Here is a 131,198-nt window from a genome sequence, read left to right as displayed (position 1 = left end):
ATATAGAAGGAAATGATAGCTGTAGTCCTTGTTCCTATAAACTTAGACTTTGTCAGATTAGGGACTAACCAGGCATAAAAATATACAAATACACACAGTCCAACAACAACAAAACTTCTTTCTTGGTGTTTTGGTTTTAGGCTTGTTCCTGGGCTTGCTCGGGGGCACTGATTTGAAATGGCAGTGGATAGACCGCATCAGCTCTAGTTCCTTAGATATGATGTTCCATTATATTTTCAGCTATTAAATCATCCAAATTTTAAATATGAGAAGAATTCAGACCCACAAATTGCAGGACAGAGCAAAAAAGAAATACATATTTGAAAAAGAAGTAGGTATTAAGGGACTTCCAAGGGAAGGTGTATGTGGAACCCATGGTGGCTTCTTGGTTACACATTGAGCTACCAATCAGAATGTCAGAGGTTCGAACCCACCAGTCACTCTGCAGCCTTTAAAAGATTTAAAGGTTTGGAAACCTAAAAGGGCAGTTCTTCTCTGTCTTACAGGATCATTATGAGTTAGGATCCGTTAGATTGCAGCAGGCTTCCCTTTTGGGTATGGAAGGCTGTCCACTATGTAGAGACTACAAGCCAGAACACAGCTTACTAAGAATGGAAAGTAAAAAAGAACATTGAAACGGCACATATATAGAAAGTGGGAGGACAATTTAGAGTGTTCATAGCTATTTTCATAAATATTTTTATTATCTAACTTTTCCTTCTTAAAATTTTGCAGTAAACACTTCAGAACACATTTTATTTTATAGAAGTCAGTGGATAATTAATGCTAATTCTGAGGTGAGGTTGACTCCAAGCTTCTTTATGTGAAATATCCTAACTTTTTAAATTTAAATTTATTTTTCTAACTCTTCTTTTAAGATGGAAAAGTTGTGTGATCTTACAACAAGACTGGAACATTTTAATTTTAATAAAGGAGTTTGAATTCTGACACGCCCATTTTGAGTTTCCAACTTAGTCTCTGTATATGTTGCACAGGCTTTGCGACCAAAAAGCAAACCCCACTGTCATTTAATTGATTCTAACTCATAATGATCCTGTAAGACAGAGGAACTACCCCTCTAGGTTTCCAAACCTTTAAATCTTTTAAAGACTGCAGAGTGACTGGTGGGTTCGAACCTCTGACCTCATGATTGACAGCTCAATGTGTAACCAAGTAGCCACCATGGGTCCATATGCACCCATTCAGAATATTTGAATCTCTATTTAGTATAGCAGACTCTCTACCAGTCAGTTGATTATTATAGTGATCCTATAAGAAAGAGTGGAGCTTTTCCTGTGGGCTTCTGAGGCTGTAAGTTTTTATGGGAGCAGAAAGTCTCTCATCTTTCTCTTGCAAAGTGCTTTGTGGGCTTGAATAGCTGACCTTGTGACTAGCAGTCAAACACATAACCTACTACCATAGCAGGGCTCCTTATTAATTGTAGAATAGCCCTTTTAAGACAGCAAATTGGAACTGCCTGTTATTTAGGGGAAATGGGGAAAATTCAAGGTTCATGTAATTTGCACTGTTCAAATGTATCTTTGGACCAAAGGACACCATGTGAAGTATAACTTGACCAAAATATTTAGTTCAACATAAACCACATAAAACCAGTGTGCATTTCCTCTAGCTGAAATAGCTTGATTATTTCTGGGCAAGCAGAGTAAAGAGTGATATGTGGCATACATTTTGTATTTCAAAAACTCGAGTTGAAAGGTATAAACGGGTGCCACTTTTGGAACCAACAGGTTCAATATACCCAGAAGCATGTCCAACATTTGAGGCACCATAATGAATGTTGCTTAGTGTTATAGATAAGCTGGTGAAGTGACGTTGCTTAAATAGAGCTCTTCTATCCTTGTCTTTGTTTGGAAGAAAAACAAGACTTTCTACTCCCATAAAGAGTTACAGGCTCTGAGCCCACAGAGGCAGTTCTACACTGTCCTGTAGGGCCACTATGAGTCAGCACTGACTCAATAACAGTAAGTTTTGTTTTATTTTATCCATGTCTTTGTAACTCCCACCAAATTATTGGTAGGGACCATGCAAGTATGGTGTATGAATGATCGACTAATAGAGGAGATTGGATTGGTCAGTTTCGCCATTCCTCTAGGCATATGAGAGCCATCACAGAAACAGAGGACTATGTGTGAGATTCCACCCTGAAGTGGCAGAGGCACCCAAGGCCGCAGCAAGCAGCTGGTATGAGCAGAGATCAGAATAAATTGAGGGAGTGAGGTATGGAAGTGAGGGGAATATATTTGCTGTTCTTGAGAAGCAATAAGAGGCCAGTGTGGCTGGAATACAGCAGGGAGAGGGGTGGGAGAATGGCAGGGGTGAGGTGGGACTTCGGTAGAGCTTTTTAATCTACGATGATGGATTTTTTATTATATTATAATTATATATTATTTTATTATATTGTATTATGCTCGGGTGCTATGGGAAGCATGAGAGCAGTTCAAAATCTGATTTGTATATTTGGAATCCACTGGTCGTGTGAAGTTCCTCATCATCCTAAAGCTGCTGGCTTGATAGAACGATGGAATGGGCCCCTAAAGATACAATTACGGCGCCAACTAGGTGGCAACAACTTGTGGGGCTGGGATAGTGTTCTCCAGGAAGCTGTATATGCTCTAAACCAGCGGCCAATATATGGTGCTGTGTCTCCAATAGCCAGAATTCATGGGTCCAGGAACCAAGGGGTGGAAGCTGGAGTGGCACCACTCACTATTACTCCTAGTGATCCACTTGCAGCATTTTTGCTTCCTGTCCCAGCAACCCTGTGTTCCTCAGGCCTGGAGGTCCTGGTCCCGAAGGAAGGAACTCGCCCATCTGGAAACACAGCACGGATTCCACTGAACTGGCAGCTGAGAATGCCCCCTGGCTACTTTGGGCTTCTCATGCCTTTGGATCAACAGGTCAGGAAGAGTGTCACCGTACTAAGTGGTTGATTGATCCTGATTACCAAGGAGAAATTGGACTGGTGTTACATAATGGAGGTAAAGAAGAGTATGTCTGGAATCCAGGAGATCCCATAGGCCGACTCTTAGTGCTACCATGCCCTGTTATTAAAGTAAATGGTAAATTACAGTAACCCAATCCTGACAGGACTTAAAATGACCCAGACCCCTCAGGAATGAAGGTCTGGGTCACCCCACCAGGCCAAAAACCACAGCCAGCTGAGGTGCTTGCTGAGGGCAAAGGTAATACAGAATGGGTAATAGTAGAAGGTAGTGTAGTACCTATCAATTATGACCAGGTGATCAATTGCAAAAGCGAGGTTTGTAATTGTCAATGTATTTTCTTTTTATGTGCTTATTGCATATCTTTCCTTTGTTCAGGTATGATATATCAGATACAATTGGACTCAGTATGTTTTCATTTATATGTATGATAGATGATTGATGATATGTATAAGTGTGATTTCATCAATGTTCAGAAATTATATAAGTATGTATGGGTAAAGAATTGTGTACAGGTGCCAGGTTGGCAAGAGGTGGATTGCGATAGTTTATTGTGCCAGCCTGGCTGATAAACACATGTGGGATTAATTGAAGAGCGGAGAGATAAATGGCTCAGTGAGCCTCGCCTTTCTTGCCTCTTGCTCTTTGATCATCAGACCAGTGTGCAACTGCCTTGCTTGTTCTGTGCCTCAGTTTGCAAGCTACACCACCTGTAGGACACCTAATGTGTGAACTGTGTCACTGTAATTTGAGGTCCCTTTAAGACTTGCCTCACCAGAGAATTGGAATGTACATCTCTGGAGCTGGGGACTGACAGTTGGTGACCTGGCTGACGGTTGGTGACCTGCCTTGCTGTTTGCTACCTGTGCTGGGATAGCCTAGCTCTCTTTATAGAGGACTAACTGGCGGCCCTGAAGACTTGAAGGACTGCCAGTGTCGCACAATTCTCTCACAGGAGTGAATTGCACGGAGCCATTTGTACTGCTTTATAATTTAACTGTTCATTTCTTGTATTATCTATATATCTATCTGTAGTTCATTTCTTGTGTTATCTATCTATCTTTATAAAAATATATAAAATTATCAGCAATCTGGTTTTATCTCTCTAGAGAACCCTGTCTAACACAGAAGGATACTGGTGCTTGTATAAAAAGTAGCTTGCAGCAGGTAAGCGGGGAACAAGGGGGTTACTAATGACAGACACATTACTGTCTGGAGATTGAGATATATATACACTACTAGGTCAGTGATTTCTAACACAATTCATTACGTTTGAGCCTACCATTGAGGAAAGTTTTGGTATACTTACAATTCGGCTTTCAGTTTGAATCTTTATCAGGGATGAATAATCTCACAAAGGCCACTGAAAACATAAATCCCAACCTTAAAATGATCATTTCTAATTTAATGTCTGAAAAATATTTTCATTTTGCTTACACATCACTCCACTCATTAAAAATGTAGCAATTGTGCTTTGTTGAAAAAAATTAAAGATTAAAAAGAGCAAAACAAAAATAATCGATAATCTTGTCAATTATTGGTATAATCCAGATGCATTGATAATTATTAGTGGTTGGCATGGAAAAGTTATAAACCAAGAGGAAGGAACAGTAGTGGGAATATGTGGCCTCTGTGATACAAAAGAAGCCAGAGATTGAATGATAGAATTTTACAAGACTAACAGCTTCTTCATCAAAAAACATTTTTCCAGCAACACAAAAGTGATTGATTATATATGTGGATTTCTGAGGTAGAGGACACAGAAATCCAACTGACTACATCTGTGGGAAGAGACAATGGAGAGAAACTCAATCTCAGGAGCTAGAACCAGGCTAGGGGCTGATTGTGGAACAGGCCACCAATTGCTAATATATGAGTTCAGGCTGAAGCAGAAGAAAATTCAAACAAATTCACAAGACCCAAAGTATGAACTTGAGTCAATCCCATCTGAATTTGGAATATATTTGATGAATTGAACGCTAATGACAGAAGACCTGATGAACTGTGGGATGGCATCAATAATATTGTTTGAAGAAAACAAAAGTCATTAAATAAACTAGGGGGGAAAAGCTCAGGGTGGATGTCCAAAAAGACTCTGTAACTTGCTCTTAATGGTAGAGTGGTTAAGATAAATGGGAGAAACAATGAAGTCAAAGGGCTGAACAGAAAGTTTCAAAGGGCAGCTGGAGAAGACAAATATAAAATGTGCAAAGACCTAGAATTAGGAAGTTAAAAGAACGAACATGCTTAGCATATCTTAAGCTGATGGAACTCACAAAAATATTGAAAGATCCTTTTGGTAAGATATTGAATGGTGCGTGCAGGAAACAGCAGAAGATGGAAAGAATACACAGTCATACTATATCCAACGAGTCAACATTCACCCATTTCAAGAGGTAACATGAACAAGAATCAATGGTGTTGTAGGAAGAAGTTCAAGCTGCACTGAAAACATTACCCCACAACAATGCTTCAGGAATTGATGGAATCCAATCCAAATGTTTCAACAAGCTGAAGACATGCTGTAAGTGCTCACTTGTCTATGCCAGGAAATTCGGAAGATGACTTACTTGGCTAACTGACTGGAAGAGATTCATATTTGTATGCATTCTGAAAAAAGGTGATCCAACAAAATGCTCAGACTATAAAATAGTATCACTAATATCACTCGCAAGCAAAATTTTGGTGAAGATCATTCAACAGTTGCAGCAAATTGGGAGGGAGCTGCCAGAGGGTCAGACTGGATTCAGAAGAGGATTTGGAACAAGGGATATTATTGCTGATGTCAGGTGGACCTTGCCTGAGAGCAGAGAATAACAAAGACATTTACTTGTGTTTTGTTGACATAAGACATTTGACTGTGTGAAACCAAACAAACTATGGATAGCCTTGCGGTGAATGAGAATCCCAGAACACTATCTGGTACTTAGATCTTGTACACGGATTAAGAGGTACTTGTACAAACAGAACAAGGCAAAGGTGTGTGTCAGTATTGTGTCCTCTCACTATACTTATTCAATCTATATGCTGAGGAAATCATCTGAGAAGATGGGTTATATGACAAAGAATGTGGCATCAAGATTGAAGGAAGACTTCTTGACAGCCTGTAAGACACAAATGGCTCAACCTGACTTGCTGAAAAGTGAGGACGACTTGAAGCTTTGCTGGTGAAGATCGAGGATTGCAGTCTGCATTATCGATTACGACTCCGTGTAAAGAAACCCAAATCTCACGATTGGACCTATAGGTAACACCATGATAATTGGAGAAAAGTTTGAGGTCAACAAGGGCTTTGTCTTGAATGGATCCACAATCACTGCACAAGGAAGCAGCATTCAACAGATGAAACTGACGAGACATCTTTAGAGTTTTGAAGAGCAAGGGTGTTAATTTGAGGACAAAGGTACGCCTCACCCAAGCCGTGGTATTTTCAAACGCCTCAGGTGCATGTGACAGCTGAACACTGAATAAGAAAGACCGAACAAGAATGGATGCATTTGAATTGCGGTGCTGGAGGAGAATATTGAAAGTACGATGGCCTGCTAAGAGGACAAACTTGGCCGTAGAGGGAGAAGGTCAGAGTGCTCCTTCGAGCCCAGGATGGCAAGGCTTTGTGGTACATACTTTGGATGTATTTTCAGGAGAGACCAGTCCCTGGAGAAAAACACCATGCTTGGAAAAGAGGAGAGGCAGCAAAAAACGAGGAAGTTCCCCAAGGAGATGGATTTATGTGTGGCTGCAACAATGGGTTCAGGCACAGAGCCAATTGTGAGGATGGCAACAGTTGTGTGTTATGCAAAGGGTCAGAACAGATCCAATGGCACCTAATGGCAGAATGGACAGAGATGATAGAGAAGCTCAAAATCAACGATCAGAGCAAGTCCAGGGGCTGACTAGAGCACACTATTATTTATGAGAAAGTTCAAGTTGAAGCTGAAGAAAATTAAAATACAACATTGAGTATATATTCCACCTGAATTCAGAGGCCATGTAATAGATTTATTACACAGAACAGTGACTGAATGAAGATGTGTTGTGTGATGACTTAAAAGACACCATACAGGAAGAAAAAAGCCATCAGAGTGGATTTGGGGCTTGCACTTAATTCTAGCCCCAATCTAAGAACAATTAGCACTTAATGGTAAGACTGCTTGATGGTTGGCCTCATGAAGAGATATTGAAGATTATATGGGTGTTAATGCGAAGTGTGGTGAACCACGTTTGTGATCTTCAAGTCCTATTTTCAAATAAACAGCATCCAAGTGCCATCAAATAAGCAGCCAAGTCCACGTGGAAGTAGCACATCAGCCTGTGTGAATACAAGGACTGTAAATAATGCAATCCAAATCTAAAGGAGGGAATGGCATCAGTGCTTAAATTTCAAACACTTGGTTTGAAGAAGGCTATGGATGACAGTGTAAATCCCCAAATCCATTTGCAGGGTTCACACGTGGAGTAAGCTTCCAGCGAATCCCCTCCAATTATATAGAGGGATGTCAATAGTCCTGTTAACCAGAAAGAGAGTATGTTAAAGTCGATTATGCCAGCTTTAGTGAGGTCAAAATGTAATCTCATTTGATATCCCTTTGGACCCATTTTAATCTGTTTCAGTTGAAAAAAACGAAGGGGAAAATGCACATGGTGACTACCTCTGACCAGCTTGTCTAATACACAGAGTGCATTGGAAAGTGGATTGTTGCAGATGCAGTTAGGTTAAAATTGAACACCCTCTCACTTGATCTCCCATATGACTCATTTAAATTTGTTCTGGTTTTTAATAGTTTCTGCTTTCTGTTCTGTTGAGATTATTATCTGTTTTACTTTGCTGTAATTGTTAGTTTTTAAATGTTTTTCTGTATGTGAAATCCAGGATAGATAAACCTATAGTAACTGGATTAATGTGACTCCTTGGGGTACAGAAGGAGTGGTTGGGTGGAAATGGGGAATTAATAATGAGCAGGAGAATGAAGAAAATGTTCTAAAATTGATTGTGGTGATGGTTATACATCTTTTCTTGATGTGACTGAACTATTGAATTGTGTAATATGTGAATTATAGGCCATTAAAACTGTTGGGGGGAAATTCATTTAAAAGATAGGAAAGAAAATAAACAAAAAGATGTTAGAAGAGACTAAATATATATAACTTGTACATATAACAATGAAATGTGCAAAGACTTGGAGTTAGACACATGTCAGTTCACAAGTTGAAAGAACTGAATTGAAAAACCTCAAGTTACAGTATTGAAGGATTCTCTGGGCAAAATATTGAATAATGCAGGAAGCATCAAAAGATAAGGATGCATAGTCACCGTACCGTAAAGAATTGGTTGATATTCAACTGTTTCAGGACACAGCATAGGATTAAGAACCAATAGGATTAAGAAGAGGGCCAAACTATACTGACAGCATTACTGAAAAGCAAGACTCCAGGAAATTATGAAATACTGCTTAATGAAGTTTCAACAAATGAATGTAGCACTGGAGGTGCTTATTGGTCTCTGCCAAGAATTTGGAAGACAGCTTCCTGGCAAATCATCTAGAAGACGAGCCAGTAAGGGTGCGGTGTAGCACCGATGAAACATACTTTCCTCTAGTTCTTTAAGGCTTCCTCTCCCCACCCCATCATGATCCCAATTCTACCTTACAAATATGGCGAGATCAGAGGATGTACACTGGTACAGCTAGGAACTGGCAACACAGGGAATCCAGTACAGATCAACCCTTCAGGACCAGTGGTAAGAGTGGCAATACCAGGAGGGTGGAAGGAAGGTGGGGTAGAAAGGGGGAACTGATTACAAGGATCTATATATAACTCCCTGCTTGGTGATGGACAACAGAAAAGTGGGTGAAAGGAGGCATCAGACAATGTGAGGCATGACAAAATAATAATAATTTATAAATTGTCACAGATTCATGGGGGTGGGAGGAAGGAGGGGAAAAATGAGGAGCTGATACCAAGTAGAAAGCAAATGTTTTGAGAATGATGAGGGCAACAAATGTACAGATGTGCTTGACACAATGGTTGTATGTATGGATTGTGATAAGAGTTGCACGAGCCCCAAATAAAATTATTTTTAAAAATCATCTGGAAGAGATTAATGTTTATGCCCTTTTCAAAGAAAAATCACCTGATAGAATGTGGAGATTGTTGAATGGTATTATTGCCATCACATGCAAGTAAATGTTTGTTGAAAACAATCCAGAAACAATTGCATTCGTACAGCAACAGGAAGCTGTTACAGGAGAGAATGGTGTAACTTAGTCACACATACTTCGGACATGTTATCCAGAGGGACCAGTTTCTGAAGAAGAATATCATGCTTGGTAAAGCAAATGGTTCATGGTAACAGAGGGACTCTCAGTGAGTTGGACTGACACAGTGGCTTCAGTAACAGGCTCAATCAGGAACAACTGCGAAGATGGCACAGACCTGGGCAGTGTTTCATTCTGTTGCACAAAGGGTTGCTATGAGTCAAGACAAACTCAATGGCACCTAAGAGCAATAACAAAAGTCCTCTAATTAGGAATGTACCCACCCTTCCCTTCTCACCCATGGTAGCCATCAAAGAGTGTTTCTGGTTGGTTGGAAACTTTTTCATGACTTTTTATTCTAAGGTTGCTAAGTGTCTTTGAGACAGTTCCTATCCATAGCGACCCCATGCACAACTGAATGAAACACCCCAGGTCCTGCACCATCCTCACACTTGGTCCTATGTTAGAACCCATTGTTGGAACCGTTGGGTCAGTCCATTGTCTGACTTTCATATGCATACGAGATGATTGAAAATATCATGCTGGGATCTGGCTCACTTTTGTCCTCAAAGTGTAACATCCTTGCTTTTCAACAATTTTCAGAGGTTTTGTGCAGAAGACTATTGCAGTAATGGGTCTCATACAATATTTGTCCTTTTGTGACTTAATTTCACTTAGCATAATGCCCCCAGGTTAATTTTCCCCTCTGAGTTTGTGGGTGTGAAATAGTAGTTGTAATGATTTGAATGTGTGTGATTGTTTTCTGTAACCCAGGGACTCCCAGGGGTTCTTTAAATATTCTGGATATGAATTATTTGTTAATTAAATGTGCACAAATATCTTGTTAATGACCGGTTGGATGTGGAAAGTGAGGGAGGAGTATATGATTACTTCCCACGTTTGTGGTTTGGAGAACTCAGTGGATGGTGATACTGTTAACTAGGATATAGATTTGAGAAGAAGAAACCGTTTGAAGGAGAAGCTAATTAAGAAGAGTATTTTGGAATTTGAAGTTGTATGGGATATCTAGGTAGAGATGTCTCATAGAAAGTTGGTTATAGGGGTTTAGAGCTTAAACCCTATTCTATTAAGGCACAATAGTTCTATAAGAATCCTATATGATGGATATATAGTAGTTTGCCCTTTACTCATCCCCGCTTTTACTCTAGGCCATTCTCCAATCTAACCTTTTATGAAACCAATACCCTGGTCAAATCACCACAAGGCACTTTATCTTAGTTACAATTACTTTATTACGGTTTTGTTTCTCAACAGTCAGATAATCTTTTAAAATATTCTCAAGAGAACATGTCATTTTTAATTTTGGAAATCAGTACATTTTTCTCTTACTGTTCATTCCTGTACAGTATTTAATTACACAAATTATTCTGTGAGCACTGAAAAAATATGGGGTACATATACATCTAAAAATTCTAGTATTTTGTAGTCTTTCATTAAATAAAATCCACACATACGTTTCCAGACAAAGAGAGAGTGAAAAATGAATGAGTATTATGTGTATACAATCAAACAGTGTGGTCACTTTGAAAGAATGGCAGTAGAAGCTTACGGAGTCAAGATCTTTCTTAAAGAAGCAGATTATATTACTACTTTGATTGAATTTTGTCATTTGAAATTCTTATAACTCTGATAAGCTTAGAGATGGAAAGATAACCCGTAGAATTAGGTAAGGTGAGAAAGGAACAGTAGCAGGACTCTGACTTGGTACATTCACTAAAAAACATAGCACCTCAACATAGCTTACAATATAGTGTCAGAGTAGGCTTATTACAATAACAGCTCAGGATGATGAACCATCTATCTTTCTAAAGAAGTACCCCACCCGCATCCCCACCCCCACAATCCCCAACACACACACACACACACACACACACACACACACACACACACACTGATTCCTACTCATAGTCTCATAGTGACCCAATATAGGGTTGTCTGGAGCCTTGTAAATTTTTACAGTCAGCCTGTCAAAGCAGTAGTAGCAGCCATCTTGGTAATATTGCTTAGTCAACTTTTCAGAGAACTGTAAACCAGGGGCAATTGGGTAGGGAAGTGATGGCAGAGGTAACATCTCTCTGGTCCATGCTTGTCAGCAGGGAAGTGGTTATGCTTTTTGCTGGTTCTGTTGAGACCTTTTAGACCTGTATGATGAGAAAAGTGGGTATCAAAGCGTGATCCTCCCAATTCTAGCTTCATTCTGACTTTGCTTTGGAAGTACTGAATCCCTATATAACCCAAAACACCCCAGGCGAAGCCTCTGGTGCGCTTTTCTATTGTTTCACAATCACGATTACAGGGACTGGCTTTTCAGGGCAGAAAAAGCTTCTAGGAAAATATGGACATTCTTGTTGGATAGTTACATCACTGCCTAAAGGTTGAAGCGATGTACTGACCCTTCTGGACAGATAATTAAGGCAATTTATGGTACTTATCACACAAGATGGCATCTCAATTTAGAAGTCAGAGGAGGGCATTATGGGAACATATTTAAAACAAGGATCTCATAGCAAAACTCAGTGCGAATATTTCTATCCCAACTTGCAGTTTTTCTGTAAGAAGTGGCAAACCTACCTTTCCTTGCTGATGGCTTTCAATATATTCTTGACATTCTTAGATTCTGGGTTGAGACATCTCTCCCCAATTTTTTTTATTGTAGCACTGTAGAAGTAAATATAAGTGACAAATATTTTAAATAAGAGCAGGCCAGTAAAACCAATGGGATATACAGTTGTGAAATCAGAAGTCCGTATACAACTGTTTTCTTTGCTATATGAAAGTTTTAAAATGATCACAAACTCTGCATTTATTTCCTATGATCATCACATACTTTCTATATAATTACAACCAGAGAAATACTGTCAGGTGGGATTTTACTCACATGATCTCAACCTGTGGGCAAAACACACTTGCAGGAATCACTTCAAGTTTTTTCAAGGACTTCGGATGAACAGGGTGATCATAAATTTGGATGCAGGAGCAGCGTGTAGTTCTAGAGTGAGGTATTCCTGTGGGGAAAGAGACAGGTACATCAGGGCAGATTAGTGCAGGAGTTCAGCTATTTAATCTGGATTTATTTAGCTGAATCTGTAGTCCCATGTCATTGCATAATCACTTAATCTAAGAAATAGTGTAGCACAATTGAGCTCTGAATGATCAATCAGTTGATTATCTGGAAAAGTGGGATTATAATGTGTTGATTAGCAAATCACACCCCTGAGCACAATTCACATGGTTATTTACGCTGCATCCACTCCGGAATGATCTGTTTCTCTCTTGCCTCATTGCTCACATTTTTTTCTGTCCTTCTTCCTTTCCTCTACTGCTATATTTTCCTTCTTCCTTGTCTGCCTTTATTCTACCCACTTTTCTAACTTCAACTGTGTCCAGAGGGCATCTCTGCTCATTTACTTCCCTAGGCGGATTGTGAAACCCACAAATACACTATTTCATTAAATAAGTTACACCTAGTTCTCTCTCTGACTTTACAAAGACAGGAAAGAAAATCCCTTGCTATGCCTTACCTTGAGTGCCGCTCAGAGTGAGAAAGAGAAGGCAGAAAGTAGCGACGACACGCTGATCCATGCTGCTGCGACTGGAGGCTCCTCTGGGAGGCGCAGAATATGTGGACGCAGCTGAGAAGGGTCTCAGAAAACGTGGGTTCAGATGTGGCATTTATCTGCAAAGGCACTTTCCCTCCTTAACCCTGATTGGATGATAGTACAGTGAGCTCAGCAAAACCTTCTGTCCGCTTCTTGGGGAAGTCCCAATTTGCTGGATTGAAGGTATTATCTGTATTTATTGAGGCTTCCTAGTTTTGGAATTTCCCAACACTTTTTTTTTTCAATGGGAGTGAATTAGGTTTCACTTTCCAAAACATGAGCTGTTTCTTGAAAAACATGTTACTGTATATAGAAGTGATTTTTAAAAAATGAAACCTTTAAAACTGATTTTTTTACTCCTTGAAAAATAAAAATAGCAACATAACTAAGTTCAAGTTCTAAAGATTTTTAAAAATCATTTTATTGGGGGCTTGTACTATTCTTATACAACTCATACATGCATCCATTGTGTCAGCACATTTGTACATTTGTTGCCATCATCATTCTCAAAACATTTGCTTTCTACTTGAGTCCTTGGAATCAGCTCCTCATTTTCCCCCTTTCCTCCCCCCTCCCCATCCCTCATGAACTCTTGATAATTGATAAGTTATTTTTATTTTGTCATATCTTACGCTGTCCGATGTCTCCCTTCACCCACTTTTCTGTTGTCCATCCCCCAGGGAGGAAGTTATATGTAGATCCTTGTAATCGGTTCCTCCCTTCTACCCCTCCTTCCCTACACCCTCCAGGTATCACCCCTCTCACCACTGGTCCTGAAGGGATAATCTGTCCTGGATTCCCTGTGTTTCCAGTTCTTATCTGTACTAATGTACATCCTCTTGTCTAGCCAGATTTGTAAGGTAGGATTAGGATCATGATAATGGGGGGAGGAAGCACTCAAGAACTAGAGGAAAGGTGTGTGTTTCATCATTGCTACCCTGCACCCTGACTGGCACATCTCCTCCCCGGGACTCTTCAGTAAGGGGGTGTCCAGATGCCTACAGATGGGCTTTGGGTCTCCACTCTGCACTCACCCTCATTTACAATGATAAGATTTTTTGTTCTTTGATGCCTGATACCTGATTCTTTCGACACCTCGTGGTTACACAGGCTGGTGTGCTTCTTCCACGTGGGCTCTGCTGCTTCTGAGCTAGAAGGCTGCTTGTTTACCTGCAAGCCTTTAAGACCCCAGATGCTATGTCTTTTGACAGCCAGGCACCATCAGCTTTCTTCACTGCATTTGTTTATTCACCCATTTGTCTTCAGTGATCGTGTCCAGAAAGTGTGCATCATGGAATGCCAATTTTTTTTGGAATGCCAATTTAATAGAACAAAGTGTCCTTGCATTGAGTAAGTACTTAAGTGGAGGTCCAATGTTCTTCTGCTGCCTTATTACTAAACCTAGAAATATATGCATGTAGATCTATTTCCCCACCATCCTATATATTTACATATGTACATGCCTGTATTTAGACCTCTATAAATACCCTTTGTCTCCTAGTTATTTCCTCTCTTTCTTTTTACTTTTCCACTGTCATGTTCAGCCTTCATTTAGGTTTCAGTAATTTCTCTTGGTTACATTGCCCTTGCTGAGTCCCTACCAGGCCTCTCACACCTTCCTTGCCACTGATTTTGGATCACTTGTTGCTCCCTTGTCCCTGGGTTGGTCAGCACCACCTCCTTATCCTGCCTCCCCTCTCCTATGTTCCCTGGAACCATTGGTCCCGTTGTTTTCTCCTCCAGACTGTTCATCCAGCCTATCTTATCTAGATAGATCTGCAGAGATAATAATATGCACCCAAAAACAAGGCATAGCAAGACAAAGTGACAAAAAGAACACAACGATGACAGCAAGAAAGAAAACCAATGACCCATAAAAGAATAAATTAATTAAAAAAAGAAAAAGAAAATTTTAAGAAAGAAAAACCTGTAAGTAGATCAAGGTCTGATTTTTGACCTCTAGACATGTGACCTTCAGTCATATCTGATGGGGTGACACGCTCTGGCCTCAGAGTCTGTCCTTTGTACTCCCTCAGGAGCTCCCTGCTCTGCTCCCCACGTTGCTCTGCCACACACATTTAGTGTTTTGCCTCTGTGTCGCGGGGTCAGTCCAGGCCAATCCTGACACTGAGTCTCCAGTGTTGTCCCCTGTAGGGCTGTGGGTCAGCAAGGGACGTTGTGTCTCATAGTGGGATCAGCCATAGGGTCCACTCTGCGCACTGGCTGTTTGGAGCAGGGATATCGTCCTCCAGGCCTGGTGGGCCAGGATGTGCTCCACTCTCTTTTCCTCCCCATTCATTTGCTCCCGTGCGCTCTGATCAGGCATGTCCCTTCCCCTAGCTTCAGCTTCAGTGCCGTCCTCTAAAGTCAATTCTTCTGGGGGAAGATTTTTTTTTTTTAATGTATATACTACAGTGTTGTTCTTTGCACTTGTAATTTGCAGGAGTCGGCATGAATAGGAACAACTTAAATTTAGCTTAATAAAACCATTCAGGTGCCTTGTACTTCATCATTTGATCCCCACAGTAATTCAGTGAAATTAGGAAAGTTGTTACTGTTTTTAATTAACAGATGGAAGAAAACGTTTTGATATTTTATTATGGTTTTAGGTCACAAAAATTTGCCATCCCTTCCCCGATGCCTTTATCCAACATTTATTCGAAAGGTTGATTATTTCTTTCAGAGCGCAAGCACTTTCTTCCATATGTCTTTTGTGTTTTAGTGCAGCTATAACAGACATGCCACACATTCAACTCTATCCTCTCACTGTTTAAGAGGCTACAAGTCCAAATTCAGGGCTCCAGCCTTAGGGACAGGTTTTCTCTGTCAGCTTTCTGCTGAGAGGTCCTTGTTTCCTTTCAACATCTGTGGGTGTGGTGCCCTTGAGGTCTCCGAGAGCTTAGCCATTACTCTGCTGTGGGTAGAGGAGATTCTCCGTGCAGGGACCTCAGGCTCAAGGGACTTGCTCTGTTTCTGGCTCTTTCTTAGAGGTGCTGAAGTCCCTTCCTCTGTGCTCACTTCTCTCTTTCTCTTCTCACTGTCATCGAGTCAATTCTGACTCATAGTGATCATCTGTAGGGCAAGGCAGAACTGTCCCACTGGGTTTCCATGACTGTAACTATCTTTTGGGAGTAGAAAGCCCTGTCTTTCTCCCCTGGGGTAGCTAAAATGAAAGGTGGTGGAGGCCACCGCAGGGAAATTTCCCTTACATTGGATCAGGGCTGTGACTTGAATAAGGCTGTTTCATCCACTTTCATTCTGCTTTATTAACCTAATAAACATAACTGAATGTTCATTAACATAATCTAATCCTGTCACATTAACCCAGACTAGTTAGGGTTTTCAACACATTACAAATGTAGGATAATCACATCAGGTCACACTATGGAAGGCAGGGGATGGTATGGAGTTACATCATTACATAGCTGCCTTACTACTGAAAAGCATAGCTTAGCCAAATTGATCTGTATTTTGGGGGGGATACAATTCAATCCATGATAACAGTAGAATTTTTCCCTCCTTTCTCAGTAAATCTAATTTTTGGAGCCAGCAGGTTGTATCTGTTGATTAAGGCAAGCAATCCAGCTGAGAATGGTGTTAATTATAAAGTAATAAGATTGTGTTCCTACATAAGATTAGCTCTATGGAAGGTGGTAAGTTTTTAAAATTGCACACCAGAAAGCAGATAACCACACAAGTATCATCACAGTATTTTGCAATTTTAAAAAACATGCCACCTTTCCAGAGTCTTCTTTCCCTTTGTCTTTAGTCATTTTTGTTTGCTTATTTTTAAGTGAAATGTGCAGATCTTACATATACTGTTGGCGGAGTTTTCACAAGTGCATGTACTTGTAAAATGTACACCTCTGTCAAGGTAGTGTATGGCATCTGCTCCAGGAGGTCTCTTGTTAGCCAGTGCTGATCCGATCGTTTTATCTCGGAGGCAGTCACTGCTTGCTTTCTTCCAGTCAGTGTAATTTTACATTTGTCCGGGTAGTTGCACGAATTGATCATTTTGTCTGACGTGTTGCCATGTAGCACTGTATTAGATCTCAAGACTGTGCTACCATTTGTTGAGCCGTCCTCTTGTCCATTACCTCATGGACACCTAGGTGGTTTTCATATTTTAGTTTTGATGAATAAAGCTAAGAACATCTTTACAATAATCTTTTGGTGGGCATATGTTTTCTTTTCTTTTTTTAGTACATGCTATGCTATTTCTCTGCTCTAAGCCTCACCCACAACTCCCAGGTTACTGAAAATAAAATCCTAAACTTGAATTAACCTGTTGTACTAAGGCTTCTATGATCTAACTACCTTTCTCCATCCTCGCGCTACATCATTTGCTCTTAGCCACTGCATTCCACTCATGGTAGCTTCTAGCCTACCTGTCTTCTCTGTCTGGGATGTTTCCTTTGCATAGCTGACTCAGCCTAGACATTTGGATTCTAGCTGAATTGTACTTTTAAGTTGCATTCTTACCACGTAATCTAAAGCAGCCATCATCTTGTTTTAAGTCTCTGCGTTGTGTTTCCTACTATCTGGTATTTTGTTTGCTTATTTCAATTTCTTCTTTATTTTCAATGTTTGCTTCTCCACTCCAGAATATAAACTTCAAGAGCCTATCAGTCTTATTCATTCTACATCCCAACTCCTAGAATATAACTTGGCTTATGGCAGGTATTCGCAGTCTACTGGATGGATGAGTGAATTGATGGATGAATCATTCCAGAAACAGCCTAGCTAAGAGTTATGCATCTTCTGAAACAATTTTCATTGCCTCGTCATACTTCCATATTCAGACATAGTTATTATTGCCTTCCCTAAGAACCAGGTTTAATTTTAAAAGATGACAATTTCTCCAAAACTTATTAGACTCGGCGCAGGTAGATGAAATCAATACAGATATTTTCAGCTGACTCCTCCTGTAAAGATTCATAGTTTTGGGGACCTACAGGGCAAGTCTGCACTGTTCCCTAGGGTCACAGTAAGTGATCAGTATCGATTTGGAAGTGAGTTGGTTGGTTTACCGTTTTTAATGGGTCAGAATCTTGTTCCATTAGACTACGGGGTAATGACACAAAAACATGGCATCGCTAAAAGCTTGCCCCTCTCCAAAAAAAAAAGCGATTCCTAAAGGGCTCTCTGTCATTATACATTGAATGAGTGAGGGAGTGAAAAGCTCTGTGGTGCGTATTGTGTAAATGCCCATGGATAGTGTTGAAAGAAGAATGAGGAAAAGTGGACAACAGACATTTCTTCTCATTGTGGTCTGTGTTTACTCTGTGTCGGATGCCAGCTAATCTAAGGATAACTTGAAAGATAAGGCCTCATGTTTTTCTTTGATAGGCTTGCATGCTAACTGGGAAGACCATTAAGGATGAAACAGTATCAGTAAATAGCTATAGAGTGTCAAGTGAGTGGCATCTCTTATGAATCCTCAAACGTTAAATAGCATTGGCGATTGGTAAGGGGGTTGCTCCTTAAAGCCAGACATGCTCAGAAGAGGCTTCAGAAAGAAGGGGAAGTTAAAACTACTGGGCCTGTGAAGCATGCATTGACCGTAGACAAGTGGCCAGGAGCTAAAAACACATGCCACTAGAGCAGCGGTTCTCCACCTTCCTCAGGCCACGACCCTTTCATACAGTTCCTCATGTAGTAACCCCCCCCCCATCCCCAACCATAACATTATGGGCATTAGAGGAATGTCACACAAAAATGTATGAAGGGAAGAGAGCTAACCACCTGGGGTAGGTTGAACCGGTCTCATGGGGATGAGAAAACCTTGTTAGGAGCCATAGGATCTGGTCCTCAGTTTTAAGGTCTCCAAACTACTCACATGCTTCTTAATATTCACAGGGAACAGCTCCTCATGCATTTAATTCTGCTAGCCAGGTCTGCAAGAGACTGAGATGTAAATCAAAATGACCCTTTAGTCTTCTGTCATGAGGACCTTCTCAGTAACTGGGACGCCCCTTGCCCAGGATTCGAGTATCAGGGAATTTGAATTAGTATTCAGAATGTTGCCTGGTGAACATAGAAACAGACAAAGGGCTCTTTTCTTTTTGCTTTTGAATGGGGGTCCTCTGAGAGGAGAAACTTTATAAATGTGATTGTTGTAGTGGAAAAAAACTAGAAAGCAATCAAACTCTGAGAGACTTTAGCAAATGCTATTAGGCTTCATCTATGGCCAATCTTGCATGGATCATTTGAATAACAATCTAGATGTTGACTCCTTCTGAATTCATATTTCTCTTAATTTATGAATTCACAAGGCTTTTCACATACTCAGTTTTCAAACGATCCACGCCTAATTTTGAGAGAAAATGATAGTTAGGGAGGTATCCCATGTCTGGTTTCAGTTTCTCAAGCCATTCGTTTATGTTTAAGCTGCTTTTTGTGGCATCAGGCCAAAAGACACAAAACAGACTAGCGAATCAAGATGCAGAAAACGCAGTGCTTTCCGGGAAGCAGACATGCTTAGAAGAACTTTCCTCAAAAGTGAGCAGAAGGCGCTCTGGGGTTTCTGCACTCTGGGGATCTCCCGCACTGGGCTCAAACCTGCCTCCAGCAGTGGGAGAGAGGGCGACAGAGCTGACCTTGCCATCGTCTTGGCTCTGTATCCTCATAAGATTCCCTTGGCTGAACGTCTAGCCTATCGGTGATAGACATTTTTATACCAGTATGCCCCATAAGTCACAGCCAGCCTGAGCAGAGAGCAAAGGCTGAGGCTGAGGTGTGGCCGGTCAATTTATAATGAGAAACCTTTTAAATGTCGTGGTGGGGGGTGGGAATCAGAAAGAAGTAAAATCTTGGGAGACTTTACCAAACATTATTAAGAAAATGAGAGTTAAAGGAGATAATCCATGCTCAGTTTCAGTTTCAAGTGTAGTTGGTTTGTCATTAAGTTTCCGGTCTGGCATTGTGGAATTGATGTTGAAATGAATCTAGAGAGTTCTGTTTCTCACTGACTCTATGATTTTGGACAGATTATATCTGTCTACTATGATTCAGTTCTCTTATTTTCAAGTATAGGTCTTAATAGCAAATTTAAGGTGCTTTGAAGATATTTTAAGGTGTTTTAAGATGGCAAAATAAGAAAAGCTATTTTTAATAAGATATTTAAAAGTGGTTTTTTTTTCACCAGTCCACTTTTCCAAAGCATGTTCTCTGGCTAGTGCTAATGAGTAGATTATGCTGTTCTCTGGTGTTGCATATATCTGTTTGTCTGCAGAACTAACAAGCCATAAGCATGATTCTCCTTGTAGACAGTTGGAATCACGCAGCATCTCATATGAAAGGGCTCATTTAGGTAACTTGGTCTTCCATAAAACATATACACATGCATGTACAAAACAAGACAGGATACTGTGTAAGCAATAAAATGTAAACAAAACACAACAGAAGCACTATAAGGATTGGAAGGAAGGGAAGAAAAAAACGCCCTGCAAGTAAGTTTCAAGAGGGTCTGTGTCAAAAATCCCAAATAAAGAGGGGGAGGGGCATGAGCACTCAATGTGGTTACATAGCCAACTTTAAAGGTGGTTTAGTCATGGGCGGCGTGGGAAGGGGAGAAAATGTTGTGAAATAGATTGTGGTAAAGATTGTATAATTCTTCTTGACATCATTGAATGATTTTACTGTGTGGTGTGGATTATGTGCCAGTAAAACTAAAACAAAGTCCCAAAACATAATGTTTTAGAAATAATAGTTTGTCAGAGTGGTTGGATAAAAGGTCAGTAGTGATTGCATGTTTTAATACCAGAAAAAATTTTAGGTGTTATTTTATAACAAAAAGTTTTAGCAGCAGCAAAATCTATAAATTACTTAGTATATAAAAAAAACTAACAGAAGAAGCCATTTAAGCTTGTTTATAGAAAATGTAGATGAAATTTACCAAAATAATGAGTGAAATAATGTTGAGGTAACATACAGCATGATTACTTATTTGGTAAAGTATAGAAAAAATAAAGCTAAATATTTTCTGTTGTTATATACATAGGAGCTCCGGTGGCATCGTGGTTACATGTTGGACTTTGATCTGTAAGGTTGATAGGTCGAAACCACCAGCGACTAGTGAGGATAAAGATGGGGCTTTCTAGTCCCCCAGTGATTTAGTCTTGGAAACCTATGGTGGGGCAGTTCTACCCTTTCCTTTAGTATCCCTATGAGTCTGTATTGACTTGATAGCAGGGAGTTTGAGTTGGTAGATAAATGGTAATAATAAACACAGAATTTAGGAGAGTGATGATTCTCTTGGAGTTGGAGGAGATAAGAGAATGGATTAAGAGAGGAGGACATAGTTATATTTAAATTATTGTCAGTGTTCTAGTTCTTAATTTGGTTGATGAATTTTCATTATATTACAAATTAATAAATATACAAAAATGATCCATGCATGGGTCAAGGATGAAAGTATGTATTGGAGAAAGGAAGGAGGGAGGGGTGTTAACCAGCCAAGGGACAAGTGAACAACAAGTGAATTACTACCAATGGAGAGAAGGGCATAGGAGGCCTAGTGGGGCTTAATCAAGGACAATCTAACTGCGAGAAATTACTGAAAACCAAATGAAGGCCGAACATAATAGTGGGATAAGAGGAAAGCAAAAGGAAATGAAAGAGCTAGGAGGCAAAGGACATTTATAGAGGTCTAAATACAAGCATGCACAGATGTAAATATTAATATATAACAATAGGGAAATAGATCTATGTACTTATATTTATATGTTAAGTATTAAGATAGATGGACATTGGGCTTTGACTCAAGTACGCTTTCAACACAAGACCACTTTGCTGTAATAATCAAGGCATTCTGTGATTCTCACTGAGATAGGTAAACATAAGTGGGATTAATTGAAGGGCGGAGAGAAAAATGGCTCGGTGAGCCTTGCCTTTCGTGTCTCTCGCTCTTTAATCATCGGACCAGTGTGCGACTGCCTCGCTTGTTCTGTGCCTCAATTTAAAGGGTACAATACCTGTGGGATGCCTAGCCTGTGGAGTATGTTGCTGTAAGTTGAGGTCCCTTTAAGACCACATGATTGGAATTTACATCTCTGGAGCTGGGGACTGACTGTTGGTGACCTGCCTTGCTATTTGCTGCCTGTGCTGGCATAGCCTAGCTCTCTCTCTCTACAGAGGACTGCCTGGCTGCTCTCAAGACTTGAAGGATGCTAGTGTCTCACAACTCTCTCACGGGAGTGAGTTGCACTGAGCCATTTGTACTGCTGTATAATTTACCTGTTCATTTATTGTATTAGATGTCTTATCTGTTTATAATTTAACTATCCATTTCTTATATATCTATCTGTATATAATTTAGCAGTTCATTTCTTGTGTTATATATCTAACTATCTTTATAAATATATATACAAAATTATCAGCAATCTGTTTTTATCTCTCTAGAGAACCCTGTTTAATACACTCACCTTCCCAAAACGGTTGCTGAAGACAAAATGGGTGCATAAGCAAATGTGGTGAAGAAAGCTGATGGTGTCCAGCTATCAAAAGATATAGCATCTGGGGTCTTAAAGATAAGCAAGTAGCCATCTAGCTGAGAAGCAACAAAGCCTATATGGCAGAAGCAAACCAGCCTGTGTGATCATGAGGTATCGATTGGATCAAGTATCAGGCATCTAAGACCCAGAACAAAAACATACAAATGTGAAGAAGGGCGGGGGGGGGGGAGGGCAGAGTGGAGACTCAAAGCTCATCTGTAGACAATTGGACATCCCCTTCCAGAAGGGTCACAAAGAAGAGACAGGCCAGTCATAGTGCAGTATAGCACACAATGAAACATACAACTTTCTTCTAGTTCATTAATGCCCGCACCCCAACTATCATGACCTCAGTTCTACCTTACAAATCTGACTAAACCAGTACATGTACACTGCTACTGATAAGAGCCTGCAACACAAGAAATCCAGGACAGCTAAACCCCTCAGGACCAATAATGAGAATAGAGATAGGAGAACGGGGGACTTGATCACAAGGATCGACATAAAACCTCCTCCCAGGGGGATGAACAACAGAAAAGTGGGTGAAGGGAGACGGGATGATGTAAATTATGAAAATAATAATCTATAATTTATCAAGGGTTCATGAGGGAGGGAGGGAGAGTAGGGAGGGAAAATGAGCTGATAACAAGGGCTGAAGTAGAATGAAAGTGCTATGAAAATGATGGCAACATATGTACAAATGTGCTTGACACAATGGATGAATGGATGGATTTTGACAAGAGCTGTAAGAGCCCTCAGTAAAAGTATTTAATAATAAAAAAGAAAGTGTATGATCATCAACTGAAATAGCTAATCCAAATGGTGTACCCAAAGTTCATTAAAAAATAATTTACCAAAAAAATTAAAAATCAACAAAGTGAAAAAAATTAAATTACCAGAGTTCTCCATTCAAGAAAGTAACTAGAGTAAGTTTTTATTTTTATTTAAAAATTTTTTATTATGAATCGGTTGGTTTACAGAGCAGATCATGAGTTTTACATTCAACAGTTTATATTCAGATTTTGTTTCATCATATTTATTATAATTCTCTCAATGTACCATCCTTTGTCCCACTTCCTCGCTGTGTTTCCTGTTTCCATTTCTCCTTTTTTTCTTGTCTTAAGAACTTAGTGTTCTTAGGTAAATTGCTGTACTTTTGATCTCAAATGGTTGATTATTCTAAAATGTGCTATACGTCACTGGTGTTATTGTTTGCCTTAAACATCTGTTTATTTATTATTTAAGGAACCCTCGTGGCATACACATTAGGCTGCTAACTGCAAGATTAGCAGTTCAAAGCCACTAGGTGCTCCTTGGGGAAAAAGACAGGCTTTGTACTCCCATCAATCTCAGAAACTCAAAAGGATGTTATACCCTGCCCTATAGGATCACTATGAGTTGGTTTCAACTTAATGGCAGTGAGTTAATTTATTGTTTGGCTAAAAATTGAGCAAGAGAAATGAGTTCAATTTTATACCTGAAGAATGACTAAGGGTCAACCTGTGGGTTGCTACCCCTTTGGAGGTCAAATAACCCTTTCACAGGGATTGCCTAAGACCATTGGAAAGTACATATTTCGGATAGTCTTAGGAACCACTGCTCCTCTATCTGTCTCCAGGTGGGTCCGCCCACATGCAGATACGCCCACATAGGAGCATGGTGACATCATTGCGCCAACACCATCACACACACCCCGTACAAACACAGGTGTATGTGACAGGGTTGGCCCATAATGTACTTACGTCGACCAGTCACACAAGTGTTGAGAGCAGGTACTATGTTAAAAAGCAGCTACTGTGTTGAAAGCAGCAGTATTGGAAGTAAAATGACACTTTATGAATTATAATTACTGGGTAAATGATGTGGAAATGATCTTTGTGCTCTTGCAAAGACTGCCTCAAGAATTTCTGATCTGGTGAGAAGCAAGCTATCTCAACCTTCTCACTGACATTGGGGCGAATACTGTCGCAAAATGTAGTTTACTTTTGTTATATTCAGTCCATGCTTCAAGACACAATTTCATTTATTTGTAATTAGAAATAAATATTTCACAATATGTAATGACATATTGTTTTGTGATTAATCACTATGCTTTAATTATGTTTAATTTGTAACAATGAAAAGACATCCTGCATATCAGATGTTTACATTATGATTCATAACAGCAAACTTACAGTTATGAAGTAGCAATGAAAATAATTTTATGGTTGGGGGTTACTACAACATGAGGGACTGTGTTAAAGGGTCATGGCATTAGGATGGTTGAGAACCACTGATGTAGAACGTTCTCTCTGTGAACTCTGTTGATCTTGATGCTGCTGCAACCATGGTTCGGAGCCCCCAGGCCCAGGTGTTTGGTTATCTAAGAAGTTTTCATTCCCTCAAGGTGTGTTTGGTTATGTCTAAGAAATTTTCACAAATCTTCCCCCTGAGTGCTGCACCACATTCTTATATTTTTTCAGCAAAAGTAAATACACATATACAAATGTATCAAGTCTGTATATATATTTGTGGGTATACTTTCACTTTCCCTCCATCACCTCTTCAGCCTTCAAGTCTGTCTGTCATCTACTGGTAGTCACAAATGTTGCAGCATTGTGTATATACAGTGTTGATCACTGCTGCCTTTTATAGAGAAAGTTGTAGATCCTTGAGTGCTTATGGACAGAAGGCAGAGAGATGCAATTATGACAGTACTTTTCTGAGTCATTTTATATCTCAGATATTGGGAAGTGTCTAAGAATTTCTGTTCTATGAAAATGTAGCAATATTTTGGCCTAGCATAGAGATTTAGAAGTTTAAATTAGTATACTATTTAGAAAAGGTCATTGGATAGGATAGTTGACATAGACATCAACGAACTCAAGGGGAAGAGCTGGGAAGACTACAGTTAGTTCGATTGAATAGCTGACATTGAGGAGATAAAACCAGGAGGCAGCCAGAGCAGAGCAAGAGGTGAGCATTAGTCCATGGGTCCTTCCTTTTCTCTGTCTTTTTTAAACATTAGCCTTGTAGGATAAGAAAATTATCATTTAAGGTGCAGTGACACATCTCACCCAGGATTTTTGAGACATGCATGGTTTTTAAAATAAAGAGTCTGAAGATTGACTGGTTTCCATATTAACTTTCTATGTACTTGTTGTTGTTACTAGGTACCATCAAGTTGGTTCCGACCTATAGTGACCCCGTGCACAAAAGAACAAAACACTACTCAGTCCTGCGCCACCCTCACAGTTGTTCCGTCCTTGAGCCTATTGTTGCTGCTGTTACGTCAATCATCTCCTGGAGGGCCTTCCTCTCTTTCGCTGCCTCGCTGTGTTACCAAGCTTACTGTCCTTTTTCAGGGACGGGCTCTCCTGACATGTCTAATGTATGTAAGATGAAGCCTCACCATCCTTGCCTCTAAAGAGCACCCTGGCTGTAGTTCTTCCAAGAGGGGTTTGTGGTCTGTTAGCAGCCATGGCACTTTTAGCATTCTTTCCAGTATTGATTCTTCTTCAGGCCTCGTTGTTCAGTGTCCAGCTCTCACATGCATGAGGCCATTGAAAACACCGTGGCTTGGGTCTGTCTGGTGCACCTTATTTCTCAAAGTAACATCCTTGCTTTTTAAAATCCTGAAGAGGACTCGTGCAACAGATTTACACAAAGCAGTATGTCTTTGGATCTCTTGACTTCTGCTTCATGAGTGAGTATTGATTGTGGATCCAAGCACGAAAAATCATTTCTCCATTTTTCATGATGTTACTTTTTGGGCCAGTTGTGAGTATTTTGGTCTTCCTTACACTGAGTTGTACTACATACTGAAGGCTGCAATCTTTGATATTCACCAGCAAGTACCTCAGGTCTTCCTCACTCTGAGCAAGCAAATGTGTCATCTGCATATTGCAGGTTGTTAAGAAGCCTTCCTTCAATCCTGATGCCACGTTTTTCTTAATAGAATCTATCTTCTCTGAGTATTTACTCAGCATATATTTTGAGTAAGTATTGTGAGAGGGTACGACCCTGACACAAAACTTTCTTGATTTTTAATGCCATGTAAATTACTTGGTATTAGAAATTACTCTTAAAACATGTATCATAAATTAATACTTCTGGAATGCTTTATTTTGTGCTATGTATTTTATATAACCTTCCTCATTTAATCTTTATGACCACTCTATAACGTGTACTTGTTTTATAATAGCTAAAATGGGACTTCATAGTAAGATTCAAATTCAGGCATCCTAACTCAAGGGTCTTGACAGCTTTACTATACTGCCTGTGTTAGTTACTTTTAGCATCAACCTCTGTTAGTTTTGATCACTTCAGAGCTTTTCAAAACGAGTTGTAGCTTTTTAAGCACTAAGAGGGCCTAGAATAAAGCCTTCCGACATCATTTGTGGGGAAATGTGTCTACGCAATGCAAATTATTAAAATTTATGACATGAACCAACAAAGCAAAGACCTGGCCATCTTAAATTAGAAGTATCTTCTGTGACTTAGGAGGAAGTAGGTTCTTCTTAACCTGCAGGAACCTGACCAAGACCAAGAGGATTGCGATTCAGATAGGAACCTGGAAGAAAATAAGAGGGTACGTTCATCTGGGATTTTAAGACAGAATTTAAAGGTGCTTCTGCTTACATTAGTATGGGCAGGACTAAAGAAGCCAGCCAGGGCTAAGAATCTCCCAGGAGTGTAGCAACAGTGGGAAGCAGTTAGCATCTTCCAGTAAAAAAGCAGCAATGTAAGGAAAGGGTGTTACTGAAACCCTGATAATGAACTCATTGTATGTTAAGATGCTAGAGAAAGACTGGGCTTTTTCCTCCTGTAAATGTTCGGTCTAAGAAACCCAGAGTAGGTTGGGTTCCTATGAGTCAGCATTGACTTGATGGCAATGAATATGTTAAGATAACTCATTGATAAGCTTTCTTTTTCAAATAAAAAAGAACCATATTTTCAAAAACGAAACAAAACTTAGCTGATGCATGATTTATGGGAAATCATAAAAAGTATATAATCCACCTCAAGGCATATTCAACATATTAGTAGTTCAGTAAGCAATATCAAACAACCACATCTACGTTAATCCTTAAGCGTAACTATAATTCTAATATGCATGATGATCTCAGACTTGCTCACATTAGTTAGCTATAGCTGATGAATGGAACTCTTAGGTGGAGCCCTGTGATGTACTGGTTACAGTGTGGCCAAAGCCAGCAGTTTGAAGCCACAGCCCCTCGGTGGGAGAATGATGGGGCTTTCTACTCCTGTACAGAGTTACAGTCTGGGAAACCCACCGGGGCAGTTCTACTCTGTCCTACAGGGTCTCCTCGAGTCAGAATTGACTTGATGGCCGAGAGTTTGTTTTTTGGGTGGAGTGATGCACACATTTGCGTATTCTCCAAAATAAAAGGCTGGCTGTTAAATCTGCCCAGAGGCACTGCAAAGGAAAAACCTTCTGTCATTTAGTTGAATCCAGCTCACAGTGATGGTATAGCAGCGGTTCTCAACCAGTGGGTTGCAACCCCTTGAGGGTTGAACGAACCTTTCGCAGGAGTCACCTAAGACCATCGGAAAACACATATTTCTGATGGTCTTAGGAACCATGACACCCCTCCTCTATCTGTTTCCAGGTGGGTCCGCCCGCATGCAGATACGCTGATCTGGGAGAAAGAAGGTATCTCAACCTTCACACTGATGTTGGCTTTTTATGCATATGCTCACAAAATGTAGCCATGTAGTTTACTGTTGTTATATTAAGACTGCTACCTGGTCTAAGTGCAGGCATGTCCATATGTAAATATATCTATATGAGGATGTGGAAGTGGATCTATGTGCATATATTTGTAGGTTTGGTATTGGGGTGGCAGATGGACATTGGGCCTCCGTTCAAGTACTCCCTCAATGCAAGAACATTTTGTTCTATTAAACTGGCATTCTGTGATGCTGACCTTCCCAACACAATCGCAGAAGACAAAGCAGGTGCATAAGCAAATGTGATGAAGAAAGCTGATGGTGCCCAGCTATCAAAAGATATAGCATCTGGGGTTTTAAAGGCTTGAAGGTAAACAAGCGACCATCTAGCTCAAAAGCAACAAAGCCCACATGGAAGAAGCACACCAGCATGCATGATCATGAGGTGCTGAAGGGATCAGTTATCAGGCATCAAAGAACAAAAAAAAATCATGTCATTGCATGCTCACCTCCCTGATATGATCGCTGAAGACAAATGGGTGCATAAGCAAATGTGGTAAAGAAAGCAGATGGTGCCTGGCTGTCAAAAGATTTAGCGTCTGGGGTCTTAAAAGCTTGAAGGTAAAAAAGCGGCCATCTAGCTCAGAAGCAACAAAACTCACAGGGAAGAAGCACACCAGCCTGTGTGATCACGAGGTGTTGATGGGATCAGTTATCAGGCATCATCACAGCAAAAAAATCAGATCATTGTGAATGAGGAGGAGGGCAGGGTGGAGACCCACGGCCCATCTGTAGGCAATTGGACATCCCCTTGTGGAAGGGTCGCAGGTTGGAGATGAGCCAGTCAGGGTGCAGTGTAGCAACAATGAAACCTACAACGTTCCTTTAGTTCCTAAATGCTTCCTCCCCACCTACTGTCATGATCCCAATTTTACCTTACACATCTGGCTAGACCAGAGCATATACACTGGTATAGATAGGAACTGGAAACACAGGGAATCCAGGGCCGATGATCCCTTCAGGACCAGTGGTGAGAATGGCGATACCAGGAGGGTGGAGGGCGGGTCGGTTTGAAAGGGTGAACCGATTGCAAGGATCTACATGTGACCTCCTCCCTAAGGGACGGACAGCAGAAAAGTGGGTGAAGGGAGATGGTGGACAGTGCAAGATATGACAAAATAATTTATAAATTGTCAAGTGTTCATGATGGAGAGCGGAGTGGGAAAGAGGGGAGAAAATGAGGAGTTGATGCCGGGCCTTAAGTGGAGAGCAAATGTTTTGAGAATGATGAGGGCAGTGAATGTATGGATGTGCTTTACACAGTTGATGTATGTATGGATTGTGGTAAGAGTTGTATGAGCCCCAAATAAAATGATTAAAAAAAAATTGTAAAGACTGCTACCCATGTCAACCATGCTTCAAGACAAAATTTTATTTATTTGTAATTAGAAATATATCACAATATATAATTACATATTGTTTTGTGATTAATCACTATGCTTTAATTATGTTTAACTTGTAACAATGAAAATACATCTTGCATATCAGATGTTTACATTACAATTCATAACAGTAGCAAACTTATAGTTATGAAGTAGCCATGAAAATAATTTTATGGTTGGTGACACTGCAACATGAGGACCTGTACTAAAAGGTTGTAGCACTAGGAAGGTTGAGAATCACTGCTCCATGAATGAAAAAGAATGTTCTGTAGGATTTCTCAGACTGTAAATTCTCATAGAAACACAGTGCCTCAACTTTCTTTCACATAGTAACTGGTAGGTTTGAACTACCAATCTTTTGGTTAGCAGTTCAACACTGCACCCAGTGAACCATGAGAATCTTCTGGAAGGAAAGGCTCAGCAGTCAAAACAAGTGAAAACCCTCTGCAAACAATCCTGCTCTGACACACGTGGAGTCACCATGTATTTGAAATTGACTTGAAGGCAACTGATTTATAAATACAAGTTTCAGTAGTATTACCAAAATGATTTCCAATTTTGAAAGTACCTCTTGGGTAATTAGAAGAAACAGTGCTGAATTTCTAAATTACTTTGAATATTTAACATCTTAACTTTCCTGTAATCAAAACTCAACCTGCAGTCTTCTTTGCTAAACCACATCTTCCTCTCGTCTTCTGGGTCTTTTTAGTGGCAGTGCCAGTCCTTTAAGCCTCAAAACCTGGGCTTCTCTGTCCCCCACTGTCCCCCATCTTCCTCTGGTGGATTCCTTTCTTGTACTTCAGGCTCAGATGCAAATCTGTGTTTATGTTCTTGCTCACTTTCCTCAGCTTGCTATTGATTTTTTCTTTAGAGGGTATATATATATATTTATCATTATATTTCTCTTCTCACATTACCTTCTAGGTTAGTTCTGTTCACACAGCGTGTCCTAAAGTGTGGGACACTGCCAGGTGGCTCACTAATAATGGACTTAATATCAATGAGAGATTCTTTTTAATGCCCTCCAATTAAGTCAGGAAAGGTGAAAATTTGGTATTAATGTGACTTTCAAACACATCACAACTATGTTAATTTTTTTAAAGAAATACTACACAGGTGGGGGATGCTTACAACCTTTGGCATCCATAATATCTAGTTCAAATTTAGTATTTTTATCATTACAATTTATTTCTATAGCAAGTGATAGTGGTTGCACAAATGTATTAGTGAAAGTTCACTTTTCATGTAAGTAAATTGTAAATCTAAGTTTCAAAAGTTCTCCACCGATTTTTGCAAGATATAATGAATATGGAACAGAGATAGGTAAAACCAATTGTGAATATGGTATGACTTGAACGTTGGGGAATGCAGATCTGAAATACTGCAACATGTTCCTAACTGATTCTTTCTTCCTCAGTCGTCCTCAGTCAACAGTCTGCCATCCTCAGGATAGTCTTACTAAAGTATAATTTAGATTTTATTTTCTAGGATAGTTTTATGTTCATTGAAAATTTGGAAGAAAAAAAGAATATTTGGTTATAAGGTACAGTGGTTATATATGCTTCCTCCAGACATTTCCCCTATTATTAATATTTTGCATGCATGATACATTTGTTAGATGAATAAATGAATTAGTATTGACGTATATTGCTGGTATTTTACTTGTGGTGGTACATTTGTTGCAATAGATGGATGGATCTATATTGATTTATTATTATTAATTAAGATCTATAGATGCCACTTAGAACTGAGGTGTGCCTGACCTAAGTTACGGTATTTTCAGTCACCTCATATACATGTGAAAGCTGAGCATTGAATAAAAAAGACTGGAGTATAATTGATATGCTTCGTAATGGGGTTGGAAAAGATGAACAAATCTCTTGGAAGAAGTAAAGCCAGAATGCGCCGTAGAAGTGGGACTGGCGACCCTCCCGGTACAATCGCTGAAGACAAAATGAATGCATAAGCAAATGTGGTGAAGAAGGTGGATGCTTCCAGCTATTAAAAGATGTAGCATCTGGGGTCTTAAAGGCTTGAAGTGAAACAAGTGGCCCTCCAGCAGAAAAGCAACAAACTCACATGGAAGAAATGTGCAGTCATGAAATGTCATCGGGACTGGGTAAGAGACATCAGAAGACCCATTACAAACAAACAAACAAAAGAAAAACATATTGTTGAGAATGAGGGGGGTCAGAGCGAGACCCCAACCCATCTGTAGACAATGGAACATCCCCCCACAGAGGGGTCACAGGGAAGGGATGAGTCAACCAGGGTGCAGTGAAACACCAGTGAAGCACACAATATTCCTCTGGTTCCTTGAGGGTTCCTCACCCCCCACTACTATGACCCCAGTGCTGCCTCTCACTTCAGACTAGACTGGAGCATGTACACAGGTACAGATAAGAGATAAAACCTCATGACACCTGGAATCCAGGAGCAGTAATGGGAATAGTGATACCAGAATGGTAGGGAGAAGGGCTGTGGGGGTGGGAAGGGAGGAAGGGGGAACTAATCATAAGGATCAACACACAATCACACACCTCCCTCCAGGGGGGAGAACAGCAGAAACCATGGGAGAAGGGAGACAGCGGTCAGTGTGAGATTATGAAAAAAATAATTTATAATCTATGAAGTATTCACGAGGGTTGGAGGGAGAGGGAAAAAATGCTGATACCAAGGGCTCACTAGAAAAGAATGATGGCAACATATGTACAAATATGCTTGATTCAATTGGTGTATGGATTGTAATAAGAGTTGTAAGAACCCCCAATATATTGATCTTTTAATTAAAAAAAGAAAAAGTAAAATATTAGGATGAAAGGGAAAAAAAAGATGAAGTGAGGCTGGCGATACTTGGTCTCCGGTACTTCTGAAATCTTAACAGGAAGGACCAATTCCTGGAGAAGGATCTCATGCTGGGTAAAGTAGAAGGTAGCAAAAAAAAAAAAAAAAGGAGATCCTCCATGAAATGGATTGACACAGTGGCTGAAGCAGTGAGCTCAAAAGTAACGGCAGTTAGGAAGACTGCAAACACGTGGGCATTGCTTCATTCTGCCGTGCGTAGCATTGCTGTGAGTCGGAACACTAACAGCAGCAGGGCTCCGTAGCGAACTCTGTGGTCCAGTTCTGTGGACTTGGACGATGTGTAATGGTGTGTATGCAGCATTGCAGTATCGTTACATAACAGTTCACTGGCCTAAATATCCCTGTGCTCCACATTTTCATCTCTGCCCACTTTCCCCATTCCTCTCCCAAACCCTTGGCGACTACTAATATTTTTACTGCCTATAATCCTGCCTTCATATTTTAGAGTACGATATAGTTGGACTTGTACATTATGTATCCTTTTCAGGCTGGTTTCTTTTACTCGGTATTCATCTTAAGATTCCTCCTTGTCTTTTCATTCTTTGATAGCTTAGTTCTTTGATCACCAAATAATATTTCGACATACAGATATACTTTGTCTATCCACTTCCTATTGAATGATATTTTTGTTGCTTCCAATTTGGGATATTCATTAACTATTCTAAACGTGTGCAGATTGAGTGAATCCTTAGGAGGGGGACTGGATCACTTATATTTAGCCTTGTAAGAAACTGCCAATCTGTTTGTCAAGTGGGTCTGCCATCTGTGTGCTTGTCAACAGTGGAGCAGAGTTTTCGTGATTCCACATCCTCACCAGCATTTTATGTCAACAGTGGAGGAGAGTTTTTGTGATTCCACATCCTCACCAGCATTTTATGTTGTCAGAGTTTTGAACATTAGACATACCCCTTGTTTTAATGTCCAATTTCCTAATGACATAGGATGTTGAGGAGCTTTTAAAAAATGTCCTTGCCACGAAGGGAGACATCAGACAGTGCAAGACATGAGAAAATAATAACAATTTAAAAATTATCAAGGATTCATGAAGCAGGGAGGGTGGAAGAGGGAGGCAAAAAAAAAAAAAAAGCCGATACCAAGGGCTCAAGTAGAAAGAAAATGTTGAGAATGATGATGGCAACAAACATACAAATGTGCTTGACATGATGGATGGATGGATGGATTGTTATAAGTGTTGTATGAGACCCCAATAAAATGATTTTTAAAAAATGTCCTTGCCATCTGTACATCTTTCTTGAAGTGCCTCTTCAAATCTTTCCCCCTTTTTAAACTGGGCTTTTTGTCTTATTGCTGAGTCGTATTTCTGTATATGTTGGATGCAAGTCCTTTATCTCCTATGCATTTTGCAAATATTTCTTACATTGTGTGGGTTGTCATTTCATTCTTCATAAACTTTTAATGAATTCTCTATGTATGTATTGTAACATTCACGGTTGTTTAGTTTGGCATTATATACTCTTCCTCTTTTATTCCATCCAAACAACTCCCTGAGTGTGATTACATATGTATATATACATATGATTACATATAAAGCATGTAAAATGATCATGCTTTCCTACCACTGTGCATTCTCTCTTGCCACTGGTTTATCTTAAGTTCTTACCCTTAATTTCAGTCACCCATTTATTCACTTCCTTCACAGAGTAGAGGTCTCAGACACTGCATTGTGGACTGGGACTTCTACAGTTCACAGAGAACATGAATTTCTCTCTGAGTATACCCTTGCAAGTGAGCAGGAATTAAGCACAGGAATAATTTGATTCTTAAAATTGCACCAAGTAGTGTGTTGGACAAGTACAAGGTGTTAATGAAAATAAATAAATAGAAAACTAATCTATGTGTGGTTAGAAATGGTTTCAAAGATAACCTCTTGGAGGAAATGTCATTGAAGCTGAGACCTAAGTAGGTACATGTTAGCGTGGCAGAAAATGAGTAGAGGAAACAGTTGTGCAAAAGCACTGAGGTCTGAAGAACCTTGACTAGAACATGTTATTTCTTTTAGGTGTAATTTACTATTAAAAAGGTAGCTATATACTGTCTTTTTAAATAATCATTTTATTGGGGGCTCGTACAATGCTGAACATAATCCATACATACATCAATTGTATAAAGCACATCCGTACATTCTTTGCCCTAATCACTCTCAAAGCATTTGCTCTCCACTTAAGCCCTCTGCATCAGGTCACCATCAGCTTTCTTCACCACATTTGCTCATGCACACATTAGTCTTCAGTGATCATATACGGAAGGTGGGTGCACAATGATAGGATTTTTTGTTTTTGATGCCTGATCCCTGATCCCTTCAGCACCTTGTGCTCACGCAGGCTGGTGTGATTCTTCCATGTGGGTTTTGTTGCTTCTGAACTAGATGGCTGCTTGTTTACCTTCAAACCTTTAAGACCCCAGATGCTGTATCTTTTGATAGCCAGATTCCATCAGCTTTCTTCACCACATTTGCTTATGCAACTTTGTCTTCAGTGATCATGTCGGGAAGGTGAGCATTGTGGAGTGCCAATTTAATAGACTAAAGTGTTCATGCATTAAGGGAGTACTTGAGTGGAGGCCCAATGTCTATCTGCTACCTTAATACTAAACCTATAAATTTATGCATGTTGATGTATTTCCCCATTGTAATATATATATTTACATATGTACATGCCTGTATTTAGATCTCTATAAATGCCCTTAGCCTCCTAGTTCTTTCCTCTATTTCCTTTTACTTTCCTCTTGTCCCACTATCATGCTCAGCCTTCATTTGGGTTTCAGTGATTTCTCTCGGTTATGTTGCCCTTGATCAATTCCTACCTAGCCTCCTACATCCTCCTCACCCTGGTCTTTGGGTCACTTGCTGTTCCCCCGTCCCTGGGTTGGTCAACACCACCTTCTCTCCCCCACCTCCCCCTCTCCCATGTCCCCCTGGAACCATTGGTACTGTTGTTTTCTCTTCCAGACTGTTCATGCAGCCTATCATATCTAGATAGACCTGCAGCTACAATAATATTCACACAAAACAAGACATATCAAAACAAAGCAACAAATGAAAACAAAAGGATGACAACAACAAGAAAACAATGACAAAAAGGAAAAAAAAAAGAAAAACCTGTAAATAGATCAAGGTCTGTTTGTTGACCTCTAGGAGTGGCGAGTCCGATGGGGTGCCAGGCCCTGGCCCCAAAGTAAACCCTTGGCACTCCCTCGGGACCTCCCTACTCTGCTCCCCCTGATGCTCTGGCCCTTAGTGTTTTGCCTCGGTGTGGTGGGGTCAGACTGGGCCAATCCCTGCACTGTGTCTCCAATGTCCCTGTGGGCCATGGGTCAATGAGGGATGTCGTGTCTCATAGTCGGGCCAGCCATATGGTTCTCTCTGTGCATTGGCTGCTTTGAGTGGGGAGATTGTCCTCCAGGCTTGGTGGGCTAGATACTGTCCTAATAATGACCCATTGGTCTTAATCCTACTTTTCAAATTATTTATGCAACTTTAACTCAATTTTATTTTTAATGATTTTTAAAATACCCTAAATAGACCTTATAACTACTCTTAAAATAAAAATAATCTGGACAGGAACTTATATAATATTGATTTATCATATAATATATGTCATATCGATAAATTTGCAGATATCGTCTGGGAAACATGTTGGCTTCTCATTGTTACTTGTAGGCACCTGTCAAAAAAGTCAAGCATTTAGAAGGTTCTGCTCACCCTACCCAGCTATTTATTTTCTGTCCATTCTCTGGTCTGCTGTATGGTTGGCTCATTGGTATCATTGGGAAAGGTACATAAAAAATACATTAAGCTTGGTCTTGTTTTCAAACAAACAGAAATAAATGATCATATTTTTGGTAATTCTGTGGCAACTACTTTGATTTTTCAAATATATAGGTGTCCACATAAAGTATCAACTAACTGAGGTTTGGGGCTACAGGCCTAGAAGCCAAGTGTGACTCATTTGAGCAGAAAAGAAATTAAGAATTATATTAGAGAATCCACAGGAAGATTGGAGCATGAGGCTTGGAACATGGATAAGAACCTAAGAGAGCCAGGTGGCAGGCAGACCAAGCCAGTGTCATGCAGAAGCAACATATTGGAAAACCAGAACTATGAAACTCTCACTTCTGCTGCTGTGCTTCCAACAGTTTCTACTGATTAACATTTTTGCGGTCTAGCTGCAGTTCAAAGTCGAGGGCTGGAGCTGCTTGTCTGAGGTCATTGTCAGACTACTAGGGTGATCTCTGTTTGACTTCTCCCTTGACTCATACTAGAAGACTTTCCCCACATAGAAAGGGGAGTTGTTCTGAGAAAGACCCACTCAGGAAGCCTACTCTTCCACAGCGCCCCATTAAGGTGTACCCGCAAACAGTACTGGGTGTTACCAAGCAGCTGTTTGCTTCTGGAAATACAAGGCGAAACTATATAAGGCATTGCAAATGTCCTGGAAACATCATGGTTTATTAGAGGGGAAGAATTGCTTTTGTTCTTCTGAAATGAAATCAGCCTTGTGTACATTGAGTAATTCCAATGCAGAGCAATCCTGTCTGACCTCGGAGCACAGCCCTTAGGGTTTCCAGGCCTGGTTGAAGCAGCTCCCCAGCTCTTTACTCCTGAGGAGTGTTGGTGGGTTCCATGCGCCCACCTTTCAGTTAAACAGCCCAGTGCTGGACCAGGGCTCCGTACACGAATCTTAAAAACCTACACTACCACTAAAATTGATTTTGGTGATGGTTGCTCAATTCTTTTTATTATACTTAAATCATTGATTTGTATGGTACGTGTTATATGTCAATTAACTTTAAAATAAAATCAGGGAAACAAACAAACTGACCATCAAGTCAATTCCGACAGTGACCCTGTATGGGGTTTATAAGACGCAATCTGTAAGAGATCTGACAACCTCTGTCTTTCTCCTAAAACTAACCTTAGGTGTTCCAAAACTTTATATCACAGCCACATAGCCATCCCCCCGCCCCCCGCCGAAAAAGAATTAGATGATGTATTTTTATAAGAAAAAGAATGACAAAAGGTTAAAATGATAGCCAGGTGTGCATATGCATTTATTTTCCAGCATTTTTCTTTGACAAAAAGAAAACAGTTCACAACTGAAAACGTGTGCATCCTATATCATTTTTGAGAATATAGATAAACCAAAACATCTAGGAAACACATACATCCCAATTACTTAAAATATTTCAATAAAAAAGCTGTTAAAATGTAATTAAGGCCTCAAGTAGAAAGAAGATGCTTTGAAAATGATGATGGTAGCATGTGTACAAATGTGCTTGACACAACAGATGATTGTGTGGACTGTGATAAGAGATGTAAGAGCCCCCAATAAAAGTACTTAATTAAAAATAAATTAATTAATTTACTTTCATTCCTCGGGGTGGGGGGGTGGGGGGTGGAATCTAATTAAGACCAGAACTATTCATGCAATTATGACATTTAATTAATTTATTTATTTTAGTTTTTTAAATCGTTTTATTAGGGCCTTATACAACTCTTATCAGAATCCAAATATACATCAATTGTGTAGAGCACATTTGTACATTCATTGCCCTCATCTTCAAAACACTTGGTCTCCACCTAGTCCCCTGACATCAGCTCCTCATTTTTACCTCTCCCTCCCCGCTCCCTCATGAGCCCTTGATAATTTATAAATTATTATTTTGTCATCTTGCATTGTCCAATGTCTCCCTTCACCCCCTTTTCTGTTGTCCATCCCCAGGGAGGAGGTCACATGTAGATCCTTGTAATCGGTTTATTTTAGTTTCTTTTTAAAGAATTTTTATTGGTATCTTATTGGGAGCTCTTACAAATGTCATAACATTACATAATTCAAATGAATCGAGCTTAACTGTACAATTGTTACTACAATCAGTTTAAAACATTTTCTTCTTGAACGCTTTGATATCAGCTCCCCTTTATCCCTTCCCTCCCCCACCCTTCCCCCCAATTTTGAAGTATTTTAGCTTTACCAGTTTCCTTTCACTTATCATTTTTTCATAGTAGTTTTCATGCATCAGAATCTTTATAAAAGCAAGCAAAATTATTTATAAAAAGTTTTACTTATATATATATATATACTACATGATTTAGAGGGAAAGACTGGATTTGCATGAAAAATTAATTTGACAGTTTTTTACACACATAAATTCTGACTGAGAACTTTCACGACATTAATAATGTTAATGTAGCTGCAGATTGTAGTCTGGAGTGGGTTATGGACATAGAACATAGGTCAGATACTGACAGATCCTTGCAAGAAACTGAACTGCTTTCATAGTCTCAACAGAATAATTACAAAGTCAAATCACCCTGAAAGCTCTGTTACTTGGACAAACAGGAAGGTACATTGCAACAGGCAGAAGGTCAGCTTCTCAATGCAGAACATGTGCTGTGTTAGTAGTCACGGTAAACTTGACTTGTTCTGTCTTTTAAGTCCTCTTTTCCAAGACTTTATGTATCTTGGTATTTAAAAAATTCCTTCTTTGAACTTCCTGTATTGAGAAGAGAACAATTTTATTTAACGGGACTATTCCTCTTGTTCTCTAATGATTTAGAACGGATGTGTAAAACACAGCAGAAAGGAGATGAATTATAACCAAGAATCTATTATAAAAATATTCCACACATTATCATAGCAGAATCTTTCTGCAGTTGTCTGTTCTCTTTGGTCAAAACTTCTGTCTTGGATAAGACCAGGTGTAACATGTCAATTTGATCATTTACCTTGATTATAAGACTTGCTTGCTTGGATCTGGGATTTAGGCATTGTTGTCCTTTATTTCTTTTCAGGGTGATACTGTTAAGGAAAGACCCAAAAGAGTCTTAAAATTGGTATGAAAAACAAACAAACCATGGATTGTGATAAGAGTTGCATAAGCCCCTAATAAAACAATTAAAAACAAACAAACCATGAAACAAAAGCTCTCCCCATTGCCCTCTGCAGTGAGTCTATTATTTACATCACTTCTAAATTCTCACAGTCGTAACTTGGGTAAATTAGGGAAGCTTTCGCAATGTCTGCCACTCTGACTGCTTTTACTCCGGGGCCTGTGCAAAGACACCGTACCCTGTGGAGCATGGGGAAGCCTAGAACAGAGCAGAGCATCAACTATTACTGGATCTGATTGCAGTAGGTAGGGATGCTTTCTGATCCTGGTAATGAATGAGAGCCTAGTTTTCACTAATGATAACTAATGTCATTGCGTTAATTCTGGCACATAGCCACCCCAGAGGACGGAGTAGAAATGCCCCAGAGGGTTCCGAAGGCTGTAGGCGTGGAAGAAGTGCAGTTAGAATGTTCCTTGGAAGCAGGATGGCTAGACTGCAGCTCACATGCTTTGGACATGTTATCAGGAGAAGCAAGTCCCTGGAAAACGACACCATGCGTAGTAGTGGAGGGGCAGTGAGAAAGTGGAAGTCCTTTGACAAGAGGGATTGATAAAGTAGCTGCAACGAGGTAGTCTCAGACGTAATACCAGTGAGGACAGTGCAGGGCTGGGCAGGGTTTCTTTCTGACACACAGAGAGAGTCACCATGGCTCGAAACTGACTTGACGGCACCTGAAAACAGCAGCAGCCATCATTCTGGGAGCACACTTCCACGGAGGGTTGATGGGTTCAAACCACCAACCTTTCCGTTCGCAGCCAATTGTACTAACCACTGTGTGACCAGGACTCCATTTATTAATGATAGAAATAGTAATTGATCGGCACTTGACACCACTGTCACTGGAAAAAGAGCTTAGGTGAAATCTTGATTATTTTCTCTAAATTGTAAGCAAACCGTGAGAGAGAAGCATGAAGAAATTTGTGCATTGTTTCTTTATGTTGGAGGTGAGGCTTATTTGCCTCTTTTTGCTTAAGAATTTTTCTAGGACACAAATATTGTTGTTGCATATAGCATTTTCTTGACAGGCATTTATACCTACTGCTAAAGGAACTGTCAGATATTGTAGGAAAATAGAAAATTCCATGAAGTTAATTATCCTTAGTTTTGATAAGCATCTCCTGTTTTTAAACAATTCCTGCACTGTACTCTGTTCTAATTTCTAATGTGCAGAGTTTTTCTAAAAATAAAGCTTTCTGTTTCCTTTAAAAATTTTTTGGATGTAAGTGGGTAAACAATCTGTGAAACGCTGTAAAAGAAAACTTTTAATGGAGAAACAGTAGGTTCCACATACCTTGAATAATTGTAGCACAGATGAGGATGGTCAAGGCTACAGCCAGACCCTTTAGACTCATGTTTGCCTGTTTGCGCCGCCGCTGTTCCTGCTTTGGTAGACTTGTAGGTGGAAGGAGAGATGCTGACCATGAAAGGGGATGCTGAGTTGGTATATATAGCGCATTTATACACCAGTAATCTCTCCTGGCACTAGGAATTCCCCTCCTTGAGTCATGTTCCTTTCTTGCTTCCAAGAGTTTCTGTTTTGTTCTCCTGTGCATGTGGCTGTCCCTCCTTTTGTGCCGTGTACTGAAAGTGCTTTCCACATAGTGAAGCCCTCAACAGGCCGCTGCGGTAGTAAGTGGAGCAAGTGTACTGCCAAGAATTAGAGCTCTTCCAAATAGGACCTGGCTTTCTTAAGGCTTCGTTTCCTAGAAATATGTACATTAAATTGTTGGTCTGTTCTGGACATTGGGATTTTATAGCTGTTTATTCATCCTGGCTTCAGGTCTTTCCCTGTCCATCTTTCACACACCTCCACAAATGAACATCCTAAATGATAGTTTTGAGCATCTCACTTTTGGTTTTAGGGTCTACATAATTTAACACTTGATGGCCTTTCTAAACCTTTGTATTTTGTCTAAAGAAGTCTTGGGGGGTGGGGGCGGGAATAGGAGCTGATACCAAGGCCTCAAGTAGGAAGAAATGTTTTAAAAATGATGGTGGCAACATATGCACAAATATTCTTGCCACAGTGGATGTATGGATTGTTGAAAGAGCTGTAAGAGCCCCCCAAAAAAGGATTTATTTTTTTAAAAACTCTCCTATACCTCTGTGCTACTTTTCTTGCTTATAGCCATTTGTTTTTGACAATTTCAACAACCTTTACTTTATATACACACATATCTAGTATTTTTATGTAGCATGTAAAGTTATATGAGTTATATTATGGACTTGTAAAAACAAGATCCTCTTTTCTCGTGATATTTTTATCTCATGCATTCTAATTTTATGGAACCTGGTTTATTTATTTGTTTTATCTTTTCATTTTAAAACTTCTGTTTGTTTTAAATGTATCACATGTGGACTTATATCCAAAGGACTTTTAGTAAGTGAATTTATTTACTGTATAAGTGGCAATCTGTAATTTTAAAAATGTTTCCTTACAGTTTCTTTTCTGTCTTTATGTTTTCTTTTATATCTCTATACCTTTATCTTCTTTAATTTATAAAATTTTGGGATTTGAAAAAAAAATTCTTTTACATGTCTGCTAATAGTCTTCAAAATCTTCAAAGTATTTTTATCTGAACTTTTCTGATCATAGAAAATTGGTTATAAAGTAGTAGTATCTTCTGGCTCCTCCCTTAGTAAGGTGAGAAGAATCACAATAATTTCCTTTCAAACATTTCTTCCTCCTCCCAGTTTTTTGGGCATCATTTGAGGTTTTATAGCTAATTTACTCTTTTTAGATTATTTGGTCATTCAATTTCTCTTGTGAGTTACCATTGACATTTTCTGTTGAAATATATTTATTTAGATATAGGATCTACATTTAAATTCTCATAATAACTACCACCAGTCTGAAAAAATCTTTGCATAAATCTTTATTTTAATTTATCTCTAGTTAGCTGGGATTTCTTTCCCTCTTATTATTCACGTATTCATTGAACATGTAGAATTGAGGCTACTTTCCCAATAGGAATACAGGTAAAGTAAGCAGTGAGTTCTTGGCACTTATAAATAGTATCAGTGAGTTTTTCTCTAATGTTACTTTTTGTTTTTATTATCATTAGGAACATAGTAGAACATGGTTGTTAACAGGAAGACTGGAGTTAGACTGTATTTAAATTTTTGTTTCATTATTTATTAGGTATATGGTGCTAAGAAAGTTACTTCAACTCTGAGTCTTTCATTTTCCATGTGTAGAATGGGGAGAATAATTTCATAGGGATCAGAAATCAAGCATTAGAAGAGATAATGCACAGAACCATAGTTTTTGTAGGAGACATTAAAGCTGACTGGCATAACATAGTCCACAAAGAGTATTCTCTATCCTACTTTGGTATGGGTAGCAATGAGGGACTTAAAAACATGTGAGCAGTGTCCAACATTAGAGTGGGAGAAAAATGTAGCAGTCAAGATTACAAAAAGACCAGGATTACTGGTTGGATAGAGACTGGTGAAACCCCCTGAGACAACTTCATAGTCTCAATGGAGGAGGATGCTGTTGCTGCGGCTTGCATATAACTCTACAGGAGGGGTATAATCTCTAATCATGTACGTACATCTGCTTTACTTGAACATCTCATTATCTGCTATTTATCATTCAGAACAACAGGGAAAAATTACTATATGTGGATTTGTTGCATTAACAACATACATATGGCACTAATGAAAATCAAGATGTGAGGCCAGAGTAATGCAGGCTGTGCTGGTTAAGTTATATGCTATCTTGGCTAGGCCATGATTCCAGTGGTTTGGCAATATGTGTGATAATGTTATTTGTCAATTGATGTGGTGGTAAGTAGTGATGCCAACGGAGATGGTTAAAGTTTATAGTGCCAACCTGGCTGATAAATACATGTGGGGTTAATTGAAAGGTGGAGAGATAAATGGCTCAGTGAGCCTCGCCTTTCTAGTTCTCTGGTCTCTTGCTTTGTGATGGTTGCACCAGGGTGCAGCTGCCTTAACCAGTTCCCTACTTCAGTTTGCAAGGCTCACTTCCTGCAAGACATCCCCAAGGAGAAGCCACATGGACCTTACTCGATGCAGCCCTGGGTGCTGGAGCAGCCGTGTCGAGACCCCTGCCAGTGGTGAGATGTTTACACATCCACTGACTCAGCTTTCCTCCTGCAGTCAGAATGGTTGCATGTGTTTTGTGAGATGGAGGAGGACTTTGTGGATTGGTGTCGGACATATGGGCTAATGTTGTACTTGTGGGCTTGGGCAGCACTGGGTTGGGATGTTTTCTTGATGTGCACTTAGCCTTTATATAAGACTCTCTCTTATACACATGAGTTTCTGTGGATTTGTTTCTCTAATGTACCAGAATAACCCACCAACCTCCCATTTTCCATAATACTGACTTTTGCATAACATCCCTGTGATAGCTACATAATCTTTTCAATTTGGGAGGATTAAGGACAAAGGGGTGGAGTTTATCCTGTCAATCAGGTGGTAGCTTGATGACCTCATTTGGTGACACTAAGGAGATAAATAGCTTGCTGGAGGCAGGATGCAGGCTCACTCCCTGGTAGACAATGCAGCTGACAAGACACACAGAACTATGTTAGTGCCCTGAGCTGGAGGAGCCACATGGAGATCCCTGCCAGCTCTGGGATGCTAACAATGCCACTGGATCCACAAGACATCCCACCCACTGGTCTGTGATCTTCCTGCATGCAGCATCATTGCATGTGTTTCCTAAGTCTGAAGATGAATTTATAGATTAGTATCAGACATATGAGCTAATATCAGACTTACGGGCATGATCTGGGCTGGGATGTTTTCTCAGTATACAATTGCTTTTGTATATAAAGCACTTTCTCATACACATATGAATGTCTATGAATTTGTTTCTCTCGTCTCCCCAGACTAATACAGTCCCTATCTTTGGAACCTCACCATGTCAATAAGTGAAGAGCAGGCATAGAACCGTTTCCTCAGAGCTAAATCCTGTTTAGCAGGAGAATGTTGAAGCCATATTTGCCATCCATTCACAGTGATCCTACAAGACAGGGTAGAGTGACCTTTTTGAGTTTCTGAGACTGTAAATTTTTATAGGAATAATCAGAACTCATTTTTTGCCTGCAGAGTGAATGGTGGGTTTGAATTGCTGACCTTGTGGTGAATCCTGTGTGTCTCTCTCTCTCCAAAACACACACACACACACACACACACACAGTTAGGTGCCATGACATTGGTTTTGGCTCATAGTTATATACTACAGAAAGAAGTCCCATCCTCATCGCCATATTTGAACCCATTGTTGCAGCCTCTGTTTCCATCTCATTGAGGGTCTTCCCCCTTTCTGCTAACTGGGTACTTTACCAGACATGAAGTCCTTCTCTAGGTACTGATCCCTCCTGATAACATGTTCAAAGAATGTGAAGTAAGTTAAAGGAGCATTCTGGCTATACTTCTTCCAAGGCATATTCATCCTTCTGGCATTCCATAATACAGTGAGGTTGTTCACCAACACCATAATTCAATGACATAGACTCTCCTTTTATATGAGAGGCTTAAAACAATTAAAGGGAAAATATTATGTTTTAAATTTTCCCACAAACATTTTGCAGCTCCCTCTCATGCATGTGCTTGTAATTGTTCATATATGTGGCAATGTTCTGTTTCGTTAAATGATAAGTGGTTAGAAAGTGAAACTAGCATTTCTCCTTATTAGAAGTCACTGTGAATCCAATTAGTGTTTGAGGAAGGCTGATGACTCATTCCTAGGGAGGAGACTGCTAGAGTGTCGTGAATAGATTGCAGAAAGATTAGTACAGATTCCTAACTTCTAAAAATTACAGTACTTAATGTTCTTTTGTAAAAGGATTAAACCATTTAAGGAACTCTGCCACTGGGTTTTTTTTTTTCAGATGCTCTTAATAAAATGCTAGTTAAAAAAATTTTTTTTGCTGTTTCAATTTAAAAAAATCATTTTATTGGAGCTCCTACAACTCTCATTACAAGCCATAAATCCATTCATTGTGTCCAGCACATTTGTAAATTTGTTGCCATCATCATTCTAAAAACATTTTATTTCTACTTGAGCTCTTGGTATCAACTCATTTTTCCTCTCCTACCACACCTGTAATTTTCTTATACTATCAGTAATAAAATCTTCCCAGAAATGAGACAGATCCTGCAGAAGACAGTCAAGGTAGAGCTCCTGATTGATGCATGTGGTTAACATGCTTGACTGCTAAGACTGGCAGTTCAGTTCCACCCACAGGTGCCTTGGGAAAGAGGCCTGGAAATCTTTACAAAAAAAAAAAAAAGAAGACGACGCAGTCATTAAAAACCCCATGGAGCCTTCTACTTGGATACACGTGGCGTTACCATGGGTTGGAATTAGCAGTCACTGGATCTTCAAGGCAGCCATTAGACACTGGGCAAAGTCATATTCTCGCCCTGAAAGCTTAGAGAAGTTGCATGGAGGAAAATAAGAAAGACTACAGCATTTAGAAAGGGTGCTAAAGTGACAATCAATTTAAAATAATCGTGCTTACGATTTGATCTTTCTGGGCACCTTGACATACAAAAACATTTTAAAATGCAATACAGTAGCAAGTTGGTTATAAAATCATTATGCTGCTAGTGCCTGCAGTCTGGTATTTGAGAATGAGATGTACCAGAGTTCATGTTTTATAAGGATGACTTTAACCTTGACATTTGCCATCCCACACATTGCAGATGCAAACGTGTGCTCAAAAGAAGGACCGGTTTTCAGTGGCCTCCACCACCATACTGCCAGAGAGAGCGACTGCTGCCATCGCCTTTTCCTCTCCCGGCAGCATGCCCGAAGGAGGGCCATCGACTTGCTCTGAAAGCTTACTGAGCTCTGGAGCAAATTCTGATTTAAAGGAAAGGTAGTTATGTATACTCTGGAAGGTAAGCACAGAAGAAGCAAGCTTTCAGCTTCCACAGAGTGAAGATTTGAAAGAGGATTAATGACAGTTCACTTGCTAGTCTAGTACTTTGCCTCTTAACTATACTTGTTCACGGGGCTCAGAAACAGGCTGCCAGGATCCTGTTCCCGAAGTTGGGTGGTTTTCCAATGGCTTTATGAAATTTATTGTACAGACAAGGATTTCCTGGAACAGCCAAGTGATTGGTGGTTTATGAAATTACAGCTCTTTGTTTTTCTTGGTGTTTGGTTGCTTAAGCGTTAGAGCTACCATTCTTCTTCTGACAAGGGAAGTATGGTATTTTTCTACAGATTGGGAAGAAGAGCTGCCACATGATGTTTTTATTTCCTCTTTTAAATTTGGTAAAAGTGAACGTTTTATCAAGAAGAAATGTTATTTCTGGGATTTCAAACCTATTCCATGTTTCTGGTTTTATTAGAGAAGGACATGGGTGTGAAAACCAATTATTTGCTCCTTGAATTCTAGACAAAATAAAATAAATTTTCATTTGTTAAAATTCAGAACACTGAAGAGGAAAAAATTGAGTAAACTCAATTGTTTTTGAGTCTTGCTTTTCCAGGCTCTCCATGCTTCTCGCAGAATGTATTTGAGCCCAGAGCTGTGGGTTGTACAAAACATCTTCAACATCACCCCAAACTTCTGAGAAACGTTTCTTACAACAATAGCAGCTTTTAGTTGGCTGCTTGGAAAATAGACTGCAGTCGACGACTGCCTGGTCAGTATGGATGTTCATGTTAATTTTCCAAGTTGGGGAAACAACACGCCTATTGATGGGAGAAAGAAATATGTGAGAGATTAGCAACGAACAATTGTACAACCAACTAACTGAAAGAAGCCCCATCCAATAAGAAGGAAAGCTCCGCAGTAGCTTCACTGACCATTCGTGCATTTTCCTGCTGCTCAAGGAGGGAGAGTTGCCGGTGAGGGAACTAGACCGGACCAATCCTGTTCAGGAGCGTTGGGAAGGAAGCATCACTCAGAAGGATGGAGCCTGGAGGGATGAGCCCAACATGTGGGTGCTAGAGGAGCCATGTCTGCAAGGTATGGAGCTGCACTGGGCTATTCTCTCTGTAGCGTTTTCTTTCTACCTGGACATCAAGAAAATGTCCGTTTCAGTTCCTGTGATACGTGCTCAGTCAGTTTGAACTAAGGATTAACCTGAGTATCACTTTAAATAGGTGATAAGGTGAGGCATGTAAGAAAAAGGACCAGATGGCCTTGGGTTTGTTCATCATCATAATGATGCTGTTGTGTTCTCAATATTTTATTTCTTCTCTTCGTGCTTAAAATAAAGAATTACTTTTGGTTTCAAAACAAGGTCAACATCTTTCAAGGATTTAAGATAGTCTATGTGTTATTTTATATTGTGTATCATCCCAATTGTCAGTTTCCTTTTTCATGAAGAGTGAATAAAATATTCCTTTTGTTTTCCTATTTCTCAAATTTCCCCCTCCCCCAAATTATAACTTAGAAGCATTCAAAAACTTAGCTTACATTTTTATATTTCTTGATTTCCTTCCCTTATTTTTTGGATAAATCATTTTATTGGGGGCTCTTACATCTCTTTTAACAACAATCCATACATCGATTATATTAAGTGCATTTGTACATACATTGCCATCATTTTCAAAACAATTTCTTTCTAGTTGAGCCCTTGGTATCAGCTCCTCCTTTTTCTCCCTCCCTCTTCTACCTCCCACCCTGTGATTCCTGGATAAATTATTATTACTTTCATATCTTAGACCGTTTGCTGTCTCCCTTCATCCACTTTTCTATTGTTCATTCCCCTGGGTGGGGGTGTTATACATTGATCATTGTGGCCGGTTTCCCCTTTCTCCCCCTTCTCCCCCTTCTGCCCCTTCTCCCTCCACTCTCCCCCTAGCCGCGTGGTACCGCTATTCCCATTACTGTGCCTGAGGGGTTTAGCCGTCCTGGATTCATTCCGTGTGATGAGGGCTCTTAACTGTCTCAATATAGCCATCTAGCCAGATTTGTAAGGTAGAACTGGGTTCTGACAGCAGTGAGGAGGAAGCACTAAAGAAGTAGAGGAATGTTGTGTGTTTCGTCATTGCTATACTGCACCCTGGCTGACTCGTTCCTTCCTTGTGACCTTGTGTGAGGGGATATCCAGTTGTCTACAGATGGGCTTTGGGTTTCCACTCCCACCACCTTCGCATCATTTTAACTGTTTCCTTTGGGTTTTCTGATGCCTGATACCTGATGGTTGACACCTCGTAATCACACAGGCTAGTGTGCTTCTTCCATGTGGGCTTTGTTGATTCCCTGCTAGATGGCCGCTTGTTTAACTTCAAGCCTTTATTAAAAACCCCAGATGCTATATCTTTTAATAGCCAGGTACCATCAGCTTTCATCACCACATTTGCTTTTGTACACAGTTTTTCTTCAGCGATCATGTCGCTTACCTACCCTTGCTAATGTGTGGGAAGGTGAACAGCCCTCGTGGCACTGTGGGTTAGGCATTGGGCTGCTAACCACAAGATCAGTGGTTCAAAGCCACCGGCTGCTCTTAAGGGAGAAGCATGAAGCTATCACCTGTAAAGATTGACAGTCTCAGAATGGATTTGATGGCAGCGTGTGCTCAGTGAGCAGTCAATATTAAGAAGGAAATGAGGTTTAAAGCGGTCATGAAACTCTTCAAGCTCATTTCATGTATTAGTAAGATGCAGAGCTGGTTAACAGTAGCAGTGAAAAAATTATACTTAAACTTCCTTCTGCAACAAAACAAGGAATGTGTAACTCCAAGATCCAGACTCCTAGGCAGAGAGAGAATTGGAGCAGAAGACTCACTCACTGCCATTGAGTTGGTTCCAGCTCATGGCTAAACTAGAGGAGGGTAGAACTGCCCCTGTGGATTTCTGAGGCTGCCATCTGTATGGAAGCAGAAAGTCTCATCTCTCCCATGGAACATCTGTGGTTTCCACCTGCTGACCATGTTGTTGGCAGCCTAGTGCAGAACCACTACACCACCAGGGCCCCAAGCAGAAATCCGGGACAGAACAATTTCGTGTAAACCGAATTTGAGAGTCCTGGTGAGAAGGCAATTAAGAAAACATGAAAAAAAAATCTAGAGTCCCATTTAGTTTATGTTTCATTGAATACCAGGAGAAAGGTTATTGTGCAACTTGTTCAAACTTGTGCTCATCCTATAAGTAGCCCAGCACAATCAGCAATAGTAAGCCACAGTCGGTCTCATAACAGTGGTGACGCCGTCTAGAAACAGGGAAGGGCAAGCTTGGTGTTCTTTTCCCCAGCTGTCCGGGACGCATAGACATAGACACTCTGGTCGAGGCAGCAGCAATAGGGGGAGACTAGAAACAGAAGCTGGAAGCCATTTGGGAATGTCAGTAACAGTGCTGCTCCCTCCACCCCATCTGGCCATGCATGCATATTCTTTCCCCAATGTGTTTGTTTGTCCTCTTTCTAATTAATGACCCAATCAACTCTGGTTTACTGTTGATTGCGACTTTGGGAGTGCACCTGCATCACTTGAAGCTGGTTAGCGTGGGCTTCCTCTCAACTACCGGAGGTGGAGGGATCCTCAAAGTGCATGTGGCTTTAACTCCGTCAGAGTCAGAACGTTGGCAAAATATATAAACAGTCGCTGTTTCAGTAAATGTCATTCTAGGAATCAATCACGACTGATTCACAAGTTTAGAGAAAGTAATTTCTGTCTTTCTGTTTTCTTGGGCAAAAAAGAGAGGGGAGAGGGAACCAAGAGCATGTTATTTAAAAGGTGAGAAAAGGGCCAGGGATTTTTTTTGGCCTATTTATACACAGCAAGCTGGTAATCTTTGCTGCAGAAGCCACCTCCCTCTCCCTCCCCCCATCTGAATTAAAATGTGAAAAGAGCAACGATAGTAACTTGTTTTCTCCTTCATTTGAGTTTGTGGTGCCGGAAAAGACTCTAATGGAGATTTACTTTGGAAGGTCCAAAGGCCAAAGCTGTCTTTTTTTCTTCTGGTTTTTATTTTCTTCCCTCTTGCTTCCTTCCCCACTCAATCTTTACTCACACACTCAGCTTTATTCCTATTCTTTTTTTAATCGACTATTATACGAAATTGAATTATAAATATTTGTTTCAAATTTATTTCTAAAAGCTAATTCTTAGTCTTAAATTTTAAAATATGTGAGTTGGTCTTTCTCATGCCTGCAACTTTAATATCATTGAAATTAAGTGGGTTTTTGCTTACGCTTGAGTCTCTAGCTAATGTACTTGACTGATAACCAAATGGTTCATGGTTTGTTTCCACCCAGAGGTACCTCAGAATCAAGCATTGGGAATCTGCTTCTGAAAAATCAGCCATTGAAAACATAGAGCACAGTTCTACTCTGATACTCTTAGGGCTGACATAGTCAAAATCAACTTGGCAATTGCTTTGTTTTATTTAATTATGTCTTCAGTTGTTTCTTCTCCTTATATTGACACCTCATGTGTGTGTGTGGGGGGGGTGCCCTGTTGTCATTGCATAGGCAGTGCTCCATTATGGAGACAGCTAATGTGTTTGTGCTCCTTAAAATGGCAAAAAGAATCATCATGAGGTGACTTACTGTGGATCGGGCCTTGGGGAGTGTGAATGAGTTACTGGAGCCTGTGGCTCCCTTCAGGGAAAACTCTTGTTTAATCTTCTATCTCTTCCTATTTGCATTGCATAACGTTCTAATAAACACATTTGCATAGTTCTTGGCCACTGAAACTCATTTAACTTAGAAGGTACCTAAAGTTCAAAGCCAACACTGCTATGGGACCTGACCATTATGTGGGCGGTCTTCTCAGTAGGGGCAAGAGAAATGCTAAATACAGCCTTTGAAGACCAGTTGGACAAATAGCAGAACTGTTCTTCCTTCCATTTCCTCACCAACAAATAGGAATCATATTAGCGCCTTTCAGAGTTACTGTAGGAGTTGCCACAACTTCCCTCTTTTTTTTCTTCCTCTTTCTGGTCGCTGAATTTATCCCAGGGCATGGAAGTGTTGTTTAATGCAGGTATAACTTCTGGAAAACCTGAATTTGCAAGGGAGAAGGAATTCACTGTAGTCTCCCTGTATTGGGGAAGGAAGGAAGTCTCAGTGGTTACTGAATCTATTGTTGTGCTGAGATGGTATTTAAAAGGGCTATATTAAGCTTGTGTGCTAAATGGTCGTTATGGACTGAACCAATCCTTAGAATTCTGAATTAAGAGAATTAAATATCTCTTTCCCAATTTTATTAGCACTGTTGTATATACCAAGCCTTTCATTGATATTATATGGTTTCCCTTCATTCTGGTCATGCAGGTGTTTAGGAAAGAAGCCCCCAAAATAAAAATCTTGATTAACCATATACCCTAGAAATTAATTTGGGTGGTATGAATGAAACAGAACATCCATAAATGTAAAAAGAAAAGAAAAAGCAAACAAATGATCGTAGCTGTACTACACAGTGGCTTCTTCTGAAAAGTGATGCTACTCATTGGGAGCATAAAGTGAGGACCAGTGGTGGGACAGAAGCCACAGAGACCTTTCCAGTCTGTGTTGAGATCTGTTTTCCATAGGAAAGTTCTCTATCCTTGAAGTATTGTGGCTTTCATCAGTCCTACTCCAAATCCAGATTATTTTTCATTGTGAATTTTTAAAACTTTTTTTAATATTTCTGCTCATCCATTTTTATATTTGCAAATCCAGATTTTAAGGTTATTTTTCAAAGCATCGCTACCATCCCAACAATTGAAAATAAAATAGATTCCAAAACCACATAAGTTGTGAAACAACCATGGCATTTGTTATCTGTGGACTGTGTTTCTCTTCATTTACAAGGATAACTTAGAATTACTGATAAATAATTATTACTCAGATGAGTGTGCCTGGTATGTAAAAACCCATTAATAAAAGCAAAGGGGAAGAGATTATGCCCCATATTCCTACTTTCCTATCACCTCTCCACTTTTTTGTTTCTTCCTAACCTCATCTTTCTTTTGGGGTAAACTGTTGTCTCTAGCCAGGGAGGATGGCTGACTTCAACAACCATGCTACGGGTCTCGCTCCCATTTGTTTCTCAGTTGTCTTTTGGGGTTTCTGATACAAAAGGTATAAGATGTTATTCAGAGAAACCTGGATGTTTAGCAACTGGGTGTCTTTGGTGAGGGACAATGGGCATGTGTGACGGTGGTGAGAGGGTTGTAGCTGTTAGGTGCCATCCAGTCAGTTCTGACCTGTGTGTCCTCATACACAACAGAAGGAGATACTGCCCAGTCCTGCACCATTCTCCCAATTGTTCCTACACTTGAGCCCATTGTTGAAGCCATGTGGCACTCCATCTCCTTGACGGCCTTCCTCTTTTTGCTACCCATCGACTTTCCTAAACATGATGTCCTTCCCCAGGGGTGGGTCTCTCCTTGATGACATGTGGGTGAGTGGGTGGTAACCTATTTTCTAGCTCGCAGGTCTAGATCAATCAGTAGCCTAATTTGGAGTTCGGTCTTCTCTTAGAATTAATTAGGACCTGGAGAAACTTCAGAAATATAACACTAAAATAGAGGACTGCGAATGTAATGTACAAAGGCTGAAGGAGTAGAGGTGATTTCATTTGAAGAGGCAAAGTCTGAGACCAGTACTCGTTTTTAGGCAAATGGGTGTTTTTGGAAATGGCACGGGACTGGGCAGTGTTTAGTTCTGCTGCGCACAGGTATCATTATGGGCCAGAACCAACTCAATGAAACTTAACAACAAACCTTTACTAAAGCAGACAGCCTCATCTTTTCTCCTTTGGAGCAGGTGGTGTGTTTGAACCACCTTGCAGTTTAACCTTGCAGTTATCCATACAATGCTTACCTCACTATGTTACCGTGGTTCCTTATTGGTAGCATAATGGTCCTCCAAAGATGCCCATACCCTAATCTGTGGAATTTGTGAATTATGTTACTTCACATGACCAAAGAAACCTTGCAGATGGAGTTAGGGTCTGGGACTCCATGGGCACTGGAAGTGGAAGAGTAAGGCAAAACAGAGGAGACAGAAGAAGCAGGAGAAACCCACATGGGAGAGGTTCTTTACTCACTGTTGCTGACTTTGAAGATAGAGGTAGTTTCTAGAATCTAGGGATGGCTCTCAACTGACAACCAGCAAGGACACTGGAATCTCATCCTCCAGAAACTGAATCCCACCAACAACCCAAATGAATAAACATATAGTCTCAACTTCCAGAAAGGAACCCAGTCCCTACTGACACCTTGGGTGTAACCTCTGGAAACCTGTGTTGGAATTTTGACTTAGGAAATCTAAGATACTAATTTTATATTGACTTAACCCACTAAGTCTGTGATAATTCCCTACAGCAACACTAGAAAATGAAGTCAGCTAAAGACTCGCACCTTTAAATTATTTTCTCAGGGTTCTCTGCAAATCATAAATTTCTGCCTATTGGTTACCAAGGAGCCCTGGTGGTGTAGTGGTTACAAGTTGGCCTGTGATTCAAAAGGTTAACAGTTTGAAACCACCAGCCTCTCTGCAGGAGAAAGATGGGGCTTTCTCCTGTAAACAATTGTAGCTCATAGAGACAGCTCTGCCCTCTCCTGTAGGGTGGTTCTCTATGGGTCGGTAAAGATTCGATGGCAGTGATACTGGCTACCATCTCTTTGATACATCCCAGGGACCTCAGACTCATTACTTTGAAACAGAATTTTTCTTTCCCTTAAACTCTGTTCCTGTTTGTTATTTGGATTGATGTTGCTTCTGTTCATTCAGATGCCTTAGTCAGAAATCTGGGAATCAATTTAAACGCCTTGCTTTCTTTTATGCTGCTCTTCATACATCCATCTCAGATCAAATTTGTTACCAAGTCTTCTGGTCTCTACTTAGGTCCGCTTTTTGTAGGTCAGCCCCCCACTACTTCCTCTTTAGAGTTGTCAAATAATCTCCAAATATGTCTCCATCCTTCTAGCCTATGGAAGTGTCCTTTCTAAAATCGTATCATATTTCTCCCCACTTCATGGTATCCTATTTCAATAGGTGTGCCATGCCACACAACCATTTTACGATTCACTCATGTTTGGTTTCTTTTCTGCCTTTAACTCCCACTGGCCCATCCAACTGTTTTGAACGTCTCGTACTTTCTTGAACGATTGTCACCCTTTTATGCCAATAGTGCTTGGTTAGTATTTTATACTTGTCTGGAATGCCCTTGCTTCTTCCCCCGCGTTCCTATGACTGCTTCAGTCTTCACATGAATGGTCTTGGCTCTTCCTTTCAGCAATACCCAGCCCTCTGTTATGGACTCCCAGCATCCCATGCAGGTTTCTGACTTAGCACTTACCTCACAGTGTGGTGGGTATTACTCTAATAATGCAGAGTTGTATAAAATAAAATGTTGTTTATATATAGCTTCTCTCTATAAACTACTACTTCCTTGAGGACAGAGGCCTTTCCCCAGGTTCCATTCTTTTGTCTCTAGGATTATGGAGTCCCTGGTGGTGTACATGGTTTAGCACTGGACTGCTTATGAAAGGCTGGTAGTTCAAACCAAGCCCGGGGCACTTTTAAAGTAGAAGACAAGGGGATCCTGCTTCCAAAAGGTCACTACCTTGAAACCCAGATGGGGTGCACTGCTATCCTACACACAGGGCGTTGCCGAGAGTTGCAGTTGGCTCAGTGCCAACTCACAGCAGTTACAAAGTACCTCCTGAAGTGCCTGACCTTAAGTGGGGACTTGGGAAACGTTAGTTTCAATGAGAAGAATGCCAGAGCAAAGTGATTGCGAGCCAAGGAAGTGGCTTCCTCGTTAGTTATGTCCCCTGCCTACGCTGGCAGGGCTAGACTTCAGTATTTTGGTCCTAGTGTGCTAGCCGTTTTAGGTAACGGCAACAAGAGAGTATGTGAGTGGCGTGCTGGAGGGAGGTGTAGGTAAGAGGTCCGTGAAGAGTGGCTTCAGAAGAGAAAGCTGCCCTGGGTGGTGAGACACATGTAAGATAGAGACTAGACACAGTTTGTACTCATCCACTACTTTCATCTATTAAAGGGGATTTACCCATTTTAGTTTTGCTTCACTTTTACTTAAAAGGCTATGATTTCTTGTTCCAGAACGGCATGGACTTACGATTTTTTTTAAAAGTTCTTTTAAGTCAGAAGGATGTTAAAACTATTGCCTCATAGGACTTTCCAGCCTAGAAAAGTGTTAATAATAAACAGCATTAGCTGTGCCCAAAGAGAGTACTGTGTGTCATGTTAGCACAAGGGTTTTTCTCGCACTTTAAAAGACAATGCATAGTACTGGGTTGGAAATCATAGCTCATAGCTTTTGTGTTGGCACAGGGAATCCAGGACAGATAAACCCCTCAGGACCAATAGTAAGAGTAGCGATACCAAGAGGATAAGGGGAAGGTGGAGGATAAAAGGGGAACCTATGATGAGAATCTACATATAACCCCCTCCCTGGGGGACAGACAACAGAAAAGTGGTAGAAGCGAGACATTGGACAGTGTGAGACATGACAAAATAATAGTAATTTATAAATTACCAAGGATTCGTGAGTGAGGGGACACAATGAGGAGGTGATACCAAGGACTCAAATAGAAAGAAAATGTTTTGAGAATGATGAGGGCAACAAATGTACAAATGTGCTTGACACAATGGATGGATGTATGGATTGTGATAAGAGTTATATGAGCCCCCGGTACAATGTTTTTTAAAAAAAGAAACAAAAAATGTTCTGCTGGGCAAAGAATATTTAGAATACTGTGGACTGTTGTTAAGAGCACACAGATTGACCTTAGAAGAAAGAAATACAGCCAGTAACCTCCTTGGAAGTCTGAAGGGTGAGACTGTGGCTCACTTACCAAAGACAAATATCAGGAAAGGCTGCCCCAAGGGTTTCCATGGCCATGATCGTCATAGAAGCAGACTGTCACATCTTTCTCCCATGGAGCAGTCGGTGGGCTTGAACTGGTTACACACTGTACTACCTGGGCTTCTGTTGAGTGGAGTATACACACTGCCATTGAGTCAATCCCACTCAGATTATCTGCTTCAGAAAAGAAAATGAAGACTGACTTCAGGTTTCAATGAAAAACAAAACTGTTGCAGTATAACCTTGAGCTACGAAGGAGATTTATAAGCAACTGTAAACACCGGTTAGGAGCAGACAAAGTGCTTTCTGTGAGTTTGTGACCAGTATTTGTATGTGTGTGTGTGTGTGTGTGTGTGTGTGTGTGTGTGTGTGTGTGTGTCACGCAAGAGAGAGAGGGTGGGGGAGAATCCAACAGTACAAGGTTGCTGGCCCTTGAGATGTATAGTTTCAAGTCACAGTTATTTATTCAACAAGGCCAGATAACTAGAAAAAGAACACCTTACTGCTCCCATGATCTTACAGGAAATGATTTGCTAGTACAGTTCCTTTTGAAGGGAGTTGGCTGGCAAATTTAGGACCGGCTATGGAAGCTGACTGGTTGCCCTTAGTAATAGAAATGCCGATGCTTTTTTGCTAATGTTAACTTTAGAATTCCTAAGCCTAATAAAGCTCGCTCTCTCTCTCTCTCTCTCTCTCTCTCTCTCTCTCTCTCTCTCTCTCTCTCTCTCTCCTTCCTCTCCCTTAGTTAGTAATTCAGATGATGTGAAAGACATATGAAAGACATCCTTGGAGATGCAAAGAGATATATGACATGTATGGTGAATGACATACAAGACATTTCTGAGGGAGTTTTTTTTGAAATAGCATCACTTACACTGATATACCCCAACCCCCAGCAAATACATCTCAGAGTAATGACCATTATCTATAATAAGAAGGTGTGCCTTCACTTGTACTGGAGGAGAAAAACAAACCTGACAACAAATGTACATAGGCTGAAAAATCTACTAGCAGAGACATGCCTTAATACTATGTATACATATATTAATATGTGTATATAACAATATATTAAAGATAGCTATCTTACATTTTAGTCATATTACATACATACTGAATGATATCGGGATAATAATCTTATTTTTAAAATACTAAATGTATATATTTTTCATTCCCTTTATATTTTCCAGTATTCCAATCATCCATAAAATTAAGTCATTAGAGGTTCATAGGAGAAGCAAATCAATATTGCCAAAGAAAGGAAGTTCAGATGATAGAGGAGGAGGAACTAGCACAGCATCCAGGAAGTTCCTGTAATAGGAATTAGAAATAGAAGACTTGATTTGGGACAGGGAGAAAAGAAAAAGATCAGATCCCAGTTTCCTGGCTCCTTGGGACTAAAACCCTGGGAAGAGTTGATTCAGGGAGTTTAGAAACAACCTACTACGTTTCAGGGAATCCTTGAGCAGTAGAGGTTTTTGCATTTTCCCTCCATGGGCAAATGGGCAACCCAGGGCCTCTTCAGAGAAGCACCATGTCTAACATCACTCAAGCAGTAAGTTGGAATTGACAAAAGTAGCAAAATAGATTAGGAGAGGACAAAGCTTCCTTTGTATTTTTTTTTTTAAGGAATCCAAGCTGTTGTGATAGCACTTCTAGATTTCTCTCTGGGCCACATGAAGGTGGCTGGAGAATAAATACACTTAATACGCTTGTAAGATGTCCAGCAAGGTTAGAAGGCCTCATCCAAAGTTTGTGGGGGCAATCAGCAACAGGATGAGAGCATACCAGTGCTGTGAAGCTATGATGGGGAGATCGGCCAGTTCTCCCCAAAACAAAACTCATTGTCATTGTAGATCTTCCCCTGTGGACTTCTAAGGATATAAATTTTTTACAGGAACACAAAGCCTCATCTTTTCCCGGTGGAGCTGCAAGTGGGTTTGAACTGTTGATCTTGTGATTAGCCGCCCAATCCATAACCCACTATGCCACCAGGACTCCTATTCATAAAATATACCATGTTATTGAATCAGTTTTACTGTACATAGGATCATTGGATTGGAACCTACTTGATGGCACCTAAATATGTACATATAGGTCAGCAATTAAATGTCACTATTTCAGAGATCAAACTAACAGCTCAAGGCAGTAGACAACAGACAGACTGCACTTTTCTCTGTGAGCAGAGTGCTATAAAAGGTGCGATTCCGTGGTCTGGAGTGGACCCTGACTCACATCTACCCTATGTACAGAACAAAATACTGCAGTCTGGGCCAGCCTCACAATTGTTATGCTTGAACCCACTGTTGCAACCACTGTATCCATCTTGTTGAAGGTTTCCCTTTTGTTCCTCACATTCTACAGTGGATGTTTTTAGCTCTCCTCATTTTGAATCATACTCCATTAGCAAAAATGAAGGTCACAAAACCATAACTCCATCCACGACATTATGGTCACTCTACTTTGAGGTGGCAGCTCTTCCCAGGGTGTATTCTGAGTGCCTTCTAACCCAAGAGGTTCACATTTCAGCATTAGAGCAGACTGTTCCACTGCTGTTCATAGGGTTTTCAATGGCTAATTCAGTGACTTTTCCCTCAGAAGTGGAGCACCCCTTTCCTCTTCCTAATGTGTGCTTGGTTTCAGCTGTGCTGAAACCTGTCCGCAATGGGTGAGCCTGCTAGGATATGAAATATTGGTGGTATAGGTCCCAGCATTGCAGTACATAAGCCAACATAGTACAGAAGAACTGACAAGGTAACCATGTGCACAAAAAACCCAAACTATTTCCAGTACCTTGAAAGTCAACTTAGTTTAGTAATGGTAGAAATGTTAGCCTTGCCAATGAATTTGTAGTCAATTCTGGATTCAAACTAACTCCTTTGAGTGAATAGTTAAATTTGGCATTCTCTCCCCCTCTCATCTTCCTAAAAGCAGCTTAGGTTGGCTGATAGAGAAGCGGTATCTTGTGCTGGTGCGACCTCCAGTGGTTACTAGCCTCCACTGAGCCTTTCGGTTCTGCCTGGTATTTGGGTGGTAGCTGTTAACGTTCATTGCCATGACCTTCCAGTCTGTGAAAGACAAGGACTTTCATTCACCAATCACAACACTAGAATCTGTCCAGTCTGCCAGCTCGCTCCAAATCGCTTCTATAGGCCATTGTGGTAGTACGCGGTGGCAATAGTGGGTTACTCTTTGGGCTGCTAGCAGTTTGAAACTACCAGCTACTTCATGAAAGATGAGGCTTTCTACTCCCGTAAACAGTTATAGTCTCAGAAACCCACAGGGGCAGTGTTACCCTGTCCTGTAGGGTCTCTATGAGTTAGAACTAGCTCTAATAAGGCAGTGAGTTTGTGTGTTCGTCTGGGTATATTAGAGAAACAAATCCACAGAAACTCATGTATAAGAGAGAGTTTTATATAAAGATTAAGTGCACATCAGAAAACATCCCAACCCAGTGCTGCCCAAGCCCAACAAGTCCAACATTAACCCATATGTCCAACACCAATCCACAAAGTCCTCCTCCATCTCAAAACACACACCATGACGCCGACTGCAGGAGGAAAGCAGAACCCGTGAGTGTGTAAGCATCTCAGCACTGGCAGGGGTCTCCATACGGCTGCTCCAGCACCCAGGGCTGCACCAGGTTAGGTCCATGTGGCTCCTCCTCAGGGATGTCTTGCAGGAAGTGAGCCTTGCCAGCTGAAGGAGAGAACTGGCTAAGGCAGCTGCACTCTGGTCCGACCATCAGAAAGCAATAGACCTGAGAACTAGAAAGGCGAGGCTTACTGAACCATTTATCTCTCCATCCTTCAATTAACCCCACATGTGTTTATTGGCCAGGTTGACACAATAAACTTTAACTCAGTTTGGTTTATTTTTTGTTGTTGTTGTCCTTATAGTGTCCTCCAAATTGGGACACATATATTTCTGAAGATATATAATACAAAGTCATTCTGAAGAGTATGTGGGTAAGATACTGGCTTGGTTTGAATTTGTTTTTAATTATCTGCTTTGAGGTAATTAATCAATTTTAAGTTTGTAATTCTGTTGTTTTTGACCATGCTTATTATCATGTAGCCGCTATTATAATAGGGATAGAAAACATTTTCATCACCTCAAAAGAGTGGATGGCCTTTGCAGTCAATCTTCTTCCTCCACCTCAGGGTCCTGACAATCACTGACTTTTTTTGGTCATTCTAGTTTTGCCTTTTCTAAGATGGAGTTTAAATATTCTTATATAGTATGTAATCTTTTAGGACTGATATTTTAGAATACTGTTTATGTGATTCATTGATGTTGCATGTCAGTAGTTCACTACTTATTTTTGAACACGTTTATTGAGGTATAATTTACCCATTTATGAATATATTAAAAGTCATTGAACTACATTTTAGAGTTCCGCAGTCATCACTGCAATCAGTTTGAGAACGTTTTCATCAGCCCAAGAAAAAGCTCTCTATCCATTGGCAGTTAGTCCTCATTTTCCTCCTCTCTGTACATCTAGTGCCAGAGATGACAGGGAAACTCAGGACATCAGTCAGAACAAAGTCAGGGGTCACCTGTGGAACCAAACCAGCAATTTCACACGTGCAAGTTCAAGCAGAAACTGAAAATAATTAAAGCAAGTCCACAAGAACCAAAATACCACCTTGAGAATATCCCATCTGACTTTAGAGACCATGTCAGGAACAGATTCAACACATTGAACACTAATGACTGAAGACCAGATGAGTTTGGGGATGACAGCAAGGACATCATGCATGAAGAAAGCAAAGGTCATTACAAAGAGCCTCTGAAATTACTCGTCAATGTAGAGTGGCTAAAGCAAATGGAAGAAACTATGACTTTAAAAAGCTGAACTATTTCAAATGGCAGCTCAAGAAGACAATGGAGAATATTATAAACAAATGTGAAAAGATTTGGAGTTAGAAAGTAAAAAAGGAAAATCTGTATTTCAAGGTGAAAGGGTTGAAGGAAAATATTCAAGATTTTAGTTTCCATATTGAAGGATTCCAAAGGCAAAATATTGAATGATGCAGGAATCATCAAAAGAAGATGGAAAGAATGCACATCATACCAAAAAGAATTGGTTGATATTCAACCATTTCGAGGGATAGCATGTGTTCAAGAACCAGTGGTATTTAAGGAAGAAATCCAAGCTGCATTTTTTGTTTTGTTTTGCATTAGCAAAACACAGGGCCTCATTCCATGATGCTCACCTTCCTGATACGATCGCCGAAGACAAAATGGGTGCATAAGCAAATGTGGTGAAGAAAGCTTATGGTGCCTGGTTATCAAAAGATATAGCATCTGGTATCTTAAAGGCTTGAAGATAAACAAAAGGCTATCTAGCTCAGAAGCAACAAAGCCCACATGGAAGAAGCACACCAGCCTGCGTGATCATGAGGTGTGGAAGGGATCAGGTATCAGGCATCAAAGAACAAAATATCAAATCATTGTGAATGGGGGGAAGTGCAGATTGGGGACCCAAAGCCCATCTGTAGGCAACTGGACATCCCCTTACAGAATGGTCGCAGGGAGGAGATGAGCCAATCAGAGTGCAGTGTAGCAACAATGAAACATACAACTTTCCTCTAGTTCCTAAATGCTTCCTCCCCTCCACTATTATCCCAATTCTACCTTACAAATCCAGCTAGAACAGAGGGTGTATACTGGTACAGATAGGAACTAGAAACACAGGGAATCCAGGACAGATGAATACCTCAGGACCAGTGGTGAGAGTGGTGATACCAGAAGGGTAAAGGGAAGGTGAAGTAGAAAGAAGGAACCAATTACAAGGATCTACATATAACCGACCCCCCCCCCCCCAAGGGGATGGACAACAGAAAAGTGGGTGAGGGAAGACGTCGGACACTTAAGACATAAAATAATAATAATTTATAAATTATCAAGGGTTTATGAGGGAGGGGACTGGGGAGGGAAGGGAAAAATGAGAAGGTGATACCAAGGGCTCAAGTAGAAAGCAAATGTTTTGAGAATGATGAGGGCGACAAATGTACAAATGTGCTGACACAATGGATGTATGGATTGTGATAAGAGTTGTCAGAGCCCCCAATAATAAGATTAAAAAAGAAAAAATGGCATCAGGAATTGACGGACTATCTATTCAAATGTTTTAACAAATTGATGAAGCACATTCTAAAGAAAGATGATCCGACAGAATGCAGAAATTATGGAATAATATCATTAATGTCACATGAGAGTAAGATTTATCTGAAAATAATCTATGAATGATTGCAGCAGTACATTAACAAAGAGCTGTCCGAAATTCAACCCTGAGTCACAAGAGGACATGGAATGATAGGTATCATGGTTGCTGTCAGCTAGATCTCGCCTGAAAGCTGAGAAGACAAAAAAAGACATTGTATTTTATTGACGATACAAAGGAATTCAACTGGAGATCATAGAACTTATTAATAACAGTGTGAAGAAAGGGAATTATAGAATATTTAATGGTGCTCATGCAGAACCCGTACCTAGACCACGAGGCAGTCGTTTTTTCAGAATAGGGTGGTACTACTGCTTTAAAATCCAGAATGGTGTTTGTCAGGGTAGGGTCCTTTCACCATTATGTTCAATTTATATCGTAGGCAGATAATTGGAGAAGCTGGACTACATGAAAAATAACGCAGCATCAAGATTTGAGGAAAGCTTAACAACCTGCAATATGCAGATGATACAAACTTGCTTGCAGAAAGCGTAGTGGACTGGAAGTATTTACAGATACACATAAAAAACTGCAGGCTTCAGAGTGGACTACCACTCAATGTAAAGAAAACAAAACAAAAATAACCTCACAAGTGGACTCATAGACAACATATGGTAAACAGAAAAAATTGATGTTATTAGGGATTTTATTTGGATCTTAACAGTGCTCATGGAAGCCACAGTTAAGAAATCAAAGGGCATTTTTTCATTGGACAAATCTACTGGACAAGACATTTAAAATTATTGAAGAACAGAATAGCATTTTGAAGACTGAGATGCACCTGACCCTAGTCCATGATATTTTCAGTCACCTCATATACATGTGAAAGCTGGACAGTGAGTAAGGAAGACTGGTGAGGAATTCATGCTGTTGAAGTGTGGTGTTTGCAGAGAATTCTGAACATACCATGGACTGCTATACCAACAAACCAAACCTGCTGCCACTTACTGCAACTCCAAGTTCAGTGTACAGTGTGGGGGCGGGAGGGGAAGCATTTAGGAACTAGAGAAAAGTTGTATTTTTCATTGTTGCTACATCGCACCCTCACTGGCTTGTCTCCTCCCCAAGACCCTTCTGTAAGGGGATATCCAGTGGCCTATAAATGGGCTTTGGGTCTCCACTCCGCACTCCTCCCCTCATTCACTATGATAAGATTTTTTGTTCTGATGATGCCTGATACCTGATCCCTTCGCCACCTTGTGATCGCACAGGCTGGTGAGCTTCTTCCATGTGGCTTTGTTGCTTCTGAGCTAGGTGGCCGCTTGTTTACTTCAAGCCATTAAAACCCTAGACACTTTATCTTTTGATAGCCAGGCACCATCAGCTTTCTTCACCACATTTGTGTGTTCACCCGCTTTGTCTTCAATGGTTGTGTCAGGAAGGTGAGCATCATAGAATGCCAATTTAATAGAAGAATGTATTCTTGCATTGAGGGAGTACTTGTTTGGAGGCCCAATGTCGTTCTGCTACCTCAATACTAAACCTATAAATATATGCACATAGATCTACTTCCCCATCATATATAAATATATTTACATATGTACATGTGTTTATCTAGACCTGTATAAATGCCCTTTGCCTCTCAGTTCTTTCCTCTATTTCCTTTGACCTTCCTCCTGTCCCAATATCATGCTCAGTCCCCACCAGGGTTTCAGCAATTCCTCTTTGTTACATTACCTTTGATCATGCCCTACCAGGCCTCCTACACCCTCCTCATCACCGATTTGGATCACTTGTTATTCCCTTGTCCCTGAGTTTGTTAACACCACTACCGTTCCCCCAAACCCCCCTCTCCCATGTCCCCCGGAACTGTTGGTCCCATTGTTTTCTCCTCCAGATTGTTCATCCAGCCTATCTTATTTAGACAGACCTGTGGAAATAATAACATGCACAAAAAAAAGACAGAGCAAACCAAGCAACAATATACAACAAAACAAGAAAGAAAAGCTTGTAGTTAGTTCAAGGACTATTTGTTGGCCTTTAGGAGTGTTTTCCAGTACAGTCTGTTGGGGCGCCACGCCCTGCCCCCAAAGTCCACCTTCAGCATTCCCTGGGGACCTCACCACTCCATTCCTTTGCTGTTCTGTTGCACCCCCTTAGTGTTTTGCCTCAGTGTGGCGGGATCAGATCTGGTGCAATTCCCACACTGTGTCTCCAGTGTTGTCCCCTGTAGGGCTATGGGTCAGTGAGGGGCATCATGTTTCACAGTGGGGCCAGCCATGTGGTCCTCTTTATCGATTGGCTGTTCTAATTAGGAACATCGTCCTCAAGACATGGTGGGCCAAGATGTGCTCCACTCTCTCCTCTCCCACTTCATCTGCTCCCGTGTGCTCTGATCAGATATGTCTCTCTCCCAGAGCTACAGATTCAATGCCATCTTTTGAAATAAATTCTTCTGGGGGGGAGGGATTTTTCAAATATTTTTAGCTTTTTTTTTACCCCTTTATCCGGTAATTTGTGACTGAATTCCTCTTATTAAAAACTAGAATGATACATTACTATATCTGTAATAGCTGAAAATACAGTGGAACACCATACCTAAAGAAGTAGAGCGAATGCAGTTTATGCAGTACATTTTCTGAACCAGCACCCCAAATGACCCCAAGAACAGGCTTAAAAACCAAGACACTAAGAAAAAAATGTAGGGATGCTGTGATTTGAGTGCTTCTTCCTACTAGAATATAAATTTCACAGAGGCACAATTTTTAATCTACCTTTTTGTTGATACCACCAGTATCTGAAACAGTGCCTGGTACTCTATAAATGCTCAAATGCTTAATTAATAGAATCAAGAGCTCAGAATTGAGACAATACAACAAAGCATAAAAGCATACTGGAAATAAACAAGGCCAAACTTGCCTTGAACTTCATTTAATACAGTGATGTTCTTTTTGGTGGACTCAATCTCTCGTGTGATGCACAGATGTCAAGTGGACTTTTAAGGTACAAGAGAATCCCACTACCTCAAGTGCCTGTGACCTAAAAGCAGGTCTCTGAGTCTATGTCATGAAAATATGTAAAATTCTCTTTTCCTTTCTAACCAAACTCCATTTAAACATCATTATAGTGTTTCTGAGAGTTTCACTGCATCGAATCTAATTTGATTACTTACCCAGTGGGTAGGAAAAAGATTTTGGAAGGGCTTGACGAATAAAGGTGGGGTTTGTAAATGCAGGTGTATGTTATGGTACTTTAAATCATTTTCTTAAAGTATAATATTCATATGTGAACATTCATAACTATAGAGTATAATGATTTCATTATAAAATGAAGATATTAATGTAACTAACATCTGGGACCCCCTTCCTCCAAAAAAAGCCTTATCTTATGTAGCTTCGTATGTGACCATCTTACACACCTTCCATACACTGTGCCCATTCATGCCCATCCAGCTTGACACTGTTCTGGCTTCTAATGCCCTCGGTTTGTTTTGTCTCATTTTATACGGTAGATACATTGAACCATAGAATACGTTTCTTGTGGTGTTTTTTTTTAAGCGCCCGCTCGGACGCGCCGCGGCTGCCGCCGGCGAGGGCGGACGAGTCCCCGCCCCGCCACTTCCGGTCCGCCGCCCGGAGCCGGCGCTGCTGCGAGGGCCGCGTCTCGCCGTCGCCGCACGGGCCGCCAGGCCGCTCTCGGGGAGCCCTGGGGGAAGAGCAGCGATGCTCACTCTGGCGAGCAAACGGTCTCAAAGGGTCCCGCTCCTCAGCCACCGCCTCCCATTCCACGCGGAGGGGGTCTGTGAGAGACAAGAGGTTGCAGAGCGTGAAGCAAACGTACCTTGTACCTGTGAGGTGCACTTTCCTGATCCCAACAAGCTCCACTGCTTCCAGCTAACCGTGACCCCAGCCCCCTAGGTGAAGTGCTTGACCAGAATCTGGCACCCCAACATCACAGAGACAGGGGACATCTGTCTGAGTTTACTGCGAGAACATTCGATTGACGGCACTGGCTGGGCTCCCACGAGGACGCTGAAGGATGTTGTTTGGGGATTAAATTCCTTATTTACTGATCTTTTGAATTTTGATGATCCACTGAATATTGAAGCTGCAGAACATCATCTGCGGGACAAGGAGGACTTCCGGAATAAAGTGGAAGACTACATGAAGCGGTACGCCAGATGATACGGGAGGCCTGCAGGGCCGGGATTGTGCGCTGCCCTCGTCCCCATCAGGGTCCCACTGCCCCGCCGGGCTGGACCAGCCCGTGACACACTGGTCTGAAGAACAGCTTCCACCTGCCCGAGTTGGCTGGAGAACGCAATGTAAAATCAGCAAGGAATGCGTCTTGGGTTCTGAAGAATCGTCTGCTTTCCTCCTTAACGTGGGTTTGGTTTGAACCTGCCCCGCACAGGCTGCTGGTGGAATTCCTGCCGAGTTTCACTGAACTCACAGTGGCTAGAGCTTGCGGACCCCTCCCCAGCAAACCGCCCTGCGCCAGTGATGCTAATGATGTGGACCATGTGACCCGCACAGTGTCCGCAGGACCCTGCTGCCCAGACTCTGCTTGGGTGCCAAGCCGCCTAGCCCTCCCTCTCGTGTGCTGGGACCCTGCCCAGGGGCTGCCAGGCTCCCCAGAAATGCAGAGTCATTTATTGTCTACCTTCCTGAGGGGGGGAGGGATAAATAACGTTTCTTGCTGCTTTTGATCAAAATGTCATTTAGCTTTATCCACATTACTATTTGAATCTATTATTTGCTCACTTTAAATGCTATATACAATTCCATTGTATATAAATAAACCACAGTCAATCTATTCTATTACTGAGCTTTTGGGTGCTTTTCAATTTGGGGTTTTTACAAATAGTGCAACTTTAAACATTCTAGTAATGTATTTTTAAAACCTATAGTATTTCAAGGACCCCTGATGGCACAGTGGTTTACCAGTTGGTCTGCAAACCACAAGGTCAGCAGTTTGAAAACACCACCCACTGCGGGAGAAAGATGAGGCTCTCTACTCTGGTGAAGAGTTACAGGCTCAGAAACCCACAGGGGCAGTGCTGCTCTGTCGTAGAGGGTTGCTCTGAGCCACCATTGACTTCATGGGCAGTGGCTGGCTGGCTGGCTGGTTTGGAAAGCATTTCTAGGTATTTTATTCGTAGTCAGTGAATCCTAAAGTGGTTGGTAGAATTCTTCAGTTTCTTCATCACTAACGCTTTTGGTTCGTGCATAAATTTGAATAATAATTTCATTTATTGGATTTTCTTGAAAGTGGATAGATACCATCCTATTACAGACAGAATTGTACTTCATGATTTATTTTGCAATGTCCTTTTTGACAATGAATGCTATGTCATTCCTCTTGATTTCCCAGAAATGTAAATCATAGGACTTTCTGATTTGAAAGAGCTAATACTAATCCATTTAGACTCACTCACGCTAAGGATAATGATCTTCATGCACTCCCTTTCATTTTTTGACCTCTTCCTATTTTCCTAGATTCGCACATAGCATTTTACACGTTTTGATCATTAGCAGATTGTTGCAGCTGTTTCTCCTTACCTTGAGTTGTGTCCCATAAGCAAATGAAGATCTGGAGCAAATGAAGGCTCCACTCTTGCAGGCTTTAGCCAGCTCATGTCACTTTGATCCATCCGACGCCAAGGAATCATCAGCTCCTCCTCAATCACATTCTGTATGCCTTGCGACCGGAGGGTCCCATCCTCTCTTACTATCTCTGACAAAGTTCTGTTTCCACTCATTAGCCCTTCGGTATCTGACAAGTGGCTTGTTCCTCTGATGTGGGGAGTTGAGTCTTTCTGCATTGTCTGTTCCTGGTCTGGCAGCTCTGCTGAAACCTGTTCACTCTGGTGACCCTGCTGGCATTTGAAATATCAGTGACATAGCTTCCAGTATCACACAAGCCACCACAGCTGACAGACAAGTGGTGGGAAAGAAAAATGATAGTGGGTATTACCCAGTGTTCCCTCCGTTACGTGCTCCGTGGGCTTCCTCTACATGAGGATTCTTAACATATTGCTCTTACGCATAGAATAGCTAAAGCACATGATGAAATGATGAAGTCAAAGAGCTGAGCAGAAAATTTCAAAGGGCAGCCTGAGAAGACAAAGTCAATGCTCAAACTATAAAACATTATCAAATACAAGGAAATTCATATTACATGCAAGGAAAATTTTGCTGCAGATCATCCAACAACAGTTGCAGCAGTTTTTGACAGGAAGCTGCCCCAGGTTCAGGCTGGACTCACCAGAGGATGAGGAACGAGGGATATCACTGCTGATGTCAGATGGGTCTTGGCTGAAAGCAGAGAACACCCAAAAGATGTTTCTTTGTATTTTATTGACTATGCAAAGACATTTGACTGTATGGACCTAACAAACTTGGATAACCTTGAGAAGAACAAGGATCCTAAACACGACATTGTGCTCCTGCAGAACCTGTACATGGATCAACAGGCACTTGTGTGAACAGAACAAAGGAATACCGCATGGTTTAAAACCAGGAAAGGTGGTATATCAAGATCGTATCTTCTAAGTATATTCAATTGGTATGCACAGAAAATAGAGAAATTTGATTATATGAAGAAGAATGTGGCATATTGGGTTGGAGGAAGGCTTATTAACAACCTTCAATATGCAGATGACACAACCTTGCTTGCTGACAGTGAAGAGGACTTGAATCACTGGCTGCTGAAGATCAAGGACTGCAGCCTTCAGTATGCAGTACAAGTCAATGGAAAGAAAATGAAAACCTCACAATGGGACCAATAGATAATATGACAAATGGAGAAAAATTTGAAGTTGTCAAGGATTGTGTCTTGCTTGGATCCACAATCAGTTCTCATAGAATCAGAAGATATCAAACAATGGATTGCTTTGGGTAAATCAGCTGCACAAGACCTCTTTAAAATGTTAAAAAGCAAAAAAAAAATTTTAAAAAGCAAGGATGTTATGTTGAGGACTAAGATGCACGTGACCCAAGCCATGGTATTTACAGTAGCCTTATATGCATGTTGGACAATGAATAAGAAAGACTAAAGAAGAATTAATGCACTTGAGTTACAGTGTTTCTGAAGAATATTGAAACCAGAATGACCAGAAACTTTTTAAAGGCAAGAATGATGAGGCTTTGTCTTCATACTTTGGATGTGTTATCAGGAGAGACCAGGCAGCGACAAAGAGGAAAGCCCTCGGGGCGATGGATTGACCCACACTGTAACAGTGGGCTCGAATACAAGAAGCAGTGTGAGGAGCATGCAGGACTGGGGAGGGGTCCGTGCACAGGGTAGCTATGAGTCAGAATTGCCTCAACAGCACCTAACGACCACAGAGGAAGACTGTAAGAAGACGAAAGGATACCGTGGCTGCATTGATGGAGTCAAACGTAGAAAGTCGAAATGGTAAGGATGGCATAGGACCAGGCAGTGTCTGTTCTGTTGTGCTTAGGGTTGCTATGAGTTAGAACTGACTGGACAGCACTAACCAATAATGAACATACTGTATTCTGGCTAAGTGTGCATAACCACGTCTTTTATTAGATTGTGAGTGGCTTTCAGGGCTTTGTTTTACTTGCTGGTGAATCCCTGTACCTGGCCCTCACTGCCACTGAGTCAATTCTGACTCATAGTGACCCTACAGGACAGAGTAGAACTCTCCCTGTGGGTTTCCAACACCAGAAGTCATTACAGAAATAGAACGCTTTGTCTTTCTCCCTTGTACCTGGCAAGGTACCTGAAATACAACAAGTTTATGAGTGAATGGCACTAGTTAATCACCACTGCCAGTGATTTCCATGGCATCTCCCCTCAGTTATGTATGTGAACCCTCTAGTGAGAGTAGACTCTACCTGTTAGCTTGACATCGCAGAATCAAAGGGTTAGGAATTGGAAAGTGATTTCTTTTTGAGAGATGCTCCGAACTGAGGGCCCCAACTGAACATGCGGTTTTGTTAGAGGGAATTGCTATGGCTTTACAAGCCTTGTGGAGATTCAATGTGTTAACAGCATTGATTCCAAGGGATAGTGTGAGAGCCAGATATAAATAGCAGAACACAAGTGGGGTAATGTGCCACTGCCAAGCCAGTGCTGGGTGTTTATAAAAAGAAAAGCATTCCCTTCTCTGCTCTCACTGTCAACAACATCCTATCCGGAAGGCACTCACCACGGAGAGCGTGGAGACTCAGTTTGAGAAGGAGCATCAGTTAAACCTCCTGCAAAGGCAGGGAAGCAGGTAAATGCCTTTACTTGTTTACACTCAGATGACCCAAGCGGAGAGGGTTCAGGAAAGCTCCGATCTGGAGCTTGCTTCACACATCATCCCTTGTCACAGGCACCTGTCAAGACTTAGACTCTGAGTTTTGTCTGGAGAAGGCAAACTTACATGTAAGTGCCAGTTTGGTATCGTAGTATCTCATAGTGAAATAAATTACTTCTGGAAAAGAGGTAGGAAACTGAGGCCAAAATCATCTTCAAAGGGATGGCTATCTCCTTTCCCCCATGCCGCCATTCCCACTTTCAGAAGCCAGAGCATGGTGATGGGGGGAGGGTCAGAGAGATATTTGGGTCCCAGTAATGTGTGCTGCAGGTGTGTGGAAAGGTCTGTAGCCCAACCTGCGGTAACTGTTGGAATTAGTTAATGGTTCTGGGGCAGCTTCCGGCCTTGGGGACTCTGTAGCCTTCTGTTTACCCCCTTCAGTTTCATAGACACTGAGATGAATATTGGGCATTCGGCCAACAGCCTTGTATAATCTTGCTAGAATTGCTGCCTACCCAGTTCCTTCTTATTTTCGTGTCCACGCCTTCAGAAAGTTATGTAAGACACTTGTTTTGCCGCTGAGCTTCTCAAGATTGTGAATGTTTAGGGGAAGGAGCCCCACCCTCAAATAAATCACTGCTTTCTATCATGATTGGCCACAGAACCTCTCCATCACACCCAGAAGGGCATGACTTGACGTGATTTTTTAAAAACGATGTAAAACTGACATTTGGGGAATTCATAGATACTGAGAGCTAAGGGACCAATTTGAGATGGCTGTTTTTCAGATTGATTGTGTTCTGCTCCGTGTACACTCTGAGGGATATTTACAGATATGACTACTGGTGTCTGTGTTGGGAGACCATGTCTGGTTGTTGCTGATAGTTCTGAGAATTGGCTCTAACCCATGGCAGTCCCATGTACAGCAGATGGAAACATTACCAGTTTGGCCCTATCTTCAAGACGGTTAGCTTGCTCAAATCAATGATTGTGGTCACTGGGGTCTTCCAACCTAGAAGGTTCGTCTTCCAGTACTATCTTGGGAAGTGCTCTGTAGTGATCCACAGTGTTCGTGGACTAATTTTTGGGAGTGGAATGCTAGGCCTTTTTGCTTAATCTTAGTTTGGACGCTCTCTTGAAACCTGTCTGTCATGAGTTACACTGCTGGTATTTGAAATTCCAGTGGCATTACTTCCACCATCACAGTAACACAAGCCAGCATCGTGTAACAGTCAGATAGATGAGTGGTAGGTAATGTCTGGAGGTGTATGGAAGCAAATAGATTTAATTTTGAGCAAATTGCTTAACTTCTCTGAGCTGTTGTTTTCTTATCTGTAAAATTATGGTATTAGGCCCTAGAGGCCCTTTCAGCTCCGAAATTTCATGATGACCATGTCTTAATTTTGAAGATATATGTTCTCCCCTAGAATGAACCTATATATAGTGTCCTCCTGCTCTACTTCTAAACTTTGTTCTTAAGTCCACTAAATTGAAATTTCTTTATTTTAATTTAGAAGAGAAAAATGAAGACAAGCCATTTTGAAACGCTCACCATGCTGCTGGCAGCTGTGATCCTAATAGACGTCTTCCAGGTAATGTGAGGCATGGGAAGCATGTGGCTAGTGGAATGAGAACTCTTGATAAGACATTGCCCGAGGCATCTGAATAGAAATGACATTGGCATCATTAAGAAGTTATATTAGATAGACAATCCTGAGGAGAAAACAATGGGACTGATGGTTGGGGTGGGGAGTGGAGATCATAGGAAAGGGAAGAAGGGGCAGCCAACAAATCCAGGGACAAGGGAACAACAAATGATTTAAAATTGATGGCAATGAAAGTGTAGAATGTCAGGTGGGGTTTGATCAAGTACATTGTAGCCGAGAGGAATTACTGAAAGCTTAATGAAGACCGAACATGATAGTAGGACAGGAGGAACATAAAAGGAAATTAGGAGGCAAAGGACATTGATAGAGATATAAATATAGGCACATACATAAGTAAATATATATAATGATAGTGATATAGGTCTGTGTATATATATTTAGAGGTTAACTATTCAGGTAGCAAATGGACATTGGGCCTACTCAAGTCCTCCCTCAACTCAAGAACACTTTGTTCTAACAGCCTGGAATTCTGTGATGCTCACCTTTCCAAAACGATTGCTGAAGACAAAGTGGGTTCATAAGTAAAGGTGGTGAAGAAAGCTGATGGTGCCTGACTATTAAAAGATATAGTGTCTGGGGCCTTAAAGGCTTGAAGATAAACAGCCATCTAGCTGGGAAGCAATGAAACCCACATGGAAGAAGCACACCAGCCTGTGCAATCATGAGGTGTCCACAGGATCAGGTATCAGGCATTAGAAGACCCAGAACAATCATATTGATGCGAATAAGGGAGGTAGAGTGGAGACCTAAAGCCCACCTGTAGACATTTGAACATCCCCTCAAAGAAGGGTCCCAAGGAAGGGACGAGCCAGTCAGGGTGCAGTAAAGCACCAATGAAGCACACAATATTCCTCTAGTTCTTTAATGCTTCCTCCCCCAGCACCCCCAACTATCATGACCCCAGTTCTACTTTACAAATCAGGCTAGACTAGAGCATGTACACTGGCACAGATAAGAGCTCTTGACACACACGATCCAGGACAGATAAACCCCTCAGAAACAATAATGGGAATAGCGATACCATGTAGGGGGAATGTGTGGGGAGAAAGGGGAACCAATCGCAATGATCAATGTATCAACCCTACCCCACCCCCAGCCAGGGTGACGAGCCACAGAAACATGGGTGAAGGAAGACAACAGACAGTGTAAGATATGGAAATAATAATAATTTATAATTTATCAAGGGCTCATTAGGGTGGAAGGATGCGGGAGGGAGGAAAAAAGGAGGAACTAATAACAAGGGCTCAAGTAGAAAGAAAATGCTTTGAAAGGATGATGGCAACATTTGTACGAAGTGCTTGACCTAAGGGATTTATGGTTTGGTCTAAGAGCTGTAAGAGCCTCCAACAAAATGATTTAAAAAGAAAGAAAGAAAAGAAATGATATTAATAATATAGATCAGAAGGACCCCTGGTGGTGCAATGGTTAAAGCTCTTGGCTGTTAACTGAAAGTTTGGATGTTCAAACCCACCAGCTGCTCCATTGAAAAAAGATGAGTAAAAAGCAAAAATCAGGCTTAATCCCTTCACACTGAGGAAAAGACTTGTTGATGTATAGCTGCCTTGGCTTTGTATTTCGCTGCGTGTATTTAATTTATAATAGATTCACAGTATCATACTTACAATACTATTTTTACACTTTTGATTTTTGAGTTAATATTGTTGCTCTAAATGTCTCTCCATGACGTTAAAAATGCTCTCCTTGACACAATGGATGTCTGTATGGATTGTGATAAGCATTGTATGAGCTCCCAATAAAATGATTTTTAAAAATTCTCTCAATAAGATGATACTGCATTTTTATTAGGTTGTTTATTTTTAATTAAATTATATCATGACCATTTTAATGTTAAATACATTTTATCAGATGAACATTTGTGATTTTTTTTTACAGTTAATCTTAAAACATCCTTTACTACTTTTTATATAAATTATGTGATATGCATATCATTACATTTTTTCCTTCTATCATTGACATATTATGACTGGATGAATACCTTTCCATTAATATGAAATGCATTCTTTAAAATATAGTTTGTAAATATTTGCACAATTGAATATTTAATTGTGGTTTAAGTGAAATGATACAGTTTTACTCACTCTCATTTAATATTTGAATTCATTCTCTATGATCTATTGTCAGTAGCACATTGTTTGGGCAGATAAAATTCCCATAACACAGAATGCAGCACCTTTTAAAGGGCATGACTTGGTGGGTTTGAGTATGTGCAGTATAATTGCAGAAGGTTTCCATCAATCCCAGAAGAAACTCCATAGAGTCTCCTGTCTTCCTTCCTTCCATCGTGTGGCACCCACTGGTCTAGTTCCTCTTTCTCTGCCAATCCTGGACATTTCACTTGACTGACTGGAACCATACAACCTTGACCTTTCATGTTTGATTTGTTTTACTGATTTGTGGCAGAATAACTTCAGAAACCCATCCATGTTATCACATGTTAGAACATAGGTCCCCAAATGTTTATGTCTACTGCTCCCCTTTCAGAAAAGAATTACTCAGTGCCTCCCTGGCATATAAAAACTTTTGAAGTATAGTCCATAATCTAGGATAAAGTATAGAGAACTGCTTTTGCAGCCCACTCACCTGGAGAAACACTCTGTCAGAGTACTTCACTCCTTCTTAGGCCTGAATAGCACTCCATTGTATGCTATACCACATTTTGTCTCTTCCATCCATCAGTTGATAAACATTTGGCTATTTTGGATAATATACAGGTTGAGGGTATATTTCCTCTATTTTATTTTGCAGTGTAATTTCTGCCTAAATTGTACTTATTTTCTTGTCACTGTTGAGAATACAGGCAGCAAACTGTATGCCGACTCAACCGTCTCTACGTGCACTGTTATTTAGTGACATCGGTGACATTCTCTGAGTTGCACAGCCACTCTCACCTCCTGTTCTGTGCGGCTCTTTCCCCATTAACATAAACTCATTGCCCCCAAGGCTCCTGTGTATTATACCGAATTGCATTTTCAATTTGATCCCATGCAGAGAGCTTTATAAAAAGCATAATGCTCCAGTAGACCTTTTTTACAAGTTCAGCTAAACTTGTCTTTAGTTTTAAGATGACTTCTGGGGTTTATGTTTGGTTTAAGATTTCAAGATTCTCTCAGGACAGTATTCTCTGGGAGTCATCCACTCTGTGTGGTTCCAGAAAGGCTGACATTGATGAGAATGTGAAATTGTGTTCTGCATTTCCCCCCTTTGATCAGGAATTGTCTAGTATCTTTGATCCGAATGTTCAGTGTTGGTTGCTGGGCACCATCCACTTCTCATAACAAAGAAGGCAGTTGTTGATGAAGGCAATTGAAAACTTTTGTTATTTCATATTCTGCTCTTATTCCTAACTTCCCTTCTCATTCCTCTGTTGCTCTGGGTGAATAGAGACCAGTTGCTGTAGTGTGGACGCCTGCTTGCAAGCGTTCAGATCGCAGGCGTTAGGCAGTGAACTAGGAGGCAGACCAGAAGCACTCAACAGGCTATCGACTGGTTGACTGAGATGGCCCATGAAGCCACGATGCCAAGACTCCAAACCATGTAACCAAAACCTATGAGTAGCTACTCTTTTTTACTTTTATTGTCATTGTTGTGAAGGTGCCTATCACTCAACTTCGGTCAATCTAATAACAACAATTGCAATAATCTGCTGCGAAAACTATTCCTTTTACGAGTGCAAATTTTCCTTTGCTGTTAGCCTCCTCGCCTCCCTCCCTCCCTCTCACCCCTGGTATCACTAATAAACTTTAGTTTCCATACATTTGCCTTTTCTTGTTTTTTACATCAGTGAAGTCATATAATATTTGTTATGTAATTGGCTAAGTTCTCTCAGCAGAATGTCTTCAAGCCTTCTCCATATACTGTAAGCTGTATGAAGACTTCATGTATCTTTCTGGTCAAATAGTGTTCTGTTGTATGTGTGTACTACACTTGGTGCATCTATTCTTCTGTTAATGAGCATTTTAGGTTCCTTCCACCTATTGGCTCTTGTGAATATTGCTATAATGAACATTGATATAGAAACCTCTCGTTTTGTCTCTGGATTTGAGTATATACCTGAGAGTGAAAATCTCTGGTTTGCAGTATATAATATTAATGTGTTTGTTTTATAAATATATGAAATTTTTTATTTCATAGAAAAATTAAGCCCATTTGTTTTCTTGATCATTTAGACAATTTTTGTGTTTTTGTAATAAAGTCTCAGTAATTAGACTTTATCTTTATTTTAGGGTAGAATTTCATTTCACTGCACAAATCAGAGGGAGAAAATATAATCATCTTGTTCACTTAGTCCTTAGTCTCTGCTTGCTTGTGTCCATTGAATTATCCTGGAATGGTGGTGGCATTTGTGAACTTTGTCACTAGTCAAGTCACTCACTGTACAGAACACACAATCAGAGGTGGCTTTGGCCAGACAAGGCGTGAAGACTAAAATTAGACATGTGAGAGACTGGTTAGACGGGTCAGGAAAAGACAAGAACATATCGGATCAACTCTGATTGGATATGAGGTTTGTGGGAGGTAGTTTTAGGCTTTGATGTCTTACATCATGTTGAAGTCTTGAGGATAATTCAGGTAGGGTTGTTCAGGGTGCAGTCTGGTACATTCTGTCCTGCAGAGAAAAGTGTGTTTCCTGGCAAGGAGTCGGCAGTGATTTGATCTCCTGAGGCTCACATTCCCACATCAGAGATCTGACCTACAGACCCGGGAGCACTGGGCTCAATGACTTCCCTAGCCAAATACTCTGTGACTGGGAGTCCAGACAGTTTCCTCATTTATAAAACGGTGCCAATAATAGTCCAGGCTTTCATGGGAGTTATATGGCGACAAAAGTATGCACTCGACAAAGTAAAAAGTGAAAACATGAGTGTCAGTGGTCTTCATAATGCAAAGTTTTTTCTTTAGAAATGACAAATTATAAGAACAGACTCTGGGCCTAGACTTGTGTTGTTAGCTGCTGCCAATTCTAACTCATAGCAACCCATCTATAATAGAATGAAACATCGTCCAGTCCAGCTACATCTCAGTTATTCTTACGTTTGAGTTGTTACTGCAGTCACTGTATCAATCCATCTTGTGGAGACTCCCTCTACTTTACCAAGTATAACGTCCTTCTCCAGAGACTGGTCTCTCCTGACAACATGCCGGAAGTACATGAGACAAAGTCTTGTGATCCTTGCTGTAAGAGCATTCTGGTATTCCACCAATTTTTGGAGCCTTGTATTTGGGTAATGCTTTCAGTGCACCTTGAAATTTTTCCTTCAATACCATTGGTTCTTAATTATATGCTACTTTTTGAAATGGTTGAATGTCAACTACTTCCTTTTGATACAGTGACTGTATTTATACATTCCATCTCCTCTTGATGCTTCCTGAGTTATTTAATATTTTGACCATAAAAAACAAGCTCACAGTAAGATATGAAAATAATCATTTATAATTTATCAAGGGGTCATAAGGGTGGGAGAGGGGTGAGGGGGAAAAGAGGGGCTGATACTGCCAGCTCAAATAGAAGGTAGCGTTTGTAAAATGATGATGGCAACATATATACAAATGTGTTTGACATAATTGATGCATGGAATGTGATGAAAACTGTAAAAGCCCCCAATAGAATGATTTATAAACAAACTCACTGCCATTGTGTTGATGTCAGCTCAGAGCAACCCTTTAGGACCTGGTAGAGCAGCCCCTGTGATTTCAGAGATTGTAACTCTTTATGGAAATAGAAAGCCCCATCTTCCTTCCATTTTGCCCATAAAATCTTCAAATATTGCAACTCAAGACTTGGACTTGTTTTAATTTTCTTCATCTTGATCCTGAACTTATATGTGAGTAATTGATGGTCTGTTCCACAGTTGGCCCCCGGCCTGGTTTTAGTGGATATTGAGCTTCCATCATTTCTTCCTGTAGATGTTATTAATATGATATCTGTGTCTTCCATCTGGAGAAGTCCATGTGGCAAAGTCGCCATGTATGTTGTTGAAAAATAATATTTGAGATGAAGTAATAGGTCTTGCACAATTCCGTAATGCAGTCTTTAGCTTTGCCTTGTTTCTCACTCCCTTGTTTGATTTATCAACCTCCAAGATTATATTTTCACCCACTTTTCTGTTGTCCATTCCCCAGGGAGGGGGTTATATGTAGATCCTTGTGATCAGTTCCCCCTTTGTATCTCACCTTACCCTTACCCTCTTGGTATAGCTACTCTCATTATTGGTCCTGAGGGCTTCTTCTGTCCTGGATCCCCATGTTTCCAGTTTCTATTTGTACCAGTATACATCCTCTGGTATAGCCGGATTTATAAGGGAGAATTGAGATCATGATAGTGGGGAGAGGGGGGAGCATTAAAGAACTAGAGGAATGTTGTATGTTTCATCATTGTTACACTGCACCCTGACTGACTCTTTTCCTCCCTGGGACTCTTCTGTAAGGGGATGTCCAGTTGCCTACCGATGGGTTTTGGGTCTCCACTCTGCACTCCCCCTCATTCACAATGATATGATTTTTTTTTGTTCTTGGATGCCTGATATCTGATCCCATCAACACCTCGTGAGCACACAGGCTGGCATGTTTCTTCCATGTGGGTTTTGTTGCTTCTAAGCTAGATGGCTGCTTGTTTATCTTCAAGCCTTTAAGACCCCAGACACCATCAGCTTTATTCAGCACATTTGCTTATGCACTCACTTTGTCTTCAGTGATCATATTGGGAAGGTGAGCATCATGGAATATCCACTTAATAGAACAAAGTGTTCTTGCATTGAGGGAGTACTTGAGTAGATGCCCAATGTCCATCTGCTACCTTATTACTAAACCTATAAATATATGCACATATTTCTATATAAATAGATTTTATATAGACACATCATCCCATATAAATATATTTATGTATGTACATCCCTGTGTTTAGACCTCTGTAAATGCCCTTTGCCTCCTAGTTCTTTCCTCTATTTCATTTTACTTTCCTCTTGTCCCACTGTCATGCTCAGCCATCATGTGAGTTTCAGTAATTCCTCTCGATTACATTGCTCTTGATCAAGCCCTATCAGGCCTCCTATATCCTCCTCGCCATCGATTTTGGATTACTTGTTCCCTTGTCCCTGGGTTCCACGCACTATTCTTATTGATAGCTGGGTACCATTTGCTTTCTTCACCACAGTTGGCCGTGTTACCCATATCTTCAGTGATCTCCTTATGAAGTTATCCATCAGGGCCATGGCATAAGAACTGTGATTGGATTGGGTCTAGAATTAAGTGAGAGTCCAGAATCCATTCGTATGTCCACAGATTATGAATATCAGTGAATTCTGATTGCATGTGTGATCAATTTCAGACAGAAGACTCTGGTGGAATTCTTTAGTGTCTTCCTCACTAGCTTTAGGGGCTGGTGTATACATTTGAATAATATATTGATTGGATTTTCTTGTGTGCAGATAGATATTATCCTATTACAGAGAGCATTGTACTTCAAGATAGGTCTTGGAGTGTCTTTTTGAATCTGTCATATAATTTTCTCATTCAAAATGGCCAATACCATTGCCAGTCAGGAACACCTAGGATATCTATCTTTATGTATTTCATTTATTTTTGACAGCTTTCAATTTTCCTAGATTCACACTTCCTATGTTCCAAGTTCTGATTACTATCCAGTGATTGGAGCTGTTTCTTTTCATTTTGAGCAGTGCCCCATCGCCATATGAAGTCTCGAAGGCTTTCCTTCCACAGGCGTTACTCCGTGCACACCGTTGGAGAAGGCAGCTCTTCCTCGGCCATATTTGAATACCTTTTCACCTGACAGGTTCATCTCCTGGTGCTGTCTCTGACAGTGTTCAGCTTCTGTTTATTAGACCATCGGTCTGACAATGTTTCAAAGCTATCCATAAGGTTTTCAGTAACTAATTCCACAGAAGTAGACGTCTGTTAATCCTCGGCAGTTTGTTCTTTAGTCTGGAAGTGCTACTGCAACCAGTTCACATGGGTGTCCCTGATTGTATTTGAAACACCAGTGACATACCTTATAGCATCACAGCAACACACAAGCCACCACCATATGACAAACGGACAGACATGTGGTAGAGGCCCAGACTCTCTGGGTTGAAATCATTATTCCAGACAAGTTGCTCAATCTCTCTTAGTTTCCTTACCCATAAAAAGGGGATAATAATAGTGTCTACCTTATGGGAACTGATATGAGAATTAGATGGATTAATACATGCAAAGCAATTAGTACTTGACATCTAGAAGCACTCAAGAGAATTTAGTTAGGCCTTAGTGACGGATTCACTACAGGGGAAAGAGGGATGTAGGAAACATCACAAATGACTAAAACCCAGCCAGAGCCCTGCCATCAAGTCCATTCTGCCTCAATTACTCTATATAAGGTGTCTGAAACTGTCCCTCTTAATGGGAAATAGGTGTTGTTATTGTTAAGTACAATTGAGTTGGTTTCCACTCACAGTGACTGTACAACAGGGCAGAACATGACTCAGTTCTTCATCATTGTGCTGCTGTTTGCCCTTCTCAGGAGCATTCCGGCTGTACTTTTTCCAAGACAGATGTGTTCAATCTTCTGGCACTCCATGGAACTTGCAATGTTTTTCACCAACACCATAATTCAAATGCCTCAATTCTTCTGTGATCCTGCTGTTCATCATTCAGCTTTTCAATGCTTATGGGATGATTGAAAATACCGTGGTTAGGTCAGGCACACCTTATTCCTCAAAGTGACAGTTTTTTATTCCCTAACATTCTGCAGAGGTAAAGTCTCCTTTCTTTGGTGCAGAACAACTCTTGCACCTGTGCCAGCAAGAAGATCCTTTTCTCTGCCATGTATGCCTCCTGCCGGTCCCACTGAGGACTGGTCTCCTTTCTGTCCCCTTAGGACTGAACCCTCCAATCCTCCTACCACCAACGCTGCCACAGGGCCCTCTCCAGACCGGTCACAGTCTTCAGTGTTAAATTCTTGGACTCACAGCTCATTTAGGTTCCGTGCTTCTTTTCTCTCTGGTCACTTTCTCTTCTCTCCTTTCCGCTGCATGAACAAGGAGGCTTCAGAAGTTGGTCGAAAATTCCGTTATCTTTTAAGTCCATTTTTCCATGAACTCTTTGAAGCTCCTTTGTCTTTATTGACTCTTGGTTAATTTTAAGGCATGATCCTTCCATTAGAGTCATGAACTGGCGAACCCCCATCTTGGTGGGCCACAGACACTTCATTTGCACAGTGGATAGTCACTTGTTGCAAAATTCTGCCATGTGGTCTCCAGGTTCACTTCTCTCAGCAAGTGCATATTTCCCAACTACTGTTCTTTCCTATTTGTTTGCAACTTTTGCCTTCCAACAGCCAATAATTATCAAGGCTTCTTGATTGCATGTTTAATCAATTTCAGACGAAAGATATTAGAATTCTTCATCACTACCCATCGTGGCTGGTATATACTTTTGAATTATAGTTGTACAGATTAGAATTCTTCATTCGTAGATAGACATTATCGTGTCACAGAGAGCATGGTGTTTCAAGATAGAGCGTGAAGTGTCCTTCTTGATGATGGATAAGAAGCATGATGGAATTTTGCAGACCAACAACTTTGTTATCTCAAATACCATTTTTTTTCAACTATACATGTGAACATCTCTAGATGGAAAATAAAGAAGTCAAATGTCAAAAATAAGATTCCAGGAATTTATTTGATGCCAATTGAAATGTTTCAATTAACTAACTAATGAACCACTGGAAGCTCTCACTGGTCAGTGTCCAGAAATTTAGAAGATAGTTACTTGCACAGCTGGTTGGAAGAGATCCGCATTTGTACCGTTCCAAAGAATGGTAGCCCAACAGAATAGTGAAATTATAGAACAGCATCATCAATATCACATTCAAGTAAATTTTGCTGAAGATCTTCCAACAATAGTTATATTGACAGGAAGCTGCCAGAAGTTGAGGCCAGATTCAAAAGAGGACATGGACTATGGGATAGCATTGCTGATATCAGATGGATCTTGGCTCAAAGAAGAACATCCTAGAAAGATGTTTACTTGTGTTTCATTCACTATACAAAGGTATATGGATTATAATAAATCATGGCACCTAGCAGTCAAGTGTGTTAGACCCCTATGCCACTGGGGTACCTCATAATAAACTCTGGATACCCTTGAGAAGGATTTATTCCAGAACACATCATGATACTCAAGCAGAACCTGTACATGGATCAAGAAACAGTTGTGCAAACCGAACAAGGGAATACTGCATGCTTTAAAAACAGGAAAGATGTTCTTCAAGGTTGTCTCATACCATCATACTTCTTCCGTCTGTATACCAAGCAAATCGCCAGAGAAGCTGGATGTTATGTAGAAGAGTACAGCAGCATCAGGACTGGAGGAAGGTTTATTAACAACCTGTGAAATGCAAATGCCACCACCTTCCTTGCTGAAAGTGAGGACTTGAAGTACTTGCTGATGAAGACCAAGCATTGCAGCCTAAATATGGATTATAACTTAATATGTCAAGAAGACCAAAACCCTCACAGCTGGACCAATAGGTAACATCCTGGTAAATGGAGAAAGGCGGAAGTTGTCAAGGATTTTGTCTTGTTTGGATCCACAATCAGTGTTCATGGAAGCAGCAGTCAAAAGATCAGAAATGCATTACATTGGGTAAATCTGCACAAGACCTCTTTAAAGTGCTGAACAAACAAGGATGTTACTTTGAGGATTTGAGGTGAGCATGATTCAAGCCATGGATTGCCTCTTCTGCATGTAAAAGTTGGACTTTGAATAAAAGTCTAAGAAAACCCCCAAAGAAAAAGTCTGAAGAAAAATCAATCTGTTTGAACGATTGTATTGACAAAGAATGCTGAAAGTACCATGACTTGTCAAAAGAACAAACAAGTCTGTCTTAGAGACAAAGATGGCAAGACTAGGTCTCACACTTTGGACATGTTACCAGGAGAGACCAGTCCCTGGTAAAGAGGAGGGACCGTAGAAAGAGGAAGACCCTCAGGATTAATTGGGTTGACACAGGCTGCAATAAGGGCTCAATTGTGAGGATGGTGCAGCACCAGCTGGTGCTTCACGCTGTTGTAATTAGGGTCACTCTGAGTTGGAACCCACTCTGTGGCATCTAACAACTTCGTGACTTCATTTGCATAGTGTATTGACCAATCCCTGCAAGGCGCATACAAATGCTAGGGCAGGCTGGAGTATCAAACCAAGTTCTTATTTACTGTTCACTGGAAAACTGGGTCCAAGGTAAGGCTTAAGGAAAAATTTCTTAAGCTATTTTCCCAAAGAACCAAGGCAACAGACACATGAAGAACGTCTTTTCATCACAGGGACCTTGCAGAATTCCACAGTGGCCCTTGTGCAGTTTTGCTCATCCTGTATTTCTTTAACGCACAGGCCAACACACAGGGTTTTTATTACTGAATCACTTAAAATTTGGTTATGCACTGTGTAAGAACTTGGGATTCAAAGATAAATGTGATTTATCAAGCCCTGTCCTTGGGGAATGTATAGATAATCCTTATGAGTTAATAAAAATAACCACATTTGTTGAAGGCTTGATCTATATCAAACATGGGGTTAAGAACTTCGCTCATAACTCATTATATGACACATTCCTTCCCACAATCCTGTAGGTAGATACCATTTCCTCCCCTTCTCTTCCATTTTAGATGGGAAAGATTGAGGTTTTGAGAGTATAATGAACTTTCCCACATCTAGTTAGTAATGGGTATGGATTTGCCCCCAGACCTGTCCCCCATCAAGCCAAGGTTAATTACATTCGATCACTCCTTTTCTTAGGGCTGTATGCCTATGTCTCATGTAGAGCAGTCTTGGGCCTTTTTCAGTTTATATAACAGAAGCATAATTCAAACTAGCTTGAGTAAACAGGGATTATAATGATTATTGTGACTGTAAACAAAATTCAAGCCTTAAAGAGGGTCTTTGAAGTACAGATTGCTTCATAGCCTCGGTTACTGTCAGGGCCTTAACTTCTCCTTCTCTCTGCTCTGCAATCCTTTCTTTATTGACTTTATTTTCAGAGAGGATTTTCCATGGGACCCGAAGAGCAAATGCTGGCAGCCCTAAATCAATATTTTCCTTATAGCTTAGGATTTCAGAAGAACTTTTTTTCCTCTGAGAGCAAATGGATTGATAAGCCTGGATCATCAGCATATTTGGGGGGCTGGAAATGCAGAGCTGGTTCTACTTTAATTGCATGGACCACAGAGGTGGGTAATAAGTATGCTGAGAACAGGGCAAGGGAATTAGGGTGGAGATTTGGACAGAGCACGTGCAGAATCTGTGACAATAACTTGGCACTGTATTTTCCAGACCCCTTGCTTCCTCTGATGGTCGAAGTTTCTGAGAATCTCATGAGCAGAGGAATCCTTAAAAGACTGAGTATGCATGTGGAAAGTAAGAAATACCAAGACTGGCCATGCCGGCGGGGACAGGTTTCTTCCTGCTTGTGGTTAAGTGTCATCGAGTAGTCTCTGACCCCTGGTGACGCTGTGCACAACAGAACTAACCACTGCCTGGTCCTGTGCCATCCTCACAAGTTGTTCCTATGCTTGACCCCATTGAAAAAGCCACTGTGTCAGTCCATTTTGTCAAGGCCCTTCCTCTTTTTCCACTGCCTCCCTGCTTTACCAAACATGATGTCCTTCTCCAGGGACTGGTCTCTTCTGACAACATGTCCAAAGTATATATGACAAAGTCTTACCATCCTTGCTTCTAAGGAACATTCTGGTTGTATTTCTTCCAAGACAGATTTGTTTGTCCTTTGTTGCTTCCCTGCTAGATGGCTGTTTGTTTAACTTCATCTTTAAGACCCCAGACAGGGTAACTTCTAATAACTGGGCACCATCAGCTTTTCCACAAAATTGCTTCTGCACCCATTTTTACTTCGGCGATTGTGTTGGGCCACCATCACAGAATGCGAGCTTATTAGAACAAAGAGTTCTTGTGTTGAGGGAGGACTTGAGTAGAAGCCCAATGTCTGTCTGCTACCTTTATACATAGCATAAAAATATATTTACATAGACCAAATTCCTATCGTTACATATTGATTTGACATATATACATGCCTATATTTAAACCTCCTTAAATGTCTTTCACCTCCTAATTCTTTCTTCTATTTCCTTTTACTTTCCTCCTGTCCCACTATCATGTTTGGCCTTCATTCGGCTCTCTGCACTTCCTCTTGGCTACATTGCATGTGATCAAACCCCACCAGGTATTCTACGCCCTCCTCACCATCAATTTTAGATCTCTTGTTGTTCCCTTGTCCCTAAGTTTGTTGGCTCCCCCTTTCTTTCCCCCACCTCTTCCTTTCCCATGTCTCCCCACTGCTCCCTAGACAAGCCGTTGGTCCCGTTGTTTTCTCCTTGGGATTGCTGATCTTGTCTATCTTATATTGGTAGACTTTTTTGGGGAGGAGGGGTGTTATTATGCCAGATTTTGGGGGGGTTAAAAATTTTTAATCAGTTTATTGGGGCTCATACAATTCTTACCACAATTCATACATACGTCAATTGTGTAAAGCACACTTAGACATTCAGTGCCCTCATCGTTCTCAAAACATTCGCTTTCTGACTTTTTTATTTTAAGCGAGAAGGGAAAGAGAAGAGTTTATAAATAATTCCAGGCCTGTCTACTGACCTTTATGAATGTTTTCCAATTGGGTCTGATGAGGTGCCAAGCCCTTGTCCCCTGAGTCTGAAGTCTAGTTTCGGGAATCTTCTCTATTGTGCTCCCTTGATGTCATGTTTAACTCTCACATGCACATGAGCCAGTTGAAAACACCACGGCTTGGGTCAGGTGCGCCTTAGTCTTCAGAGTAACACCTTTGCTTTTCACCGCTCCAAAGAGGTCTAGTGCTGATTTACCCAACGCGATCTCTTGACTGCTGCTTTCATGATCACTGATTGTGGATCCAAGCAAGACAGGATCCTTGGCAACTTTGATCATTTCCGTGTTTATCATTATAGTACCTATATTAGTCCAGTTGTGAGGATTTTGGTTTTGTTTGCATTGAGTCGTAATCCATACTGATGGATGCAGTCCTTGATGTCCATCAGCAAGTGCTCATGTTTTTCAGCAAGCAGAGTTGTGTCATCTGCATTTTGCTGGTTGTTAATAAGCCTTCCTCCAATCTGATGCCACATTCTTTTTCATATCAGCCAGTTTCTCTGATTATTTGCTGAGCATACAGATTGAATAATTATGGTGAGAGAATACAACCCTGATGTGCACCTTTGCTGATTTTAAACCATGCACTCTCCTCTTGCTCTGTTCGAGCAACTGCCTCTTGATCTATCTACACGTTCTGCATGAGCACAATGAAGAGTTCTTCCCATTGGGAATTCCCATTTTTCTCAAGGGCATCTAGTTTTATATGATCCACACAGTAAGATGCCTTGGCATAATCAATGAAACACAAGTAAATATCTTTCTGATATTTTCTACTTGGAATCAAGATCTATCTGACATCAGCAATAATATCTCTTCTTCTACCTTCTGAATCCATCCTGAACGTCTGGCAGCTGCCTGTCAATATACTGCTTGAACTGATGTTGGATGATTTTCAGCACAATTTTACTTGGATGTGATATTAATGATACTGTTCTATTTATGATAGCTCTTGGGTCACCTTTCTTTGGAATGGTCACAAATATAGATCTCTTCCAGTGAATTGGCCGAGTAGCTGTCCTCCAGATCTCCTGGCATAGACTAATAAGTGCTTCCAATGCTTCTTCAGCTTTTTGAAATATTTAATTGATATTTTGTCAATTTCTAGAACCCTGTTTTTGGCTTAGAAGGACCAGCTGATCACTTCAAAATAAGTAACTATTGAAAACCTTATGCATAACATGGAAACACTGTCTTCCTCCTTATGAATTTCTTAATAGAATTCTCTCTTGTGATGATACATGTCTTCCAACAGTAAATCTTTCTCTTGGAAAGACAAGAACCTGAATTCCAATAACACTTGCCAATAACTATTTATCTATCAAGTATGATAGTATCAGAGTATTTAAAGTTCTCCCAAGTTGTAATCCTTTCAGGACAGAATTATTTTCTGCTGTGATTTTTTTATTGATAAACATGAATTTTCAGTAATACAAGGCATACTGAAATCTAGGAGAAAAATTTTTTGAGGAGTGTGGATTGCAGACAAAATTGGCATTTGTATGAAATTCTGTGGACTCTGATGGCATGATTGGTAGGGTTAGAGGCCGCTTTTAGAGATGCACGAACTTATACAGGATCCCATCAGGCAACGGCATATGTATTATAACTGGGCTAGCAGCTTCCCCGGAAACCTGAGAGCTAATGCTGTGGGTTAGTTATTCTGTCCCTGGGTCGTGAAAGGACTAAGAGGTTAAGGGTGCTGTTCGGAGCCAGGACCGCCACCCTTCAGCCTCGTGCTCATGGTGCTTTCCTCTTGTCATGGTGTTAAAATGAATGGGTTGTAGGCACAGCCCGATCACCTACCTCATCCATTATTCTATCATGCAGCTATGTAGAATTGGAGAAAACAGAGGGTGTAAACTGAGAGGAATTGCTAATAGTGATGAAATATACTTCCTTTGTAAGAACAGATCCAAAGTTATAGATAAGGAGAGATTCTTGGGCAAGAATAAGAGGGGGCAGGGCAGTAGTATGAGAGAAAATTATACGCAAAATGGCTTATTTCAAGAGTATTCATTTCCTTTCTCTTTGAAGGTGAATGCTGAAATATTAGACATGGCAGAGAATGCGTTTGATGATGAATACCTGAAATGCACTGACAGAATGGAGATCAAATATGTTCCCCAGCTGCTCAGTGAGGAAAAAGCAAGCCACCAGCTCTTGGCAACTGTGTGGGAAAATGCCAGAACCAAGTGGGACGCTCAGAAGACTCAGCTCCTGCTCCCGGAGAGCTTTAAAGACAACCATGGGACAGCCCTGATGGCATACATTTCTGAAGCTCAGGAACAAACCCCCTTTTACCTCATGTTCAACGAAGCTGTGAAGATGGCGGGCCAGTCTCGGGAAGACTACATCTATAGTTTCCAGTTTAAAGCGTTTCATTTTTACCTGACAAGAGCGCTGCAGTTCCTGAGGAGCCCTTGTGAGGACTCTTACAAGACTGTGGTGTACGCCAAAAGCCAGGGCGCTTCCTTTCTGTTCGGAGGGCTAAACCAAGCCAGGTTTGGCCACTTCACCTTGGCGTATTCAGCCAAACCTCAAGCTATCAATGAGCAGGATAGCCTGCTCATCATCAACACATGCTTTGGCGTTTCCATTGAAAAATTTTTAGATAAAGAAAGCAAAAGGACTGTTTTAATTCCTCTGAATGAGGTGTTTCAAGTGTCACCGGAAGAGAACAGCAATAGCCTTTTTCTTCGAAGCACAAACAAAACCTGCAGCCACTACGAGTGCGCATTCCTAGGCGGTGAGTCTTTCTGTTGTGTCTGTGCGTGTCCAGGAGTAGAGGGTGTGGCAAGCCGAGGCAGAGGGTGCCGTCAAGTAAGGGGAGGCAGAGCTGTGAGAGGAGAAATGACACTGCTCATTTCTAGGTTAGCTCCTTTCATACTGGCCGTGTATTTTCTCATCCTTTAGTTTCATCAAATACTGTTTCTACAGAGTTACAAATTAAAACAGTGCTCCAAAACCTAGAAATGGCCAGTGGCTGTCAAGTCAGCTCCCACTTGAAGGAGATCCCGTGTGTGTCGAAAAGAACTGCTCCAGCGCATTCTCAGTGCTGATTTGGGGGAAGTAGATCGCCAGGACTTTCTTCTGAGATATTTCTGGGCAGATTTGAACTTCCAGCTTTGCAGCTGGCAACTAAAGCAGCAGCCTTGCCCAGGGGCAGTGCTGTCACCCAAGGGACATTTGTCCATGTCTGGCAACAGTCTGGTTGCCGCAGCAGGGAGGAAAGTTACTACTGATTGCTAGGAGTAGACTCCAAGGACAATGTTAAACAACACACAGGAAAAAACCCCAAACAAAGAATTATCTGGCCCCAATGGCTTCTCGATGTTAGGAAATCTAAAAAGCTTATGATGAAAAGTAGTCATCTACTGCCCAACCAAATTCTCCACCCCATCCCATGCATTCCCATTCTTCACTGATATCCATGTTTAATTCTTTTAACATCCCCTGCCCCCTCCCCCCCACCGTTACTTACTGTCAGGTTTTAAGTAACATATTCGAACATGTTATTTCTTGATTTTAAAAAGTTTGGCCAACATTTGTTTCTTGAGAGGGTGAGTGGACTGTTGGTGGCACTTTGGGTTCGGCATCGGCCGGCTAGCCAGATGAAGCCATCTGCTTACAGCCTCGGAAATCCTGTAGTGGGTCCTAAGCATTGGAATTGACTCAGTGATACTGGGTTTGGCTTGAGATACAGGATGAGCGCTCTCTAGACCATTGCTTTACTCTGTTGCTGTGGAGTCAAACCCAAGTCACAGCACCCATACAGGACAGAGCAGAACTGCCCCATAAGATTTTCAAAGTAGACTGCCACATCTTTCTTCCATGGCCCACCCAGTGGGTTTAACTGCCAGTCTTTTGGTTAACATCCTGATGCTTAACCACTGCACCACCAGGGTCCTGTTTCCATTGCTTAGTGGTCCTTTATGATCTGGTGGGGTAGTGGTTACATGTTGGATTACATTCTGAAAGGGCAGTATTTCAAAACCACCAGCTGCTTTGCAGAAGAAAGATGGAAATTTCTTCAAGAGTTATAGTCTCAAATTCTGGGGGCAGTTTGACCCTGCTCCACAGGGTGGCTGTGTGTCAGAATTGACTCTCGGACAGTGAGCAAGAGCCCCTGATGACACTGTCTGAAACACAGTGCATTTCAGAAGCCCCCGCAGCTCAGTTTCAGTTGGGTTCCTACGAGTCAGAATCTACTCCAGAGCGGTGGGCTTTTGGTCGGGGTTATTCTCTCTGTATAGTAGAGAGCTGAGTTCTAACTGAGTCAAAGTTGTATTTCCTTTGCCTCACTTACCCCAAGGTCGTTAGTTATAAAGGTGGTCCTGGTGGCCCAGGGAGTTGTGGCAAGCTGCTAACTGGAAAGTCAGTGGTTCAAACCCAAAAGTGGCCGTGGGGGGAAAGAGGGGCCTGTGTGCTCCCATATGGAGTTGTGATGAGTAGAAACCGACCGGATGGCAGTGAGTTTGAGTGTTTGAGTTTTGAGAGAAAGATGAAGTGATCTGTTCCCATGAAGACTTACAGTCCCAGAAGCCCTCTGTGGGCTTGCTAGAGGTCAGGCTCAATTCAGTGACGATGACTTTGGAGGGTTTTTTTAGTTTGCTTTATTTGTTTGTTGTTTCCTTAGTGTTTATATTCCATCATTAATTCTACCCTAATCACTTGGATCCCAAACACAAAGCTATCAACTCTGCCCCAACTCATAGCCCCCCTGTAGAATGGGATAGAGCCATCGCTTGGGTTTCCAAGGCTGTAAATCTGTACAAATTTAGACTGCCTCATGCATGAGGTCAAAGTCATTATGCAAATGCACATTGCCTCGCCCATGAGGTCACAATCATTTGTGGGGGCATTCTGATTGCAATGACCAAAGTAAGCACTGCTGTCTATTTGATGAAAGGTGGCCTGGTGGATCGTAATGGGTTGCTAACCACATGGGCAGCTGTTTAAGCCCAGCAGCTGCTCAATGGGGAAATGACTGCTCCCATAACCCATTTAGTTGTCCTATGAGTCAGAACCGACTTGATGGCAGTGCGTTGGGTTGGGTTTGGGTTCGCTTGATGGACATGGACGGGTATAGGAGTCCACAGAGCCTCTGGGGGACTGGGGTAGTGATAGCACAATAGGGGTAGAGCTGTCAGGTGGACTCTGAATGAGTCCAGGCTCCATCCGACCCATGTGAAGTTCACCTGAACCGCTCTCTGAGGAAAGGGGGGATGGGCAATGGCTATGGGCCCGTCAGTGTTCGATGATCCAGTAAACAAAAGCAAGCATAGGCTTACTTGCCTTTACTAACCTGTAGGGAATAGTTTCATGTGTTTTCACTACATCTGCAGGTTGGGGGAGTGATTTTTCACAAGAGGTTAGCAAATAAACACAAGTAAACCCCAAGCGTATGCTTCTTAGGAAGTCCACCCATGGGGCCTTACGGGGTTCAGGCAGGGGTTATGTGGCAGCTTCTCGCAGCCACCAGGAGAAAGGCCTTTTTGTCTCATTTGTTCAGAGGGCAAGGGTGGGAACAAAGATCTCAGAAACCCTAGAGTGGTGTCAACCGAAAATAAAATCCTCGGTTGCCACCTAGAGATGACAAATGGGAATGCAGGGTCAAAAATTCCCTGAACATTGGACAAAAAGACCTGGGGTTTTCAAGGATAAGCCAGAAGATTGGAATCAGAACTCTCTCCCTTTTGATGTGCCTCATGCACTAGCCGTGAAATATGACTGTGCCTCTGAATGATGAAAAGATCATGTTGCTAAAAAGGACACACACACACACACACACACACACGGCATTAAGAAATTGGTGGGAACATTCTATTATCGTTTAATTCCACTGTCCTCTGAACTTGGGAAGAAGTCCCAGGTGACAGTGGTTAAATGTAGGGTTGCTAATAACCACAAGGCCTGAATGCCAAACCCACCAGCCACTCTGGTGGAAGATGAGGCAGATTTAAATTGATGTGGCCCTTTCAGAAAAAAAAAATTACTCAAGCGCCCTCTGGCAAGTTGAAGAGTTCCGTACTAGTACTCTAGTTCATAATCCAAGATGAAGTGCAAGGTCTGCTTTTGCAGCCCCTCTGGGTCATTCCAGCGCCCCCAGGGTCAGAATCGACCGCTTTGGGACACACAGATTTGCAGTCTCAAAAGCCCTGGTCTGTCCCGTCAGGTGGCTGTGAGTCGGATCTACTTGAAGGCTTACTCTTGTTTCAGAGGGAGCTCCCTTGTGCCAAGTCGAGCTGCAGTCCATGGGGCTCTTTTGGGAATAAGTGAATTCCAGCACCCTGGGGCTGTACGTTTGAATGTACTCTCTAGTCCATTGAACTGGGCTTGCTTATTCCTGTTTCATTTACAGACTCTTACCTGCCAGTCAGTCATGCTGTAGGTGTTTGGCTTTTATGTGTGCGCATTTTCTTCTGGTTCTTCCATTGATTTTGCTTATACTAAGCCCCCCCCTCCGCACCCCTGTTTCTTATCTAGGTTTTGGATATTAGAGACTTTTCCTCAAATGCCTGATTAATCGTGGCTGTACTTTGGATTAGCTTGATTGGAGACTACACTAAGGCTGGGTGGTGATGTTGGGGTTGGCTGGGGGGAGGGGCGTTAATAATAATGGCCGAATCTGTAGGCCCTGTCTGTTGGGCTGACCAGTTTCCTCAGAGAGTACTTTCGGTTTTCTCCTACTGGAGAGAGTGTATGGGGAGAGAAGTCGTATGTCCCCTGGGAGGGTATTTTGGGAGCTGAGAGGAAGAGGGTCTGGACCGGCACGTGGGCTCTCACTTTCACCCAGGCCTTTTCTTCCCTTTCATCTGTGCTAAAGTTCCCGAGTTCCTAGCTTTGCTGGTTCGTGACCTGCCAAGAATAAGCTTTATTCCAGTCTCTGTCAAGGTCAAGGAGAAACAGTTTTAAGATCTTGTTCCTTATACAGAATTTTACCCATTCCTTATATTCCCAACCCCAGCCCACCAAGTGCCTCCAGTTCCTGAGCCTTTCTGGAATTCTGTGGCAACATCTCCTGCCTTAGACAGTCGGTGCCCTTCCTCCCTAGGGGGCTTCACTACATCGCTTAGTCTCTCTTCCATCTGCTTTCCATCATTGAGTATTAATGTAATATTTTTGTCATACGAGGTTGTCTCATTCATTCATTTTGTCATGTTTATTCCTCTGTGGTACTTTGGTTCAGGAGGAAGCAGAACGTAAACATAAATATTTAGACCACCATGTTAAGTAGGATTCCTAGTTGGTTTGGCTTTTGCGTTTTGTTTTTATCTCATGCAAAATGTATCCATTTCAAATTCTGCTGACTTCTGGCCACACTTGCCTCAGTGGTGGCTGAGCTGCCTTCGGAGTTAACCAGTTGTATGGGTGTGATTTCTTTTGCTGATGTATCGGTGTTTTCTTGGCCATTCACTCTTTCTGTGTTGTCCCTGCTACTCAGGGGTGTCCTGAGATGGGGAGTACATTTGAGACCTTTTGACCTGGATCTTTCCAAGGTATTCTGGGTAAGATAGAGAGCCTCAGCTTGATGCTCCAAAGGAGAGGACTTCCCAAACCGACAGACAAACTCCCTGCCGTCAAGTTGATTACTTTCTCATAGCAACCCTACAGGACAGAGTAGAACTGCCCCTGTGAGTTTCTGAGTCTGTAAATCTTTACAGGAGTAGAAAGCCTCATCGTTTTTTCTCCCATCGAACAGCTTAGTGGTTTTGAACTGCTGACCTTGAAGTAAACTCTCCTACACCACCAGGACTCCTCAAAGGAATGGACTTGGGGCCTAGAAATCATGTGGGGCAACGAAAACACTGGGCAGAGACTACAGACCTAGGTCATGGCTTCTTGTGACTTTCACAAGCTGTGGGACTTTCCATGATGATTTAAACTTAAGATTATTCTTATAATAAGGGGGTTGAACTAGATGATCTTGAGTTCTTCCTACCTCTGAAGTTGTATGACCCTGACTTATTTTTTCTTTATACGATTAACTATTTCATTATAGAGAATGATTTAAATATTATATGCACATTTGCAAACATAATCAAATGAAGTGATAAACTTGCTACCCAACCTAAGAAGAGAAATATTAACAATTTTCTTGTGTGTAGCTTTACTCTACTCTTAACATTACATGATATTCCATTGTTTGAACACAATGGCCCATAGACATTTGGATTGGTTCTAATTTTTTGTTATTATTAACAGTGTTCCTATGCACACTTAATTTTTTCTACTTTATTTTTTTATTTAAATATATTCAAATTATTTATACTTGAACATAGCAATGTTTTCATTTTTAACATTATATAGAATTGTTATCCATAGAACTAAAGTATATGAAAATCATGATAATAGCTATATAATTAGTAATTATGCTAAAATGAAGGCCAAACATATAGATTATGGAATAAATATACGAGGGGACTACAAAAAGTTAAGGAGAACATTCCATTATCTTTCTATTTTATTTTTGTTCAGACTTTTTGAAGTCCCCTTTACAGTATTTTGAAAAATACATATAGTTTTATTGGCATATAGTTTACAAATCATACAATTCAATAGTACAGTCATATTAAAAAGAGTTGTACAATCATCACCATAATCAATTTTAGAGTACTTTAGTCTCATAATCATTGTTATTAGCTCCCCACTTCTCCCAACTTCCCCTACCACCCCCCCAAGAAACCATTAATCCATTTACTGTCTCTGTAGATTTACTTATCCTGAGTTTCATACGCAGAAAAATATACCAAAACTGACAGAGAGAAAAAACTTCAATCAAAAAGAAAGTAGAAAATATTAAAAACTAGAACAAATTAAAAATGGGTTAAAAGGAAGATAAGATGATAAGGTGTTAAAGTATGTGTGTGTGTGAGAGAGAGAGAGAGACAGAGAGAGAGAGAAGACGATGTTATTAACAGCTCTACTTCTCCTCCACATCCTGTTCTGCGGCCTCAAAGAGCCTGGCATTGGAGGCTCTGGCGCGGGCTGTGCACAGACTGGCAAAGGCTTTGAAGTCCTTCTCTTCTTGCATCATGGCCCGGGCTTCTCCTTCTGCAGACATTTTGAATGGGCATCACAGGTCCCATCAGCCGTGTGGCCAGTTTAAGACCCTCCGCAGAGCTGTCTTCCTTCGTGGGGAGCAAGGGCTTTCTGGGGAAGAGGATGAGTTTGGAGCAGTGCTCCTTCAGCCGTTGCCCGTTGGCCTGCAGGGACTTCGTGGACTTGTTCTGCCTCCTGGGTCCACAGAGATGCCAGTGGTGCGGGCTACCTTCTTGTGGATGCTGACCACACTCAGCAATTCCAGGTGAAGCCCCGACCAGCTCGGTCTGTGGAGTAACACCAGTTGTGAGGCAGTGCATGATGGGCCAGATGAGGCCAGACGCAGGCCTTGGGGTAGTGCAGTGGGCTTTGGCTTGTCAGCCCTTAGGCTTGTTGGGCCTTGTACTTGCAGATCTTCCGAGCCAGCTGGTTGAGCTGCGTGCACACACGCCGCCGCTAATCCTCATGAAAGTGGGGCTTCAGGATCCTGTCATTCTGAGGCTGGATGCTATGGCTACCTGTGGCCCAAGTGGAATGGCCAAGTGGGAAAAAAAGCAAGGTGTTAAATTTTAACCTAATTTCATCTGCAGTAACCCACTCTCCAATGCTGTCTTCATGATAGCAAAGTTATTTACATCTCTGGTCTTTGGTCGGAGACTTAATCTTCCTATTTCCCCTTCATTTCTATTTAAACGGACAGCTTTAAAATGAGTCAGAGGGAGATCAATTAATAAGAATCCATTTTAACCTAACTGCATCAGTGACTTTACAGTGCTCCCTGACTGTGGTCAGAGGGGATTTATCAAAGGTTTAATCCATGTCTGGGTCCTACGAATGGATTTGGGTCTTCCACTGTCATCCATAGCCTTCTGCAAACCAAGTATTCACCATTTAAGCTCTCATACCAGTCCCGCCTTTAGTTTGGGGCTTTATTATTTACAATCCTGGGATCACCCAGGCTAGTGTGCTTCTTCCATGTGGACAGAGTTGACACTACTTAGCTGGCTGCTTGTTTGAAGACAAGCCTTTCAGATCCTAAATGCCATTCTTTTTGACAGCCAGCCGCCATCTAGTTTCTTTGCCACACTTTGCTGTAGCACCCATATCTTCCGCCTATGCACATTCTTGTCCATCCCACCTATGCTGGCCTTTCACCTGAAGCTCCCATGGTGGACTTGAACCTTCAACCTTCGGAAGAATGGCCTACCAATCTACTTTTTAAAATCAATCTACTTGTTAAAATCAGCCACCCATCTAAGCAAGTAGTCAACTAAGTCAACATGGAAGAGGCACACCAGTTGGTGTGACCCAAAGATGACAATAACCAAGCTTAAATATGACAAAGGGAAAGTCTCAGAGCCTAAATTGAGAACACCCAATTTTTAGAAGGCGATGGAGGACAGTGGGAGCCCAAAGCCCATCTGTAGAGTAGCTAGCCTGATTCAGCCACTGACAGATACCCTTGAGATTCTTCTAGGTGCCAGTATGTCTTGCTTGTTCCATGACAAAAATTCCTCCCCCGGCCTTTTAAATATTCACAGTAATCTTTTCTTTCTTACCCACTATTTTTATTTTTATCTCTGTATTATTATTTTATCCTTAACACCTAATTTTTCTCCTGCTTTTTACTGTTCCAGTTGGATTTTCCAGGTTGCGAAAGACAGAGGGAGTAGAGGCAGAGAGATGAGAACTGAGGCAAAGGTTTATAAGGGAGTTAGCGGTGGGAGGTGGGCGATAGGGAGGGTGGGGGGTTAGGGGAGCAAAGAATGTATGTGGGAGTGGGGAGGGAGCACTCTCTAGAACTGATCATGGGGCAGGTGAAGAAATGTTCTAAAACTAATTGTAGTGATGATTGTATAACTCTTCTCGTTATGCTTGAACTATTGGATTGTGTGATGTGTGGATTAAATGCAAATAAAACTGTTAAAAATGCAGCCATTGAAATCATATGGAGCACGTAGTTCTAATCGACACTCACAGGGTTGTCACGAGCCAGAAAGGACCCGATTCAATGGCAGCCGGTTCAGTTTGTAGAAGAGTGAGTACTTCTTTCCTACTGGAGGCAGGCCTCTCAAGGACTCCTCCGGCTAAGGTACAGAGGCTCTCCTCTGGTAGTTGACCTTCCAGATGAGATCAGTGAGTCTGGCCGGGTTGTCTAGAGAAGCAAACCAGTGACGCTCATATGTGAACAAGAAAGAACTTTCTATTAAGAAGCAACTTTACATCAAGAAGTAACCCACTTAGTTCAGTTCAAGTCCATAGGAACAATGGTAGCGGGGCCCTCTTCACACTCCCATAGCTGCAGGCCGATGCTGAGGAAGGGCAAGGTGAGAAGCAGGGCAAGATGAAGCCGGGAGCAGGGAGCTCACATGCTAGTGAGTACAGTTACATGGATCCATGGTCAGTGGAAGGATGGCAGGCAGCCAGCAGCTCTCAGGGTTGGGCTGCCCCAGTGAAGTCACAGAGAGGAAGGAGGAGAAGTAGCACAGAGAGAGGGGCAAGTTCCCAGTTTCTTCCTTAGACAAAGGCCATGCCCCAAGGAGGCATCATCCAGTTGTGGCTAGATTGACAGGTTGAGCTCTGCCTCTTGTGTCTAGTGAACATAGTATCTAATATAGTGAACACAGAATCTAATATACAGTATCTAATATAGTGAACATAGTATCTAATACACAGTATCTAATATAGTGAACACAGTATCTAATACCACTATCAGCGAGTTGCTCAGGCCTGGGGAAGAGGCCACAGAAGTGGAGACCATCAGTAGCTTTCTGGGCAGCCCTTGTATCACTCGGGCTGCACCACATCTCAGCCTTCGCTCACTCTCTTCTCTGCCTTGCTGCTGTTGAGCAGGCTAGTAGCTTCCCCTTGATGCTGCGTCTCAGAGGCAAAGCTGCAGCACAGATGACTGCTTCCAGGGACCACCAGCAAGGAGAGCCAGCACATTATCAACACAAAACAAACCCAACAAACCTGCCGTCAATTCTATTTCTATCCATCGAGACTGTGAGCCAGCCTTCTAGGGCGGCCGATCTCTGCAGGAGCAGACAGCCTCATTTCTCCCTTAGCGTGGCTGGTGCAGTCCAGCCCCAACTGGCAGCACCGCCAGGGCTCTCGGGATGTGCGGGAAAATACTACTCGGTGCCATGTTCCTCGTCCTCAAAGGGTGTGGATTTCTTTACATCCAAATGAATGTTCTGTTCTCTGAAGATGGCATGAATGTGAGGGTCTTTGCGCACATAGTCACAGATTTTGAAGAGCTGATTGAGATTGTTTTCCCAAAGAACAGGAGTTGTAATGGTAAAGAGGTATTGAGGACGTTTTGTTGCTGAAGAGAAGAATAAAGTGAGTGGACACTAAGCTAATTTTCTTCTACTTCATACAACCTCATCATGGAATAGAATCACAGAATATTAGCTTTGGGTGGTCTTTTGCACTATGTCCTTGATGGGAGAGTGGGTTATGTGTGGGGTTGCTAGCCACAAAGTCAGAAGTTCAAAATCACCAGCCCTTCTGAGGGAGAAAGACAAGGCTTTCTACTCCTGTAAAGACAAAAAAAAAAAAAAAACCCTCACTGCTATTGAGTCAGTTCTGATTCACAGAGACCCCGGTGGACGAGGTAGAACTACCCCTGTGGGTTTTGAAGACTATAACTCTAGAGGAGCAAAAAGCCTCACTGTTTCTCAGAAACCCACCGGACAGTTCTATTCTGCCTGTAGGGTTGCTTTGAGTCAGAATAGACTCAGTGACAGTGAGTCTTTTTCATGTCATTTTAAGCAATCTCTTAATAAAAGATAGAAGAAACAAATTCTAGGAAGGTTAGATGTTTTGTCAAAGATATTTTTCCTTATTCCCATTTTTATTTTTTATATCATTTTATTGAGGGGGTCATACACATTTGTACATTTGTTGTCATCATTCTCAAAACATTTGCTTTCTACTTGAGCCTTTGGTATCAGCTCCTCATTTACCCCCTCCCTCTCCCACCCTCCCTCCCTCACAAACCCTTGATAATTTGTAAATTACTATTAGTTTTTCATGTCTTATACTGTCCAGGGTCTTCCTTCATCCACTTTCCTGCTGTCCGTCCCCCAGGGAGGGGGTATATGTAGATCATTGTGATCGGTTCCCCCTTTGGTCAAAGATCTTAATGCTATTTGGGGGTTAACACCTTTCAATGAAAAATGTGATTAATTATTCTGCAACTTGCATCTCATTAAATTGTGTCTAGGTCATTGACTGGGAGATTGGACAGGTTAGGCTACCAGGAGACACAGGCCAACTTTAACTTTATTAGGGTAGGTAGGATTTGTCTGTCTCATAAAATCATATCTTTGTTTTTCAGGACTAAAGAGCAATAATTGTGTGGAGAACATAGGTAAGATCTTTCTCTGTACCAGCAGTTTATTGGCATGGTTTCTCACAGGGAGGGGGCAGAGGCACCCTAGCACTCTGCCTGACCGGCATTCCCCAAGGCCAAATCCTGCTGTTTCAACTGCCTGGGAGGAGCTTCTGCTACTGGCCGTCTGTCCCCTCTTCGTCTTTCCTTGTCTGCCTTGTACTCCTGGGGGTTCTTAGTTCTTTCCTGTTTCCCACACCGAGGCTCCATCTGACACCGCTTTGTTCCTGGTGTGCTGCTCCCAGCCTAAATTTTCCTTCTGAGAGCTCAAGGTCTCCTGCTTGCCCCCACAGCTTCACCCATTTCCCATGTGATTCCTGCAGAGAGCTAGACACTTACTCTGCTGTCTGCTGTCCTAGTTAGTAGAACGTGGGAGACTAAGGAGGGAATGTGTCTTAGTGGGGAGGATGCAGACTCAGAATGTGGTCAGTCTCAGCATCCTGTAGGCCCGGACGTGGGGGGATGGGAGGAAGGGAGGGAGGAGGGAGGAGGAAAAAAAAGATTTTTCTTAAAGGATCATAGGAAAGATTTGGGAACATAGAGGATTCTAAAAGTATTCAGGAAGCAGCAGCATCAAATAGTCCAACAAATACGAACCTTGGGCTTACGGAGGAGTCCTTATTGAGAAGTTTGAGAAGCAGGCTCCCTATCTAGCTAGTTTTCTGCGAGTTCTTCATGTAATTCAGACCTCCCCACCGCCATTTGTCTTTGGGGTTGAAATGCTCCACTTGCCCCTGCTCGCCATATTTTGCATGTATTTTAAATGTAAACCAACTCAAAGAGATCGAGCCCAACATTACGTCTGAGCACAGTGCAGGATAATGGACATGTCTTTGTGTTCCAGTCTCTTTTCAGCCCGTCTATGTCCGCAGCCCTGGTGAGTATGCTGAAGTCTAAACATATATTTTACAGTCTTCTTAAGAAAAGGCTTTTTCAAGTCTAGGACATTCTGTTCTAAGCTGTACAAAAAAAAAGTCCTTGACAGATGAAGCTGCGTGTTATCAGCCAAGAAAGGGAAAAAGCTATCCTGGAAACTTAGCTCCCTGCAGCTGAGGGGTTGGCTCGCGGGAGACTTGAGCAGTCTGGGCTCTCTGGGCAGTAAGATGGTGGAACTTGAAGAGCGAGTGGACTTCGAGGGACAGCTCTGCTCGGTCATGGAGCCAGGCCTTTGTAACGCCTGGATGTAAACATCCAGATGAAAACAGAAAATGTCATCAGTCATGCGCTGCTCTCCGCGTCCTGATGTTTGTCAGTCAACTGAAATGTCTGGGTGATAGAGATGCATATCCTCCCCATGGTTTTCCCTTGAGGGGTCTTGATTTGTCTGCAGACCCATATGTGCCAGGCTCACGTGGCTACAATTTTTTTCTTGTTCGAGAGAAACAAAAGATGGGAACTTTCCTTCAATAGGCAATGGGCTAGTTGATGTCTAGGGAAGTATCTCCTTCTACCTAGGGAGGCAGAATGAAGCAGTTCACGTTCCTAGGAATTTTCTGAAGGCACTTCCTCTTAGTAGCCCATGTCTGACTCCTGGAAATCCTCAGGGGCTCCCTTTTTGTGATGCTTTTAAATTTTATTTTTAATTAAAGGACTAGAGGAAAGTTTCATCTGTCAGCCATGGTAGCATTGAGACCCTGCATAATAGTAGCACAATGAGCTGCTAACCACAAGAGCAACAGTTTGGAACCGCCAGGTGCTCCACAGGAAAAAAACGAGGCTTTCTACTCCCCAAAAGAGTTACAGTCTCAGAATGAATGGAACAGGGCAGTTCTGCCTTGTCCTATAGGGTCGCGGTGAGTTGGAATCAACTCGATGGCACCGAGTTTGGTTTGTGGAGTTTGGCACTGGAAATGAGTCACAGTGGTTTGCTGGCCACACCAAGTGGTTCTTTGTGGGCTCTCTAGCTGCAGATAGTTTTGCTGCATCTGTAGCAAAGGCTCCAACACTAAAGCCACCATCTTTCTTTTTTAACATAGATGAGAGAACCCAGGAGCTTGCAGACCCTGGTAAGACATTGCCAAAAGCCCTGGAGGCTGAGATTGACCAGACGGCTCCTTTTGGGGGGGAGGGGGGTCAACTGACTGGCCCTTAAGGAAGGCAGAACCCACCTGAGCCTGCTGCTTTCGTGTGTCCGTGGTGTGCCTGGGTTTCCGGGACAGTGCTTTAGAAAATGACAGAGCAGCGTTGTGTCTCCTGCCCCACAATCCTTAAATCATGTCAGCATAACAGACAGAGGACGTACATGTACAGCTTGGGCTAGAATACACTTCTGCCTTAAGCTCGTTATTACATGGCTAGAGAAAGAGCTGACCAATATTGCAAGTCCTGTGACCCAAGGCTTTGGCATAGCTTCTTCCTAAACAATTTCTTTTAAAGGCATGTATTTATTTATTTATTTATTTCTGCTCCGGCAGCTTGAGAAACAGATGCTGTTGGCTGTATTTGTTTATCTAGTACATTCCAAAATATGACAGATCCCTGAGTTTGGTTTGCCTTTCCTTTAAATGATGTTTCAGCTGTCGTCCCTCAGGGTCCTGGGTCAGGCGCCCTCTCACAAGTGACTGGTGACATTATAATCTGGAACAGCGTTTCCTGGAGGCCCCTTTGATAGGACACATCATTAGCCTTAACGTTTTGAGACCTTTCGATGCAGTAGGTGTTTGTCCTACGGGAACTAGAGATAAACACGAAGATCTGGGTGACATAATGTGATCGTCGGCAGGGGGCACATACGTTCCAGAGCAACCCTGTTGCCCCGCACTTGGATATTTTTACAGGAACGAAGTGGCATCCATTCTGTGTCACACCAAACAGCTTAGAAATTGGGTTTTTGAAGAAATATTTAATGATAAGAGAAAGTACTCATAATAGTAAATAAAATAGGATATAAAACAGGATGTAGACTAATATCAACTTTAAAAGTATATGTTGCACACATATATGTACATAGCAAAACGACTGAAAGAAAATATACCAGCCATGTTAAAAATGAGCATCTGTGAGATTTAATTTTTTTAAATTCCTTGAATTAAAAAAAAAATTCCCTGAATTTTTCCAGTTGACCTACCGTATATACTCCAGTATAAGCCAACCTGAATATCAAACGAGACACCTAATTTCACCACAAAAACTGCATTAAAAAATGTGCTGAAAAACTCGGCTTAGGAGCCGATATTAAGGGCTCACTTAGAAGGCAAATGTTTTGAGAATGATAATGGCAACAAATGTAAAAATGTGCTTGACATGGATGTATGTATGAATTGTGATAAGAATTGTACAAGCCCCCATAAAATGATTTTTAAAAACTAGGCTTATACTCGAGTATATATGGTATATTTATATTACTTTAGTAATCAGGAAATGTTTTGTTGTTGTTGTTTATTTGTTTTTAATAGACCACAGTGATTTTGGATCCTAGTGTTTGGGCTGAATCTAAAAAAAAAAAAAATTAAGCTATGTGCTGAATCCAAAAGAGACCCTGGGTCACTGACCGTACTCTCGCAATAAGCAAGTCAGGCTCTGGGAAGAAATCCTACCCCCCCCCCCCCCAGTAAACCTCTAAAGTTTTCCGCTATTTTCAGTCGTCAAGACTAAGATTAAATATGGAGCCACTAGTGGCGAAGTGTGTAGGTGTTGGGCTGCTACCTGCAAGGTCAGCAGTTTGAAACCACCAACTGCTCCGCAGGAGAAGACAGCTTTCTGTCTACTCCCAGAGTCACAGTCTGGAAAGCTCACAGGGACAGTTCTTCCCCGTCCTAATGGGTCCTTCTGAGTCGCCAGCGACTGGATGGCCGTGAGGTTTTTTCAATAAAGTTAAACGAACTTTCAAGCTGATTGCACTCTCATTAACTACCATACTTCTTAGTCTCATTCCCAGGCACAGAAAGCCACGAGCCTGCTGTGATACCCGGTAAGCCTTTTTACTTATCTCGAGACAGCACGTCAGAGGGAGGTGCTGGGATGATGTGTGCCGGGCAGGGCGGCGGGCGGGCGGGAAGCTGGAAAGCAATACCTACACTTTATCCTGGATTGTGGGCTACAGTATAAACCTTTCCATTGCTGGGGGTGGGGGCACTGTGTCACTTTTTCTGAAAAGGAGGCAGGCAGTAAGCCAAATAAGTTTGGGAACTTGTGCTGTGGTGTGGACTGACTGCACGGTTAGGGGAAAGTCGCTGAGTCATTTAAGGAAGCCGACAGTGGGACTGAAACATACCAGTGATCATGAAGGTGGTGCAGGATCAGACCCTGCTCCAGCCTGCTGTTCCTAAAGCCACCATGAGCTGGTGTCAGCTCCAGGGCATAAAGCAGCAGCATGTACGTTCCCAAGCACGTTTATGTACTCACGACACTCGCCTCATTCACGTCAAACCTCTAAGCTCACTGCCATTGAGTGAAGGACAACTCAGAGCAACCCCACAGACCGAGGAGAACTGCCCCTCTGGGTTTCCGAGACCAGAACTCTCGACAGGAGTAGAAAGCTTCATCTTGCTCTGGCAAAGCCGATGCTGGTTTTGAACTCCTGACCTTTTGGTTAGCAGCCCAACAAGATGCTCTCACCAAGATTAAGTAGCTTGCCCAAAGTGAAAGAGGTAATAGGTAGCCAACAAGCTGATTTAAATCCAGTACTGGCTCTTTAAAACAAAAACAACTTACATACTAGGCTGACCATAAAAACGAGGTAAGAGACTAGATTATGGGAGTTTGGGAATTCGAGATTAACTTGCATTTAGACTTTGTGCCATTAGACAATGAAAAGCCCTTGAAAGTTGTTTTTCCAAAAAAAAAAGAAAGTTGTTTTTCTTGTTGTGGGTTTTTTGTTTTCCTTTGAAAGTTGGAAATGGGGCAGTCTAGACAAAAGGTACATTAACAACATAAGATACTGGTTAACATGAACCAATATTCATTTCTGTCCTTAGATGTGAACAAACATGAACCCACCCAAATGCCTGGTAAGACATCTTTCAGCTTACTCTCTGGGCCCACGTGTGAGCTGAGGAGTTCCCTCAGGGCATTTAAGAGACAGCAGGAAGTGATTATTCGTGAACATTCCCCTCCCAGCTGCCTGCTGGGCACTCTCCAGCCATGTAGCTGCGTAGGAGAGCTGTGGAAATGGCCTCCTTACACCACCTGCCTCTCATTCCATCATCAGGAGAGCAGGGTCTCTGGAGCTGGTGCACGTGACTGAGGACCAGGCTGTGTGCTTGCCAGCACGCATGATTGGGTGGTGAGCTACGCAATTGAAATTGGGTGGGCAAGCTGTTAGCTTTGGCCAGCTTCTCAGCATCTGGGCTCTCCAGGAAACACAGCAAAGTTCTCCTGGCTCCGACAAATGGGGTGAGGCGCCATGGCCGCCATGACCCTCAATATGGTCTGCGTGTTCCCAAATCTGGTAAGACTACAGCCCAGGGGAACCTTGGGTGCAGGTTTCTCGAGCTCAGCGGACAGGATTGTGAAATTAGGCTCCTTAGCACAAACTGCTAGTAACTGAGTACTTCTTTCTCACCTAGGAATGAAAATGCCAGAACTGTTTTCATTACCTGGTAAGCAATCATAGATGTGACAAAAGGGGGTGTGTGGTGTCTAGACATACTTGTCAACAATGGACATGTAGAACCTGTAAGACCCCCTGAGCACAAGTCACGTTAGTGAATGAAGGATTCAGGTCTCTTAGGATCAACACTGGTGGTTTCTAATGTATTTACCGTGACAGATTTAACATCCCTTTAAGACACACCGAATGAATTATTCAAAAGTGAGAGATTGTAGCTGAAAGGAGCCCGGCTGGTATAGTGGTTATGCATTGGCTGCTTGACTTCAGGGTCAGCAGTTCAAAACCACCAGGTACTCCTTGGGAGGAAGACAAGGCTTTCTACTTCCATAAAGGATATCTCAGAAACCCTCAAGGGCAGTTCTGCCCTATCTTTTAGGGTCACCATGAGTCACATGCATCCAAATGGACTCAGTTGCAGTGAGTTTGAGTTTTTAGGAAGGTGAGGGCAAGGCCATGGAGGGGCGTTGATCTTCCTGTGGGCAGAAAAATTGAGCAGTGATTCTAGGCAGTTCCTCAGACGAACCTTTGAACTTACAGATGCAGGGGAGCAACAAAGGCCTTCAAAGGTATTTGTATCCTGAGACCAGGAGAAGTCAAAAAGAGAAAAGGGGTGGTAGAATCCAGAGGGGGGAGTCTAAGATCTGTGTCCCCACACTGGAGAGCAGCCACACTGCTCGGTGCTGTTTGTCTTTCTGCATGGCACCTTTCAAAGGTGGCTGTCACTGGGCCTGTTTACCTCACAGGATACCTGCAAGGGCTCTCAAAACACAAGCACCCCCTACCTAGTGCATGAACCCTTTTTCCTGAGGTCATATAGTGCTTTAAAAAGAAAAGTTTACAGGTTTCTTATGGGAATGACCATCTGCTATATAAACATTCACCATTTCTTAACTTAGCCCCTGACCTGTGGCCACTAACCGAAAGGTTGGAGAGTTAAGTCTACCATGGAACATTCCAGAGGTTTGTCTGAAGAAAGGCCTGGTGAAGTGAGCAATCTGGGCACCGAATTCCCTGTGGAGCAAAGTTGTACTCTGGCCCACGTGGGGTTGCTCAGTCAGTACCAAGTCCTTGGCATTGTGCCCATCCACGGAGGAGGTTCGGCTAGCGTTGGTCTGGAGCACCTGCATGCCACGAACAGAATCGCCATGTTCACAGGCAGTTGCACGAAGCACAAAGGGGCAGAAGTTCTAGCTGTACATTTTCTACGCTGACCCAGACTAGCACTGTTGGATTTATGTGGCCACACACTGAAGTGAATCTCGTGAGAGACACTGACACACGTATCCATAACTCTTCAGTATCCTGCTTGGCCAGTTTGCATTAGGGAGGCACGAGGTAGCACGGTTGTCAAAAGATGGCTGGGGACTGAGGCCTGCCAGAGGGTATGGGCTGTGGTCAGAGAGACCTGGCTTCCTGAGTTCTCCTCGGTCACTTTCCTCAAGGTGACTTGGTGTGTGTCACATTTTTGCTTGGAAATGTGGTAGCACTGTTAAGTACTGGACTGCTCTGCCAAACGAAGGACGAGACGGTCTGCCTCCTGTGAAGAGTTACAGCCTCAAGCTCTTGGTAGGTTTGCTGTGTAGGAGTCGGAATCGACTCAATGGCAATGGGTTTCATTTGGGTTTGAGAAGTGTTTCAGGTGAGCTCTCAACTCAGCTTGTCTTTATTTGGGTGGTAAAGGGTGCATGGTGTAGGTGGGTGATACTGGGTCCCCCAGTCCAGTGACTGCGTGTTCTCTTCCACAGCCCGTGACACCCTGCCAGTTCCAGTGCCAGGACCCCAAACCCACCCCTCGGCCTCCTCTGTGCAAACGCTCCTTCCACCGCTTGGGACACTCATCATTTTAACCTGTGCTTCCGCCACCCATCTCTTTGTTGCTCTGTAGTTTAGTGTGCGCTTTCTTATCTGAAAGACACTACAGGGATCCTTTTTCACTTGTTGGCCAAAATCTCATGGGGAAAATGAGAATTGTATTTTTTTGTTAGTCATTTTACAAGTTCAGAAAGTTGGTCGAGGTAGGATTTGTCATAGCATTAACTTTTCATAGGCTTCTATATTAACCTAATGGTTGGGCGGGGGGAACCCCAAAACCAAACCAATCCGCAACCTGTATACTTTTTTGAGTTCAATAAAAGCCTGTAAGATTTTTTAAAGTAGTTTCAGTAGAATTAGCAGATATCAAAATGTCTAATACTAATGGTAGCGGCTTTAATACCCGATTTAGAATATTAAAGCATCTACACGATCATCTCTTGGCAGACGTAAACTTCTAAGAGTTTCACCCTTCAGTGGCACCTTCCCCAAATGGGAACATTTTGTATTTCTATGAGCGTAACAGTTCACAGTTCCTATGCAGTCTAACTTGAATCTTCCAGGTTACACAGTACAGTACTTCTAGGCATTGTAGTGGTTGAACAGATAGAATAAAGCACAGACTTGTAACCAACACTTGCTTTCCACTTTACCAGTGTTCCAAAGAAGCTAACAGAAAATCTAAAAAATTCCAAATTAGGTGCCAGGGATGCAGTGTACTTTTCTTCATTCACGGAATCCTAGTGGTACAGGGTCATTATGAGTCCAGACTTGATGGCAGTGATTTTGGTTTTTCACACAATCAGAATGCAGAGTAAAGGCTATCCACAAGCACCACTAATCAATTGAAGACTAAATAAAGAACTTCTGGTCAATTGTGAGAATATAACATGGTCCCACGCCACAGTGAGTCTTTCCTCCTACCCAATCTAGAACTTGGTTATCACTTGTTTGGAACACTATCGTACAAGCCAAGTCCAATGATCTACCTGGACAAAGTTGACCACTGGCCCGCCTCATGCCTGCAGCCCCAGTGAGATGGAAGCTTAGGAGGCTGACTGGGCCTCTTTAAAAAGCAGCCCCTGGGCCCTTTCTCTGGGGGGTACAAACAATGTGGCAGGGCAGGGTGAGGGCGGTTTATGTGTGTTCTATGAAGTATCAGAATTGTTTAAGTACAAAGATCTGACAATATCAGAACACAATAAAGGAGTGACTGTGACATGTACCATTAACGATCTGCCAACCAGAGAATGTGGCCCAATGAGTAATTCTCATCCAGTAGATCAACAACTCTTCCTCCTGCAAAGGGACAGAAACACCTCTTTCTGGGTTTAGATGCCTGGACAAGGATGGATACTGCAACATGAACCAAGAAAGAGTACGTCCTTTTTCAATGCTGAAATGCAACAACGGGTAGGAAAAGAACAGAAGTATATTAAGTCATTTAACACTTGCATGCCCTAACCTTGGTTAAAGTGGGCACAAACTTCTAGCAGTTAACTTGGGGGGAAAATCAGCTTTGCTTCATGATTCTCGGACTGCTGTATTGTTAGCTACCCTGCAGTGGGGGAGGAATTCCTTCGGTGGTCTCCCAAGAGGGGACTCTGAGAATACTGTGGCTTACACATCATGATCCTCAGATGGGCCATTCCTCCCAACAAGCTGATGCGTTAAACAGCAGTACAGTACTTCCAGAGGGACCGGCGTGTCGCGTGTGCAGTTTATAGACAAAACAAAAACTGTTGGAAATGATCTGGTGGTTAAAGAATGTTCCATAATTTAGATTTTCTAGTCTTTCCAGATACAATGGTACATTGGAAAATTTCCTATCTTACATATCTTTTTGTCATACTCTAGTCAAAATATATTGGCATTGACAAAAAAAAATCGACTTAAAAAAAATCACTGAATTATGATTACGACTTAGCACTTGTGTAGACGGTTATTCTGCAAAAGACAAGCAAACACCAGACGGAAGTATATAAAAGTAATTATAAAATCAAGAATTTATTTGTTTTCATCTTTTTTAGAAATAAGGTTTAAAGACAAAAAAGTTGCAAAAATGAGTTTTGTTTCTAGGTAATTCCAAATACGTAAAATACAAAAATATATTTCCACATCTTTATAGAATGAAAAGAAAACCACATTAATCATTTGAGATTCTTAAGATTTTCTTTACTCCTCCCACAGATGAATTCAAATATAAAAACGGATGCATGTTTACATTCTGAAGTCCCAAACTCCAGCAGCCAAGTCATTACAGTTTATTTTGTATGTGCAAAGTAGACATTTCATACGTGCTGTAGGAAGCAGAGTACAGGCTCAAGGGAGAATCACCTTTAAATGCTGACGGTTTTCAAAGTACAATGCCCTTGTAACAATGTCCAATAGTACATACACTTGTGGTCACCGTGGACTTCTCTTTTTAAAGTAAATACAGCTTTAGGCATAACCCTTTCCAAGGCTAGCTTGGAAACACTGAGGTGACTATGTTACTTCAGACATGATGAACAGTAATCTGTCAGTAACCAAGCCAGGAGAGGGTGGGTTTTTTCCGTTTCTTTTCTCTTCTCCATCTAGTAAGTTCTCAAGGAGGGAGGGCCTAGTGCAGTCAGGGATGCAGGGGTGGTAACTGTCAACTGAAGACGCCACCTCTGATGTGGATGGTTTCGTTCAATCCATGCTCCACCAGCTTTATGTCTTCCAGATCATCCTTTATGATGCTAATTAGGTGGCTTAGACCTTCCTGCTGCTGCTTCAAATGCTAGAGATTCAAGGAAAAAAGATCAGATCGTGGTGTGTGCAATTGGAAGCGACCCGCAGGGAAAACTTTTTCCACTTTTTATTTAGCAATACAGACTCTATCTAGTAACACAGCTCCCTATATAGGGAACAGACATACGTAACGTTTATACTCTTTTGCTAATAAAAGCTTAGGTGACCCGCAGTAAAGACATGCTCTAAAGAGAGCAAATGCATAGTGAGCAATAGTTTCACAAGTTTCCAAAAGAGGCAGGTACTTTGTCCCCCCCATCCCCCAGATGAAGTGTTTTAGATCATCATCTTCACTGATCTTTGTTGAAATACAAGGGTGTGCTAGTAAGAACGGGAAGAGGTAGAGAACTACAGATGGTAACTGCAGTTCTACCAGTCTGTCTCCCGTGAGGGAGCCGTTTTAGAAACTTCACGGGTATTAACTCATCAAGACCCTCTGAGCCCCCTCTGGGGTCTCATCTCACATTTACAGATAAGGGAACTTGAGACATAAGTAACTACTCCAAGGTCACACACTAGTAGGTAGTGAGCTAAAATCCCATCTCAGATCCAGATAGGGCTTGTCATTATTTTAGAAAGGCGGGTGTTCATATTACTTCCAAATTCATTGCAGCTTTCACACAAAACACTTTAATATAGCTCTTTATTGCCATTTGCTGATTTTGGGGTTACTATTACAGAAAACAATTAAAATGAGAGTATTAAGAGTATATGCATGCTTTCCAAGAACCTAGAGGCCAAATTTGTTTTACAATACATAAAGCAATAATATCCACTCGAAAGCACACATAGTAAGACAGCATTTATTAACCCAAAAGTTGGCAGTCTGAACGCACTCCTCTTTTCTGGAGAAAGACCTGATTATATAGCCTCGAATACCTTGTGGGCAGTGTTACTCTGTCATACGGGACCTCTGTGGCTCCAAAGTCAACTCTCCGGCCCCTAACAAAATTCCCAGGATGCCGCCAACAACCAGACCTAACATATTCCACGGAATTTCCTATCTTCATTTGTTTCTTAGGACACCTCCGTGGTTAGACTCTCTTAAAGCCGTTTACGCAAACTCAAGGAGGGCTTCTGAGCCTGCTTATGTGAAGCAGCGTGAGAGATCCAGGCTTGGCGACCCTGCGGACAGAGCCAGGAGTGCCAAAAGATCTGCACACAAAACGGGAAGGTGGGACCTCGAGCAATTGGTGCTCAAGGTTCAGTCTGCCTACAAACACTGACAAAATGCAGCTGCCACCGTCTGAGGTTGGACTGCGACTTGTGTATCTCTCTCAGCTGCTGCTGCAGCTCTCCAGGGCTGCCCTGCAAGGAGACTTCACCTTTCACCGGTGTGCCCTGGCCCAACAGTAGTTACCTGCTTGATTTCTCGTAGCAGATCTGCATCTATGTAATACCTCTCTTCGGATCTGACTTGTCCAAAGTGATTCTGCATACGGATTTGGGACATCAATTCGTTTAGTCGCCCCTAGAAACAAGACTGGGTTAAACTACAATAGCCACAATAGCAATGCTCTGTGAAAAACAACTCTTTACCCCCCCAAAAAAACCAAAAACAATTCTCCCACATCATGTTTTATGAAAAAGATAAGCTGAAAACCTCTTAAATTTAGGAAGAAAATTTTCATAAAAGAGCATATAATAAAACCATTAGAAAAACTGATTTTGGTGTGAAGAAGCTACTTAATTTTTCTGCAAGTCCCTATAAAACAAATTCTGGTTTCATGGCCTTACTAAGTGCTCACCTTGAACTGTGTAGGGGCATTTAGTTCACACTGAATTGTATCTAGTTGAACTCTCAATTGCTCTTCATCTGCCTGGATGGCGTAGCCACTCTTCCGCTGAATTTCCTGCTTAATTAGAACCTATGCAAAGAAAATCCAGCACTATCAATTATGCAATATGGGACTTTTTTACAATCATCCGCTGGAAAAAAATTGCTTTTACATTAACAATATAGTAGGGCTAACAACAGTTCAACATTTGAATTATGTTTTTCGATTTTAATTGGGCAAGTTATCTCACATGCTCACTGACTTACACTTAACCGTTTAGAAACGCGTCTGCACGGCTTTAAAGCCAGTTCCAGAAATAGCGTAATGCCGATAACACCAGCTCTAGACGCTGACAGCTTTCCTGTCTGTCTGTCTGAACACGAGCCATAGTTTTTGTTATTAAAGTAAGTGCTCGTCAACTTTTTCACATGAGAAAAGCAATGTGAGTCAATGCGAACTCAAAGCAACACTGCCTTTTTGAGTTTCTGATTTTGGAATGGTTAGCAAGAGTAGAAAGCCTGGTCTTTCTCCCAAGAAAGGCTTGGTTTCAAACTGCGACCTCTCTGATCACAGTCCGTGTAACCACCATGCCTGCCACCAGGGCTCCAGACAGGTTTGAAACCTCTTTCTACCCTGGGTAGAAACCTAGTGTGAAATGCCTCTACTTTTACCAATCGTCCTATCAGTTTTTCCTAAATAGGAGGCTAAGTGAAAAAGCACTATAAAATCACTGAAGCCTTTATTAAAATGTTAAAAATGGGAAGCTACTGATTCTCAACATATCCTGAACAAAGTTTACACCTGCAGACTTCTGGAGGTAAGTGTTTCATCTCTCTAACCCTTCCCGAAAAAGTTCTCCGCTCTTCAATTTACACCACGTCAAACTAGTCATGTTGACATCCTCGAAGGACTCAAATTATGTCCTTTGAAACGTTCTTTCAGTTTGGGGAACAAAATGATGTTTGAAGGGGGAACATCGGGTGTATGAGGTAAGGTTTCCCAATGAAGTTCTTGTAGGACAACATTTACTACCTTGAAGAATGAGCAGGTGACAGAAAACAGAAAACAGTTCCTTGGTGTAAATTTCCTAGTCTCTTTTGTTACCGATGGGTTTCAATTTTCTTAAAATGTCTTCATGTACCCCCACCCCCCGCCTCCCAAGATTGTCCTTGGACAAAAAATTCTATTGCGGTTATTCCTTTGGACATCGCAAAAAAAAAATCACCCATAACCTTCTAAGCTACACTCTGTCTTGAATTGGCCCAGCAGAGACCCTTGGAAGCCACTTCTGCTATTGGAACCCCCCCATCCCCGAAGTACAAGTTTATACTGAGAGGACTTTTCTGCTGCCACCCACTGAGTCAGAGATGTTTAAATGTGTGTCCTTTGAGGTAACTGTCTGCAGCACGAAAGGCTCTTCCTAAAGCTTGCCAGAGCAGGACAGAGGCCAGGATCCAATGGCTGAGGAGTCCAGGCCCAGAATGAAGCCCTCCTGACAAGAAAAACTATCGAGTATTTCTGAACCTGAATTGTGAACTGTTAACTTCCCTGGTAAACTAATAATCATGAGTACTGTCTGTGAGTCCAGGGACCACAGCCAGGAATTAACAAACCCGTGAGACGAGTGAGTGAGTGAGTGAGTGAGTGAGTGAGGAGGGAGTGTTCGTGTCCAAGCTGATCAAGGAGAAAAGAGGGCGGAGGCTTATCAGATGTCAATGTCCCTGAAGGAAGGGGCTAAGGCTAAGGGCTCACGGACTATTCTCTTCCTTTCCCTTCATGAAGGGACGAGAGAGCAGAGGCTGCCTTCTAACATTTTCACAGAACCCAATAGTGGAAAACCCTAGAATTATGTGCTTATTGATGTGATACAAGATGAAATACATCACTACCTAGCAAGCCAGAACCATTATCATCTGCATCTATTGTACCTCTAATCCAAAAGGGGACATTGAAAACTGCCCCCGACTCTTGAAAAAGCAAACCATAGTTTAAAAAAAAAGTCAAGGGACTAGGCACTTGTAGACTTAAAAATAAGATACAATCATAAAATAAAATTATAAAAATAAAACTGGAGAACCTTGGTTAGAATATCAATTTTGGGGAAAAAAGTTACAAAGGCAACAGGAAATAAGAAAATGAACTAGTTGCAGATATTACACAATTATGAAGTGTCACAATGTTTACAACTTACTTTCACGGGATAAAAAATACCCCCAAACACAAAGAGAAAATAGAAAGTCTCGTGTAAAAATGTTAACCTTTCTATAGATTGGAAAATTTTCAAAATAAACCTTGAGAGGGGAAAAAAAACCCAGAATGATTACCTGTAAGGTTCTATGGGAAAGATCCATGAGTTTCCTCTTGTATTGTGCAATTTTGGCCACAGTAGTAGTTTGATTTTTCTGTAACTCACTAATATCTTCTGATATGATCTGTTAAAAGTATTACAACAATTGTAACTATTTGTCAGATATGCCTCTATACAAACATAGCTTCTCTAATTCTGTTGGTGGTCAGTGCTATTGAGTCAATTCTGATACACAGCAACCCCACGTGATGTTCTTGACTCTGCTTTTCACCCCAGCAGTTTGCCAGGCCAAGGATGAGTTCGAACTACCAACCTTGCATTTTGCAGCTAACTGATCACTGATCTCTCTACCACCCAAGCCCACTTTTGTATTAATAAGGCTCCATAAATAAAAGCATTTAATAAAATAGCTCATGCACTCTATTATTGGCACTAAAAAGTCTAAGTACCGTAAATATTCGAGTATAAGCTGACCCAAATATCTGCAGAGGCACCGAACCTTACCATAAAAACTGCATTAATATGAGTTGAAAAACTCGGCTTATATACGAGTATTGGCGGTAATTAGCTAAGTCAGTAATATTAATTCTAAATTCACTATCAGAATGAAGTAAATCTGACTTGTGGCTTGAGAGATTTTTCCAAAAGAAGGCAGCCATTGAAGACTATAATTTCGAATTTGCAATGCACGCTATATTGTTTTCCCATAAGGCAAAAAACAGTAGTACACATACGTGGCAAAAAGAATCAAAATGCCTACACCAAGGGCTCAAGCAGAAAGCAAAATGTTTTGAGAACGATAATGGCAACAAATGTACAAAGGTGCTTGACACGATGGATGGATGGATGGATTGTGATAAGAGTTGTAAGAGCCCCCAATAAAATTATTTAAAAAAAAAAGAATCCAATGCCTAAATATTTCTAACTCCTCCCAGACCCCGAGGCTGGAATGCTAAAGGCTTACATCTAGTCTGGTCTGATGTTGCTTTGTCATCTGATCTTGAACCTTCAGTCTTCTCAGCAGCTCTTTGAAACCCACCATTGGCACAGGGATTAATCTGAAGAAATGCAAATGGTTAATTTCAGACCCCAAGCCTATTGTTAAAAAATATGTGTAGATTTTTATAAATAGTAATATTGTACAAATTCACATTAAATTTCTAGGCTCCTACAGCAGATGGATGACCTGGAAATCAGCAATGTTACACTATGAGACGTTATTCAACTCTCCTATTGTACGGATGAAGAATACGTCCAGCAAAAACCTGCACCGTACAAATGCAGTTACGGACTGTCACTCAGATTTCTCCAGCAATGTTTTCGCCACAATATGTGGCCTTACCACACTCAACATTTCTAAAAAGAATGAAATGACTATCAAGTAGCTTCATACATAAGAAATCATGAATCACGTCTGCTTGCTTCCCTGGTCTCAAATACGGTGCTACACAATCAAGATCTACTCACTTTTCTGAGTCAGGGTTATCCACCTGGGCTTGTTCCCATATAATAGGGTCAACTCCTATCATAAAGGAAATATGTTAAAAATTACTTTTCATATTTATATTAGCATGGAAAAGGGCTTTCTAAAGCAAGACAAAAAGTCCCAGAAGCCGTAATAAAAAGGGGCAAAGAGGAACACTGTCAGAGTGCCTATGTCCTTCTAGTATAAAGCTATGATATCCTAGAAAAGGTAGAAATAAACTTTTTTTTTTTTTTTAGATTGAATAAAGCCAAACAAAGTACAGGTTGAAAGGACCTGTAGGCTAGTAGAGGAACCTCCAGGTTACAAGAGTTCCTACAGACAAACACTAAGAGGAGCAAAGGGTACCAAAAAATACAAACAGGCTAACAAACATGAAAATATGCTCCACTTCACTAGTTATCAAGAAAATGCATAGTAACATAAGTACTAATTTCTTGACCTAAGAATGGCATGACTTAAAAAGTCTTGTAGTAATAATCACCACTATTGATAAAAATGCAGCAAAACAAGTTCTCTCATACATTGCTGGTATGAATACACATTGGTAGCACTTTCTGTGGAGAGCAACTTGGCAATATTTAACAACAAAGTTCTCACAGTCTGATACTTTCATTTCCACTGGACTACTCTAAAGAGCAACACGCCCATGTGTTCTAATACAGTCACAACGATGCTAACAGGATAGCATGCAATAGTAAAAAGCTAGAAACCTTGTCAATACCATGGGCTTTGGGTCATTTCATTTTTTTAATATGTAAGGTTTACTTCCATCTAGTGACATGGAAACACAAAGACGTATGAGCAGGCTTCAAAAAACATTCTATAATCTCGGAATTCTACTTTTTCATGAACTTTGTGCAGTCCTTTGTACTTTTACAGTGGAAAAAAAGGCAAGGCACAGTACATGTCAAACCTGCATGTGTACACAGGGGAGGTGGCCGTTCATGGGAAAGCAGCAGAAGGATGAGCAGGCTTTTCGCACACACCTTTGAAGGCCCCGATGGAAGGAACTATGGTGCAGTGGTTGAGAGGGGCTGCGAGCCGACCAGCTGCTCCCAGGGAAAGCCCTGGCAATGTGCTCCTGTACGGATCAGACTAGGAAACCCTGTAAGGCAGTTCCACCCTGTCTTTTCCAGTCCCTCTAAGTTGGAATTTATTCAGTGGCACACAACACGAGTGTGCTGTTGTTGCTGTCTTAGTTCCAACTCACAGTGGACAGCAGAATGGAACACTGTCCAGTCCTATTCCTATGACACCCTCAGAACGGTTATGTGTAAGCCCATTACTGCAGCCACTTTCGCCTGTTCTTAGTCCGGAAGCTCTGCTGACACCTGTCCACTCTGGGTGCCCCTGCTGAGAGTTAAAATACCAGTGACACAGCTTCTAGCATCATAGCAACACACAAGCCACCTAAAGCGACAAACTGACACAAGTGGTGGGACACAAATGTGCACGTTCTATGTCAGATCTCAGATAAAGGATAAAGAGAACACCACGGACGGTTGTTGGACGAGAAGAAGAGAGCTAGTGGAGGTCTACCACACTTGATCGGCTGCTGCATCTCCAATCACGTACACAATGTGACGCGCACTCAAGCTTTATTTAAACATTCCATTAAAGTGAGATAAACTATAGATTGAAAAATCTAAGAATGCTTTATCCTTTTCCAAAATTTCTACCAACCATATTATATAGTAAAACGGAATGAATTAATGACAATAAAAATTACCAAATCTATGTTCCAAATAAGTTGACATTGGTTTTATTAACTGATAACCAACACTTCCCCAAATAGATGATTAGTCAATCTTGAAATTTCTTAATGTGATGACACTAGACACATACCAGCAGGGGGATTCTGCAAGAGCTGTTTGACCTGTGCAGGAGAGAGTTCTGTCCGAGCCATAGAAAGGGTCACTCCAAGTTGCTGCAGCTGTGTTTTGATGTTGGCTTGCTCAAAATGGGCATAGAGAGTGGTCGCTGGGACCCTCCTGGAAGTACCATTTGGAGAACGTTCAACAACATATATGACAACTTCTGTCCTAGAAAGATATCCAAGTTACAGGGAATTAAGCACATAACTTATAGCCACAAACAGCAAAAATGATGATTTTATAATGGTGCAGAGTTGATTTTGGAAATGGCTGTTTAAGGTGAAGAAAAGGAAAATGTTTTTGCTAAAATCTTGGATACAAAACAACGTTTCCTTATATAGCAACTTAAATGATAGATGGAATGAAACAGGCAAATAACATTATTTGTAAAAATGCTTGCTTAACTGCAAAGTTAGACTCAAATGGTTTTCATTTTTTCCAGAATCAAAGATCACTTTGAGGATTCTGTTAACCCAGCGGGTCTCAACCTTTCTATTGCCGCGACCCTTTCATACAGGTCCTCATGTTGTGGTGACCCCCCCCCCACCATAAAATTATGTTTGTTGCTACTCCATAACTGTAATTTTGCTGTTATGAATTGGGAGACCCCTGTAAAAGGGTCATTCGACCCCCAAAGGGGTGGCAGCCCACAGGTTGAGAAGCACTGTGTTAACCAAACCAAAAGCCAAAGTCCATTGCTTCATGTTGATTCCAACTCCTGTCGACCATGTGGGCGAGATTAGAACCGCCTGCAGGGTTTCCAAGCCTATCATCTTTAAAGGAGCAACTTGCCACCTCTTTCTTCCACTGAGCGAGCGGCCTGCTGGGCCAACATTTTGGTTGGCAGTCAAGTACTTAACCACTGTGCCACCAGGACTCCAGAGACTGCTAAAGCTCACATACTGCTTGTTCAACATGAAGACCGAGTAAAATCTGATTTCAATGATGATATCTCATTAATAAGAATCCTTCTAATATAAGCACCCTCAAATACTAAAAAACTATACACAAGCAAGGGAAGTAGACCAATTTGACTTATCCAAGAATGAAGTTGAATAGGAATTAATGATTTGACTCCTAAAACATTCCAATATCATCTTTGGAGCCCTTTATTTGTACACAGCCATGGCAAATGTTTGCTCCTGTTCTAAAGTTAAAAAGAAAATCCAAACAGTTATTAGCATATAAATTAAGAAATCTAAACTTAAGGGAGGGCTTTTAAGTATATACAAATATACTAACCACTAGCTCAGTGAGAACACATTGAGCTCTGAGATTTTGCTTCAGCAACGAAAGCATTAATCACGATTCTCAATGGACTAAGGCACACAAAAAGCAGTAATATACTGAATCTGACTTACTGATCGTCTGGCAATGTTTTAATTCCCTCCACATTTACAGCAAGGGTCTGGTTTCCTCCTAAAACTTTATGCAGCGATTCCACCAACTGCTGCTGCTGGCTTCGGATATCGGTTTCTTTTCTGTTGAAAACTAAAACCACCAGGCCATCTTCGTCTTTGTTACTGGGCATACAACTGTAACCGACTGCCTGTGGAATGACCGGAGACATTGCAAACGTCAACAATACAGAGGGAATGTAAATCAAGTGTGGAATGCCTGGTAAGACAGCTTCAGAGCGGGAATGACGAAGCCCGAGGAGGTCACACAATCACCAGCGACCTGAGACCATAAACAGGGAAACCAGTATTTCCTCTCCTACAGGAAGTAACTAAAGAAATGTTACTCCATATTATTGTTGGTGCTTAACACTGTTGAGACAACTCGATATATCATTTAATACGGACTGTAAATGCCATAGACTAGTGGGTTTTCAGTTAAAATTTTCAGTTAAAATTTCTTCCACCATATAGCTGACTCGGGAAGTTTTAGATATATAAATAAGTCCTTTATAAATATTCATAAGGCACACTAATATCACATCTTACAAATGCTATGAAAATATATAATGATTTTATAATTTCATGTTATACAAAACTTGAAGCAAGTTCGTTTTTTATATATTTATCTTGAATAATAATAAATTTATGTAATATTAAAAATGGCCAACTATGTATAAAGAATAACTTCTGGATAGAAGCCTTTTATCCCTTATCACCAGTTACGTGCAACTTAAAAAATTTTAATTCACTATATTAGTGTACATTATGCACATTTATTGTTACACCTCAATTTCTTAAAAAGAACATTTAAGGTGTTAAGGTATAATAGTCAGTTTATGACTTACGTTACAGTCACAAATAAAAAAAATAACATCTCAACTGTATGCACTCAAAAGACATATTGCTTATTGCTGTTAGACTTATGCTAAACAGACGCTCTGTGCAGCTGGCCACGCTGTTAGTTAACCAAGTTCCAACCTGATCCTCAGCTTTCCAGCTTCACAGACAGGATCAGGTAGGTACAGGTTGATTAGGCTCCAGAGACTGACAAACCAACACAACTCATAAGCAGCTGAAATATAAACCAGATTCCAACTCATTAATTTGTTATGGCCAAGCTGACACTATTGAGATTGCCTAAGAAGTCAACTTTGTTTGGTAGGCAAGGAATCGGCAAAGAAAAAGGCTTACATTGCTTCCAGGGCTCTGGTATGCAGGTCTCACATACGTATATCTGATCTCGGCAGAATAACCATGTGCTGATTAGAGTGCACTTCCTGGGCAATGCTAGGGGAATTTCATTAAACTCTAGCTTTGGGTCTCCCTTTAAAGCTCCCTGTTATCCTCTGCCACTCTTTCTTTCTCAGTCACGCTTGTCACCTTCACCTACACAAACACTACAAACATCAGAAACCACTTCAATTTTATAATTCCTTTCTTTCTCTTTAAAGCAAAGTATAACTGTACCACACTCAAGGGGTGCTGAAGGGCCAGGCAGCCATCTCCCTGATACTATTTCAATGCAACTACAGTCTCTCTCACATCATTCTTCAAAACAACATCAAGAGCAGCACAATACCTTAAATCGACAAAAAGGATTTTCTTGGGTGAATTCCACTGGTGCGTTGTTATTGTTAAAATATCCTTTTCCTGTCCCCCAAAAGGCCTGCAGCTGATTCCATTTTGCCAAAATGGCATCTCTTTCATCTCCCAGTAGGGCTGGAGCAGAGAGAGCACTTGCCGTATGTATCAGTTGGTTGGATTGGGCTGGAGCTTGTGCAGGCTGACTGAAGAGACCACCTAGTGCTAAAAAGTACCCAGAAAGTTAGTCTCTTCAAAAGACAAACGTAATCAAGTCAGATCCTAGGTGTGATAGGCAGAGTAATGGTCTGATGTTTGTGAACCTGCAAATATGTTACCTTAGACAAGAGACTTCTGCAGCTGTGGGCTGCATTAGAGTGTATGATGAACTTCTCACAGAGCTCTACCAAACCCTACTGCTTACTCTTGGCATCACGTCAATTCAATAGCTGCAGCACCACCTACAGAAGACTCTTGCAAAAAATATATATATAGCAAATTCCAGTTTATCACAAATACACGGACTAAACGTAAATGACCCAAGAAAGAAGCAAACAGACAAACACAGAATGAAGAACATTTCACAAGACAACTGACCCCGTTTCTTCAACCATTCATGAGAGGGCAAAACAATGGGGAAAGTGTGGAATGCTCTTCACCAAGAAGAAATTTAGGAGGTATGATGTGCAAAAGAATATAGACCTTTTTAAAATCATGATGTGAACAAATCAGCATTTCTCCCCCAAATATTAGATTGAAAGTATAATAGGAGGAATTCATGAATTATTCAGTGCAATAATGTCCACATTTTCATAAGGAAGCATAAATAAAGTAAGGGTGAGACAACAACAACAACAAAAACATGAAGGAAAAAGGAGGTAAAGTAGACGTAGCAAATCTTGCCTTTTGTTGAATCTAGTTGGTGGGCATAAATAGGGGTTCACTTTATAATTCTACTTTAATGAATGTTACAATTTTCCATAATTGAAAAACAGTGCTCATCAGATAATTAATGACCCTAAACTATTTGATAAAACTGATGCCAGATTAATTAGTAAGCGCTCGTTCCAATTCAGGTATACACAGGGTTCACAGTGAGCACCCAGCGGTAACAAGACTGCGCTCTTTCATGAAGCAACAACTTCAAGCAGTTCAACTGTAGAAGAGGGAATAGTATTTAGCTGAAATACAATGAGATTAAAGTATGTCCTTTTGTTACTGCTTTAAGTGAAAAAGAAAATTCCAGTTGTGAATGAGGAATATGGATGAGAAAGATCACTGGGAAGAGAAGCTGGAGGCATTGGTGCCCAGAGGGAGGGCTGGAGGAATACTTTACAGCACCAAGGTCTTTCGGAAGCAAGAGGGCAGGAGATCCAGCACAGTTTGCAAAGTCTGAGATCCTCAATCGGTAGAGGTGGCAGTAGATAAGAGATTTTGTCAGAAGAAACAAACAAAACCCAAATTCATTGCCATCGATTCAATTCCAACTTATAATGGCCCTAATAAGGACTGGAGAGGCTGCCCCAGTGAGTTTCCAAGACTGTAACTTGTTATCAGAGTAACTGGTGGGAGACTGTAACAGACTTGTGGTTAGCAGCCCAACATGTAACCCTTCAGCCACCACTGCTCCTTTGGTCAGGGGAAGCTGAAGAAAATTGCAACTAAGGATTCTATTTGCTCTATAAAGTAGGGGGTCAAAGCCATCAGCTGGAAGCGCAAGCAGGATAGTCTGATATTTGAAAAGAATAGGGCTTAACATAACTGCAGTGGAAAATAAGGAAATTAAGTTAAAAAAATAGAAACTCTGATATTACAGTTCCAACTGAGGTTGGCAATCAAGAATTTAGAGATGTACGACTCACTGTCTACTATGTAATCTTAGGCAGCTGGGTAGACAGCAGAGCTGTGTTGGGTCTGTCTCCCCACTCCCGCTCCCCACCTCCCACCTTCAGGCAAATGTGTCACATACAAGAGCAAGTTATTTATTACTGGCCAAAGTGCCTAAAATGCAAGGACATGAAGCCTAAGCTATTTAGTGAGACCAGTGAGAATTGGAAGGAGCTGATGGCAAGAGCAGAAAATGCTAGTGGTCTAAAGATTCTGATGTTTTTTAAGAAGAGTTATAATGGAAGTGGTGCTGTGTTTATATGCTGGGCTGTGATCTGCTTCGTCTGCAGTTTGAAACCACCAGAAGCTCCTTGGGAGAACTGGTGCTATTTCTGCAAACAGTTACAGTCTCCAAAACATACAGGTGACTATGAGTCAGCACTGACTCAATGGCGGTGAGTTTGGTTTTATAATGGCTGTAGGGGAGCCCTGCTAGCTTAGTGGTTACTTGTTGGGCTATGATCCGCAAGATCTAAAGTTCAACACCACCAGCTGCTCCTCTGGAGAAAGACAGGCCCTTTCAATTCCCCTAAAGTTACATTCTTGGAAACTCATCATCGGTCGGGGGAGGGTTGTGCCCTGTCCTATAAGGGCCGCTCTGAGTCGGCATCAACTCAATGACAGTAAGAGATAACGGAAGCAGCTGAAAAGACAAGCTAAATGGTTTAAGTAGGAGTATATTGTGGGATGTTTAAATGTATGATTTTGGAATAAAAAGCAGAGGTAATGACTGCTTGGGTGCAGTCACGTGGATGCTAAAATAATTCAGATTGATAGCATGAGTTAGAAAGAAAAGCAAACCTTGGGGCTGGTGTCAGTTTCCAGTGAGTACAAGGTACTGTGTAGAAAATCAGCAGATCTGGGTAGCAAGAACATCAAGCCAGCCAGGCGTTAAAAAATAAAGTAAATGCTTCACGACCTGGCAGATGAAAGTCCTTACAATAACAACCACGGTCCTTAATGATTTGGCATTCGCCTGCACAGAGAAAGAATGACTGAGGAATGGTATGGGTTTCAGTTGAAGAAGAGGGAAGAAAGAGTATTCAAGAGCCTGAGAGTAGAAGGGAATTTGGTAATCATGGAGCAAGAATTTGTTTTGCCATTCAGGAGGCCATGATACCTGAATTCTTCTAGTCAACTAAGTTGTACTGACTCTACAATATAAATCCCCACTTGTCTCCTGAGTTCTCTTCACTTCTGACTGCCATTACCTGAATTCAGGTCCACACCATTTCTTGCTTAGATGAGCTTCAGTACCAGTCTCTTTGGCCTCACCTGAAGCCCACTTATAATCTACCATCCTTTTACTTTTATTGCTCTCAGAGACCCTTCTAAAAATCGGATCACTTCCCAGTCTGGCTTATATCCTACGATAGCAGAAATGCTTTACGGGCAAAATTTAAATTCTCTAGTAAAACACAGTATGGCCTCTTTCAATCCAGTCTGCATCTCGCTCTCTAACCTTAACGTTCACCACTCACCCCAAGCTTACGTATACTCTAGAACTGTGCTGACCCAGTCACAGGCCCCACCGTCCTGATCAGCATGCCATGCAGCCATACCTCTTTCAACGCTGCTCTCTCTGCCTGGAATTCCCTTTTCTGACTTCAACCAATTGCCAATCCCGAGTCATCCTTTAGGTTCTGGTCTTCCTTGGCAAGCCATAATACCTTTAATGTGGTTTTATTTCAGTATTTCATTTTTTAAAAATATATACAATTGGATGCTTAGCATCCTATCCCCTCTTAGTGACTGACATATAGTAGACTTTCAATACATGGCTATTACCTAACTGAATGAGCCCCTTTCATTTTGAAAATGAACAGCACCACACACATTCCCATTTTTCCTAAGAAAAGTGTAATAATAATTTAAAATAGCTGAAGAGACTTTACAAAGTAATCTCAAAACAACCTGCAATATCAGCTAATTAAGAAGCTATTAAATACTAATTCTAGGCTGTGTCAAAACTGAAGAGGCTCACTCACACTGGCCAATGATGGGACAATTTAAACAACAGTGAGAAGAATTGTAATGGATTAAAAATACCAGTTTGAATTTTTTTGTTCAAAATAACATTTTGAAGCAAAAATTAAAAAGTAACTAGTTGACCAGCTTTGGAGGACTATGCTGGGAACTAAGTCTGTATTTGGGAAACTTGTAACAAAGGGAAAGCATTCTCCAGATAGATGAAACGGAGTTTCTCTCTGCAGAAGGAAACGAAGGGCACCATCTGCAAGCCTTAGTAAAGTAACAGATTTGGGAAATGATCACCAATGGCTGCTGAAACCACAGAGACAGCCAGATAAAAGGCCTCTTCAAGAAACACCCGCTTGTTGTACTGTGCTGTCTCGCATGTTGCTATGATCCTGGATTCCACACAAGTATTTCAAATACCAGAATGTTTTCCTATAGAGGACAGGCTTCGACAAAAAAAAGAATATGAGAATATGCTTTAAAAAACCAGCCAACAAAAACCTTATGGATCACAACAGAACACTGTAGGACGTGCTGGATGATGTTGGAAGGCTCTCTACAATGCCAGCAAGGTCTTAAACATACCGGTCAAAGGTCATGAAGATGGTACAAGACAAGGCAACTTTCAGTCTAGTGCTCGTAAGGTTGCCAAAGAGTCCAAGCAAACTCACCAGTACCTAACAATGAAACCAACCGACACTATGTCTAGAGCAGTCGTGCGTGCGTGTGTGTGTGTGTGGGGGGGGGGGGGGAGATGACAGGGCACAAGTTTTTCCTACAGGAAACACACAAAAGAATAGGTTATAATGTAATCAGCCAACTCCTGCCTGAAAACTCCACAGGTCAAAAGATGCAATTTGGTTTCCATTTAAAGAAGCTGAAGGAAATGAAAAAGAAAGCTACAAGGAACACATAGAAGAGTTAAGAGGGCAAAACGACAGTCCTACTGAGGGATGCATACTTATGTGATAAAACTGTAAATGAATTTTCTTTAAAAAGCTAGGATGACCATGAAAGACAGAATAGAGTTGCTCTGAGGGGAAGGAGGGGAGGCTTCCGAGGCAGCTGCAGGGAGCCCGCCCCTGATATGCGCAGTGGGAACAAATGTCCAAGCGATCCATTAAGCTGCATTTTGTGCAGTTTCTCCTCTGCCAAATAGATAACTAGAATGATACTAAATGCAAGTGCCTTAGAATCCTACTCATGGCAATCTGCAATTCTTTGGAATATAGTTTTTATAATACTTTAAAAAAAGAGAGAAAATCTAATTCACCAAAGTATTTCAAATAGTGCTTTATACATAGAAAGCAACAACACAAGAGCCTCAACAACAAAAGATCCTCACATACTTACTTGTTTGCTGCTGCTGCTGTGTATTAAATCCTCCAAATCCCAGTCCAGTTCCTAGTCCAGTCCCCAAACCAGTACCAGTTCCTGCTGTTGTGCCAAAACCAGTACCAAATCCGAAACCTTTGTTCTGAGTACCACCGAAGAGCCCTTTCAATGAAAAATGTGAATTGCATCATTTAAAAAGATATTTGGCCTCTCCCTCATTACTGTCCGCAGTGACTTTGGGGGGTGGGGTGGGGGTTCTTACCAGTAGTGCCTGTGTTAGTTGGAGCCGAAAAGCTGAATGCAGAACCTGCTGTGGTTGTCGTCGTCCCAAACCCTCCAAACCCACCTAATAAAAGGAGATATAAAATAGGAAGAATCTTTTGTATACACGAGAAGTCACTTCTTCAAATATAAAGCCAAAGAATGTAGACTTATTTCCTTTCTCTTTCAACATCAATTAAAAAAACAAACAAAACTCTACTACTTAGCAAGAAGTCACTATGCTGCCAGGAAAAGATAAACTAAGTATTTTGAGTAGAAATATCACAATGAAGTGGTTAACAGCAGCTGGGGAAAATCAGCCCATTGCTACAATCGTTAATAAACTCTAAAAAGACTACAGAGTCTTTTAAAAGTAGGTTACAAATTCAAATGCCAGCAAGCAGCAGGCTGGTAGCATTACTGAGTAAGAGAGATTGGATGTTTCCTGAATAGTGGCCCGATTCAAAAGAACAGCCTAAGGCTTGTTTTTGAAAATGGCAGTTCTTGAATTCCAGATTACTGTCGCAGGGGAATGCTACTTTAGGAATGTCACACATTCTCATCTGCCCCCTACCAGAGATATTCATTTTGGCTTTCTATATGAAATTTCTTGATTCTTACTTCTTAGCAGCTAACTCAATGGTTTAAAAATAGTGTGCTAACAAATCAAAATTGATATTGGTCTACTGCATTGCAGCTTGGCTGAATTAAACCAATTCTGGCTCACATTTTTAGTATCAATTAAACACAGCATTTCCCCCCACCAGAGAAAATCTATCAAGGTATTGACTCCAACACAAGACCACATTTCTTGAGAGAGAGAAGGGAAAATAGCACACAGATGGAAAGCGCTGGCAGGATGGGAAAAGAGCTGCAGGAGGCCACTGAACCAGCTTGGCAACTAGGACAGAAAGCAATGGAGACAAAATAAATCTTTTCCTGTCTAACTGGCAAATACATAGGGATGAAACCCCAGCCAATCTAGAGCGAGTTGGTGTTTTTTCTCTCCTTACGGTCAGGTTTAAGTCCATTAATGAGGTCCCCAGAACACTTTCAAGATAAATGTTGAACCATTACTGGTCTCTGACTTATCAAAAAGGTTTTCTGATATTCCTACTTGAATCTCATATTCTGGTATGCAAAACAATGATGCATCAATATAGTAAAAAGAAAGAAAAACCTGACAGTAAACCATGGAATTCTGATTTGAAAATTAACCGAGTAAATTTCAGACTGTGTGCTGCTATAATTGGCTACCAATGAGTCCTCTCTCTGTGTGTGTGTGTGTGTGTGTGTGTATGGTATGATCTTTTGGAAGCAGATTGCCAGGCCTTATTTCTGAAGTACCTCTAGGTGGGTTTGAATTGCCAACCTTCCTGCTGATTGTCCATTGTGCCACTCGGGATGAGTTAATGTGCCAACCTGGCTGATAAACACATGTGGGGTTAATTGAGGGCAGGGAGATAAATGGCTCAGTGAGCCTAGCCTTTCTAGTTATTAGGTCTCTTGCTTTCTAATGGTCGGACCAGGGTGCAGCTGCCTTAGCCAGTTCCCTGCTTCAGCTGACAAGGCTCACTTCCTGCAAGACATCCCTGAGGAGAAGCCACATGCACCTCCCCCGATGCAGCCCTGGGTGCTGAAGCAGCCGTGTGGAGACGCCTGCCAGCACTGAGATGCTTACACATTCACCGACTCTGCTTTCCTCCTGCAGTTGGCGTCATTGCATCTGTTTTGTGAGATGGAGGAGGACTTTGTGGATTGGTGTCGGACATATGGGTTAATGCTGGACTTGTGGGCTTGGGCAGCACTGGGCTGGGATGTTTTCTCGATGTGCACTTAACTTTTATATAAAACTCTCTTATACATGAGTTTCTGTGGATTTGTTTCTCTAAAGTCCTAAGACTAACACACAGGAGCACCTACATTGTCTGCAGGTGTATGGAAACACTCTTTTTACTTGTAAGTTCCATTGCAGTGCTGCCAGCCATACATTTTTTGAGAAAAATCAGCTACAGAACTAACCAGTATTCTCAATTTCCTTCATTATCCCTCATGTCAACTGAATAAGATATATTCTGATTTGGATCCACATAAAAATAATATCTTATCATGCTGTTTAACACCAAGAATATTTATTAGTCATAGTGGCGCTACAAGGGTACAAAGTAAAAAATAAACACATGAGAATTTCTATCAGCCCTTTGTGAAGGCTAAACTATTAACATATACAAAAGATGCAGTTAAAACAATTACATTATCCCAACTCAAAATGCAACAGTAATGATATCAAATGAAAATGAAATCAAGCAAAGACCCACAGGTTTATTATTGTTGAATTAACACTTCGGTGGCTTTATTCAGAAACCAAAATCATGTGATGCCCAGTGCCAATTTTAAGCAAAGTAAATATATTGAGATAGTAATATGTGATCACCCCAAATAATCTCAATGATAACAGATTATTTTATCTTTGGAATTTTCAAATGCTCTTGAAACTGATTTCAATTCAGATGCTAAGGTGATATTCCTAGTGAAGTAATACATGAATGTTCAACATGCCAGCGCTCCCAAAGATGTTTTAGAGATTAAGTAATGTTTACCAAATGCTTATAATTGGCATGGGCCTAAGTGACATAATGTGAGAGTATAGACAATAAATTCATATACGAGCAGCTGAAAGATTTTTCTATGTAGTCATTACATGTAAAGAAAACACAAGCCTATTTGAAATTTCCATATACCCATTATAGTCTGTATTTTCCAAAATTTTCAAGTAGTTACAAGCAATCCAGTTACCAAAAATTTTCATCACTTATCTATTAGAATGCAAAGATGACTACCTTAACTTCTAGAATTCAGTGCTATCTCACTATCAATTTACTCTCAGGTCATTTCCCTCCCCCAAATTCAGTAAAGAATTGGGGACTCTCTTGATAATCATGTGTTTTCTAGAAATTATGTACCCTAATCTGCTGGGCTGACCAAACAAATCCATCATTTTCCACCTATAAACAAGGCAACCACTGCTGTTCGTATAAGACTTGTTTCTCTTTGGAAACACAAGGACAATCGAATGAAATTTCAATGGAAGATGGGGGAAATGAAAAATGACTGCAGGAGTCCAAGAACCCCACGAACAAGTGAGCTTATAATTTGGAATATATATTTTGGAAGATGTAGCCAAGAATTTGGAAGATATATTCTTTCCCAAAGAATATTCTATTCAAAGTACTGATCATTTGGAAGTCATATTTTGTTAAATGCCAATTTTCGAAAAGAACATTCTAATTTCCAAGACTTCCCGGAACCACACCTTTTACAACAGTCAAAACCTAATACAAACGTTTTTCTCAAAAACTTAGTGTTAAGGAATACATTTCCTTTCCTCATTAGACAGCTTACTGAAAGGCGAGGAACCATGATATTATTCTTGGACTCCGGCTTCCAACACTCATTACACATACCGGCCCACAGTATCTACCTGCACTTGCCAGACTGTTACCAAAATTGAACGGAGTTGCCGAAGTGGTAGAAACACCGAAATTCCCAATATTAAAGTTCACTGCAGGATTAGCAGTTAATCCGAAACCCCCAAAATTAAACCCACTGGCGGTGGAGTTGGCAGTCTCAAGCCCACCAAATCCTGATAGGCGTGTAAGCAAAGAAACAAACAAGAAATTAAAAGGGGGAAAAAAGGAGGGGGGGGAGAGAAGAAGAAAGCAAGATACGGATTAGAAGAATCGGCAGCAGGTTTCACAGACAAATCTGCAAATAGTTTTAAGGAAGTCGAGGGGGCCGGGGCCGGCGAGGAGGAGCGCGGTGCAGACCAGCAGCGAGGGCCCAAGGGGCGCGGAGGCCGGGTTCCGCCCCGCCAGACTCCGGGTGCAGGCAGCCGCGGGGTAGCGCCCCGTCTTCCCGGCCCCTCTCGCCGAGTCCGGCTGCGGGAGCCCCACGAGCCTTCCCGCCAGGCGCCGGCGCGGCGGCGGGGCGGGCGGTCTCGTGCCGAGGCGAGAGGAGCCGTGTCCGGAACCGTCTCGGGGGTCCCCGCCCCGAGTCCGCCTCGCGCGGGAAGCCGGGGCCTGGCGGGAGAGGAGGCGGGGCGCGCGCGCTCCGAGTGGCGCCTCGGGGGCCGCCCGGGCGGCTCGGCCGCAGCCCGCCCGCTCCGACGTCCCCAACGGCCCGCGCGCGGGCGGGAGGTCCCAGCGCGCCCGGCCCGGGCCCGGCAGATGGAGGGGGCGCGAGATCCCGCGGACGCCTCCCTCCGCTCCCGGGGGGAAGCTCCGGGAGGCTCACTCACCCGCGGGGGCCGCCGTGGCTGTCGCGGTGCCCGAGGTGCCTGAGGGAGCCCCAAAGTTGAAGGCCATGTCGCGGGAGCCGGGAGCCGGGGCGCTGCGGCGGGCACGCTCGGTGCGCCCGGCTTCGCGGTCCGGCCGGGAAACCGCGCCCCGCACCTGGAGCCCCGCCTGCTCCGGGGGCGGGAGCACCGCGCGGAGCACCGCGGGAGGAGCCGGAGGAAGCGCCGGGCGGGCGGGCTTCCGGGGGCGTGTGTGGCATCACACGGGGTCGTGGCCACACAGGGACACGCCCGGAAGCTCCCGAGGCCCTGCCGCCCGGCCCGGCCTTCAGTGGCGTCCGTCCGGGGAGCGGTGGGCGCCGAGGTGAGGTCGGGCCGGGCTGGAGCCGGCACGGAGGTGAAGGGAGCCTTTCCGAGAGCGGCCCTGGCGCTCGCCCCGGCATTGTCCGGCTTCCTAGGCCGTGGGAGTCGGGCACTGAATAAGGAAGGCCCAGGAAGCGGCCACGCGTCTGGAGAGTGCTGCTGTAGAAAGAAGGTGGACAGAAACGTGGACTGCTCAAAGGACACACGATCCGCCTCGAAATAAGGAACCCAGAGTGCCCTTTGCAGGCAAGGATGCAGAGACGAATCTTGTACTTCGGGCAGGATGTCAGGAGAGACCAGCCCCCGGAGAAGCCATCGTGCTTGGGCAAGTGGCTGGGCAGGGAGCAGAGGAGGGCCGCAGGGAGACGGTGACACCACGGCAGCCACACTGGCTCTGGTATAGCAACGATGGTGAGGATGGCGCCGGCCCGCCTGCGTTTTGTTCTCTTGTGCGTCCATCTGGTTGTTGTGGGTCAGAACCGACCGGATGGCAACTAACAACAGCAACCTCAACCACCTAGTGAAATAGATTACCATGGTCACTTCCTTTTAGGAAAGAAACGGTCCCAGAGGGACAGGCCGTGAACTTCGGATGTGAGGCTGGAGAATGGCCCCTGATGCTGCAAATGAGCCTTCTAAATGCTCGAGGAAGGGGGAGCCAGCCCGGGTGCAGGATAGCACGCCGAAAAAGCACACAACATTCCTCTGGTCCAGTGGTTCCCAACCTTCCTCATGCCAGGACCCTTTGATACAGTTCCGCATGTTGTGGTGAACCTTCCAATCATAAAATCATGTTTGTTGCTACTTCATAACTCATTTTGCTACTGTTTTGAATCGTTCGACCTCTGTGAAAGGGTCATTTGACTCCCAAAGGGGTCACGACCCACAGGTTGAGAACCACTGCTCTAGTTCTTTAATGCATTCCCCCCACACACTATCATGAGCCCAGTTCTACTTTACAAATCTAGCTAGACCAGAGCGTGTACACTGGTACAGATACGAGCTCTCTACACACAGAATCCAGCACAGATAAGCCCCTCAGGACCAATAATGTAAGTAGCGAACCATGAGGGTAAGGGTAGGTGGGGGGAAAAAGGGGGAACTGATCGCGATGATCGATGTACAACACTCAACCCCCCTCCACTGAGGGATGAACAACAAAAACATGGATGAAGGGAGAGTGGAGGGTGTAAGATATGAAAATAAAAATTATCAAGGATTCATGAGGGTGGGAGGGGGAAAAAGAGCTGATACCAAGGGCTCAAGCAGAAAGAAAATGTT

General features: G+C 41.7%; 4 protein-coding genes and 1 pseudogene across 7 annotated transcripts; 2 read left to right on the top strand and 3 right to left on the bottom strand.

The window, feature by feature from the left end:
• Positions 1 to 11,153: 11,153 nt before the first annotated feature.
• Positions 11,154 to 12,859, bottom strand: CXCL10 (C-X-C motif chemokine ligand 10). Its single transcript, XM_075544922.1, has 4 exons — positions 12,760 to 12,859; positions 12,117 to 12,243; positions 11,810 to 11,896; positions 11,154 to 11,379 (listed from the first exon to the last, which is right to left on the bottom strand). Exons 1-4 carry the CDS (start codon positions 12,818 to 12,820, stop codon positions 11,343 to 11,345), a joined length of 312 nt encoding a protein of 103 aa, XP_075401037.1. The 5' UTR covers positions 12,821 to 12,859; the 3' UTR covers positions 11,154 to 11,342.
• A 25,902-nt stretch (positions 12,860 to 38,761) lies between these two features.
• Positions 38,762 to 40,614, bottom strand: CXCL11 (C-X-C motif chemokine ligand 11). The gene is made up of 4 exons (XM_075543551.1): positions 40,513 to 40,614; positions 39,293 to 39,419; positions 39,057 to 39,129; positions 38,762 to 38,824 (listed from the first exon to the last, which is right to left on the bottom strand). Exons 1-4 carry the CDS (start codon positions 40,571 to 40,573, stop codon positions 38,762 to 38,764), a joined length of 324 nt encoding a protein of 107 aa, XP_075399666.1. The 5' UTR covers positions 40,574 to 40,614.
• Positions 40,615 to 47,174: 6,560 nt separating this feature from the next.
• Positions 47,175 to 69,567, top strand: LOC142442396 (NEDD8-conjugating enzyme UBE2F pseudogene; annotated as a pseudogene).
• ART3 (ADP-ribosyltransferase 3 (inactive)) lies at positions 66,183 to 106,939 on the top strand. 4 transcript variants are annotated; one of them, XM_075544184.1, is made up of 10 exons: positions 66,183 to 66,319; positions 71,935 to 72,012; positions 87,829 to 88,540; positions 99,182 to 99,214; positions 100,080 to 100,112; positions 101,212 to 101,241; positions 103,101 to 103,145; positions 104,152 to 104,184; positions 104,743 to 104,775; positions 106,532 to 106,939. In XM_075544184.1, the coding sequence occupies exons 2-10, from the start codon at positions 71,944 to 71,946 to the stop codon at positions 106,669 to 106,671; spliced, it is 1,128 nt and encodes a 375-aa protein (XP_075400299.1). In that variant the 5' UTR covers positions 66,183 to 66,319; positions 71,935 to 71,943; the 3' UTR covers positions 106,672 to 106,939. The 4 variants fall into 4 exon arrangements, with proteins under 4 accessions (XP_075400299.1, XP_075400298.1, XP_075400301.1 ...); XM_075544183.1 differs by lacking the exon at positions 66,183 to 66,319 and adding an exon at positions 69,437 to 69,567; XM_075544185.1 differs by lacking the exon at positions 66,183 to 66,319 and adding an exon at positions 69,763 to 70,396.
• Positions 106,940 to 108,586: 1,647 nt separating this feature from the next.
• Positions 108,587 to 129,711, bottom strand: NUP54 (nucleoporin 54). Its single transcript, XM_075544181.1, has 12 exons — positions 129,558 to 129,711; positions 125,262 to 125,345; positions 125,018 to 125,161; positions 119,799 to 120,025; positions 118,181 to 118,368; positions 116,791 to 116,987; positions 114,927 to 114,981; positions 114,424 to 114,517; positions 113,476 to 113,583; positions 111,122 to 111,241; positions 110,734 to 110,844; positions 108,587 to 109,362 (listed from the first exon to the last, which is right to left on the bottom strand). The coding sequence occupies exons 1-12, from the start codon at positions 129,622 to 129,624 to the stop codon at positions 109,234 to 109,236; spliced, it is 1,524 nt and encodes a 507-aa protein (XP_075400296.1). The 5' UTR covers positions 129,625 to 129,711; the 3' UTR covers positions 108,587 to 109,233.
• Between the last annotated feature and the right edge of the window lie 1,487 nt (positions 129,712 to 131,198).

Source organism: Tenrec ecaudatus, chromosome 3 (assembly GCF_050624435.1).
Source record: "Tenrec ecaudatus isolate mTenEca1 chromosome 3, mTenEca1.hap1, whole genome shotgun sequence".
Classification (NCBI taxonomy): Eukaryota; Metazoa; Chordata; class Mammalia; order Afrosoricida; family Tenrecidae; genus Tenrec; species Tenrec ecaudatus.
The sequence above is the reverse complement of the archived record's forward strand: the minus strand, read 5'-3'. Positions and strand labels throughout refer to the sequence as shown.

Excerpts from the sequence above, each read along its gene's own strand:
- CXCL10 (XM_075544922.1), bottom strand. The coding sequence starts at position 12,820 with ATGGATCAGCGTGTCGTCGCTACTTTCTGCCTTCTCTTTCTCACTCTG. Across the intron at positions 11,897-12,116 it reads TGCCCACAGGTTGAGATCAT|TGCTACAATAAAAAAAATTG; the intron begins GTGAGTAAAATC and ends TTACTTCTACAG. Across the intron at positions 11,380-11,809 it reads AAAGCCATCAGCAAGGAAAG|GTCTAAAAGGTCTCAACAGA; the intron begins GTAGGTTTGCCA and ends CTCATCATACAG.
- CXCL11 (XM_075543551.1), bottom strand. The coding sequence starts at position 40,573 with ATGAGTCTAAAGGGTCTGGCTGTAGCCTTGACCATCCTCATCTGTGCT. Across the intron at positions 39,420-40,512 it reads CTGTGCTACAATTATTCAAG|GCTTCCCCATGCTCCACAGG; the intron begins GTATGTGGAACC and ends GCTCTGTTCTAG. Across the intron at positions 39,130-39,292 it reads TGTGAGAATTTAGAAGTGAT|TATCACCCTGAAAAGAAATA; the intron begins GTAAATAATAGA and ends TTTCCTTAACAG.
- ART3 (XM_075544183.1), top strand. Across the intron at positions 72,013-87,828 it reads TCCTAATAGACGTCTTCCAG|GTGAATGCTGAAATATTAGA; the intron begins GTAATGTGAGGC and ends TTCTCTTTGAAG. Across the intron at positions 100,113-101,211 it reads CGTCTATGTCCGCAGCCCTG|ATGAGAGAACCCAGGAGCTT; the intron begins GTGAGTATGCTG and ends TTTTTAACATAG.
- NUP54 (XM_075544181.1), bottom strand. The coding sequence starts at position 129,624 with ATGGCCTTCAACTTTGGGGCTCCCTCAGGCACCTCGGGCACCGCGACA. Across the intron at positions 118,369-119,798 it reads ATCCTTTTTGTCGATTTAAG|GCAGTCGGTTACAGTTGTAT; the intron begins GTATTGTGCTGC and ends GTCATTCCACAG. Across the intron at positions 111,242-113,475 it reads TTTCCCATAGAACCTTACAG|GTTCTAATTAAGCAGGAAAT; the intron begins GTAATCATTCTG and ends TTCTTTGCATAG.